The 144,179-nt window shown below is 46.2% G+C and overlaps 1 protein-coding gene across 4 annotated transcripts; it reads right to left on the bottom strand.

Annotated features, from left to right (window-relative positions):
* Positions 1-37,256: 37,256 nt before the first annotated feature.
* Positions 37,257-141,355, bottom strand: VOPP1 (VOPP1 WW domain binding protein). Of its 4 annotated transcripts, none has more exons than XM_045389161.3 (5): positions 140,852-141,355; positions 90,582-90,640; positions 62,189-62,266; positions 56,729-56,865; positions 37,257-39,705 (listed from the first exon to the last, which is right to left on the bottom strand). In XM_045389161.3, the coding sequence occupies exons 1-5, from the start codon at positions 141,050-141,052 to the stop codon at positions 39,515-39,517; spliced, it is 666 nt and encodes a 221-aa protein (XP_045245096.2). In that variant the 5' UTR covers positions 141,053-141,355; the 3' UTR covers positions 37,257-39,514. The 4 variants fall into 4 exon arrangements, with proteins under 4 accessions (XP_045245096.2, XP_073891056.1, XP_005549613.2 ...); XM_074034955.1 differs by having other exon boundaries at positions 56,628-56,865; positions 141,097-141,355; XM_005549556.5 differs by having other exon boundaries at positions 141,097-141,355.
* Positions 141,356-144,179: the final 2,824 nt, after the last annotated feature.

Here is a 144,179-nt window from a genome sequence, read left to right as displayed (position 1 = left end):
TTTTTTTGGAGATGGGCTTTCTACCTTGTTGCCCAGGCTGGAATGCTGTGGAATGGCATGATCTCAGCTCACTGTAGCCTCTGCCTCCCAGGTTCAAGTGATTCTTATGCCTCAGCCGCCCAAGTAGCTGGGATTACAGGTGCCCCCAACCTCACCCAGCTAATTTTTTGTATTTTTAGTAGAGACAGGGTTTCACCATGTTGGCCAGGCTGATCTTGAACTCAGGTGATCCGCCCACCTCGGCCTCCCAAAGTGCTGGGATTACAGGTGTGAACCACCGCACCTGGCCCTGATTTGTATTTCTTGGTTTTGGTGTCTTACCTCTCTGAGGATGTTAATGTATCCAACTAGTTAATGTATCCAACTGAGTAAGTGTTTACTCAGCACCAGACACTATGGGGGCACTTGGAATCCATCAGTGAAGAAAACAGGCGAAGGCCCTCACCTGAATGGGTCTGCAGTCTAGCAGTGGGAGACAGACAGTACACAGAAGTGTGCACATTTTCTTATATGTTATAAGGTAATAAACGATACGGAAGAAAGATAAAGTAAGCAGGATCAGAGAGACTGCTGGTGGGAGGTACACAGAAGGCTCTTTCAAACAGAACGGTAACTGTGACCCTGAAGTCAACTCTCAGAGAAAGTGAAGAGGCCGGCAGGTGAGTAAGTGTGGACAGGGAGCCTCACACAGAGCAGGCCAGGCAGAGGCCCCAGGGAAGTACTTCTCACTCGCCGCAGAATCGCAGGCCTTGGAGAAGGCACAGAGGCCTTGAAGGCCATTCTTAGGAGTTGGGCTCTGACCATGGGTGAAACAGAAAGCTCTGGAGGGCTGTGAGCAAAGGAAGGCATTATCTGGCCCATGCTGTAAAGGGATCACTGTAGGAACACGGGCAGGAGCAGGGACCCAGGCAGGGGGTCCAGGAGGGAAACGGCCGTGGCTCCGCAGGTGCGGGTGGTGAGTGGAGTCGGAATCTAGAAGGATCTTGAGCTGGAGCCAGCAGGACTTCCTGGCAGTCGGGGGCAGAGTAAGAGAGTTGTCAGCTGTGGCTTGGGCACAGTGGCCAGACATCTGGCAGGGCGCCAGAGGCTGAGGCGCTGGAGGCTGGGCTGGGAGGGACGGGCTGAGATGGAACCCGGCTGTAGGCACATTGAGTTGGAGGTGGTTTATTAGAGGCGGGCGAGTCTGGAGTTTGGAGGGAAGTCTTTGATGAAGGTGTCACTTTGGAGTTGTTTGCTTATCGATATTATTTAAAGGCAGGAGACCTGATGAGGTTACCAGGGAAGTGAGGGGGACGAGAGAGGGAAGGGAACCAGGATGCAGCCCTGGGCCACAGCTGCAGAGAAGAGGAGAAGGAGCAGTCACTGAGGTGGGGAGGCAGGAGTCTGTTTCCCTGGAAGCCGTGCGTAGGAGAAGGGAGGGGTCACCTGTGTCCGAGGCTTCTGATGCATGAGACGAAGGCCAAGCACTGGCCATCGGAGTCAGCGTGGAGGTCTGGTGAACTCCTCAGCAGCACAGGCAGCACTTGACAGGAGTTTCGTTGCAAAAGGTAGGACAAAGAGAGTCACAGCTGGTGAGTGAAATAGGGTCAAGAAAAACTTTAAGTTCAGAAAAATAACAGGATGTTCGTAATTTGATGGGAACGATATAATGGTCAGTTGGAAAGAAGAGGTGATGTAACACAGGACACAGTGGGAGTGCTGGAGTGACTCTCCAAGAAGGCAAGGGCCTGGCGGCCGGTGCCCCAGGACTAGGGATCCGACAGGAGCGCCCACACCACTGTGGGTGAACAGTCACCGGTGGGCGCAGGGGCGGGGTGGGAGCGGTGGGCGCTGCCTCCGAGCTTCAGTTCTCAGTGAAGTAGGCGCCAGTGCAGCGGCATCTGCTGCCTGAGGATGGAGGAGGCGGAGGTGCTGGTATTGAAGGCAGAAGAGAAAGTGTGAAAGCGCCCAGGAGGAGAATGAATGAGCTGTTCTCCAGCTGCAGCCTGCCAGAGAGCACCGAGTGGATCTGCCAAACACAGACTGCTGGGCAGGAATCTGATTCAGTAGGTCTGGGTGGGGCTCGAGAACGTGTATTTCTAACAAGTTCCAGGATGACACTAATGCCGCTGGCTGGGGACCCCACACTTTGAGATGACACTGGTCTGGAGGCGGGTTGCATGGTAGCCTCAGGGGCTCCTGTGGTCACCACTGGGGAGAGCGGGTGGCACGTTTGTGCTTTCCTTGCCAGGCATTCAGCTTGCCATTTAGTGTATCCCACCTGCTTTTTCCTGCATGGGGGCTCATCAGCTGTCCTCGAGCATACACATAGTGACATGCTGCAGAACAGTCGTGAGTGGGGACAAACGCTGAGTGGAAATGCTGGCCGGGGTGGCTCATGTCTGTGAGGCATGATCTGGCTGGACCTTTTAGAGGGGCGCTGGCATCAGTTTTTGGGGTTGGCAGCTCCTGCTGAGCAGGCTGCCAGCCACCTGCCCTTCACAGTGGCACTCTGACCTTTACTCTAGGCAAGAGACCGTCCATTTTACTTTTTCAAGCAAAGGGCATCTGGGGGCTGGCTGACGTCTAGCCTGCCTTTAAGCCAGCCTCCTCACTGCCAGCCAGAGGCCTGAGACCTGGGGCCACGTGTCCAGTGACTGATAGCGGCTGGGCTCAGGGCTCACCTGCTCCTCCGTCTTCCCACAACCTCTCTGCTCAGCTGTTGGTCACCACTTGCTTCCTCTGCTTTTCGGCTTCCCCAGTTGGGCGGGTGTCTCCTGCCCTCTCACCCTGAGCTGTCTGTGGGGTACGCCGGCAGGCCTGCCTGGTCTCATGGACCCTGGGAGGGAGCCCAAGCATGTGCCCAGCGCAGGCTGTCCCTGGGCCCACACACAGACCCGCTGCCCCCGAAGCCTGCTGGGTTTGGGGACCAGAGACAGGCCAGATGTATTTAAGCCCATGAGGGTTTGCATCTCAGTACTTTTCCTGGGACTCTTACTGGGCAGTACTGAGTACATGCCGCTAGCACAGTCATCACACGGATGTCCTGTGCCAAAACCATGTTCAGGGACCAGAGAGGGGCACGGAACACACCCAGATGACACTGCATTTCTGAAATTTTCTCACATGGAATTATTTTGCTAATAGCTTCATTTTGTGATTCTATCCTATATGGAAAGCCTACATTCAATCTTGTCAGATGGCAAAGTTCACAGACCATTTTCTGTTTCTAAGACCGCCGGCCTGTAGGCTGCTTGCCCGCTCTGCAGATGGCTGTGTCTCCGCAGCCCTCCCGGAAGAACAGCCCTCAAGGGCTGCCCGCATCAGAAGGAGGTGGCCGGGGAGGAGGGAAGGGGGAGGAAGTGGGAATTGCCATGGCCTGTGATACAACTACAAACCCAAAAAGCCTTGCCCCTCTCCCTGACTTACCTCCCCCAACTTGAAAAGTGTGAGGCCTCACAGACATCATCTGCTGATGCCTGAAACTCCTGTATTCCACATCCAGAGACAAGCGCACAGTTCAGGTGCCTGGGCAGGTGAGGGTGTGGTTCACTCGCAAGAGTGGTCTCTGGCGTTAGACTCTCTGTGTTCCAATCTGGGCTTTGCCACCTTCAATACTGCCTTACAGGGTTATTGGGAGGATTAAATAATTTGAGTAATGCACCTAGCACGGTAGAAATGTTCAATACCTGCCACTTTTAAATTAAGGATTAAGTAATGGACATCAGACAGTTTTCTAGGGAAAAAAAAGTTAATCATGGAACTAGTTGCTTCTGCAGCTGTGCCCCATCAGGGAGCAGTAACGCAGCCCCACCCTCACCCCCCAGGTCATTGTTTCTTTCTGCCAGACCTGCCCCACTTCCTTGGTTCTTCTGGGAATAGCAGCCCCTCCCTTCAGGAACTGCACTTCCCATTCAGATGAAGCAGCTTCAGCACACACACGCCTCACACATGGCTGGCTCTTCTGGGGAGATGTGGAACTTAATCTAAAATTACCACATTTTGAGTCATCAGTAATGTTCCCAGTGGCCTACTCAAGGGATATGGCAACAGGGATTCTTCATTCTCTTTATTCTAAGCTCTGATACATTTAATGGGTTTAATCGCTTGAGTGCATTTCATTTCTAATGTATAATAATAATATTGACCATTATTGAGCTGTGCAAAGCCCTTGATAAGCATCATTGCATTCAATTAGCCTGTTTGGCCCTGTTATAAGCCTGTACATAGGCTTCTCAGGCACAGTTTGTGACATGTGAGGCAGCTGAGGGTGGGTAGAATTGCCCAGGGTCACACAGCCAGTGAGTTGTGGGGCAGAGGTTCCATCAGACCTTAATTTATGAGAGTAGCATCCAGACCTTTCAAAGTCAAGCATAAAAACTGGAACTAATCTACATTCTCAGAAGGGTGGAGGAAGACGGGCTATGAGATTGGACTGGAGAGTGACATCACAGCATCGAGAGCTCCGTGGACAGAGACAGCAAAGTAATGCCAGAAGACATGCTGAAGTCAAAGCATTAAATTGTGTACACAAGCTATACATTCGTGTCTTACAGCCTGTTCAAACAAGCGGCTCGTCAGTGCCTCAACCTGACAAGGATCTGAAGGAATAAGAGAATGCAACTGGTACTGCTTTGTACCCAATCAGTTAATGAGTCTAGGCAGTGATCGTTGGTGGTGCTCTGGAGACAGGCAGACATGATTACCTTCTAATGGAAATACACACCACTTCTGAAGTAGACCTAAAAAATAAAACACCCCTAAATCTGATCAAGCTTCTCTATCTACCAATTTATAAGAAATACAGTGGCAGAAGGCAGAGGGCAGAGGAACTCACTGGAAAATACCATGAGGACGGATGTAAGAGGCTAGACCCAGACAGTGTGTGAAGCCGCAAGACAAACGACCTGGTTTCTTTAAAACATAAAAAGCAAATGGATGTAAAAAGGGACAAAGACAGAGAATTTAGGTTCAAAAAGATAGAAATTTCATGCTGTGAACCTTATTTAGATCAGATACAAGCAATTTTTTAAAAACATAAATGTAAATTCTGGTTGGATCTGTAAAGACATGAAGGAATTATTGTCACTTTTATTTTTTTTAGGTGGAGTTTTGCTCTTATCACCCAAGCTGGAGTGCAGTGACACAATCTTGGCTCACTGCAACCTCCGCCTCCCAGGTTCAAGTGATTCTCCTGCCTCAGCCCCCCGAGTAGCTGGGATTATAGGCGCACATCACCACACTCAGCTAAGTTTTGTATTTTTCACAGAGACAGGGTTTCACCATGTTGGCCAGGCTGGTCTCAAACTCCTGACCTCAGGTGATCGCCCACCTCGACCTCCCAAAGTGCTGGGATTACATGTGTGAGTCACTGTGCCTGGCCTATTGTCATTTTTAATTCAGATTGATATGTGCCTGCTGAAATATTTATAGATGAAATGTTCGGGATTTGCTTCAACATAATGCAGGGAAGGGCCAGAAGGAGTGTAGATCCACAAACAAGACTGGCCCTTTATCTATTGCTGTGTGATAAATTACCCCACAGCCGTAACTTCTTTATTTTATAATTTATCTACTGTAGTCTAGAGCTTTGATGATGGTTTGGAGGCTTGTCCCATGTCATCAGCTTAAGTTAGAGATCATCAGACAAGAGTCATGTTGGATTATGGGCCCACCTTATTCCAGTATGACCTCACCTTGACTAGTTACATCTGCAATGACCTATTTCCAAATAAGGTCACATTCTAAGAGTCCAGGAAGGACATGAATTTTGAGGAGACACTGCCCAACCCAGTACATTCTTCATGTGTGTCTGTTCACACGGCTGCTTGAGTCCCTGTGACATGGCAAGGATCCAAGAGAGTCCAAGGCAGAAATTGCAACTTGCTTTATCAGAAGTCACACACCATCACCTCCACTGCATTGTATTCCGTGTAGAATTGACTGCACAAGGGCACAAATATCAGGAGGCAGAGAGGATTGAGGGCCACTCTGGAAACTGGATACAGGACTCACATCCCTCCACCTGAAAAATACACTCTGCCCTCCCCAACCCCCATGTGTCCATCCCATTGTGGCGTCAGCTCTGCTCAGTTGCTGGGGCACAATGCCTGCCAGCTTTGTAGAAGCTCTTTTTTGTTAATCTAAACAGTTGTCTGAGGCATGATCCCAGAATTTTCTCTTAACAAAACTCTTAATGAGAGATTTTACAAGCTATACCCTTGATTTTCTCTTTATACCATATTTTTCTGACAGGACCCTGGGTTTTGGTTTTGCCTGGAAGCCATTTCTTAAATTTGGCATTATTTGCCATCTGGAAGGTCTGAGAATTTTGAAGCCAGCCTGACTCCTTTATGTTTAATCGCCCTGTCTTTGGCTTCTTTCTCTGACATTTCTCCTTTCTCTTTATATAAAAAGAGGAGGAGCCAGACAATATCTTTGACCTTCTGCCTGGAAATTTCCTGATAAGTCACTGGGTTTATTAGGTACATTTTCTATTTTCTCTCTTGGAAGATGTATCTTGCATAACAGAACAGAAGTGGGGGAAAACCATTTTGTCATATCTGCTTTAGCACATGTGCTCTTTCTTTTGCTCTCTTTCTCACTTTCTCTCTCTACACACACACACACACACACACACACCTGCTGCATCATTTGAAAATAAGCTGTAGACACTGGGACCCCTTACTCCTACACATTTCATATGCCTCTTCTCAAAATAATAACCTGCCACATAGTCATAATACCAGTATTGCACCTGAGAAAACTAACAATGATTTTGATAATATTATGTTGCATCCAAGCCATACTCAGTGTTCCCCCAATTGACTTTGAGGTCTGTATTGTTTTTCAATCAGGATCCAGTCTAAATACATATTTTATGTTTCTTCCATCTCTGTCAACCTAGGACAATCCCCTCAAGCTGTGTTTTTGTTTTGTTTCTAATGGTGCTTTCTTGGGACTCCAGGACTGTTGTATAGGGCTTCTCCCTTATGTCTGCTTCTTTCCCTCTGGTGTCATTTAACTTGTTCTGTGATCTCCTACTTCACATAAATGGGAAGTTAGGTTTACCCTTCAGAGCTGTACTGTCCAATATGGTAGCCACTAGCCACATATGGGTATTTATTAATGAATTTAATTTGATGAGGATTAACTTAAATTTAAAAATTAAGTTCATCAGTCTCACTAGCTTCATTTTGAGTGCCCAGTGTTCACATGTAGCTAGTGGCTATGTATTGGGCAGTGCCCTTGTAGAACATTTCCATCCTCATAGAAAGTTCTATTGGCTAACACTGCTGTGGAGGTATCCAGGTGAAACATTTTTGATACGAGTACTACTTCAGTGATATTGGCACTTCATATTACATCGCATGAGAAGTGCTGGCTGGGAAGTCCTGTGTGCCCTGAGGGACTACTGTAAACTGTGCGCATGTAACTTAGAGATACCACACTCTTCCCTGCTGTAGACATTCTTCTCTGGTCCTGTCAGCCTGGATGCTACATCCTGTGATGGAAAAAAATTTCTAGGGAAAATAAAAATAATTTTAGAACTGCAAGGGAACTTTGGTATTATTTTATAAACAGCAGAGGAAACCATGTCCATAGACGTTCAAGACTTGGCCAAGGTCACTGATAGCTAATTGGCAGCCAAGGATGATCTTCAACAAACACCTTCTTATCCCTGGTCAGACTCATACATCAGAGTTGAAGGAACTTGTGGCAACTGACATCAGTTGGTACTACTAACAATCATAAAATTATGAGTATTTAACAATGCCAGGCACTGTATCTAGCCATTACAAACATGACTTCACAAGATTCTCACAGCCATCTCATAAGGAGGTTAGTAACAGAACGTCTGATGAACAGGAATTTATTCTTTCAGATAATAAACCTAGAATTGGCTCACTGCTTCAGAAGTTCAACAACAAAAGCTGACGTCTCTGTGATTATGTTGGCCTTTCCCTCTTGGTCACAGGATAGTTAGTGCAGCTCCAGATATCACATCAGTGATCAAAGCAGGGTGAACAGGTTTGTGGCAATGCCAGCAACTCTAGTCCCATTTAGGAGAAAAGTGAAATCTTTCCCAGGGCCCCCAGTGTAGAGTTCTGTGTGCAATTCGTCAGCCAAAACTGTGTCACGTGATGCCCATGCTGCAAGGGAGACTGGACAAATGAAAATGATAGATGGCTTTTCCAGGTACTGTAGAAGAATCAGGCAAGGCATCAGATTAGGAACAGCAGTTAGGTAAACCAAGCAACAGTGGAATTGTTTTATCCTGATTTGGATTGGGGAACTGCTCAGTGTGGCAGAATACCTCCCTGTGTTTACCTAGCTAGTGAGGGGCACAGCTGGTTTGACTCCCAAGTTCATGGTAAGATTTGCTCACTGAAGAACTGTAAGGAGGACTCTGGTGTTGTTTGGGTTTGGGGCTGGTTCAAACACTTAAAGAATAGGTGAGGTCTGTATGTCCTCAAAGGACAGGGGAGAGACTGACCCCAGAGTGATGCTGCCACCTAAATAATGAACTGAAGGCAATTCAAGAGGAGGGCTGTCTGAATGGTGTGTTGGGAATGAATACCTAAGAGAACTACTATTTTCTCCATTCAATATATGTTTAATGCCATGTTTCTTATACATATGCATTTAATGCAGTATGTATGCTATAAATATATGTGTGCATATACATATGTATCTCTAGTGCAATATTTCATATAAATTTTGTAAATACAGATTTGATGCTGTGTTTCATATTTTCTCCCTAACCCTCTCTTCTCTGTGAGAGCTTAATCCCGCCAGCCCTGGTTTTGCCAACCATGGACCGTTTCAAGAAGGTGGTTCGTGTAAGTGGTGAAGAACTCATGTAGTAAAGAACAGAAAATGGGGCTGCTTTTTCTCCCTTCAAATTGGCAATTATATATGAACTAAATCATTATAATTACAACGCATGGTAATTACGGCAAATCATTGTCATTTATTCAAAAACCATTATTCATTATCATTTACTCAAAAGCATTATAATCATTATATATATACATATAATTCCCAATAACACACAGTGTTGGCAAAGGCTCCAGGATTCATAATAGTTCTTCTGGAGGTAATATGTGTCAAAAGCCCTAAAATATGTACATATACTTGGACCCAGCAACTTAAATCCAATATTTTATTCTGAGGAAATAAATGTAGATGCACATAAAACATAGTGACGAGTACGCTCAGCAAAGTATTATTTATAATAGAGAAAAATTAGCAACAAAGCAAGCAAGAAAACAAATTGGAGAATGTATCGATATCACAAAATTCAAAATGAAACAAAACGTGGTAAAATTATAAAAGCAAAGAAATTATAAACACAAAATGTGTTTTTGTGTTTTCTGCAATGAGATTCATAGGGACCTCATTTCTATTTCTGAAGTGGGATGGGCGTACAGTGTGTTCATGTTACTGTATTTGGTTTGCATCATTCACAATTATGCCAACAAACTGTGGGGCACCACAATAAAGGTTGATTTTTCGGTCGAGCCCCGGTCCTGGAAGTTGGCAGGAGATCTCAGCTCCACGCAGCCAGCCAGGGACCCACCCAGGCTCCGTCATCTTACATAGCCTAAAATCTAGAAAGGGAAGGGAGAGCCCTTGGGGCCTGGCAGCACCGCAGGGCCAGGCCTGGAAGGACTCAGGTCTCCCGCATCCTGTTCCAGTGCCCAGTGCGGCCCCAGCTCGCTGCCAGGGCGCTGGGAATGGTGGGCCCAGAGGAGGAGGCGGGTGAGCCCCTGGCGAGGAGCAGCATTGCCGCCGCAGTCACGCGCAGGACACCCCCATCCTTTTCAATGGTATATTTTATTTAAAAGTAAAAAACAAAATGGAAAGAGGGGGTTAAATAAACTGCAGCAGTTTAATCGGACTGGTATACAATGTAATCCTTAGCAGTGAAGAGGGGACCGTTGAAATACCATGTTGGAAAAAAACAGACTCCCGTGTGGGGTCCTGGGCTGTTCACCAGGGTGGCAGGCCGTGTGCATTTCCTCTTTCTGCACCTGTCTCTGCTATGAGCACGAATTATTTTCATAGTTAGATAAAAAATAAAGGCATGGGTTTTGGTATTGTGTCCGGAATTGATGGGTTCTTGGTCTCACTGACTTCAAGAATGAAGTCACGGACCCTCACAGTGAGTGTTACAGTTCTTAAAGATGGGGTGTCCACAGTTTGTTCCTTCAGATGTTCAGATGTGTCTGGAACTTCTTCCCTCTGGTGGGTTCGTGGTCTCACTGTCAGGAGTGAAGCTACAGACCTTCGTGGTCAGTGTTACAGCTCTTAAAGGCAGCGCCTCTGGAGTTGTTCCTTCTTCCCCGTGGTCTGGCGGGCTTCAGAAGTGAAACTGCAGACCTTACCAGAAGTGAGTGTTACAGCCCATAAAGGCAGCCTGAACCTCTAGAGTGAGCAGCAGCAACACTTACTGCAAAGAGTTAAAAAACAAAGCTTCCACGGTGCGGAAGGAGACCAGAGCCGATTGCCACTGTTGGTTCCAGTAGCCTGCTTTTATTCCCTTATCTGGCCCGACCCACATCCTGCTGATTGGTCCATTTTACAGAGTGCTGATTGGTCCATTTTACAGAGAGCTGATTGGTCCGATTTGACAGAGTGCTGATTGGTACGTTTACAATCCTTGAGCTAGACACAGAGTCACAGAGTGCTAGTCAGCTAGACAGAGAGTTAGCTAGATACAGAGTACCAGTTGGTGCGTTTACAAACCTTGAGCTAGACAGAGTACTGATTGGTGTATTTACAAACCTTGAGCTAGACACAAAGTGCTGACTGGTGCCTTTACAATCCTTGAGCTAGAAACAGAGTCACAGAGTGCTAGTCCTCCAAGTCTCCACTAGGTTAGCTAGATACAGAGTACCAATTGGTGTATTCACAAACCCTGAGCTAGACACAGAGTGCTGATTGGTGTATATAGGATCCTCCGGCTAGATATAAAAGTCCTCCAAGTCCCCATCCAGTTCAGGAGCCCAGCTGGTTTCACCCAGTGGATCCTGCACCAGGGCTGCAGGCCGAGCTGCCGGCCAGTCCCGAGCCTGTGCTCTTCAGCCCTTGGGCTGTCCATGGGACCGGGAGCCACGGAGCAGGGGGCGGCACCCGTCGGGGAGGCTCAGGCCTCGAGGGAGCCCACCGCAGGGGGAGGAGCTCAGACGCCGCGGGCTGCAGGTCCCGAGCCCTGCCCCACTGGAGGACCCAGCACAACTGCCGCAGCTGCTGGCCCGGGTGCTAAGCCCCTCACTGCCCTGGGCCGGCAGTGCCGGCCGGCCGCTCGGTGTGCCGGCCCGCCGATCTCGCGCCTACCGGAACTCACACTGGCCTGCGAGCGCAGCCCGCAGCCCCGATTCCCGCCGGCGCCTCTCCCTCCACACCTCTTGGCAAGCAGAGGGAGGGGGCCCCAGCCTCGGCCAGCCCAGAGAGGGGCTCCCACGGTGCCGGGGCAGGCTGAAGGGCCCCTCAAGCGCCGCCAGAGTGGATGCTGAGGCCGAGGAGGCGCCGAGAGTGAGGGCTGCTAGCACTTTGTCACCTATCGGTATTAAATAAAGACCTTGAAGTGCTTGGCAGATGTCCGCTCCCGGAGCCGCCTTGGGTCCCCTGCTGCTGTCGGTGCCCCTGCCTCAGGCAGTCCGGATCCCGAGGCACAAGGGACGGCTGGGGAGGGCCCGTGCTCCTCCCGGGTGAACGGAGACGCTGGCCTTCCCGGCCCGGGTCTCCCATCCCAGCCTCCCGCCACGCCACTGCGGCCCCGCCTCGTCTGAACCCCTCCTCCCTAGGGACGCGCAGGTCAGGGACACCCGTCCACTTGCGTCTGCCATCGCCTCGGGGCCTGCCGGTGCCCCATCCTCGCTCAGCTGCAGCACCCGGCCCAGGCCTGCACTACGCTGGCTGGGGGGCCGGTCTCGGAGGAGAGCGTGGCGAGCGGGCGCAGGACAGAGGAGGGGGAGACGACGCCCCAGGCCTTCCCTTCCCAGGCGCAGGGGCACCCTAAAGACAGCTGAAGATTGGATGAAAAGCCGCCCCTCCTGGTGACTGGCTGGGGTCACCTGAAAGGAGCCAGCTGAGCTCCCACCAGGTTCCTGCAGAGGGGTTCTGGCCACGGAACCTATCCCGGCAGAGGAGAGCAGCGAGCAGCCTGGCCTCCTGAGGAGACGGGGAGCCCTCTACGCCAACGGACTGTGCCCTCTATCGCCCCTGCCTCGGTAGGTTCTGCCACCCTCCTGCGGCCCCTGCAGCTCCTGCAGCCCCCTCAACACGCCTACTTCTGGGTATGAGGGATGTCAGGGGTGCCAGAGGTCCCAGAGACCTTTGAGTACAAACCTGCCATCCTTGAGGGGAGAAACTTGGCGTAACACCCCGGTGGTCAGCAGACTTTTGGAAATGCAGTTCGATGAGAAGCCAGGATTTCTGCCCTCTGTCCGCATCTTACATTTCTGTGCACCCACACTGACGAGAATGGTAATAAAGAAAAAGAGGAGGAAGGACTGCATTATCACCTACTTCCATTTGCTGAGAGCATCTCACTGCTTCCAGGGACCCCTGAGCTTCCCCTTGGAGAAGGTGGTGTGACAGACTTGTGGTTGGGGGCACATTTGGGGCCGGAGACCTCAGGCTGGTTCTAGTGTTATCTCCCCGACCTGGAGGTGCTCTTGAGGTCCCACCAGTCCTCCGCCTCTTCCCTTGGGTGTCCCCAGCAGCACCTGGATGCCATTTCAGGGAGGACCACCCAGCACTGGATATTGTTGTGTAACCACCCAGAACCCAGGAGCTGAGTATTTCCCTATGCACTCTGGTTCTGCACTGTCCAGTAAATCACTCACCAGTACTACCAGCTCTTTAGCCCTTGAAATGTGGCTGCTCCAAGTGGAAGTGGGCACTGAGTATGTGTTATACAAACTGGATTTTGAAGACAATATGGAGACAAAGTAACATTTCTCATTCATATATTTTTATATAATTACATGTTGAAATAATACTTTGATATATTAGACTGAATATCACTAAAATAAAAATTTTTTGATTTAGTAATGTTCGTAATGAAAATTAAAACAATGCACTGGTTCACATTATACCTCTAGTGGACAGCGCTGGTAAAGAATATACATCTAAAAGCTTTTCTCCATGTAACCTTTAAAGTAAGATGCAAAATTCTTTCTTCTACAAAAACATGAAAGATTGTCATAAGGGCTGCACCCAGGCAATTTTCACAGGTACACGCTTGTTATCAATCTTCTGTTCCATGTGCACTGAATTCTAGGTTTGTGGCAAATGATATCAGCACCATTTGTGATTTCTGGAGTCCAGGGAGAAAGAAAAAGCGCTCTCCAGCATTCCTGTCACTGTTGAAAACAGACCAAGTCACATTGCTCCTCCTTCATTATACTCTTAAGACCCTTACAAGAACATACGTCTTTTTTTTGTAAAAGTGAAGACCGGATCTTCAGGGCTGGCATCAGAGGGAGATCTCCTAGTGAGGAGATTCAACAGGACCCAAATTTAATTCCCTTCACCTTCTTCTTGGGGGTGGGAGGTGTCTTGATAATCATCCTTACACCCACCACACCATTTGCAGGAGGGCACTGGGCCCCTTCTACACAGGCACAGGAGTGGAATGGGATCCTTTCTGGACACTTCAGCACAGCCCATCTGAGACAGGAGCATTACAATACAAAAGTTACGGGGTGGGGGCAAAAGAAACGCCTGAAGTACAGGCATACCTGGGAAATGTTGCAGGTTCAGTTCCAAACCACCACAATTAAGTGAATATTGCAATAAAGTGAGTCATATAAATTTTTGGTCGCCCACTACATATAGAAGTTGTTTACATTATACTGTAGTCTATGAAGTGCACAACAGCATTATGTCTGAAAACCACAATGTACATAGCTTCATTAAAAAATGCTTTATTGTGGCTGGGCATGGTGGCTCACGACTGTAATCCCAGCACTTTGGGAGGCTGAGGCGGGCGGATCACAAGGTCAGGAGTTTGAGATCAGCTTGGCCAATATGGTGAAACTCCATCTCTACTAAAAATACAAAAATAGCAGAGCGTGGTGGCAGGCGCCTGTAGTCCCAGCTATTCAGGAGACTGAGGAGGGAGAATCGCTTGAACCCAGGAGGCAGAGGTTGCAGTGAGCCGAGATCGCGCCACTGCACTCCAGCCTGGGCGACAGATCGAGACTCCGTCTAAAAACAAACAAACAAACAAACAAAAAAACTTTATTGCTAAAAATGCTAATGGTTATCTGGGCTTTCAGTGGGTCATAATCTTTTTGCTGGTAGAGGGTGTTGTCCCAGTGTTGACTGCTGCTAACTGATCAGGGTGGTAGTTGCTAAAGGTTGGACTGGCTGTGGCAGTTTCTTAAAATAAGACAACAATGAAGTCTGCTGCATTGATTGACTTTCTTTCAGGAAAGATTTCTCTGTAGCATGTGATGCTGTTTGATAGAATTTTACCAATAGTAGGACTTCTTTCAAAATTGGAGTTAAACCTCTCAAACTCTGCCATTACTTTACCAACTAAGTTTATGATATATTCTAAATTCTGTGTTGTAATTTCAACAATATTCACAGCATCTTTAGTAGGAGTAGATTCCATCTCAAGAAACCGCTTTCTTCACTCATCCATAGGAAGCAATTCCTCATCCATTAAAGTTTTACCATGAGATTGTAGCAATTCAGTCACAACTTCAAGCTCCACTTCAAATTATATTTCTCTTGCTATTTCCACCACATCCACAGTTATTTCCTCCACTGATGTCTTGAACCCCTCCATGAAGGGGTTCAAGTCATCCATAAAGGTTGGAATCAACTTCTTCCAAGCTCCTGTTAATGTTGGTGTTTTGACTGCCTCCCATGAATCACAAATGTTCTTAATGGCATCTAGAATGGTAAATCCTTTCCAGAAGGTTTTTAATTTACTTTGCCCAGATCCATGAGAGGAATCACTATCTATGACAGCTATAGCCTTACAAAATATATGTCATAAACAATAAGACTTGAAAGTCAAAATGACTCCTTGATTCATGGGCTGCAGAATGAATGTGTGTTAGCAGGAATGAAAACAATAATCTTCTTCTATGTCTCCATCAGAGCTCTTGGGTGATTCAGTCTTTTGTCAATAAGCAATAATATTTTCAAAGGAATCTTTTTTGCTGAGAAGCAGTGTGCTTAAAATACTCAGTCAACCATGCTGTAAAAAGATGTGTTGTCATCCAAGCTTTGTTGTTCCATTTAAAGGACAAAGGCAGAGTAGATTTAGCATAATTCTGAAGGGCCCTAGGATTTTTAGAATGATAAATGAGCACTGGCTTCAACTTAGCTCACCAACTATATTAGCCCCTAACTAGAGGGTTAGTCTGTCCTTTGAAGCTTTAAAGCCAACCACTGACTTTTCCTCTCAAGCTATAAAGTCCTAGATAGCATCTTTTTCCAGTAGAAGGCTATTTTGTCTACATGCAAACTTTGTTGTCAAGTGTAGCCACCCTCCTCAGTGGTCTTAGCTAGATCTTCTGGATTACTTGCTGCAGTTTCTACATCAGCACTTTCTGCTGCACCCTGTGCTTCCAAGCTACGGAGATGACTTCTTTTCTTAAATCACATAAACCAACCTCTGCTAGCTTCAAACATTTTTTCTGCAGTTTCCTCACCTCTTTCAGCCTTCATAGAATTGAAGACTATATCAGCATTGTGTGTCCACTGGAATAGAACTTCTAATTTCCTTCAGGAACTTTTCCTTTGCATTCACAAGTTGGCTACCTGGTGCAAGAGGCCTAGCTTTCAGCCTGTTTCAGCTCTTGACATGCCTTCCTCACTAAACTTAGCTTTTGAGTTAAAATGAGTGATATATAACTCTTCCTTTAACTTGAACACTTATAGGCCATTGTAGGGTTACTAACTGGCCTAATTTCATTATTGTTTGTTGTGTGTCAGGGAATAGAGTGGGAAAGAGATGAGAGAATGGAGGGTAAGGCAGTCAGAATACACATTTATTGATTAAGTACACCATCTTATATAGGCATGGTTATTGGCACCCTATAGTACAACAGTAACATCAAAGATCACTGATCACAGATCACTGTAACAGTTTTTTATTTTATTTTATTTTATTTTATTTTATTTTATTTTATTTATTTTTGAGATGTAGTCTCGCTCTGTCGCCCAGGCTGGAGTGCAGTGGCGCCATCTCGGCTCACTACAAGCTCTGCCTCCTGGGTTCACGCCAGTCTGCCTCAGCCTCCCAAGTAGCTGGGACTACAGGCGCCCACCACCATGCCCAGCTAAGACTTTTTTTGTATTTTTAGTAGAGACGGGGTTTCACTATGTTAGCCAGGATGGTCTCGATCTCCTGACCTCGTGATCCACCTGCCTCGGCCTCCCAAAGTGCTGGAATTATAGGCGTGAGCCACCGTGCCTGGCCAACAATTATTTATTAATGAAAAAGTTTGAAATATTGTGTGAATTACCAAATGTGACATAGAGATAAAAAGTGAGCACATGCTGTTGGAAAAAAAAATGGCACTGATAGACTTCCTTGATACAGGGTTGTCACAAACCTTCAATCTGTAAAAAACTCAATACCGAAAAAGAGCAATAAAGTGAAGTACAAGAAAATAAAGTGTGCCTGTAATATGAATGTGCAAAATATAGTGGTTTTTGAGATCTTTTTTGGTTATTATTCATTTTAACTTTTTATTATAAAATATTTTGAACATAAAAAGTAGAGAAAATAGTATACCAAATCCTCATTTATTCATCACCCACAACCAGTCCTTACTTTTAAAATTTTGTTAATAGACACATAACAATTGTATGCATGTATGGGGCATATGTCATATTTTGAGACAAGCATGCAAGGTGTAATGATCAAACCAGGGTATTTAGGATATCTCTCACCTCAGTCATTTATCTTTCTCTTATGCTAGGAACATTTAAAATTTTCTCTTCTAAATGGATAAATTTCTGGACACATACACCCTCCCAAGACTAAACCAGAAAGAATAGACCTATACAAGACCAATCCCTGAATAGACCTATAACAAGTTCTAAAATTGAGGCAGCAATTAATAGCCCATCAACCAAAAAAAGTCCAGGACCAGACAGATTCACAGCCGAATTCTACCAGAGGTACAAAGAAGAGCTGGTAACATTCCTTCTGAAACTATTCCAATCAATAGAGAAAGAGGGAATCCTCCCTAACTCATTTTATGAAGCCAGCATTATCCTGATACCAAAGGCTGACAGAGACACAACAAAAAAAGAAAATTTCAGGCCAACATCCCTGATGAACATCAATGTGAAAATCCTCAATAAAATACTGGAAAACTGAATCCAGCAGCACATCAAAAAGCTTATCCACCATGATCAAGTCGGCTTCCTCCCTGGGATGCAAGGTTGGTTCAACATACACAAATCAATAAACGTAATCCATCACATAAAGAGAACCAATGACAAAAACCACATGATTATCTCAATAGATACAGAAAAGGTCTTTGACAAAATTCAATAGCTCTTCAGGCTAAAAACTCTCAATAAACTAGGTATTGATGGAACACATCTCAAAATGATAAGAGCTATTTATGACAAACCCACAGCCAATATCATACTGCATGGGCAAAAGCTGGAAGCATTCCCCTTGAAAACCGGCACAAGACAAGGATGCCCTCTCTCACCACTCCTATTCAACATAGTATTGGAAGTTCTGGCCAGGGCAATCAGACAAGAGAAACAAATAAAGGGTATTCAATTAGGAAAAGAGGAAGTCAAATTGTCTCTGTTTGCAGATGACATAACTGTATATTTAGAAAACCCCATTGTCTCAGCCCTAAATCTCCTTAAGCTGATAAGCAACTTCAGCAAAGTCTCAGGACACAAAATCGACATGCGAAAATTATAAGCATTTCTACACACCAATAACAGGCAAACAGAGAGCCATATCATGAGTGAACTCCCATTCACAATTGCTACAAAGAGAATAAAATACCTAGGAATACAACTTACAAGGGAAGTGAAGGACCTCTTCAAGGAGAACTACAAACCATCAATCGCTCAAGGAAATAAGAGAGGACACAAACAAATGGAAAAACATTCCACGCTCATGGATGGAAAGAATAAATATTGTGAAAAAGGCCATACTGCCCAAAGTAATTTATACCTTCAATGCAGAAAGCTGAAACTGGGTCCTTTCCTTACACCTTATACAAAAGTTAACTCAAGATGGATTAAAGACTTAAACGTAAGACCTAAAACCATAAAAACCCTAGAAGAAAGCCTAGGTAATACCATTCAGGACATACACATGGGCAAAGACTTCATGACTCAAATTCCAAAAGCAATGGCAACAAAACTCAAAATTGACAAATGGGATCTAATTAAACTAAAGAGCTTCTGCACAGCAAAAGAAACTATCAACAAAGTGAACAGGCAACCTACAGAATGGGAGAAAATTTTTACAATCTATCCATCTGACAAAGGGCTAATATCCAGAATCTACAAAGAACTTAAACAAGAAAAAAACAGCCCCATCGAAAAGTGGGCAAAGGATATGAACAGACACTTCTCAAAAGAAGACATTTATGCAGCCAACAAACATATGAAAAAAAGCTCATCATCACTGGTCATTAGAGAAATGCAAATCAAAACCACATTGAGAAACCATCTCATGCCAGTTAAAATGGTGATCATTAAAGTGTCAGGAAACAACAGATGCTGGAGAGGATGTGGAGAAACAGGAATGCTTTTACATTGTTGGTGGAAGTGTAAATTAGTTCAACCATTGTGGAAGACAGTGGTGATTCCTCAAGGATCTAGAAGTAGAAATACCATTTGACCCAGCAATCCCATTACTGGGTATATACCCAAAGGATTATAAATCATTCTACTGTAAAGACTCACGCACACCTATGTTTATTGCAGCACCGTTCACAATGGCAAAGTCTTGGAATCAACCCAAATGTCCATCAATGATAGACTGGATAAAGAAAAAGTGGCAAATATACACCATGGAATACTATGCAACCACAAAAAAGGATGACTTCATGTCCTTTGCAGGCACTTGGATGAAGCTGGAAACCATCATTCTCAGCAAACTAACACAAGAACAGAAAACCAAACACTGCATGTTCTCACTCCTAAGTGAGAGTTGAACAATGAGAACACATGGACACATGGAGGGGAACATCACACACTGGGGCCTGTTATGGGGTGGGGGGCTAGGGGAGGGATGGCATTAGGAGAAATACCTAATGTAGATGATGGGTTGATGGGTGCAGCAAACCACCATGGCACTTGTATACCTATGTAACAAACCTGCATGCTCTGCACATGTACCCCGAACTTAAAGTATAATAAAAAATAATAAATTTTCTCTTCTAGCTATTATAAAATATATTATTAACCTACTGTGCTGTTGAACAATATAAATTATTCCTTCTTTCGAGCTGTAACTTTGTACCCATTAACCAACCTCTCTTCATGACACCCTGTCTCCCCACCCCCTGCAACTTCCAGCCTCTGGTAGTTATCAATCTTCCTTCTACTTGCATGAGATCACCTTTTTTGGCTCCCATATATTGCTGAGAACATGTGATACTGGCTTTCCTGGCTTATTTCACTTAATATAATGACCTTGAGTTCCAATCCATGTTGCTGCAAATGACGGACCTTCATTTTTTTAACTGTTGCTGCAAATGATGGAATTTCATTTTTTTAAATGGTGAAACAGTATTCCATTGTATAAGTTATGTCTCATTTTCTTTTTTCATTCATTCATTGATAAACACTTAGGTGATTCCATATGCTGGCTATTGTGAATAGTGCTTCAGTAAACATGGAGGTCAAGTGTCCCTGTGATATACCAATTTCCTGTCTTTTGGGTAAATGCCCAGTAGTGGGGATGGCTGGATCATATGGTAGTTCTACTTTCAGTTTTTTGAGAAACCTCTATACTGTTTTTCATAATGACTGTAGTGATTTGTATACCCACCAACAGTGTGTAAGAGTTCTCTTTTCTCCATATTCTTGCCAGCATTTTTTTTTTCGGTCTCTAGTCATTCTAACTTCTAACTGGGGTCAGATGATATCTCATTGTGGTTTTGATTTGCATTTCCCTGATGGCTAGTGATGTTAAACATTTTTTCATATACTCGGCCATTTGTATGTCCTCTTTTGAGAAATGTCTCTTCATGTCTTTGCGTACTTTTTAAAAGGGATTTTTTTTTTGGTGTTGAGTTCCTTGTATATTCTGAATATTAGTCCCTGAATATTAGTCCCTTGATGGATGAATAGTTTGCACATATTTTCCTCCGCTCTACAGATTGTCTCTTCACTCTGTGGACTGTTTCTTTTGTTTTGCAGTACCTTTTTAGCTTAATATAGTCCCATTTGTCTACTTTTGTTTTTGAGATCTTAGCCACAAAATTTTTGCCTTGACCAATGTCCTGAAACATTTCCCCTGTGGTTTCTTCCAGTAGTTTCATAATTTCAGGTCTTATATTTATGTCTTTAATCATTTTAATTTTTGTATATGGTGAGACATTAGGGGTCTAGTTTCATTACTCTGCAGATGAATATTCAGTTTTCTCAGTACCATTTATTTAAGAGGGTATCCTTTCCCTGATGTATATTCTTGGCACCGTTGGTGAAAATCAGTTGGTGGTAAACATATGGATTTATTTCTGGGTTTTCTATTCTGTTCCATTGGTCTGTGTGTCTGTTTATACCAATTGGGTTACCATAGCCCTGTAATGTTTTGAAGTCAAGTAGTGTGATGCTTCCAGCTTTTTCTTTTTTGCTCAGGGTTGCTTTGGCTATTCTGATCCTTTTGTGATTTCATATGAACTTTGGTATTTTTTTTTTCAATTTTTGTGACAAATGACAATAGTATTTTGATAGACATTGCTTTGAATCAATAGTTTACTTTGGGTAGTATGGTCATTTTAATGATATTAATTCTTCTGATTCATGCACATGGAGTGTCTTTCCATTTGTTTATTTCTTTCATTAGTGTTTTATAGTTTCCCTTGTAGAGACCTTTCACCTTTTTGGTTAGATCCTAGGTGTTTTATCTTTTAATTATTGTAAATGGGATTGTCTTCTTGATTTATTTTTCAGCTTTTTCATCATTGGTGCATCAAAACACTACTAATATTATATTTTGAAAATTTGCTGAAGTTATCAGTTGTAAGGGTTTTCCTTGGTAGAGTCTTTAGGTTGTTCTATATATAAGATCATGCCATCTACAGAAAGCGACAAATTTAGTTGCCTTTTCCAATTTTCTTTTCCAATTTAGATGCCTTTTATTTATTTCTCTTGCCTGATTGCTCTGGCTAGAACTTCCAGTTCTATGTTCAATAAGAGTGGTGAAAGTGGGCATCCTGTTCTGGTTCCAGTTTTTAGAAGAAGGTCTTTCAGCTTTTCCCCATTTCGTATGATGTCAGCTGTGAATTTGTCACATATAGTCTTTATTATGTTGAGGTATGTTCCTTGTATGTCTAATTTGTTGAGTTTAACATGAAGGGATACTGAATTTATCAGACAATTTTCTGCATCTATTGAGATAATCACATAGTTTTTTCCTTCATTCTATTGATGTGATCTATCACATTTATTGATTTGCATGTGTTGAACCATCCTTGAATCTTTGGGTAAATCACACTTGATCATAGCATATTATCTTTTTGTTGTATTGTTGAATTCAGCTTGCTAGCATTTTGTTGATGATTTTTATGCCTGTGTTCATCAGGGATATTGGCCTGTAGCTTTCTTTTTTGTCGCATCCTTCTCTGGTTTTGGTGTCAGGGTTATACTGGCCTTGTAGAATGAGTGAGGCAAAATTCCCTCCTCTTCAATTGTTTTTGAAACAGTTTGTGAAGAATTGGTCTTCGTTTTTCTCTGTAAGTTTGGTAGGGTTCAGCAATAAAGTCATGCACTACTGGGCTTTTCTTTGTTGGGAGACTTATTACTGATTCACTCTCATTACCAGTTATTGGTCTCTTCAGGTTTTCTATTTCTTCCAGGTTCAATCTTGGAAGGTTGTATGTGTCCAGGAATTGAGCCATTTCCTCTAGGTTTTCCATTTTGTTGGCATATAGTTGTTCATAGTAATCTCTGATGATCCCTTGTGTTTCTGTGGTATTAGTTATAATGTTTTCTTTTTCATTTCTAATTTTATTTGAATCTTCTTCCTTTTTTCATGGTTAGTCTAGCTAGGAGGTTTATCAATTTTGTGTATCTTTTTTTAAAAAATGCACTTTTTGTCTCATTGATCCTTTGTATTGTTTTTTAGTCTCTATTTTGTTTTGTTCTGATATTTACTATACTTTTCCTTCTACTAATTTTGGGTTTGGTTTGTCATTGCTTTTCTAGTTCCTTGAGGTGTATCACTAGGCTGTTTATTTAAAATACTTCTGCTTTTGTGATGTAGGCATTTAGCGCTATAGACTTTCCTTTTAGGACTGCTTTTCTGTATCCCATAGGTTTGGGTATGTTGCATTCCCATTTTCATTTGCTTAAATATATTTTTAAAAATTTCCTCTCAATTTCTTCATCAACCCAGTGGTCATTCAGGAGCATACTGTTTAATTTCCATGTATTTGTACAGTTTCCAAAGCTCCTCTTGTTATTTATTTCTAGTTTTATTCCATTGTAGTTTAAAAAGATGCTTGATATGATCTTAATTTTAAAATGTGCTGAGATTTATTCTGTGGTCTAACATATGGCCTATCCTGGAGAATGTTCCATGTGCTGATGAGAAGAATGTGTATTCTGCAGCTTTTGGATAAAATAAAATGTTTTGTAAGTGTTAAGTCAAATTTGATCTGAAGTCCAGTTTATTTATTTTCTGTTCTTACTAAAATCCAGTAAAAATCCAATGTTTCTTCATTGATTCTTCTGTCTAGGTATCTGTTAAGTGCTGAGAGTAGACTGTTGAAGTCCCCAACTATTACTGTATTGGAGTCTATCTCTCCCTATAGATGTAATATTTACCTTATATATCTGGGTGCTTCAGTGTGGGGTACATGTATACTGAGCATTGTTATAGGTTGGTGTGAAAGTTATTGCAGTTCTTGCTTTTAATGTCAAAAACTACAATTACTTTGGCACCAATCTAATATATCCCCTTGCTGAATTGATCCATTTATCATGTATAATGACCTTTTTATCTTTTTATAGTTTTTGACTTAAAGTCTGTTTTATCAGGTATAACTGTAGCTATTCCGGATCACTTTTGTTTTCCATTTGTGTGGAATGTATGGAATATCTCTTTCCATCCTTCACTTTCGGTCTGTATGTGTCTTTACAAGTGAAGTGAGTTTCTTGTTGGCAGCATAGTTGGGTTATTTTTAAAAATGCATTCAGTGGCACCAACCCAATTCCCATCAATCAACGAGTGGATAAAGAAACTGTGTTCTCTCTCTCTCTATATATATATATATAATATATGTGTGTTTTATGATGGAATACTACTCAGCCATAAAAAGCCATGAATTAATGGCATTTGCAGTGACCTGGATGAGACTAGAGACTATTATTCTAAGTGAAGTAACTCAGGAATGGAAAACCAAACATCATATGTTCTCACTCATAAGTGGGAGCTAAGCTATGAGGATGCAAAGGCATAAGAATGACACAATGGACTTTGGGGACTTAGGGGGAAAGGGTGGGAAGTGGGTGAGGGATAAAAGACTACAAATAGGGTGCAGTGTATTCTGCTTGGGTTATGGGTGCATCAAAATCTCACAAATCACCAGTAAAGAACTTAGTAATGTAACCAAACATCATCTGTTCACCAATAACCTATGGAAATTTAAAAAAAAAAAAAAATGGATTCAGCTAGTCTATATCTTTTTTTTTTTTTTTTTTTTTTTTGAGACAGAGGGAGTCTCACTCCGTAGCCCAGGCTGGAGTGCAGTGGCATGATCTTGGCTCACTGCCACCTCCGCCTCCTGGGTCCTGGTTCAAGCAATTCTCCTGCCTTAGCCTCCCAAGTAGCTGGGATTACAGGCATGCGCCACCATGCCCAGCTAATTTTTGTATTTTTAGTAAAGGTTTCACCATGTTAGCCAGGCTGGTCTTGAACTCCTGACATTGTGATCCACCCACCTCAGCCTCTCAAAGTGCTGGGATTACACGTGAGCCACTGCCCCCGGCCCAGCTAGTCTATATCTTTTAAGTGGGAAATGTAATCAGTTCCCATTCAAGGTTATTACTGATAGGTGAGGACTTACTCTTGCCATTTTGTTAATTGTTTTCTAGTTGTTTTGTGCATCCTTTATTCATTTCTTCCTCTCTTACTGGTTTTCATTGTGCTTTGGTGGTTTTCTCTAGTGGTAACATTTGATTCCTTTCTTTTTCTCATTTGTATCTGCTCCACCAGTGAGTTTCATGTTTTCATGATGGAAGTATCATTCCTTTGCTTTCAGATGTAGAACATGTTAAGCATTTCTTGTAGGGTTGGTATAGTGGTGATGAATTCCCTCAGTTTTTGCTTGACTGGGAAAGACTTTATTACTCTTTCATTTTTGAAGGACAACTTTCCCAAGTATAGTGTTCTTGGGTGACACTTTTCTTTTTCCTTTAGCACTTTTTTTTTTTTTTTTTTTTTTTTTGGTTACAACTCTTACAATATTTTTATTGCAGTATATCAGAATACTGTAAAATATACAAATCTTGAAAGTACAGATCGATGAATGCTTACATATTTATATACTCATGCAAAAAATACCAGCTCACAGTATAGGACATTTCCAGTTCTTCGAAAGGCCCTCCCAAGTCTCCTTGTAGTTAATCTCCTCTGCCAAAGGCAACCACAATTCTGAGTTCTACCATTACAGATTAATATTGCCCTCTTTCAACTTCAGATGAATGGACTCACATAGTATGTACTCTTCTGTGTCTGGTTTCTTTTTATTATTATACTTTAAGTTCTAGGGTACATGTGCACAACGTGCATGTTTGTTACATATGTATACATGTGCCTTGTTGGTGTGCTGCACCCATTAACTCGTCATTTACATTAGGTATATCTCCTAATGCTATGCCTTTAGCACTTTTAATGTATTATCACATTCTCTCCTTGCCTGTAAGGTTTCTGCTGAGGAATCTATCACTCTGATGGGAGTTCCCTTACATGTGATTTGACTTTTCTCTTGCTGTTTTTAGAAGTTTTTTTGGTCTGGCTTTTGACAGTTATAAGCTGTAATGTTCATCAAGCGATAATATACCTTGGGGAAGACTTTTTCGGGTTCAATCTATTTGGTTATCTTTAAGTTTCCTGTATCTGGATGCTTAGATCTCTTCCAAGATGTAGGAAGTTTTCAGCTATTATTTCATTAAATAGGTTCTCTATGCCTTTGCCCATCTCTTTTTCTTCTGGAATACCCAATATTCAAATTTCATTTATGGTGTCTCATAGGTTCTCTTTCTCTTTTGTTCTTTGTTGTTCTTTTCTTCTTCATTTTTTGGGTTATTTCAAAAGACCTGTCTTCAAATTCAGAAATTCTTTCTTCTGCTTGGTCTAGTCTATTGTTGAAACTCTTGATTATATTTTTAACTTCATTCATTGAACCCTTCAGTCCCAGGATTTCTGTATGGTTCTTTTTTACGATATCTATCTCTGCTGAATTTCTTAATCAGATGATAAATTGTTTTTCTAATTTATCTGTATTATTTATTTCTAGTTTTATTCCACTGTAGTCTGAAAAGGTACTTGATATTATCTTAATTTTAAAATTTGTTAAGATTTATTTTGTGGCCAAACATATGGCCTATCCTAGAGAATTCCATGTGCTGATGAGAAGAACGTATTCTGCAGTTTTTGTTCTGTGTTCTCGTGTCTCACTGAACTTGTTTAATAATATTATTTAAAATTCTTTTTTGGGCATTTCATGTATTTCTTTTTCATTCAAACCTGTTCCTAGAGAATTACTGTGTTCCTACAGAGGCATTCTGTTTCCTTGCTTTTTCATGTTTCTTGTATCCTTACACTCATACTTGTGCGTCTGGTCTGTCTCTTCTTTCAATTTGATGGACTGGCTTTCATAGGAAAAGACTTTTCCTGATAGATGTATCTATAGTATTGGTTGGGTAGGATGCTTTGCCATTTTGGGTGGGTGCAGTAGTTTACTTTCCATATAATTTCTTCAGCTATAATCAGTGTCAGTGTTATCTGTGAGTTCCTCAGTGGACTGGGCTGTGGTTGTTTGTGGAGGCTGTGGCAAGTCTTTGCTGGGGACGGGGATGCCAGGTGGGGCAGTCTTTGGGCCCCAGTGGTGGCAGTTGTGGATCAAGCCTGCTGATCTTCCTCCCCTACTCCCGCCCCCCAGCAGTGTGCATGACCTGCTCAGTGGGTGGGGCAAATTGATCCCCAGGACCCTGGACATTGCATGTGGTCACTGATAGGGGCTGTGTCAGTCAGGGCAGACCTGCCCTTAGGCCCCACAATAGTGCACATAGATGCAGGCTCCAGCAGGCAGGGCTGGTCAATCCCCAGATGCCTGGACAACATGTGCAGACTCTGGCAGACTGGGCAGGTCTTTTCTCAGACCAGCAGAGGCATGTGCAGATGCTAATGGCAGCAGGTGGAGCGGATTGATCACCAGTCCCCAGACAATGTACATGGCAACTGGCAGGGATGACACTGGGCAGTATAGAGCTATCCTCAGCTCTCTCAAGGGTACACACAGGCACAGGCTCTGGTGGGTTGAACAGGTTGATCCCCAGGCCCTCGGATGGTATGTTTGGGTACCAGCAGTGGTGGCAGAGTAGGGGGCAGGCCTGTCATGAGAACCCACGATGGTGCATGCAGGCACTAGAAGTGGCAGGTGGGATGGGCTGATCCCACGGTCACCTTGACAACATGCATTAGTGTGGGCAGAGATGGTGGGCAGGTGGCCTACCTGATGGTGCATGCACTTGCCAACTGTGGTGGGCAGCGTGGGTTGATCCTCAGGTCCCCTTTATGGCATACTTCGGTGCCAGTGGTGGTGATAGGTGCAGCAGACCTGTTTTCAGTTTCCAGGATGGTGCCTGGCAAACCAGTCCCCAGGTCCCTTGAAGGTATAGTGCAGGTGCACAGTGGCTCTACTGCTGGAGGTTGGAGGATGGGGTTGCTGTCAATGGCAGTGGCCCAACCCAGGCAGCTCTCAGACTTTGGGGAGCATGAATTCCAGTTCCCTTTGTTCTGGTGACTGCCTTCCCACTGCACAGTATCACTGATTCCCTGCGGCATAGAATGCTGTATGAGTTAGAGTCCTGGGATCTGGCTATACTGCTGGGTCCAGCCAGTGTTGTGACGCTGCCTTCTGGATGGATGTCAGTCGGAGGGATGTCAGAGGGATGTGGAGATACAGGGGCTGTTGAGTCCCAGGGAAGTATGTAGTCTGGTGGAGGCTGGACTCTCAAAATAGTGCCATGCTGCAGCTGCCTTGGTCTAGGGGTGTGTGGGGGACCCAGAGTGAAGTTCTTCTCTGAACTAATGGCATTGGAGGACTTGAGGATGCTCCTTAGACTAGTCTCAGGGCCCACAAGGGCTGAGGGGCTCTCCTGTGGCTAGGATTGTAGGAGTCAGCAGTGGCAATCTACACTGCTGAAGATCTCTTGCTTTTCTTCTCTCCGCATTGGGGGGTTTCTCCTGGCTCAGAGCTGATCGCAGCTGGGCCAGCTGCTTTGCTTCCCTCTCCTTCCAAGCCTCAGATGTTCCCCATCACTTCTCTGGTGAATTCCATTGTTCTCTTAGAAGCTCCATTTGATATGTGATTGTTCAGTTTTGGTCCTTCTTTGTGCAGAAGTGCCAGGTGTCTCTAGTCAGCTATCTTGAAGCCCTTCTCTCTGGATGGACAAAATATTGTTTACACTTCGTGGCTTGTTCTGGGAGGCTCACAGATCTCATCCCATATAAGTAGTGAGGGGAAAAAAGAGGTGGCTGCCCAAGGTTTCTCCTTCTAGCTCTGATTGGCTCAACATCCACTGGGCAACACACATCAACCTTTCAAGACAAGGAGAATGGTAGGGGATGTATGAAGTGGTGATGGTGTATGTGAAAACCCTTGGCTTCCTTCACATGATCAGTCTGAAAGATAGAGACTACATGGAGAATGTCTCAAGAAAATCCCTCCTTTCACACTCCTCTGACTATACCACAGACCTAGACTCTTCACAGTTGAGCAAAAGCTTGGGTGGGAGCTCATTTCTTCTCCCACTGTGTTTCAACTTCTCAAGGAATTGTGGAATGAGAGAGAGCAGAGGATTTTTAATATTTGCTGATTATCCACTACGTGCAAGCTTGATATAAAAAATAGGTAGTATAATCTCCGTTTTAGAGTTGAGGAAACTGAGACTGGAGGTTAAATCACTTGCTGTAAGACACAAAGCCAGTAATTAGTAGACTCAGGACTCGAGCAAGACTGTCCATCTTCAGAGCCCATGGTCTTTCCATGACACCAGCAGTGGACACTTAGGTCCACAGGGACTCTCTCACATCTACCCTGTGCTCTCTTTCTTGGCATTCAAAGAATGTTAGGCACTGAGAACCGCTGTGGACTGAATGTCTGTGTCCCCCCAAATGTCATATGTTGAAACTGAATCCCCAATCCGATGGTGTTGAAGGTGGGCCCTTTCGGAAATGAAGTCATGAGGGGGAGGGAGCCCTCATGAATGGGATTAGTTGCCCCAGAGAGACTCCCTCACCCCTTCTGCCAAGTGACTGTGCAGCAAGAAGACAGTCATCTACGAACCACGAAGCCGACACTCACCAGACACCGCACCTACTGCCTTCCTGACCTTGGGCCTCCAGAACTCTAATAAATAAATTTCCTTTGTTTATAAACCACCCAGCCTATGGCATTTCGTTATAGCAGCCTGAACAGATTGCGACAAGAATTCAAACTACTAAGGATCACTTTAGCTGAGAAATGCTTGGGCGTAGATTGGGTAGAAAGGCTGGTGTAGTGCAAGTCAGAAGAAAACTTTGTTAAAATGGAGGCACTCCTCTCCCCTCCTACAGAGTGAACAGAAAGGAGAGTTCTGCTTTAGGACAAAGCATTTTAAACAGCACGCAGATCCTCTGGAAAAGGACACAGAGCCAAATGTGGGCAGAGGCTCGGGGACTGAGGGGGAAACCAGAAGCTGAGTTTCTTTCCTCTAGTGCCAGAGAAATTCTCCAAGGTGGGATTGGGATTGTGGTGAATGACCTTGGATCAAGATCCAGGGGCTGTGGGAAAGCCACAGAAACTCCAGACAATGAACATTTTATTTTTATTTATTTATTTTTTATTCTACTTTAAGTTCTAGGGTACATATGCACAACATGCAGGTTTGTTACGTATGTATACATGTGCCATGTTGGTGTGCTGCAGCCATTAACTCATCATTTACATTAGGTATATCTCCTAATGCTATCCCTCCTCCCCCTCCCAAAAATAGGACCCAGTGTGTGATGTTCCCCTCCCCGTGTCCAAGTGATCTCATTGTTCAATTCCCACCTATGAGTGAGAACAAGCAGTATTTGGTTTTCTGTTCTTGCGATAGTTTGCTGAGAATGATGGTTTCCAGCTGCATCCATGTCCCTGCAAAGGACACGAACTCATCCTTTTTTATGGCTGCATAGTATTCCATGTGCCACATTTTCTTAATCCAGTCTGTCACTGATGGACATCTGGGTTGATTCCAAGGCTTTGCTATTGTGAACAGTGCCACAATAAACCTATGTGTGCATGTGTCTTTATAGCAGCATGACTTACAATCCTTGGGTATATCCCCAGTAATGGGATGGCTGGGTCAAATAGTATTTCTAGTTCTAGATCCTTGAGGAATTGTCACACTGTTTTCCGCAATGGTTGAACTAGTTTACAGTGCCACCAACAGTGTAAAAGTGTTCCTATTTCTCCACATCCTCTCCAGCACCTGTTGTTTCCTGATTTTTTAATGATTGCCATTCTAACTGGTGTGAGATGGTATCTCATTGTGGTTTTGATTTGCATTTCTCTGATGGCGAGTGATGATGAGCATTTTTTCATGTGTCTGTTGGCTGTATGAATGTCTTCTTTTGAGAAGTGTCTGTTCATATCCTTTGCCCACTTTTTGATGGGGTTGTTTTTTTCTTCTAAATTTGATTGAGTTCTTTATAGGTTCTGGATATTAGCCCTTTGTCAGATAAGTAGATTGCAAAAATTTTCTCCCATTCTGTAGGTTGCCTGTTCACTCTGATGGTAGTTTCTTTTGCTGTGCAGAAGTTCTTTAATTAGATCCCATTTGTCAATTTTGGCTTTTGTTGCCATTGCTTGTGGTGTTTTAGACATGAAGTCCTTGCCCATGCCTATGTCCTGAATGGTATTACCTAGGTTTTCTTTTTAGGATTTTAATGGTTTTAGGTCTAAGATTTAAGTCTCTAATCCATCTTGAATTAATTTTCGTATAAGCAGTAAGGAAAGGATCCAGTTTCAGCTTTCTACTTATGGCTAGCCAATTTTCCCAGCACCATTTATTAAATAGGGAATCCTTCCCCCATTTCTTGTTTTTGTCAGGTTTGTCAAAGATCAGATGGCTGTAGATGTGTGGCATTATTTCTGAGGGCTCTGTTCTGTTCCATTGGTCCATATCTCTGTTTTGGTACCAGTACCATGCTGTTTTGGTTACTGTAGCCTTGTAGTATAGTTTGAAGTCAGGTAGCGTGATACCTCCAGCTTTGTCCTTTTGGCTTAGGATTGTCTTGGCAATGCGGGCTCTTTTTTGGTTCCATATGAACTTTAAGCAGTTTATTTCCAATTCTGTGAAGAAAGTCATTGGTAGCTTAATGGGGATGGCATTGAATCTATAAATTACCTTGGGCAGTATGGCCATTTTCACAATATTGATTCTTCCTATCCATGAGCATGGTATGTTCTTCCATTTGTTTCTGTCCTCTTTTATTTCACTGAGCAGTGGTTTGTAGTTCTCCTTGAAGAGGTCCTTTACATCCCTTGTAAGTTGGATTCCTAAGTATTTTATTCGTTTTGGATAAAAGCTATTGTGAATGGGAGTTCATTCATGATTTGGCTGTCTGTTACTGGTATATAAAAATGCTTGTGATTCTTGCACATTGATTTTGTATCCTGAGACTTTGCTGAAGTTTCTTATCAGCTTAAGGAAATTTTGGGCTGAGACAATGGGGTTTTCTAAATATACAATCATGTCATCTGCAAACAGGGACAATTTAACTTCTTCTTTTCCTAACTGAATACCCTTGATTTCTTTCTCTTGCCTGATTGCCCTAGCCAGAACTTCCAACACTATGTTGAATAGGAGTGGTGAGAGAGGGCATCCCTGTCTTGTGTCAGCTTTCAAAGGGAATGCTTCTAGTTTTTGCCCATTCAGTATGATATTGGCTGTGGGTGTGTCATAAATAGCTCTTATTATTTTGAGATACGTTCCATCAATACCGAATTTATTGAGAGTTTTTAGCAAGAAGGGCTGTTGAATTTTGTCAAAGGTCTTTTCTGCATCTATTGAGATAATCATGTGGTTTTTGTCTTTGGTTCTGTTTATATGCTGGATTACATTTACTGATTTGCGTATGTTGAACCAGCCTTGCATCCCAGGGATGAAGCCCACTTGATTATGGGTGGATAAGCTTTTTGATGTGCTACTGGATTCGGTTTGCCAGTATTTTATTGAGGATTTTTGCATCGATGTTCGTCAGGGATATTGGTCTAAAATTCTCTTTTTTTGTTGTGTACCTCTGTCAGGCTTTGGTATCAGGATGATGTTGGCCTCGTAAAATGAGTTAGGGAGGATTCCCTCTTTTTCTATTGATTGGAATAGTTTCAGAAGGAATGGTACCAGCTCCTCCTTGTACCTCTGGTAGACTTTGGCTGTGAATCTGTCTGGTCCTGGACTTTTTTTGGTTGGTAGGCTATTAATTATTGCCTCAATTTCAGAGCCTGCTATTGGTCTATTCAGGGATTCAACTTTCCCTCATTCAGTCTTGGGAGAGTGTATGTGTCCAGGAGTTTATCCATTTCTTCTAGGTTTTCTAGTTTATTTGCATAGAGGTGTTTATAGTATTCTCTGATGGTAGTTTGTATTTCTTTGGGGTCGGTGGTGATATCCCCTTTATCATTTTTTATTGCATCTATTTGATTCTTCTCTCTTTTCTTCTTAATTAGTGTTGCTAGCAGTCTATCAATTTTGTTGATTTTTTTTTTTTTTTTTTTTAAGATGAAGTCTTGCTCTGTTGCCCAGCCCTGAGTGCAGTGGCCAGATCTCAGCTCACTGCAAGCTCCGCCTCCCAGGTTTATGCCATTCTCCTGCCTCAACCTCCCAAGTAGCTGGGACTACAGGGGCCTGCCACCTCGCCTGGCTAGTTTTTTGTATTTTTTAGTAGAGACAGGGTTTCACCATGTTAGCCAGGATGGTCTCAATCTCCTGACCTCATGATCCGCCTGTCTCGGCCTCCCAAAGTGCTGGGCTTGAGCCACTGCGCCCAGCCGTTGATCTTTTCAAAACACCAGCTCCTGGATTCATTGATTTTTTGGAGGGTTTTCTGTGTGTCTATCTCCTTCAGTTCTGCTCTTAGTTATTTCTCGCCTTCTGCTAGCTCTTGAATGTGTTTGCTCTTGTTTCTCTAGTTCTTTTAATTGTGATGTTAGGATGTCAATTTTAGATCTTTCTTGCTTTTGCTTGTGGGCATTTAGTGCTATAAGTTTCCCACTACACACTGCTTTAAACGTGTCCCAGAGATTCTGGTATGTTGTATATTTGTTCTCATTGGTTTCAAAGAACATCTTTATTTCTGCCTTCATTTCATTATGTACCCATTAGTCATTCAGGAGCAGGTTGTTCAGTTTCCATGTAGTTGAGCGGTTTTGATTGAGTTTCTTAGTCCTGAGTTCTAGTTTAATTGCACTGTGGTCTCAGAGACGGTTCGTTATAATTTCTGTTCTTTTACATTTGCTGAAGAATGCTTTACTTCCAACTATGTGGTCAATTTTGGAATAAGTGTGATGTGGTGCTGAGAAGAACGTATATTCTGTTGATTTGGGGTGGAGAGTTCTGTAGATGTCTAATAGGTCCGCTTGTTGCAGAGTTGAGTTCAATTCCTGGATATCCTTATTAACTTTGTCTCGTTGATCTGTCTAATGTTGACAGTGGGGTGTTAAAGTATCCTATTATTATTGTATGGGAGTCTAAGTCTCTTTGTAAGTCTCTAAGGACTTGCTTTATGAATCTGGGTGCTACTGTATTGGGTGCATATATATTTAGGATAGTTAGCTCTTCCTGATGAATTGATCCCTTTACCATTATGTAATGACCTTGTCTCTTTTGATCTCTGATGGTTTAAAGTCTGTTTTATCAGAGACATTTTACTCTTTTATTTTTTAAAAAAGAGATGAGATGTCACTATGTTGCCCAGGCTGGTCTCAAACTCTTGGATTCAAGTTATCCTCTTGTCTTAGCCTCCCAAAGTGCTGGGATTACAAGTGTGAGCCACTGTGCCTGGCCCAACTATGAACATTTTAATTGATAAATTAGAAAATGTTCAAAACACTTAAAATTAGGTAGTGATGCCAACAGCCTGCCTCACCCATGCCAGGAGCCTTACCATGTAAAGCATGGTCCCAAGCTTTTTTGGCATCAGGGACTGGTTTTGTAGAAGGCTATTTTTCCATGGACCAGGGGGTGGTGGGGATGATTTCAGAATGAAACTTCCACCTCAGATCATCAGGCATTAGATTCCCATAAGGACCATGCAACCTAGACCTCTCTCCTGCACAGTTCACAACAGGGCTCACATTCCTATGGGAATCTAATACCACTGCTGATCAGACAGGAGGCAGAGCTCAGGTGGTAATGCTCGCTTGCCACTCACCTCCTGCTGTACGACCCAGTTCCTAACAGGCCACAGATCAGTACCAGTCTGCAGTCTGAGGGTTGGGAACCCCGGATGTAAGGCATCCCTTTGTGAGAAGACAAGCTCTGGGCCATTAATTCCTGCAGCCGGCTGCTCTGTGCACATGGGGTGAGGGGCAGGAGGGAGTCAGGAAGGAGACCTCTGGTCCCCGGTACAGCTATTCTCACAATGGCCACTGGTCGATCTCCCCGGTCCCTGCCACGGCCCCTCTGCTCTCTGCACCTGCTGGCCTCATTGTGGAGCCTCTCTGAGAAACAGCTCCTCCCTCCCCAGCCACCTTCTGTGTACAGTTCAACTTCTATCTCCTTAGATCTGTTTCCCCAACAGTCAAGCCACCTCTCCTATTTCAAAAATTATTCAACACTTTTTGTTTTTGGCCTGTTATAGATTTTTTGAAGTTCAGTGATATCTGGGAAGGACAGATAAAAGTGAGCATTCAGTTTGCATCTCAAGTCATGACATTTGCCTTGTAAACGACCTCTGCTTCCATTTCACTGGAGGAAGCTGGCCAGGTGGAGTCTTCTTCCCTATAGGTGGCTGTGACATCAGGTGAGCTGCTCAGTCTCTTCTGACTTAATTCCTGTCCACATGATGAGGTCCTGGATGAGATTAGTATCCATCAAACTTGTTCCTGTAATATACCCCTTCTATCAGGTAAAACTGACAGCAGGATTCCAGTATGTAAAACAAGCTAAACTGGTATTTTCTTTTTCAGAATACATACTTAAGTGCTGAAGAGTAACTAAAACATTTTTTAATCAGAGAAAAAGGCCCTGGCCAGGGGCAGTGGCTCACGCCTGTAATCCCAGCACTTTGGGAGGCCGAGATGGGCGGATCACGAGGTCAAGAGACCAAGACCATCCTGACCAACATGGTGAAACCCCATCTCTACTAAAAACACAAAAATTAGCTGAGTGTGGTGGCGTGTCCCTGCAGTCCCAACTATTCAGGAGGCTGAGGCAGGAGAATCCCTTGAACCCGGGAGGTGGAGGTTGCAGTGAGCCGAGATTGCATCACTGTACTCCAGCCTGGCAACAGCAAGACTCCGTCTCAAAAAAAAAAAAAAGGTGGTCCTGAGGAGAGGAGAGAATGTGATGGGGTCTTTGGAGCTCACAGCTCCCCTCTTCCCCTCTAAGTGGCCCATGGTGGCAGTGCTGGCTGCCCCAAGAGGAAGTGGGCAAATTGCAGAGGCACCAAGGAGCTTCCAAGGAAAGGCTGAGGCCTGGCCCTTTCCAGCGGAGGTGCAATGGTCTGGAAACTCATCAGATGGATCAACGGTCATGTTTCTGGTGGCAGACACAGCTCGGAGGGACGTGAAAGTGTTTGGATGAGCAACTGTATTGCAACTATGGGATGGGCTGGAGGATAGGCCCAGCAGGTGACCCAGGATGGAACCCCTCTGGAAGTGCCTGGGTGGGGCCGGGTCAGCTGCAGCTGCAGGTAAGCATGCAGGGGACCCCAGAGGAGTGGCTGTCAATGACATCAATGTGGAGACAGGTCTGTGGCCTAAGGGCGGAGTGAACCCCCAGGGTGTCATGGGACAGGAGGGAAGATAAGGTTTTCCTGCTAAGATGGGCGGGTCAGACCTCCGTGTCTGAAGGATTTGACTAGAATTGTGCTTAGGATCAACGAAAAGGGAGGGGAAGGTCACAGTATTTGAGGATAAACTAATTTTTACCTTCTTCTAGGATCAAAGTGACTATCAATGCTTTCAAATACAGTATATAAAGTGTTAGAAAAGGTACATTAGTTTTTTCTTTTAAAGTATACTAGTTTTTATAGTATATAAATAGTTGTGGAATCTAGGTAGTGGGTTTATGAGTGTTCACGGTAATTTTTTTCAGCTTTTTTGTATGCTTTAAATTTTTCAGGACAAAATACCTAGAAGTGGTCAAATAACATTTTATTTTGTAGTCGAGCATTTGAGGAACCCCTGGACGACTGTTGGGAAGCCTTCGGGTTAATGCAGCATGAAAACCACTGGGCCTCTTCTGAGCCCTCTGAGCTGGAAAATCTCTAACTTCCTAGGGGCTCCTCAGGCTCAGCCCAGGCCTGGAGATGATGTGTTTGAGAAGCTGGTGTTTTTAGATGACTGTCATCTAAAACCTCAAAGCCTCAAAAGCGGTTTCCATCAGTGGGGCTGCACCTGTACTCTGAGTTAGTTTTATCATAAAAATGGGTCATTTGCAGTTGCCTTTTAAAGGTGAAAACAGGTGCAAAATATATTCTTAAAAATATCAAACAGACTTTCAAAAACCACACACAGTGCCAAGTAGTCAGTGGATTTGTCGGCACCCTGCCTGAGAACAGCACTTTAATAAAGGCCCAGCTGCAAGGGTGCAGAATACCAGAGCTGGAAGCATTGCTGCCCTTTCTTTGTTCTGCCTTTCAGGGCAGCCGTCCTCAAATATGGGGTGGGCAGAAGTGGTGTGCTTACTGCCAGCACTGCCTGCTACAAGGAAAAGAACTGTATGGCCTACTAATGCGGGGGAGTGCTCGATTAAACAGCATGAAGATGCTTCTCAGACTGTTCAATACACTGGTGTGCACTGCCAGTCTCCCAGGGATGGACACAATTGTGGTCCCCAAAAGTTCTACAGAAGACTTTTAGGGGAGGGACCACACTCTAGGACTCATGCTTTAAGAAGGCAAAAGTCAACCAAGCACTGTGGCTCATGCCTGTAATCCCACAGCTTTGGGAAGAAGGAGGATTGCTTGAGCCTAGAGGTTTGAGGCTGCAGTGAGCTATGACTGAACCACTGCATGCCAGGCTGGGTGACAGAACAAGACCGTCTCTAAAAAAAAAAACAAAAAAAGGAAGCAAAATGGAAAATGCTTCTTTGCGAACATTATGTCAATTAGTGATATATCTAAAATACAGCTTGAGAGGCTGGGGTAGGAGAATCACTTGAGACCAGTAGTTTGAGGCCAGCCTGGGCAACATAGTGAGACCCCATCTCTAAAACAAAAAATAAAAAATAAATTATTAAAATGCAGTTTAACTGTAGCAGCTGCACCCTTCAGTAGCATCTGTGAGAGAAGTGTTATTTCTGTGTTTTAAACTGAAGGCTCCTCCAACCTGTGAAAAACAGTCCTAGCTCAAGGTTAACTAACAATATCAACAGAACATTACTTTAGCGATGCTTCTGTCTTCCTACCCACCGGGGACAACTGTCTCCATAGCTTGTATCTTACATTCTCAAATAACATCTAGTTTCTGGCTCCCCTGAGACCAGGTACATCCTCCACCCACCCCACCCCACCCCACCGAACCAAGGATCTGCTGTACACCCTTCCTCATTAGAAACTTCATCTCCACCTTCCTTTCACTCCCCTACAAAACAATCAAAGCACATGCCCAAATTTATTTTTATTTTGCACACATAGGAAACAGGATCCTATCAAAAGAGAACAAAAAAGAGAAATGAGCCAAATGTCGCAGAGAAAAAGCATGCACAGATCTGCTTCAAGTTTACTCTGAACCACGGACGCTCCAGGAATTCCACACACCAGGAGCTGTCTCACTCCAGGAGGTGGGCACAACCCACCATCTACACAATGGAAACAAGAATGGCCAGGAAATGTCACCGAAGTGGGACTTCCATATGCAGGATCGGTGTTCACAGTAGCACAATTCTAATCAAGTTCAAGGGAAAACAAAATCTGTCTCACACAAACATGGGAATACAAAATTGTTGAGCCCTAACCATCACTGTCTCTTAACATCATTTGCTATCAAAAAGATAAATGAAATTTAGTCACGGACCTTTGGGTGCCTATTCGGCTGTACCCAATTCCAGGGGCAGCTCTTAGTGTGCTTTTTCATTACAAAAAAAAAAGGGAGAAACCGACATTAAAAATGCAAAACAAATGACCTGGAGAAAGAAGAGTGTTTGGACCCACGTAGTTGTCTTGATTGTAAACAGTGAACATTGTGCTTTGTTGTCTCATTTAGATGCAGGCCTGCAGCATGGGAGGTACCACCCTGGCAGTCAGCAGTCACACCAGGGTGGTCAGAGACACTGGTGGCAGCATCTGTGCTTACAACTGCATTCCCAGGGTGTCTGTTTTGTTCCCAAGTGTTTCCCACAAAATTCCCCAGGAGGTTCTCCAATTCAATGTCCTCAGAGTGAAAAGCACGGACACCAAACCACTCCGTATCCACTTCCGTGAGATGTCTTGATGCTCCAGTTCAATGAGTAACAATTTCTCAAGAGGCTCTGATTAGTTCATTAAAAAATAAGCACCCCCACCTCATTCCCCGTGATACAGCACATCTAGTAATCTAGGCGCCTTGGCTAAGCTGCATAGCTCTTAGCACACAGGACAGGTCAGGGTTCACACATCAACACTATACGCGGCAGAACAGAGCTAGCTCCCTGCTAGCCATCAACTACTCAGGAGACTATCTGTGAGATCCTGGGGTGAGCTATGATTCCTATCCAGGAATGTGCATTTCCAACCACATCTTCTTCATTCTAATTGTAACAACATGGTCAGAGCAGTCATGTCTTTTCCCAGCAAGCTCCTCCTCCTTGGAGCCCAGCACATACCCGCTTAGACCCAATACAACCTCACAGAGAGACGCCTCAGCAGGTCTCTCTCCCTGGAAGGGTCCAAGTGACTTCCCAGCCAGATGTGCCCCCTGCTTTGAAAGCGCCCTTCAGAACCCACCACTGGAGCTGCCTGAGGGAAGGAGACTCCCGGGCCTGAGAATGCCCTGGAGAGGCGGTGATGTCCACTGGAATCAGATCAGACTGGAAAACACACACCCAGTCTGATCTCAAAGGGCAGGACGCTCTACATACACTTCCATAAACACACTGAAAGAAAGGGTAACAGTCCTTTCTTCAAATCAGACCAAGAGCTCACAAAATGCAATGTCTTCGTTTAGGGCAGGAAGTGATTTCCCATGAATTTAAATAACTTTGCTTAGTGGACGTCAGATCACTGTCAGGCCTCCAAGGCGAGCCTGATTCTAGGCCCCATCGTGCGGTGAGAGCCGCACGCGCTACCCTTCCCTGGCGGTGCAGGAGAAGTCTATCTTTAGGATATGAACAGAGACAGAAACATGACAAGGGGCTTGCTCTCTCCTGAATGTCTCTCCAACAGCTTCTGGAAGAGGAAGGCTGACGAGAGGACAGGCGGGAGCAGACGACCTGCTGGGTTCAGCTCAGCCGGCTGCTGCTTCGTTGGCTGAGCTGCCCGGCGTGGGGCTTCCTATTAATACCCGGCAGAAGGATGCTTGCCTGGGATGCTTGGTCTGGCCCCTCCACATGCCACCTGCACCTCCAGCACTGCCTTCTTCCTCTCAGTCTCTCTCCTGAAGATCTGGTCACGCCATCATAAGGACATCAGCCCTCAGGGACTATCACCACACTACCACCTGAGAGCACAGACTGCGTCAGAAACAGAAGCAACAGAGGAGACACGGTGTGAGTTCATATATTGTCCTCCATGGAAAACCTGAAAGAGAGCTGTGCTTGCCGTGAGGATATCAGAGGAACTGCCCTTAGCAGCCCATGAGACCATTCCTGGAAGTGAACATCGATGGGGACAGAAAGGCCAGGGAAAGGCCCTCTCCTGCCTCTCCTCTTGCACGTGGGTGCCCCGCTACTTGGCCTTCACTACCTGTTCGTACGGGGGCGGAGGCGTGTTGCAGTAGGCTGGAGGGGGTGGGCAGGCCACACTCCCCTGGGGTGAGTTGGGTGGGACCTGGAAAGCCATTGCCATGGAATTGCCGACAGGGTTCATCCCGGGTCCTCCTGGGTCAGTGTAATAGGGCGGCCCCGGCTGCTGGGCTCCTGAAAGACAGACGAACATAGATGAGCACAGAAGGGAAAGCCCCATCACACCCCGAATATGTGCAGGCTGCAGGGCCAGCAGACCACGCCCCGTCATTCACTCAGTGACAGTGTATGAAGGACCCAACATGCCTGGTAAGGGGGCACCTGAGGTGTGGTGATAAGCCCTCTCACGGCTTTGATTCTAGTGGACTACACTCCACGCTACCAGTTCACACATTAGGGTGGAGGGAACTGGGCCACAGTAAGGTAAGGCCCTCTGCGGTGAACTATGGGAAGAGCTGCAAAGACCACCGAGGCTTCGCAACTCAGCCTGGCATGATCACAGCAGCTCCACAATGCCTCTGGGCACGCCGTTGCCTGGTGACCATTTCTAAAGTAAGGTCTCCATTCTCCCCTGCTGGGCTAGTGTGTCCTCAGGGCGGGAGTTACTCATAGGCAGGGAGGCCGTGCACCTGGGCACACATAGCCGGGCTGCAGCTGATGGACGCTCCATGGGTCAGGAGTGGAGCCGCAGGCTGACTCCCTAGTGACAAGCTGAGGAGCAGGGCATGGGGGCACCATGGAAGGTGACAGGAGGGCACAGGCTGGACACCCGACCCCAAATCTAGCCCTCACTCTGAGGTGCTGTTTTCGGTCTAGTTACTGTGAGCATGCAGATTAACACTATAGAATTCTGCATACGTAAATAAAGTATCAGGAGAAACCGTGGAAGTGCTGGGTGTTCCCTGGGTAAAGCTGATTTTGTGACGGGACTCAGGTATATTTGAAGTGAGGCTTCATTTAGCTCAGGGAGACACTCAAGTGTCAAAGAAGCTGCCCCCGTGTGAATATTGTGTAGGGTTGTTTTTTTTTTTTTTTTTTTGCAGTTCTCCCCCTGACACAGTGTGATACAGTTCTGACTCTAGAAACATGCCCATCAAGGTACACAAGATGTCCCAAACCTCCAAAGCCCACATAAGTCAGACCATGGGAATCTGCGCATGTGCGGAAGGAGAGCATGTAGAACAGAAGCACAGGCCAGGCCTGCGCTGTCTCTCACTGAGCACTCTCTCCTGCCAGGAGGGCGCTCGGCACAGACACCACCTGTGTGAGCCGCCGCCTCGCCCTGCACCTGTGCCGTCCCACAGACACCACCTGAGTGAGATGCCGTGTGGTCCCACAGATGCCACCTGCGCTGCTCTGATGCATCTCGCCCACCGCCTTGGGTGGTTCTATTTACAAGTCGATCTACTGCCATTACCATGAGTTTCCCAAGGGCAGAGGTTATGTTTTATTTAGATTGGATCCTGCTATATGTTATACAATTAAAAAGCCGAGGATTTTTAAAAAGAGGGCATTGCAATAGTCTAGGCAAGATATGATGAAGGCTTCTGAATATGAGAGAAAAAATGGAGAGGAGAGAATGAGGCGCTGAGGCTGTCAGCAATGACTGGCCTGGGATTGACTCGATGGGGAGCACATGGGGAGGGAGACAAGGGCTGAGAACAAAAGGCCCTAGGTTCTGGTCTCAATAAAGGCCCCCAACAGGCAGGGCAATACCAGAGTACAGGGGCTCTGCAAGAGTGAGTGCCTTACCAAGGTCACACTACTGCTACAGCAGCACCAGGACAAGGGCGGGCAGATGAAAAAGTCCGTGCTGGGCTGGAGAGGGCAGAAGCAGCTCTGGAGCCTCCTGTGGGAAGGTGGTGATGGAAACGTGGGCGTGCCCAGGAGAAGGCTGCAGGAAGGAGCAGCACTGAGGCCAGGAGAGGAGCATGAAGCATCTAAGGCTGATGAGAAGGACACGTAGGCAATGGGAAGACGTGGCAGGAGGTGGCTCGCCAGGAGCCAGGGCAGCAAGGGGTGGGAGAATTTTCAGGAAAAAGTGATGTCCTCTCCCCAGCTGAAGAGAGATCAAAATAAGCATGGCACATTTCCAGTGGCTGTGGCCCTGGGGTTACCGTGCTCTTTCTCTGCAGTTTCACACCATGGTAGACACAGGTCCCTGCCGCAGTAGGGAGAAAACAGTCCAGGGTGGGGGTGAAGACTGTAGGAGGGGACAGGTAGCAGTTGGAAGTCACGCAGGGCAAGGGAAGGTGCCTTTGTAAGGATGGAAACGCTTGCATATATGGGCAGGGGTGGGGACAGACACACAGGACAGAGAGGACTTTTGGGGAGAACACAGCTCGGCGAGGGCAGGGGCCTCTGGTGAAGCACCTGGAGCCCACTAGCTGGGAGCTGGTACAAAGGAAGGCACCCGAGACAGTGGGCTGAGTGGACAGAGCCATGTGCGGTGCTACCCTGAAAAGCACAGCAAGGGACTTGGCCACCACGGGTTTGGCAGAGGGGTGGGTGAACATGGCCGGCAGCCTCTACTACCAGGGAAAGCAGGTCCAGGTGATTCATTTGCTGACAGGGATGTGGGAAAGGGCAACAGGAGAACTAACCAGGGAGATTCCAAAAGGCTCAAGGACAAAGGGAGCAATGTGTGATGGTCACAGATGGGAGCCAAAATAGTGACAAGGAGCGACAGGCCCACTGGTGCAGGATTTGATGTGGTGGGGACAATCTGCACAGAGGTGTCAGCCAGGAGCAAGGAGACTCCACCACACCTCCCTTCCCTACACGGGGTGTGCCCTGGGAGGAGCCCTTCAGTTCTGGTTTGTGGTTGATGGTTTGGTTAAAGAAAATACACAAAACATTCTAGGAAGAGGCTGGGGTTGCAGGAAGACTTTCTCCAGAAGATGGGGTAGAAAGGGTAAGAAGGGGTGAGTAAAACCATGGCTGCCCCTTATGTCGCTAGTGTCCATCAGGCCAGCCTGTGCCGTGTGCGCACGGTGGGGAATGGCACAGGATGGGGATTGGGTGGGAGAACAGAGGCTCCGCAAGAGTGAGTGCCTCACCAAGGCCACACTACTGCTACAGCAGCACCAGGACTTGAACCCAGTAGTGAGCTAGACAGTCAGACTCTTCCTACGATGACAGGCATCTCTCGAAACAGGATGGTGAAGTGGAGAAAGAAGTTCAGGCAAGGGTGGGATGGGAGAGCCACAGAAGACTGGGGGCATCACGGGCCCCTGTGTGGAGCACTGTCTAAGAATTAAGGGCCGCCACAGCCAGCCTCCCAGCCGGGCTGCACTAGTACCCTCAGCATGTCATCTGTCTCCAGACAATGCTGGAGTCGTTTTACTCTGAACGCCATCATCTCTTCCTCACTGGGAGTCTTGGCATGGTTTGAAAGGGAGCTCTAGGCTCAGCAAAGACTGGGAGGATATGCTGTGATGTTAACTGACAACCATCCCTTCTCAGTGAGCTGGCCCAGCCCCGCGGGTGCCAGGGGGCTGGCCAGGCAGCCTGTATTCTTAGCAGGACCTGCCACCTCTCCAGCCCAGCTGACGGGCCAGTAGCGTGTCAGGGGGGCTGGGCCAATCTTCCCTGCGGATGCAGGAAAGTCCAGCAGGCCGCAGAGGGAAGGGTAGAAACGTAGGGAGAGGGAGAGGCGGCTGACACAGCGTGTGGCCCAGGAGGGACAGAGGCCACGGGCCTAGGGGCCCAGGGGCCTGACTCCTGACAGCGCTCCAGTTCCGCCAGGACCCCCGCATCATTTTAGTCAGCCCCTCCCAACCCAGGGCACATGGGTCTCTCGTCTCACCTCTCCTCCTCTCCAGCCAAGCCCTGGCTTCCCTGCTCTGTCCCCTCTGGCCCAGCTGCCCCTCCAGCCATGGGCAGGGGCCTCAACACAGGGCAGCAGGGGCAGAGCTCGTTCCTGCCACCCAACCTGTGGCAGGCTTAGCCCTACACTCCTCGCCACCCATCACTCATGGGAGGGTGAGCTCTCCAGAGGGACAGGGCCTGCTATGAGGGGTTCCTGCCCTATTCTCCTTCTCCAGCAGTAATCACACCGCCTGGATCCAGTCTGCCCTCCCTGGGCCCTCACTAGATAACATATCCCGGGCTTTCACCACGCAGACCATGTCTCCTGGAATGCCTGTGACCACCTCATGCCAGGCTCCTCCCAGCCTCTGATCTGGCTAATTCCCATGTATCTGTTAGTCTCAGCTCAGAATCACCAGGCAGCCCCCTCTTGCTGCCTGTCACTGCCTTCCCAGCTGAGCAGGCACTCCTGTCCTCTGGCACCCAGAACAAGGCACGCCTGTGAGCATGAAGCAATTGCCCAGTATGGTATGATTTCCTGAGCCTTCTCAACACGAGGACAGAGCATCACTCATCCTGGTGCCCTGAGAGCCCAGAATGGCACCTTGCATGTGGCAGACATTCCATAAATACATGGGAGGAGTGACTGATGGGACGAGTGACGACTTGGATCTGGGTTTTGGCGCTGCCAGATTGTGCTGGGTGTGCATGGGTTTCCTGAGACACACCTGTTTCTGACATGACAGGAGTGACTGGCTGCCCCACTCAGCAAGCCTGTGCCAAGCCCATGGCTCCTGTTGAGGGGAGGAGCCCAACCCCCTGCTGCAGGTGAGGGAGGGGCGGGAGTGTGGTCTTTGTAGCAGAGAGGCGGCCAGGCTATGTTTGCAATGTGGCCACTTACGCTGCAGAACCAGAAACGCCAGCACCTGCATCCAATCCAGTGGGTATATTCATGTTCATAGCTGCAGTGATGGATCCTGCCAGCAATTGGTGGGATGGGATTGAAATATTTGAACATGGAGATGGAGAGGTATTTGGAATATAAAAGAGAATGGATAGGAGGTGAATAAACTGTGTACTTGTCAAGAACATGAACCCTCAGGTGAAAAAACTGGTGACCACACTGGAGAGGCTGCAGTTGAGGTTAAAGGGCAGCAGGGCCGGAGGCCGAAGCCTCATGTGAGCAGCTGAGGGACCCTGGCCAGGTGGAGGCCGCGCTGACCCAGACAGCTGCTCAGCTTCTGCTCATTTGGCATCATTTTAGTCAGCCCCTCCCAACCCAGGGCACATGGGGCACAGCGTCCTCGCAGGACGCTGGCCATGCTTACCATTCAGGCTCTCACAGAGAAAAGCAACCGAGAGAAGGTAGACCCAGTTCTCACAGAGGCAGAGACTTATTCAGGAAAGAGAAAGCAAGGACACTTCATTCCCTGCATGAAGCCCGCGGACAGAAGGCCAGCAGGGCCTGGAATGTGCCCACAGACTTCAGAGCGATCACGGCAAAGACGTTCCCACAAACGCACAGATGATTCTATGGCACATGGCTCTGGAATCGAAAGCACCTTAAAGTCAAAACCTCAACTCCACAATCACAAATAGGCATGGTGAGAACAAAAATGTGAGTGTTCCAAATGAAGCCCTGTGACTAACAAGCAAAATGACAAAATGAGGTTAATACCAGGAACAAATACAGAATGAAGTCAGGAAAACAAAGGCCAAGGGAGCTGCAGCTTGAAGCAATGACTCTAGCCAAAAAAAGGGGCTTTGCATGTGCACAGAGAATAAAGAAGATTAAGAAATAAAACAACTAGCAAAATAAACTACCTTAAATGGTATTCTCTCCCAAGGAGAATGGTTTGCAAACTGAAAGGGAAAGAAAAAAAAAATGGGTGAGGGAAAATGAAAGACCAAGATAAATGAGAACTGACTGGATGTTGGGGAGAGCATTCAGATTGCCTGCCTCTGACCAAGTACCTCTCAGTGCAGGAAGCATGGAAGAGAACTAGGACCTCAGGGTCCTGTGACATGCTAAGTGCATTTTCCCCACAGATCCAAGTATCTCACATACAGCCTGTCATTCTAGCCACAGAGGAATGCTATGAGATACACACAATTTCCATTTTATAGATTCAAAAGCAGAAACCCAAATAAATTATACAATGTGCCCAAGGGACTCTCCTTCCAGTGTTCACTGTTGCATCTGTGAGGACCCAGGCAGACCTCTCTGCCAGGAAGGAGAGCTGGAGGGGGAGGAGGTGGAGGGGGAGGAGGTGGAGGGGGAGGAGCTGGAGGGCGAGGAGCTGAGGGGCGCAGCAGGGGCCCATGGAAGGAGCCCGGGCCCCAGGATGTTGCTGAGCCATGCAGTTAAACCACGGCCCTTCCTCTATGTGACTTTCTATCCTAAGAGATAATTCTTTCTTATTTTTGAAGCTGGCTGAATTGGGGTATGTGGTTACTTGTAGCCAAAAGCCTTGAACTACCTCTTCCAGAGAACATTTTCACAAACAACAGACATGTTGCCAGCTCAGTACTGGCATTTCTGTGTCCTCTGAGCTTTCTAGTTTGGTTTGGTTTGAGGTTGTATCTGTTCATTTTGCTAAACTGTCTCAACCCTTAAAAATATTTCTGAGCTCATTCTCCAGGATTTTTAGGTAAGTACTGATAAACTGTTTACAAATAGTAATAGTTTTGCTTCTCCTTCCTGATGGTTGAATGGCTGTCTGGAGGGTCAAAGGACAAGCCACAGGCCAGTGAGTGGCAGGAGGGGAGTGAGCCAGGAGTGGCCGCAGAAGAGGTCAGAGCCCACTGGGCAGCCAGGAGGGGTGCTGAGAGAAGAGAGGGCCTCCTTGGCCTCTCAAAGTGCTTCTGTGGGCACAGTGGGTCCATGGGAGTGCTGGGAGCACAAGCCCTGGCTCCTGTTGTGACACTGGCTGCCTTGCTGGAAATAAGGGGCAGCAAGAGAACCAGCAGGGAGGCTCTCAACAAAGGGTGGTGGCAGCCAGGGTGGTGTCGAGAGAAAACGCCACCTGGCCCCAAGGCTCCTGGCCAGAGCCCTGGAAGAACAGAGGTGGAGCCTGGAAAGAGGGTGGAGGAAAGAATCAGCCCTGCAGGGTCCTCCACTCCCACTTTTTTGACTCAATACATAATTTATGGGAGTAGTCTCTCATTTCCAAGTGGGTGCAGAGCACGCATCTGTTCATTTACAGACATCTACAAACTTCAGGTATCCTACTGGGAGTGGTAACTGCTGCCCCTCACTGAGTGCTGACTCTCGGGCCTGTGCTCAGCAGGGGACATGAAGGAAGTACTCTTAGGGTCCCAGCTTCAGGGGCGTGAGGCTCAGAGAACTGAGCAACTTTCCCAAAATCGCCAGAGAGGCACGCAGTTTAAAACAAAGCCCCTAGTATCCGGAGGTATGCAGCTTCTACTTCTATAAACGTATTCAGACACCTTTGCAGTGCGAAATCTAAGAGCTTCTTTCAAATGTTCCATTTATTTTTATATTTTGATCACTTTAATAGCAATGCACTGACACTCCTACAGCTTCCATCACTGTGTCCTCTTATTTTTACATTTTTGTTTTATATACTTTGAAAATTAATTTAAGACATGACTATTAAATCTTCACCTTTTATAAAAGGTGATTTTTATCCATATTAAAAGGACTTCCTTTTCATATGCATATATTACTAAATCTATGGAGTATTTCTCAAATACACACAAAAAACTGGTAAGTGGGAAGAAGGGAACTGGACTGCAGACTGCATATTTCTTCTTCCACTGTATACACTGTACATTTCCTCTTGAGGTACATACATTATCCATTACAAAAAAGAACCTCCTGCTACTGCCTTCTGGGGAAGAGAGGAGGAAGGGAGTTAAAAGACGTGGGTATTAGGTACCCAGCCTTCAGGCCGACCTGTTAGGGTTTACAGAGACCACACACTTGAAACACAGCTGAGATGCATGTTAACATTGCTTTAGGGCATCGGGGCCCTGATGTCCCACAAGAAAAGGCACAAATTTGGTGAGCAAGATTAAGTAGAAAATGAAACCCCCACACTAAAAGTTTTCACTTTTTCTTTCCTAGCTGTATAAACCAGAAGTTGAGTGAAGACAATAGTTTTGCTTGCTGCTGCTTTTTTTTTAAACAAAAGCAAAAATAACTGTGTTAATAAAGAGAATTCCAGTGCATCCCACAGAGCAGATCCTCGAGCATCTGCCAAAAATTAGAGCAAAAGCAGTCATGTTATTCCAAGAGATGAACACTAACTTTCACTCCGGCCTTGCAGAGTTCACAGGTGCTCACACTATTCTTAATGCTGAACTTACAGGACTGTGGCCAGCACAGTCCATCCTTCAATGTTCGTGTCTTCATCAAACCTGTAGCACTTCTCAGTGCAGGGGGCATCCTGCATCACCTGGGGACTTTGCTGAAATACAGGCCTTGACTCAGTGGCTCTGAGTGGGGCTGGGGTGAGGGAGAGCCTGCATTTCTAACAGGCTCCAGGGAGCACGCATGTCTTCAGGCTGTAATTTGAGTAGCATGTGCGAGGCACTTGGTAAGTGTCTATGGATCCTCGTAACATGTTATGATTACCATCCTTCCTTACAGAGGGGGAATCTGAGTCATGAAGGATAGGTCCCTCCCTTCACTCAACCCTTCAGTAAGTTCCATGAGCTCTGGGCCCAGGAAGGACCCCATACGTGCTCTGTCCTCACCTCCCCAATGCCCCACCCTGGTCAAGTAGGACAGTGCCTCTTACAGCTCTCTCTCAGGTTCCTTTGCTTAGGTTTATGATTCTCTCCGAAAGTTCTCCTGTGTGGCTCTCAAGTCACCTTTGATCTCGCCCCTTCTTTGCTAATCCTTCCTGGTGAATTCCTGCTAGTTCCCCATGTCATGCATGCTCTTTAGCCTCTCTCGTTAAAGCAGAACATACTTGAATTTTGATTTTAACACAACATGTCCTTTTTTCTTTTCTTTTTTCTTTTTTTTGAGATGGAATTTCGCTCTTGTTGCCTAGGTTGGAGTGCAATGGCGCAATCAGATCATTGCAACCTCCGCCTCCTGGGTTCAAGCAATTCTCCTGTCTCAGCCTCCTGAGTAGCTGGGATTAGAGGTGCCTGCCACCATGCTCGGCTAATTTTTGTATTTTTAGTAGAGATGGGGTTTCATCATATTGGTCAGGCTGGTCTCAAACTCCTGACCTCAGGTGATTCCCCTGCCTCAGCCTCCCCAAAGTGCTGGGATTACAGGCGTGAGCCACCACGCCCGGCCGTCTTTTTCTTCTTACAGAGGAGCGTTAACACATTCCTCTTCACTGCCATAGACTGTGGATGATCTTCCTCTGTCACGTTTTTTGTTTCCTTGCTGTTTCTTATCTAGTCTGTTTCCCTGCCCTCTCCCCACTTTTTAACTTTCGTTACTATCTTTGACAGTGGTTTAGAATGTGGACACGTTGCTTTAGATTTCAAGAGGAGCTACTGTAGAGACATCCCAGGGGCTGTCAAACACATCAGACATGACTTTGTGGAGATTCAGCCTCGTGAGCCTCCTTCCAACCCCTCACCAGTCTTTCTTCACTGAACCTGGAGAAGCACAGGCGCTGGGGGTGGGTAGAAGTGCAGGCTAGAGCTGCTGAGGATAGCACCACGACCTCAGTGGGATGGTCTCTGTGCCGGCCAGCCGGGTGTGGAGTAAGGAGATTATTGGCATGGAGTGAGCTTAGGATGGGTGCCCTTGAAAATTCCATCCAGCCTTGAGATTCTTTTGACATTTTTTTCCTGAAATAATACAATGAACATGTAGCAAAACTAATTAAGAAAAAGGAGAAGAGGCACCCCAGAAACAGAATGAAGACAAGGAAATAACTACAAAGACAACGGTTACTGTAAAAGATGTTTAGAATACTGTAAACAAGTATGCGTTCATTCTCCCTCAGAGTCTCCGGAAGCAACCTACCCCCACTGACACGCCGACTTCTGGCCTCTAGAACTGGGGGAAGACACATTCCTGCTGCTTTAAGCCATCAGTCTGTGTAGCACTTTGTGAGGGCAGCCCCGGGACATGAATCCAGTATGCACCTTCTCCCGCTGTCAACAGCACAAGCCCACGTCAGCCCATAGCACGCGAGGCAGTCTCAGCACAAGAAAACCAGCACTGCTCCCAGAAGCATAATTAGTGGAAACATTTTAAAACTGTGCAGGGCTTATTTTTGTTTGTTTGTTTATGACTAGACCTGGGATTCTGTGACCCTATAATTTTGTTCTCCCTTTCGCCTAAGTTAGATCAAAGGTAATTAATAACAAATCCCCGTGGCCACATGCCCAGTTAAGCGCCGCGCTTTGTTTTCAGTAATCATCATCACGTGTGCAGGCCTCATCTAAGCAGCCAGCCCACCTCCCCACCCGCCAACTTCTCCTCCACAGGGAACCAAGGCTTAAAATACTGATACTCAACAAACAGCAGACAGAAAAACACCATTTCACATCCTTTAGAAGTATTTTCCCAAGTCATTAGAAGTCTTCAGAGAACTAAAAGTAGATTTAAGGTTGAGAGGGTAAAAGGCAGATAGAATGGAAATGCATGTCATATTTTTGCTGAATTTCCACAGGCAATTTGAACGTGTATGATAAAAGGGACTTCCAACTTTAGCCTTTCACTTTGGGTGGTGCGGCATCCACGTTTTTCTATGAGAGGAGGTCAGAAGTCACTGTCATCCTGTCCTCATCCCAGGGACAGCTGCCTCATCACCCCGGCTGTCCTGTGGCTGCACCGTGCCCCCACACAGGGCGCCCGCACACGGGACATGCACACAGTATGCTCACAGAGCACTTAGTGACAGACGGCAGGTTGGATGTGTAGGCACAGGGACTTCACGTGGGGCTGCAGGCCTCGTCGCAACAAGGAGCCTCTGGTCTTGTTTGGCCCACATTTTCCCTCATCTGCCCCTCGGAAGGGCCGGAAGCAGCCATTTCAAATATTAATACATTTAGGGAGAAAAGTGCAATGGTAGACTTGGGAGCTGAGGGATCTGAAGGAGGCTCTGAAGGAGGCTCTGCTTCCCAGAGGAACGAAGCCAGCAAGGCTGGGGGGGCCTGTCGGACGCAGAGGCCCATGTGAGCAAACATGAGGGAGACCCCTGGTGCGTGCAGCACGCCCCTCCAGATGCAGGCACCCATAAGTGGACGAGGATGGGCCAGGAGCTCGGGCTCCACCTCAGCCCCACCACTGGCGAAGCAGAGGACAGCAGGCAAGGGACTTAAATTTGCTCTAAGTTTCTGCTCCCACTGATCAAAGATCACAGATGTGCAAGCTTTGTTTTGAGTAATGTAACAACAGAAATTGCCTACCAACAGGGCAGGCTGTAAAAAATTCTTTTTGAAATACAGTCTGTGCAAAGTGCGTTATCTATCATTATTTATAGTGGCTAAGGACATTAAATGCTTTCACATGGAAAAAAAAAAACAGCTGCCACTTTTGTATGGCAGAACATTCTAGATGTATCCACTTTACACAAACTGGGCTGTGCAAACCGTAACAGCAAGGCAGAGGTCACAGGGAGGGGAGGGGCAGCACGGGGGCTGGAAAGAGAAGTGCTGAGTAAGAATAACGGAGACAGAGATGGAATGTCAGATGGACAGAGCTGGAGGACTTTGTGGAAACACATTCCCGCTGGTGAGGAGGCCCGCCATATTGGGAGGCCCTCACCAAGGAAGACAGTTCCCACACCCACACCCCCTCATCCTGACCCTGATCAGCCAGTTTCCTTCTGCGATCAGGGATGAACGGGTAAGGAATATTCTGGTAGCTATGAGAATGTATGAACAGACTGGCATTTGTGATTTGTAAACAGAAAAGTATTCCCAGTTATTTCTTTCAGCAAAACCATAAACTCAAAAATCTCTATCCTGAAGGCTGCTGCCCAGGGCAGCACAAGGCAGGCAATGAGTGTGAGACCCCACAACGCAACAGACCCTTAAAAAACCCCCACGGCCACACACCCTGGATCCCTCTCTCTGCCCTCCTGTTTCTTCAGGAAAAAACCCAGAACGAAAATGTCGGAGCCCCAGGGGCTGAAGAACAGGGAGCGGTGGCCTGCAGGGCTGTCCCATCATCATCCCCGCACCTCAGAAGCACCCTCAGAAGCACCGTCGCACTGGAAAAGAATGACACGCATTCCACTAGTTCTGAAGCCAGATGTCCTCACAACCGAAGCAGCCCTATTTGTGCTTGGGCTATGACTTGAGGGTAATTAAACTGTCAAAACACCCTCCCTACTATTTCCATTTTCTCTCAGTTGGTGTCATTTAGTCACTGCAGGCTGACAGACTTATTACAGGATTGAGACATGAAAACGAATAGTCAGAAACCCATAAATGAACTCACCACAAATGGCTGCTGGAAAGGAAGAAAACTATCTGTCGATGGGAAAACTGCATCTACTTCAGTCACATTAAGGAAATCATTTTAAAAGAAAACTTAAATCACATTAACACCACAGATTTCATTGTTGACTGTCCTCTGCAATCTCTATGCATCTGTGGGATTCTCTAGTGGAACTCAGGACCATTTTTTAGAGGCAGGGTCAAGCTATGTTGCCCAGGCTGGAGGACAGTGGCTACTCACAGGCATAATCACTACAGTCTTGAGCTCTTGGCCTCAGCCCATCCTCTCACCTCACCTGAGTGGCTGGGACTACAGGTGTTTGTCACTGGGCCTGGCTAGCCTCATGACTATTTCACAAAAAAACATTATCCAATGCTCTCTTCCCTAACTGCACCTTGATGGTCTTGCCGTACCAGCAAACTGTCATCTTGACTATGATCTTTAGTGGCCACATAATATTCCACAAAGAAGATGGACCATAATTCAATCATTGTTTCCTTTGGAGCTCCCTTAACTATCCACTTGCCACATTCAATCACAGGGGCACCACACTCAGCTGAGGCCACCTCCTGCCAGCCAGCCCGCCCCTCCTTCCCCCAGGCCTACAGTGCTGCCTCAGCCTAGGCTTTTCCATTTTCTCCACCCTACAGTTCCTAAAGAGCAGGGAGGATTCTCACCCACACCCTCCACCTGTGTGAACACAGTGGCTGGAGCTAATTAGCTCACGTTTTCAGAGTGAATGAACGAATGAAGTGAATAAACGAATGAAGACAATTTTTCCTCTCTACCTAGGAGAACATGTAGGTGGGACCCTGCCAGCATCCTGATGGGGAAGGGATTTGGGGTTGGGCATTTAAGGAGCTCTGACTTTCTGCTGCTGCTGCATCTTGGCTGATACTATATGCATAGATTACATAGAATGAGAAGTGCTTTTCTGCAATCCATTTCATTTTGGTTAAGGTGCTGAGGTTTAGAAGGGACCGTGGCCTACACTGGGTCTCACAGACCTCAGGCCTCTTTAACTCCCTGACCAGGGCCTCTTCCTCAAAACACAGCTACTCCACACTCCTCCCACTTATCAGCCTCTGCACAATCCGGCCAGGCCCTGAGCCCTGCGGCCAGCAGCTGCAGCCTTTGGGTCCTGGTTCCTGGGCTGGCCTTGGAGCCCCACCTCTGAACCTCAGCCTCATGCTGACTTTGCCAGCCCCTTTCCACCACGTTCAGAGTCCTGCCCCAACCCACACCAACCCCCAGGACCACGATGCTGCCAATTTCCTCCCCTCCCCGACCAGGAGCCTCTGCAATGCACAGATTCTCTGCTTTCCCATGCTCATCAGTGATGCTTGTCCCAGCAGGAGTGCCACGCGAGCCCCCCTGCACCCCAGAGTGTGAGCCACTGCCCTCCCCTAACACAGTGGATGAGTCTGGGTCCTCTAAATCCCTCTGCTTTTTCATCTTCGTTAACAGGCATCCCACGCCTAAACCCACTTCCCCTCTCAGACCAGCAGCGGAGAAATGAGGCTCTGCCGAAAATTCACTAACACCCACCCTGCTTTGTGCAGATGCCTGCACACCTTGGCACTGCCCGGGCAGCCTCGGGCATGACATTTACCCTGTGGACCACATGGGACATTGGGATCCCTTGGCTCCTCTCTCTCCCTGGACTGCCAACCTCTGTGTGGCCCTCCTCAGTCCCCACGCTCCCAGGGCCCACGCCACAGATAGTATGGGATCTGAGCAGACAGCTGCAGCAGGGTGAAGCCACCCTCAGGGGAGGTGGGTGTCCAGACCAACAGCAGGCAGGACCCTGCTGACCCCATTCTTGTGTTCACTATTACTCTGTCTAGGAAGCAGCTGAATTCTTCCCAAGCTCAGCACTGTTAACAAATGATCCGGCCCTGGACCTGGCAGGGAAATGATGGAAACTGTACACTCCCGGGAGCCCTGGGAGCCTACTTTCATATGACAGTCTAGATATCCTGGGATCAGCCACACCACTGCAGGCCTGCAAGAAGTATAAAATGAAAAAGCGATGGCAAACCAAGTCTACATTTTGGTCAGAGAAGATGCGCTGGGACCAGCAGCCGCTCACTCTAGGGAGCTGGGGGCTTAATTATTCTTAATCCAAATGGCTCTTCTGTGGGAAGCCTTCCTGGAGTTGTGCACCAGATGGAGTCTCCTACCTACACGGTTTCCTAGCATTCTCGACTTTCTCTCCCTTGCACTCATGATGGTCACTCACTATAGAGCTGTTTGTGCCAAAGCTCACACGGGTGCTGGAGCTATGCGTGCAGCGGTGACTGAGGGTGGGCGTCCAGGCTGTGCGGTGTTCTGAGCTCCTGCAGGCGCCTCAGCAGGTGTGCAGTAAATATGGACCAAGACAGCAATTCAGGCAGGTCTGTGCTCCAGGCTGTGACTGTGGTTGTGATGCATCGCGACCCTGGTTTACCAGGCTGCAAACCTGGGAGCTCCTGCAGTTCACCCGGCCTGAGGACGAGGGCCGGACAGGCATCTACTTGGTGCCTGAGACCATGAGTCCTGTACACAGCCCTGTGGGGAGCCCAGTGTAAACGTGGAGGATTAAAGCTGGTAAAGCCCCTGGCAGGGCACCCAGGGAGAAAGTGGAGGATGTGAAGCAGCCAGAGACAACTTCACTATGGGCGCAACACACAGCGGCACCTTGGAGGAAGGTGCACCTTGGAGGAAGGCATTTTCCAGGCAGATAGAGGGTGTGTGCAGGCCTCAGTGCGATGCAGGACTAGAGAGAGGAGGTCACTCAAACTGGACACAGAGTAGCGGGGATGGGTCTGAGGAAGCTGTGAACGCGTCCTCGGTCCTCAGCTAGGGACTCTGGACTTAACACTGTGAGCCAGGTGAGCTGGCAGAGACCCTGCCGCAGAAAAACAGCACGGCCGATGTGCTTCTGTTTTTTGTTTTTTAAGACCCTTCTGATAGCCAAGTGGAAGACAGAGGAGCTGGCGGAGACCAGTGGCCAGCAGGCACTGCACCAGGGTGAGATAAGGGATGTGGCAGATCTAATGGCCTGGTTGTTGGAGATTCTCCCAGACAGATGGGGTGGGGGTAGACGGGGTGCAGGGTTCTGCAGAACAGAGGGATGGGGCCAGAAAGGAGTGCACATAGGGATGCATTCTCCTCTCGAAACCCTGGCATGCCAGGGTTCAAAAGAATTATGCAGCTGCAGGCACAGTCTCAGCACCTCACCTACTCACAAGAGCCCCAGTTCACATGAGCGGTAGACTCTGAGGACCACAGACCAGGGACATGTAGCCTTCTGCACTGGGGGCTATGGGGCCTCCCATGCCAAGTGGGGCAGGGGCTGCTCCTCCCTGCACTAAAACCTCTCTGACTGATCCAGATGAGACCCAGTGAGTGACGGCTTACGTCTCTCATTTTAACAGAAATTTGCACTTTGCCCTCTGATACAGCACAAATCTGAAACGATTCAAATATTTCCAAATATCAAAGACTAAAATCCACTTATGGATTCAAAATGGTACGAACCTGGCTGAAAGTTTAAGGCACAGCTCCCAGTGAACTGCTGTGGAAAATACATTTTCTATTTTTCTGAGCAACATTTTTTAAAATAAAGAAAATTCTTTCTGAAAGGAAAACCCCGTGGAGTGTCTGGTGGAAGAAAGCTGTAAAAGAACAAACACGCAAATGACTTTGCATCTTGATAACAGCCTGTTCTCTCAGGAAAACAAGAGAGAAGATAATTTTCTCCTTTTATATTCAATCCCTCTACTTCTCTCCCATTTAAAAACCACTTTATTGATGTCTGATTGACAGACAAAAAGTTGTGCATGTTTAAGACTACAACCTGATGAGTTTAAAGACAGAGGCACATCCAGAAAACCATCGCCGCACTCTATTCCATAAACATCTCTATCACCTACAAAAGCTTTCTCTGCTCCTCTTCTTGTTATTTTTGTGTGATAAGAACATTTAGCATAAGACCTACCCTCTTAGCAAAATTTTAATTATACATTATAGTTGTATTAATTGTAGGTCCTACACTGTACAACAGATCTCTAGGACTTATTTTTCTTAATTGAAACTTTGTAAAAGCGAAGGCAACCACTGCTCCTAGAACTGACCACCTATCCACAGTGTGCAATCAATAGAGAGTCCCATCCCCAGGCTCCCAGGTGGAAACTGTGGCTGGGAGCAGGGTGGCACAGACACCAGCAACGCCCCTCTGCCCAGCCTCAATCTACACCTGGCCAGAAGACCAGTGCTCTGATGAGTGGAGCCAGCCCAGCCCTCCAGGACCTTTGGCTCCCCGCTGTCATCAGAGAGCTCCCTGGCCTGTGTCCTGAGGGAGTCCACACCACCCACCACAGTATGTAGGAGTTTTAGATGGCTAAGGCAATGTTTTACAAGAATTAAGAAACAGCTAATTCATTTTGACCCTGGGATGTCACTTTGGGTGATATGCACTAAACAGACTAAAATGTGACCTATACAAAAACATCTATTGCTACAGTCTTTGTAAGTATCTGGAATACTAGTAACCGCACAATGAATACTTGTTGAATGCATGAATAAAAGGCAAAACATGAGAAAACAAAACAAATTATCAGCAATAATAAAATAAGCAAATTACCGTTTATAACATAATGTCTAGTCCACAAGCATTAAGAATGGCAGGGGTATTACCGCTCCTACACAGAAATTTATATGTGAAATAATGTTTAAGGAAAAAGGCAGAGAGCAAATAATATGCTTATACAAACTGCATCATATCACGTGCATATGTGGCACACTGATAACTGTAAGAATATGAGGCGACGGGTGTGCGATATACCTTACGTTTGTTATCTGCACAAATGCACAATGGAGCTGGTCATCAGAACTAAAAAAATGAATAACACACCTGAGCTCTCTCTTCTGGCACATTCTGCAGCAGTACACTTTATAAATGTTGGCAGAGGACACACACTGCGGGGAGGAGAGACAAGGACAGGGCTGGCTGACCTGGGCCAAGATTTGGGGGCTGCCTGGTGTAGGACACATTGAAGGCTGGCTCCTCAATCAGCGGCGGGGGGTACATGCGCCTCCGGATGAAGAAGCCGGCTCCGCAGCAGAAGAGCACGCCCATCATCAGGAGGAACCTGAGGAGAGGACAGACGTGAGGGTGGTGCTGGCAGGTGGGGGCCCTGAGGACTCGGCCCTGCAGCTCAAAGGCCTCACGCACTTCTCGGGGGTCTAGGACCGATGACTCCCAAATGCACAGATCAGAGGGCAGAGGCATAGCCACAAGGCTGGCACCTCAGACTTGGTCCTCTTGGGCCCATTTTACCCAGGGACATTCCTCTAGTGGAAGGCACCAAGTAGACGCTTGACCTGCGGCCTCTGGGACAGCCCCCCGTGAGGCCACCCACACAGAAGCACCGTAAGTGAGCTCTGTCTCAGCTCAAATGGCCAGCCAGTTTCAAAAAGCTCATGCAGTCACTTTCCTGTCCACGGCTCTGACCTCAGCTCAACATTTTAGTTAGAACAGGAGATGCCATCTAAATCCTGTCTGAACGCCATGGCCGATCCAGCCGTGGCCTCGCTGTCTGTCTCCCTGTTTTCCATTCTTCACTGTCAAAACAGCAAGGCAGAGCACATTTACCCTTCCAAACCATGTCTCCATGATCACATGAACACCCACAAGGAAACAGAAGTACCCTTCCTGGAGCACACCTTAATTATAGAGAAACTATGGGAACAGAAATACAATCAATAAAAATAGAATCAAGAGAAATACAATCAATAGAAATAAAATACAATCAATAACAGAAGCAGAGCTGAGCGCTTTAAGGGTAGCACCTCTGTCCAACCCATCTGTGAATTCTCATCGACTATCACTTCATCAGCATTCAGTAAATGACGGCAGAATGAACCAATGAATGGCTTCCTTCCATTCCTCATTTGCACTATACTTTTTGTTTCTAGAAAAAGAGAAGAGTCACTTTGAGAAGAACTAGTAATAGACAAAACTGGCAAACTGGCAAACTCTTGCCAATCTCTGAACTGAAATTATGAGGGGACCCCTGGAACCATCCAGAAACCGTGCAGACACCCACACGATGAGGGCACCTGCTGCCCTGTGAGGATGGGCACGCAGCAGAGTGGGTCGCGGTCAGTGGCACCAGTCCACATATAAAAGAACCTTAAGAGTGTACAATAAAGCCTTTGAGAATATTAACATGATATTAAGTGGAAGGTCTTCAGCCAGTCCAAAAGTATTTACCGGATAACCTTGGAAGGCTGAGCAGGGAGAAACGCCAGAGGCACGAGACAGGAATGACTCAGGAAAGACTGAAACTGTGGCCTTGTCATCTGCTGTCTAATTCATTATTCATTCAGCAAGTCATCTTCAGATGCCTGCTATGCCCTATCACCACATTGATCATGGCAGAGAGTAGGCAGGTGAGGGCCCCCCACGCCCCCTGCCGACACTGAGCTTACAGAGGAAGGAGACAGATACCAACCTATACAATTATTTATCTATAACCTGGTAAGTGCTAAAAAGGAAAAACGAGAGATGCAAGAAGAATTTTGTGTGTGTATGGGTAAAATACACATAAATATAATTTACTGTTTTAATCATTTTTAAGTGTATAATTCAGTGCACTGAGAGGTTTGAACAAGGGTATCTGTGGTGGTGAGCAAGACTGGGAACACGCATTTCTTTTAGTGACAGCTGGGCTGGGCTCTGAAGAATGAGAAGAGATAAGCTGAAGGGGAGGAAGGGGCATTCTGGGTGGAAAGAACACAGTGCAGGTGCTGGGGCCGAAGAAGCCTGGAGCAGGAGGGCCTGGAGGCTCAATCCCCATCATGGGTGGAGAGAGCAGCCATGGGGAGCCAGGAGATCCAAACCATTCAGGAGTGTGGCAGCGTAAGGCTTAATGTGCTTGGCATCAAGAAAACTCACTAAGTTCCCAAAGGGAACCGCTTCCTCTCCTAAAACTGATTTCCCTCAGGTGGACTCAGTGACAATCTTACACTCAGCACTGAGTCCTGCTGTTAGTATCTGGGTAGAAATACACAAAGCACAGAGAGGCTGGATGTGTACAAGTTTACTTTCTCAGCGCCACTGGCCACTTCCAAGAGACCGGGCTCCCTGGATTGAAAAATGCAGAAGGCACCTGAGATCTTGGTCTTGTCTAAAAGATAAGCTAAAATGTCGGTTCCACTGCCAACAGTAGTAGGAACATTTTGTTTTTCTAGACAAAAGAAAATGACATTGCAGCTCCCACCTTAGACTGATGGAGAACAAGCACGAGGCGAGGCTGGAATGGAGTTACACGGGATCCACCTCACCCCTTACAGAAATCACAGTCTGCTGGAGAGCAGGCATAAGGCAAGGCCGGGACAGAGTCACACGGGATCCACCTCACCCCTTACTGAAATCATAGTCTGATAACTTTTTCTGTTCATTTATGTTTATGTTAAAAATTTATTTAAAATAATTTCTGGTAGAGATGAGGTCTCACTATGTTGCCCAGTGATCTCAAATTCCTGGCTTCAGTGATCCCCCCACCTTGGTCTCCCAAAGCGCTGGGGGTACACCCAAAGTGCACCATTGCACAAGGCCAAGAACTTATTTTAAAAGAGAGAAACTAACAAAGGGGCAGGAGAAAGTGTTTCTAAAAACAAGGAAAAAGACGCGGCAGGGTGTTGGCTGGGGGAGAGGAGCAGGAGTAAGAAAGGCAGTTCTTGCAGTGCTGGGGGTGCAGGCTGGCTGTTCCCTAGATGTCCTCTTTGGTTGCTCAACAGGTTTTGGAAGCTTTCAAAGGGATTAAGAGAGGAAGTTTGTGCCTTTTTTTTAAACATTAGAAGTTACCTGGTTACTTTAATTCAATTTGTTTTTTGATTCCTTCCCCCGACCCCCCACACCCAAGTGTAGCAGTTCTCAATTCTGCAGTCCCAAGGACTGGTGCAGCTACTGTGCAATTCCTGCCCAGACCCACTCAGGACTCCGCACAGGACCCTGCTGTGGACTCACCCACAGTGCCACCTAGGCCAGTTCTCACTCAGGTCCACTGTGCTTCCTGAGTCCACTCAACGGTGCCATCAGTCCACCTTCTCTATTCTTGATGATTCCATCCAGACCTCCTTGGTGAAAAGATCCTCAAGATCTCAGAGTTGGCAGGAACCCTGAAGGCATTCTCCTTCAAAACCTTTTTTTTATGGTCAGGAGACACCTTCAAATGTCGTGGGGCCCAGGCGGCAGAACAGCCCCTCCCTCCCATCCTGCCCCTTCCTCCTCTCCACCAAATGCCCATCCTCACCACAGAAGCTTCCCATCACCTTTCACACATTCACTCTCCTTACGCTCTGGCCCTGCAAGGTGCTGTCCCTCTGCCCCAAATGCCCTCTCCGAAGACCCAGTCAAAAGCTTTGTAGCTTTCTCCAACTTTTCTAGCTTCAGAAGTTCTGCGTTCTGGCTTTAAAGTATCCACACCTCATTATCTGCTTAGATATCATCTTCTTCAGGAGTCTGCCTGCCTAAGGCCCTCTCCATAAAACCCCAGCACAATGCCTGGGGCTTATCAGGCCCGACGTTAATTGAGACAGAAAATTCATGGGGTGGAACCCAGGTGCCCTTTGTATTTCGGGTGAGGCACTGCACGCTCACACCCCCAGGTGCTCCCTGGCTACATCGCCAGCTTGGAACCCTGTGTCAATCTCAACGTTAATGACTCAGCCCCATCTTCTGGCATCTGGCACTCAGACCTTGCAACAGCCTGACCATGTGCGATGCGACTTGTGGGAGTTTCTCCAAATGGGGCCCACTAAGTCGTCGTGTGCTGCCTCGCCAAGGTGCCCTGCCTCTGACAGGTGACCCTGGCCAGCAGCTAGGAAGCACCTGGCTGCCAGTGCAGGTACAGCTTCTAGGCAGCCCAACAGAAGCTGCCAGGCCCTAACAATTCAGCTGGACTTTCTCAAATTTCTCTTCTTTTTGATCATACAATGCCTGAACACTGACAAGCTTCACAAGCATTCTCATGCCCTCATCATCATGCATCTGGTGCTTTAGACCAAGCCAACATCCTCATAAGCCCGTTCACAGTTCAGGGTTTCACGCTCCAGACGGTTCGCTTTCTTCCACCCCAAGCTCCCGGGAGGAGGATCTGGAGGGAAGGCCTGCCCTGAAGCTGGGCCTTAGCCCCCGACACTGGGCCCTCCCCATCTCTGGTACCGGCCCCCTCCATCTGGAGATCCACACAGAGCCATCAACCTTTGGACAGTCTTAGGCTACAACAATTCTTCTTCTGTTACAGAGTTTTAGGTATTTGCACCTCTGCAGTGTGGGGACCTGATACCAGCTCCCTTGTTAGTGGGGGTACACCTAGGTGGGGCTTACCGGGCTGGTCCTAAGGGAGGCCTGGCCAGCGGCTGTAAGGTCAGGTGAGGCCAAGGAGGTGGTGAGGTGATCATGAAAGAAGGCATCACTATTAAAGAACATCCTGGTCACATAACAGGTGGAGTCCCCACTCCCTACAGGCTTCCCTAATCAAACCATGGGCACAGGTGTTAAGGGAGAAAGACAAAACCGCACAAAAATTCAGATGGCTGCTGTCACACGCTCAGTAAGGGTCTTAAAGCCTCAAAAGGTCAGTACAGTCAAAATCTTAACATCATAAAAAGGCTGGCGTCATGCAGCGAACAAACTCTAACCCCTTTCGAAGTTTACTGAAGGGCATCACCACTGCATGGGAGAAGAGGAGCAGGTGGGGGCAAGAAATGCTGCTTTGGTTAATAAATCCTTTCCCACATGTGCTCTGCCACCCTGGCATCTGAAGCAATACCTGTCATCTCGAGTCCAACAGATGCTTAGGGCACTCCAGCAGGCATCCCGCAGCTCCCGCCCACAGGAGGCTCCCCCGATGGAGTGCGTTCCCACCCTTCCAGGATGCTGCAGGCATCGCTTCAGTTCCTGCTGAAGGAGCAGACTTTGGACTGCTCCCTATGCGCCCCAGAGGAGCTGGAGGAGGCACACGGATGCACGCTGCCTATCTTGAAAGTGAAGAGTCAGCCAACACAAGATGGATGGGGAAGCGTCAGGGCAACGAAAACTTGATTGCCCGCCAGTCTCAGTTGGGCGATTCTCTGATCCTTCAAGACAACCAGCCTTGGCTCCATTTCAGAAACTGGCCAAGGAACTGCTGAAGGATGAGGCTGTTGTCCAGCCACCTTCCCAGGAGCAGAGCTCTTCTTCCCACCCCCAAATTCTTGGAAACGAAAACAGACTTCCCACAAACTCCGTGTGTGCAATTGCCGGTTATGAAGCCAACCCAAACATACCCATTTTCCTGACCAAGGCTGTCCTTGAGGCCACCACCCAAGTGAAGGTGTCGCACCCAAGGCTGTGACAATACTGACAGGCAGGCAGAGCCCTCGGGGTGGGGAGCAAAGAGGGAGCAAGGAGGAGTTGTGACCTACCAGAAGTACCATAGCCTCTGTATGGAGAGGGCCCGCACACAGCACCTGGAGCCACAGCAGTCCTCGTAGGAGCGGCATCTGTGGAGAGAGGCACAGGCTAGTCAGCACTGAGTTGGAAGCAGCCACCGGACCAGCCGTGTGGCCCAGGCTGGGCTTCAATGTAATCATTCTTGAAGGAACAAATCATTAAGAGCAAAAAGGACAGAACTGCCTCCACTGCATTTCACACAACCAGCAGAACAGACCGACATCAGCCCGTGGCCCAAAGCAAGGTGCTGAGGTGGGCACAGTCAGTGTGATGTAAAGCCCTGCATTTACCAAGCATCCTGTGTGCCAAATCCCAATGGATTCCTTCTGGGTGGTGGCACAACCAAAGACGGGCATTAAGCCTACCAGGAATGCTGCTGGGAGTGGAGGCTCCGCAGGAGCCCAGCACCCATGTGGTGCTCATCTCTGCTGTCTTCAGTCCCTGACTATGGGGAAAAGATGGAAATATCCCACCACACCCACTGAGGCTAAAAGCAGAGGTTGTGGAGTTAGATAAATTGCAGGTGTGGTCCTGGTCCTGCCACTTACTAGCTGTGGGACTTCTGGCGAGCCTCAGTTTCTCCATCAGCAAAGCAGATGGAACCGTAGGGGCCCTGCACAGCACTGATTTAAGTTTTAAGGCCTTTATCACCACATAAAGTGCTGATGGTTCTATTACTGCTCATGCTGCCTCCCTCCCCTCATCCCCCAATGTGTCTGAGGTTTCCGGGCCCCTGGCAGGGCATAGCTCTCGGGGCTGTTCTCAGAAGCTGTTCCCAGATTGCTGCCTGAGCATGGACCCTTGCGCAGGTCTTGGGTGAGGCACTCCGTGCCCTCGACTTCCCTGCCCTTCCCCAACCCCAAGTCCTCCTTGAAGAGAGAAGATGCCATGAAAGTGCAAACCCTTCCGTTTTACAGAGACGTTTTCACTGGAGCGTTTCGAGCCCAGCGGCAATGGATTGGCAGGGATGTGGTGAGGACCACTTCCCTATAATATTAAACCTTTACCTAATTGTGATCTAGGTTCCTGCCAGTTTTTTTTTCCTTTAAACAAAAAGTAGCTGGGAGAAATACACAATTCAGTCCAAGGTCTTGGGCACTGAATGTGTAGATTACTGCAGTACAAATAGGTTTGTTTTATGTGGAGAAGTATGTGTAGAAAACTAGTTAAGATGCGAAGTGAGATAACGACAGCCTGGAACTCAGCAGAACCAAGCTCCTAAGCTGCTCTTCCCTGGTTGTGCACGCAGTAGGCCCAAGGCTCCTGGATGTAGTGCTGCCTCTCTGTAAACACCCTGCACCCAACGGCGCTAAATCCTCTATCGTTTCAAGGACAAACTGGTCTGAGAGACACTCCCTCCCCACTCCACCCCCACGCCATTCCACAGACAATATGGCAGCATTCATGTCCAGTCTTCCCCTGGCCCATGAACGTGAATTCCTACCCGGTACCCAAAGTGTTGTGATTTCCACAAGATGCTCCCAGTGGCTCCCACTGAGAGTTACCTAAATGAGTGCTCAAGAATGCTGCTGGTCCTGGCCGGGTGCAGTGGCTCACACCTGTCATCTCAGCACTTTGGGAGGCCAAGGCGGGTGGATCACCTGAGGTCAGGAGTTTGAGACCAGCCTGGCCAACATGGTGAAACCCTGCCTCGACTAAAAATACAAAAATTAGCTGGACATAGTGTGTGCACCTGTAGTCCCAGCTGCTCGGGGAGCTGAGGCAGGAGAACTGCTTGAACCTGGGAGGCAGAGGTTGCAGTGAGCCAAGATCATGCCACTTGCACTCCTGACACTTCATGCATCCAACAAGCAGCCACCAAGGGCTACTAGGAGCCTGTTCTGTGCTTTCCTGAGGGTGGAGCAGAGAAAACCCAGAGGAAAATCCTTCTGGGGAGGAGCTTTCTCTCTAGAAGGGAGAGAAAATAGTAAACAAGAAAACATAAACTGTGTTAGATGGTAATAAGTTCTTCTGTGGTGAAAAATGGAGCCGGCACTGGCAGGTTGAGAGCACAAGGCAGCAGGATGCTCAGGGAGGACATGATGTCTGAACAGAGAGCACGCAGGAATCCAGTCTGCCAATGAAGGAAGCTGGCACAGGGTCTCAGCACTCGGGACGGGGGAATGCTGGCCACTCCATCCTAGTGCCCCTGGTCCACAGCTGCATGCTGGAGATGAGTATGGGAGCTCTGCAAGCCAGAGCCCTGCACAGACAGTACGTTCTGCAGTTCCCCCAGGCCTTCCCCTACAATCTCACTGGTCTCGGTTGATCAATGTGTGTGTGCCTATGTGTGTGGAAGAGAAGGGAGCAGTCGAGGGAGATGAAGGACTTCTTGCTTTTAGGGTGGATGGAGTTCAGACAATTAACAGTAAACTAGAAGAGGTGGGACTGTTTCCTCTCATGAGTGTGTAAAGACAGGCGTCCTCAGCACTCTGGTGAGGTTCGTGGTGAGTTTGGGAGTGTGGAAGGCAGAACGCAACCATGGCCCTGAGAATTGCACCCCTCAGAAAACACACCCTGCATAATCCCCTCCTCTCCAGTGGGCAGGACCCTGTGAATATCGGATGACCCCTCCCATGATCACAGAACATTCATCAAGATGGTGTGTTATCTAAGGCTCTGCCTTTGCAGACAGGAGATTCTCCTGCTGGCTTTGAAACAGTATTAATAGCAGCCACATGAGAGGACCATGTGACCAGCACTGAGCGTGGTCTGCAGGCACAAAAAGCAATCCCAGCAGGACCTCAGTCCTACAACCACAAGAAACCGAATTCTGCCAACAACCCAAATCAATTTGGAGGAGGACTCCAAGCTCCAGGTGAGAACGCAGTCCAGCCCACAGCTTAATCTCAGCCTCATGAAGTGACCCTGATCCCAGAACCCAAATGAGCTTTCCCAGACTTGAGATCTACAGAGCTGTGCAGTAATAAGGGTATACTGTTTCAGTCTGCTACGTTTATAGTGATTTACTACACAGCCACAGAGTCAAGGAGAACACAGCTTACAGGTTACAAGCACTTCTTACCTTACACCAGGTTAAGTGCTTCACAAACGTTTCGTTAATTTTCAAAACATCCACATACGAGGTAAAGTATTACTAGTGCCATGTTTGAAATTAGCTTAGAAGCAAGACATTAGGGATGTTGCACCTCCAGCCCAGGCCACTGTCTGCAGAAGCCAAGAGTGGACTTGGCTAGCACTTCAGGAAAGCATTTTGCACAGATGCTGCCTCTCTGGTAACATGGAGCCTTTCATGACCAAAGGGTCACCTTCTCTATCCCCACTTGATTTTCCTATTCTTCTTTGGCCCTGCCAAAGAAATTTCAAAGACCATGGTAACAGAGACAATGTGAAAAAAACAGACCCTTGGGCAAATGTCAGGAGGTCCCTGAGACAGGACCCAGAGACAGGAACTCAGCAACCACTCTTTAATAGTGCTTGCACAGGCAGAGCAAGATGGCCGAATAGGAACAGCTCCAGTCTCCAGCTCCCAGCGCGAGCGACACAGAAGACAGGTGATTTCTGCATTATCAACTGAGGTACTGGGTTCATCTCACTGGGGAGTGGCGGACAATCAGTGCTGGTCAGCTGTTGCAGCCCGACCAGCGAGAGCTGAAGCAGGGCGAGGCATCGCCTCACCTGGGAAGCGCAAGGGGGAAGGGAATCCCTTTTCCTAGCCAGGGGAACTGAGACACACAACACCTGAAAAATTGGGTAACTCCCACCCCAATACTGCGCTTTAAGCAAACGGGCACAGCAGGAGATTATATCCCACACCTGGCCGGGAGGGTCCCACGCCAGAGAAGGCCATAAACGAACGGACAGAGATGAAAACCATGACACGAGAAATACGTGACAAATGCACAAGCTTCAGTAACCGACTTGATCAACTGGAAGAAAGAGTATCAGCGATTGAGGATCAAATGAATGAAATGAAGGGAGAAGAGAAATCTAAAGAAAAAAGAAGAAAAAGAAATGAACAAAGCCTGCAAGAAGTATGGGATTATGTAAAAAGACCAAATCTACGTCTGACTGGGGTGCCTGAAAGTGAGGGGGAAAATGGAACCAAGTTGGAAAACACTCTTCAGGATATCATCCAGGAGAACTTCCCCAACCTAGTAGGGCAGGCCAACATTCAAATCCAGGAAATACAGAGAACGCCACAAAGATACTCCTCGAGAAGAGCAACTCCAAGACACATAATTGCCAGATTCACCAAAGCTGAAATGAAGGAAAAAATCTTAAGGGCAGCCAGAGAGAAAGGTCGGGTTACCCACAAAGGGAAGCCCAACAGACTAACAGCAGATCTCTCGGCAGAAACTCTCCAAGCCAGAAGAGAGTGGGGGCCAATATTCAACATTCTTAAAGAAAAGAATTTTAAACCCAGAATTTCATATCCAGCCAAACTAAGTTTCATAAGTGAAGGAGAAACAAAATCCTTTACAGATAAGCAAATGCTTAGAGATTCTGTCACCACCAGGCCTGCCTTACAAGAGACCCTGAAGGAAGCATTAAACATGGAAAGGAACAACCGGTACCAGCCATTGCAAAAACATGCCAAAATGTAAAGACCATCGAGGCTAGGAAGAAACTGCATCAACTAACGAGCAAAATAACCAGTTAATATCATAATAGCAGGATCAAGTTCACACATAACAATATTAACCTTAAATGTAAATGGACTAAATGCTCCCATTAAAAGACACAGACTGGCAAAATGGATAAAGAGTCAAGACCCATCAGTCTGCTGTATTCAGGAGACCCATCTCACATGCAGAGACATACATAGGCTCAAAATAAAGGGATGGAGGAAGATCTACCAAGCAAATGGAGAACAAAAAAAAGCAGGGGTTGCGACACTAGTCTCTGATAAAACAGACTTTAAACCAACAAAGATCAAAAGAGACAAAGAAGGCCATTACATAATGGTAAAGGGATCAATTCAACAGGAAGAGCTAACTATCCTAAATATATATGCACCCAATACAGGAGCACCAAGATTCATAAAGCAAGTCCTTAGAGACTTACAAAGAGACTTAGACTCCCATACAATAATAATGGGAGACTTCAACACTCCACTGTCAACATCAGACAGATCAACGAGACAGAAAGTTAACAAGGATATCCAGGAATTGAACTCATCTCTGCAGCAAGCAGACCTAATAGACATCTACAGAACTCTCCACCCCAAATCAACAGAATATACATTCTTCTCAGCACCACATCACACTTATTCCAAAATTGACCACATACTTGGAAGTAAAGCACTCCTCAGCAATCGTAAAAGAACAGAAATTATAACAAACTGTCTCTCAGACCACAGTGCATTCAAACTAGAACTCAGGACTAAGAAACTCAATCAAAACCGCTCAACTACATGGAAACTGAATAACCTGCTCCTGAATGACTACTGGGTACACAACGAAATGAAGGCAGAAATAAAGATGTTCTTTGAAACCAATGAGAACAAAGATACAACATACCAGAATCTCTAGGACACATTTAAAGCAGTGTGTAGAGGGAAATTTATAGCACTAAATGCCCACAAGAGAAAGCTGGAAAGATCTAATATTGACACTCTAACATCACAATTAAAAGAACTAGAGAAGCAAGAGCAAACACATTCAAAAGCTAGCAGAAGGCAAGAAATAACTAAGATCAGAGCAGAACTGAAGGAGCTAGAGACACAAAAAACCCTCCAAAAAATCAATGAATCCAGGAGTTGGTTTTTTGAAAAGATCAACAAAATTGATAGACCGCTAGCAAGACTAATAAAGAGGAAAAGAGAGAAGAATCAAATAGACACAATAAAAAATGACACAAGTGATATCACCACCGACCCCACAGAAATACAAACTACCATCAGAGAATACTATAAACACCTCTATGCAAATAAACTAGAAAATCTAGAAGAAATGGATAATTTCCTGGACACTTACACTCTCCCAAGACTGAACCAGGAAGAAGCTGAATCCCTGAATAGACCAATAGCAGGCTCTGAAATTGAGGCAATAATTAATAGCCTACCAACCAAAAAAAGTCCAGGACCAGATAGGATTCACAGCTGAATTCTACCAGAGGTACAAGGAGGAGCTGGTACCATTCCTTCTGAAACTATTTCAATCAATAGAAAAAGAGGGAATCCTCCCTAACTCATTTTATGTGGCCAACATCATCCTGATACCAAAGCCTGGCAGAGACACAACAAAAAAAGAGAATTTTAGACCAATATCCCTGATGAACATCAATGCAAAAATCCTCAATAAAATACTGGCAAACTGGATCCAGCAGCACATCAAAAAGCTTATCCACCATGATCAAGTTGGCTTCATCCCTGGGATGCAAGGCTGGTTCAACATATGCAAATCAATAAACATAATCCAGCCTATAAACAGAACCAAAGACAAGAACCACATGAGTATCTCAATAGATGCAGAAAAGGCCTTTGACAAAATTCAACAGCCCTTCATGCTAAAAAGTCTCAATAAATTCGGTATTGATGGAACGTATCTCAAAATATTAAGAGCTATTTATGACACACCCACAGCCAATATCATACTGAATGGGCAAAAACTGGAAAAATTCCCTTTGAAAACTGGCACAAGACAGGGATGCCCTCTCTCACCACTCCTATTCAACATAGTGTTGGAAGTTCTGGCTAGGGCAATCAGGCAAGAGAAAGAAATAAAGCATATTCAGTTAGGAAAAGAAGTCAAATTGTCCCTGTTTGCAGATGACATGACCATATATTTAGAAAACCCCATTGTCTCAGCCCAAAATCTCCTTAAGCTGATAAGCAACTTCAGCAAAGTCTCAGGATACAAAATTAATGTGCAAAAACCACAAGCATTCTTATACACCAGTAACAGACAAACAGAGAGCCAAATCATGAATGAACTTCCATTTACAATTGCTTCAAAGAGAATGAAATACCTAGGAATCCAACTTACAAGGGATGTAAAGGACCTCTTCAAGGAGAACTACAAACCACTGCTCAGTGAAATAAAAGAGGACATAAACAAATGGAAGAACACACCATGCTCATGGATAGGAAGAATCAATATGGTGAAAATGGCCATACTGTCCAAGGTAATTTATAGATTCAATGCCATCCCCATCAAGCTACCAATGAGTTTCTTCACTGAATTGGAAAAAACTGCTTAAAGTTCATATGGAACCAAAAAAGAGCCCGCATCTCCAAGACAATCCTAAGTCAAAAGAACAAAGCTGGAGGCATCACGCTACCTGACTTCAAACTATACTACAAGGCTACAGTAACCAAAACAGCATGGTACTGGTACCAAAACAGAGATATAGACCAATGGAATAGAACAGAGTCCTCCGAAATAATACCACACATCTACAGCCATCTGACCTTTGATAAACCTGAGAAACAAGAAATGGGGAAAGGATTCCCTATTTAATAAATGGTGCTGGGATAATTGGCTAGCCATAAGTAGAAAGCTGAAACTGGATCCTTTCCTTATTCCTTACACGAAAATTAATTCAAGATGGATTAGAGACTTAAATGTTAGACCTAATACCATAAAAACCCTAGAAGAAAACCTAGGTAATATCATTCAGGACATAGGCATGGGCAAGGACTTCATGTCTAAAACACCACAAGCAATGGCAACAAAAGCCAAAATAGACAAATGGGACCTAATTAAACTAAAGAGCTTCTGCACAGCAAAAGAAACTACCATCAGAGTGAACAGGCAACCTACAGAATGGGAGAAAATTTTTGCAATCTACTCATCTGACAAAGGGCTAATATCCAGAACCTACAAAGAACTCAAACAAATTTATAAGAAAAAACAAACAACCCCATCAAAAAGTGGGCAAAGGATATGAATGGACATTTCTCAAAAGAGGACATTCATACAGCCAACAGACACATGAAAAAATGCTCATCATCACTGGCCATCAGAGAAATGCAAATCAAAACCACAATGAGATACCATCTCACACCAGTTAGAATGGCAATCATTAAAAAGTCAGGAAACAACAGGTGCTGGAGAGGATGTGGAGAAATAAGAACACTTTTACACTGTTGGTGGGATTGTAAACTAGTTCAACCATTATGGAAAACAGTATGGCGATTCCTCAAGGATCTAGAACTAGAAGTACCATATGACCCATCCATCCCATTACTGGGTATATACCCAAAGGATTATAAATCGTGCTGCTATAAAGACACATGCACACGTATGTTTATTGTGGCACTATTCACAATAGCAAAGACTTGGAATCAACCCAAATGTCCATCAGTGACAGACTGGATTAAGAAAATGTGGCACATATACACCATGGAATACTATGCAGCCATAAAAAAGGATGAGTTTGTGTCCTTTGTAGGGACATGGATGCAGCTGGAAACCATCATTCTCAGCAAACTATCGCAAGAACAGAAAACCAAACACTGCATGTTCTCACTCATAGGTGGAAACTGAACAATGAGATCACTTGGACTCGGGAAGGGGAACATCACACACCGGGGCCTATCGTGGGGAGGGGGGAGGGGGGAGGGATGGCATTGGGAGTTATACCTGATGTAAATGACGAGTTGATGGGTGCTGACGAGTTGATGGGTGCAGCACAGCAACATGGCACAAGTATACATATGTAACAAACCTGCACATTATGCACATGTACCCTAGAACTTAAAGTATAATTAAAAAAAAAATAGTGCTTGCACGGTTCTTTGTTCAGTTTGGAACTGCATATTGACCAGAAAGATTCCCAGAAAAGCCTGTATCATTTGATGTCAGTAATGCTCTACAATTAGCATATACAATTAATCATAGAGACAAATAATAAAGTAAGATGCGATATTAGGTGAAAGGATAGTGTCGATTTGTAGTGAATGGTGGATGCTCCCGCAACATTAGCTGTTTTCAGCAGACATCCACACACATGCACAAAAATCTATGTGTGCCAGGCTGTGACATAAGGCACATCTCTTCACAGCTGCTGCCAGGGAAGCCCCAAGTTAAAAGTGGACAGGCTCAAGTTTCTGGTGTGTCCAGGACTGGCCCCATTCAACCTCTTGGGAGATTCTGGGTGGCCTTCAGGCTCAGGTCGCCCTGTGAGGTCACTTTCTGCCGTTAACAGTGCTGGGCTAAGGGTCTTTCGGTCCTTGTCTTCTGTCTAGGTGAAACCGGCTTTAGTCAAATGGCTATTGCCATTTTTACTCCTAATTCTACTATATTTTGTCCTCAAGTGATCAAATTCTAGGAGATACAACTCTCATGAAGACCCTCTCAAATCAGACACCCCAGCTCACTGCCTAGCCATGAACAGCATCCTCTGCAGGTGCTGACGGTGAGGGAGCGGGGAGAGGGAGATGCAGAACAGAGACGACAGACACCCGCAGCTTAGGGGGAACTGGCTGTGATCCTCTGAGCTCCTGCTAGTTGCCTCCCATAGATCCACCACCCTCTGCCACCATGATGCTCCTGTGTCTCTCCCTCTCAGGTTTTACCCCAACTATAACGGCAGCTGCTCCAGCTCCAAGCACAGCCAAAGCTTAAGAGGTATTAATACCTGGGTCCCTCCAATACTGACAGCCGTGCACTTGATATGAAAGAGGAAAACAGGTACATACTAATAAATTTAGTGACTGAATTGTTTTTCGTGAGCTAAATTTGCTAAAATGCTTCCCTTTCAGCTTTACACTTACAAGGAAGCATTTGCTGCCTGGAAACCTAAGCCCTATGGCATTCTATCTCCCATGCTGGAGAGAGCAGACTACCAGCTTTCAGACATATGTAGAGCCCTCGTCCAGAATTAACACACATACACCCCTCAGCCTGAGAACATATCCGTCCTAGAATATCTGGAGTATAACGGATTACAAGTTCCTCTTTGTTGGCAAGATACAACATCTATGTGCTCTAGCTCACTTTTCAGAATCCAAATTTGGAACACCAGCAGCAAATACACGCTGTCAACTGATTATCACTTTCTTCTCTCAAAACACAGGGATGCTTTATGCTCCTTCCATGAGCTGAAGACCCATTCACTCTCCACATTCTTGCGGCTCATCTGCGGCCCTGGCCCGGCTCCCAGTGTGGATGCTGGCAGGCCCCAGCTACTCAAAGGAGCACACAATTACCTAGGTGCTGACACTGTTACCCCTTTTCTCTCTGCTGCTTTCTTCCTTTTGAAGCTGCTGGTAAATTGGGGCCCTAAGCACACACACCTGCTGATGTTCCAAAAAGCTGCAATTACAAAGAGGTATTCACTGCAACACTGAGCTTAATTAAAGTAGTAAACATTACCAGGCAGTCGAGCACACTGCAGACACCCATCATGGATGCATCAAGTCAAATACTCCTAGTGCCCTCAGCCTCAGAATGGCAACGCTGCTCCCAAGGACGTCACAAGACTACACCTTTGCTGAACAGATCAGAATGGAGAAAATAGCAAGGGCTTTTTCATCTCATTCTTCTCTGTGTGCCAGATGTATAAATTCTCAGACTTGCCATGGAAAAGAAGAAACATTACTCTTAATTACATTCGCTCCACAGCATATCTAATTATAGTCCTGAGACTCTGAAATACACGATACTTCAAAAGAATGAAAAGATCACGTATAGCAGCAGACATGGGCCCCTGGACTTGACTTACTGCTGTTAGCCAAGTATTCCTTACTGTACCCCTGGATACAAAGGTAGATTTCTGCTGAGGTCAGAGAATGGGTAGTCCACTCTGAGCAGCTGCTGACAGGTAACTAGGTATATTATACAGATAAAATCAGGGTGTCTGGCTTTTCTCCCCTAGTCAATGATAGGACCTGCAGTCCCTGGGATTCCTCATGTAAAAGGAAATGTATGTCTGAGAGTCTATGGGCCACGACTGAGACATGTGTCAGAGCAACAAACAAATGCAAACAACAGGTGGCCACTGTGGGAGTTTTTGAAGCCTAAGACGGAAGCATGTGTTATGCTTAGTCCTGTACAGGAGGAAAGAGGGTATGGCCACTGGACACATTTAATTCTTAGCCTTTGGGTTACATAAATCTCAAAAGTAGGAAAGGGTAACATACTAGGTCAAGGAATGTTCAGTGTTAGTGAAGTCACAGAATCTTTCTACGTAAAAAAGAAAAAAGCCAAATGTCAGTTTGTAAACTTTTCCATGTGTTGTTGCTATGGATGGAAAGTGTCTCCCCCAGATGGTTGCTGAAAGGCTACCCTGCAATGGGATGGTGTTAAAAGGTGGGGCTTTTGGAAGGTGATCTGGTCACCAAGCTGAAGCCCTTGTGACAGGGTTGGGGTCTCTGTAAGAAGAGTCATGAAGAGAGCTTGCTGCTTGCTCCGCTCCTCACCATGTGAGGATAGAACAAGATGGCGCCTACGAACCACGGACAGAGCCTCATCAGACACCAGAGCTGACGGCACCTTGGTCTGGGACTTCCAGCCTCCAGCGCTGTGAGAAATAAACACACACTGTTTAAGCCCCACAGCCTCTGGTATTGCTGTTACGTCAGCCTGAACTTAAGCACCACTTTAGCGGTAATCACAGTTAAAAGGATTTACAGAAAATCGTCTCTGCATCTGGTGGAGCAGCTAAAGTCTGAGTAAAATATTCAGGGTGCTGGTCTGGAGACAGAGTTGGTGGGGACTGTAACTTTTTTGGGGGAGTTCGAGAATCCAATCCTTTCTCCTGCCTGCAGGATTAACCCTCAGCAAACATTTCTCTTCACTAAGCACTTGCTGGCACAACACCTCCTTTCTCCCATCCAGTCCCAGTCTCTCAGTTTGACAGCTGGTCTGTTCTCCTCAATCACACTGCCCCTAAAAGCTAACCCTGCTTTTCACACTACTCATTATCATCTGCATTCTCCACACAGCCGAGCCCGCAGCATATACTTGAAGGAGGCTTCCCGAGTTAGAAGCAGGAAGTACATCCAGGCTTATCAGTGGCCTTTGATTAGCTACCTATGAGAAACTGGGCTCTCCAGTAATCTAAACACAGAGGCCTATACAAGTTTCAGTAGAAAACTCCAAAGGACATGTGAGCCTCTAGGGGAGCAGAGGAGAGCTCTGTCCTTAGCCACCCAGTGCCCCGGCAAATCTCCTTGTAAGGACTGCAGAGCTCTGTGCCTCACCTGGATCAAGGAATCCACCTGACCGTTTAGTAACTGACCTTCCCCTCCAACCTGCCCAGGCAGAGGCTGCCACTCCCTGCAGCAAGGCCCCAGGGCACGTGCCTTCCATGACCATGGGCACTGTTCCTTGTGCAGAATCCAAGGCAGGCCCCGCTAGGTTGATTCATGATTCACACAGTCTTTCTTTCCAGTGTCCAAAGGGACTCACATATTCTCCCAAGCCTTGTCTTCTCCAGGAAACAGTATCTATCTTGGGCAAAACTATGGTTTCTCTTTATTGGGAAGAATCCCAGTTTACTCTCATTTCCACACTTACTGGAGCTTCAGGCAGGATTAACCTTTTTAACAACTGTGACACAGTCAAATCCTAATAAACCTTCCATCTAAACTTCCAAGTTCTTCTCAGTAGGTTCTGTCTTTCCATGCTGTACAGGTGCAGTACAGTCTGGGACCCAAATATAGGACTTCATGCTTATCCATAAAAAGGGTAAACTTATGCAATCTGGCCCTTTACTTTTATCCTGTCAAGAGCCTTTGGATCCTCATTCTGTCACCCAAGGCATTCACTATTTCTTCCAGTTTTCTGTCACTGACATGAAGGATATGAGTCAAGTTTTCCTGGGACCCAGGACTGCTGAATTTCAGGCCACCCGACCAACTCTGCTCCTCCTCTCTGCAATGATCACAAACATGACTTAGAATGCCCACATCCAAAAATCCACAGTTGGGTCAGGAAGAGATGAGACTGGGGCCTGAAAATGAAGAGGAATCTTTCCATGCCCTGAAACTGAAATTCAAAACCTGAGATCTTACCAAAGTCCAGCAGGCTGCCTGCAGAAAGAAAACCAAAGGGAGAGAAAGAAGGCTGTACCACGAAGTGAGTCCTGGCTTAGCTGCAAGGAGTCCAGGAGTGTGCAGAAAGGGAGGGTGAGGTGGGAATATGGAAAGGTGACAGCCCATGAGCTCAGCCCAACTCACAGCCAGATGCTCTCTACTCAGATGGAGATCAGTTTCAGCATCAGGATTAAAAAAATGGGCACGTGAATTTTATAGTATGTGAATTATACCTTAATTTAGAAAGAGAGAGGGGGGAGGAAGGAAGGAAGGAAGGAAGGAAGGAAGGAAGGAAGGAAGGAAGGAAGGCCTCCTCTACCTACAACTTGTACATATGATCAACATGGCATGCCTTCCCTATTTTCATTCAAGTCAATGCTAAAATATTGAAGTCAATGGTGAATTCCATTACAGACGTTCCTTCTCTGTTGAGATTTTACTAATCATAATTTTATAAATACAGCTATTATACCAGTTACAAATCCACCTAACTGGTCTATTTATTACTGATCTCCTCAGCAGTGTCAGATCACTGATGTCCTGGTCTCACGGTCCCATAAAAGACCAACCCAATATGACCTTACAGAGGCAAACCCAAATTAATTTTAATCGAGCACAAAACACCCTTTTAATAATTTCCTGACGCCTTCAAGAGGTCCCCACTGCTCTGGCGACTGCCCTGATGAGCCCACCTCCCATCTCTCGCCCATGTCCTTCTAAAATCTCAGCCTGGTGGGCTGTCTTTGGGCACACTGGTGCCCTGGGCATTCCTGCCTCTTCCCTCCTAGACAAGTCATCTGTGATCATCAGGACACTGTCCACTAACTCTTGCAAGCTCGCTTCCCTTTCAGATGACATCACTGCCTCACACTCATCTCTCCCAACTATAAGTCTATTACGAGAAAATGTATTACTCATCACCATTTTTTGAGACGGAGTTTTGCTCTTGTGGCCCAGACTGGAGTGCAGTGGCACGATCTCACCTCACTGCAACCTCCACCTCCTAGGTTCAAGTGATTCTCCTGCCTCAGCCTCCCGAGTAGCTGGGATTACAGGTGTGCATTCCCACGCCCGGCTAATTTTTTATATTTTTGGTAGAGATGGGGTTTCGCCATGTTGGCCAGGCTGGTCTCAAACTCCTGACCTCAGGTGATCTGCCTGTCTCAGCCTCCCAAAGTGCTGGGATTACAGGCATGAGCCACTGCACCCAGCCACAAGCTTTTTTTTTTTTTTTTTTTTTTTGAGATGGAGCTTCACTCTTGTTGCCCAGGCTGAAGTTCAATGGTGCGATCTCGGTTCACAGCAACCTCCCCCTCCCAGGTTCGAGCAATTCTCCTGCCTTGGCCTCCCAAGTAGCTGGGATTACAGGTATGCGCCACCATGCCTGGCTAATTTTTATATTTTCAGTAGAGACGGGGTTTTACCCATGTTGGTCAGGCTGGTCTCAAACTCCCAAACTCAGGTGATCCGCCCGCCTCAGCCTCTCAAAGTGCTGGGATTATGGGCACTTTGAGCCACTGTGCCCAGCCCCAATGTTCTTTATAAAGCTTCTTTATAACATTACTTAATACACTTGTGCATTTCCAGCCTTAATATGGCATAACCTTCTGGGTCATATCCTGGCTTTGCCTTTAGGAGTCCATCCTCCACCAGGAAAGCTCTCTCATTTGAATGAGGCAGCAGAAGTCCTGGCCCATACATGTGGACAAAACTCAAACCAGGAGGAGGTGGTTCAGGCAGAATTCCAGCAGCCTCAAGACACACCTGTGAGGAGTGCTGTGGAAAGCAATGGCTCTCAGCACCGGCTCACGTCAAAACTGTCCAGCAGCTTTAAAAACACCTGTGCCTGCTGGCTGGGATGCACTCCTCTGGAGATTTCCGTACACGGCAGGGCTGAGAACCAAGGACCTAAATCTGGAGCCCTCTTGCCTGTGACTCTTTTCTTAGCGCTGGGAAGGAGCACATGGTGGGTGAGCCGGGCAGGGGGCGGGGGGGGGGGCGGGGGGGGGGCGGGAGGGGTGTTGTTCTGGCTTTTCTGGGCAGGTGTTTTTTGTTTTAACAGCTTTCTTGATGTATCCTTGATATACAAAGAGCTGTGTACAATCTGATGAGTTTGGTCCTATGCAAACACCCAAGATATCACCACAACGAAAGTCTAGGCATAATCTGATTACTTGTAATATTGTACGTCTGTAAGAAACCAGCATTTTTAATAGAACTTTCACCTTTCCAAACACAAGATTTTAGACCACTTTATCTGTCTTGCTTTCAAGTCAAAAACTTCACAGACCTGACTATGAACTCATGGTTCTTTCTTTCCTGTCAACCTCAGTTGGTAATCCATGTGATGTCAGTATCGTCCTCCCGGCCTGACACGGTTTCCCTGACAGGCAGGGAGGTGGCTGTGTGTTGAGACATATGGTCCCATTTTGATGATGTTTCAACTTTGATTTGGCCAACACATCCCACGGCAAAGTCAAACATCTCTGGGTTGTAAGGAGGGGGCCATCGCTGCTTTGATGAGGCCTGAGCCCGAGACGTTGAGGGTGGGAAGACGGCTGCCCTGTCAATCATTCCTTCAGAGACAAGAGTTATCACCAGAAAACACCTTCTCTGACTTGTATAAACCCAAACTACTTGCATTCAGGATTTACCTAGGGCAATTTTACTTGTATTTCTACCACGGGAGAAAGCATTACAAATGCTTACCAAAATCACTAATATTAGCAGACAAAATGGGGCAGAGAGTACTCATTTCCTGGTCATTTTAACCCTTCAGTAGCTGCTGCCTTGGAGCCCAGATGCACCCAGAGTTAAAGTGAGGAGGTAAGATGGGCCAAGAAGCTCTTAAATTACTGCTGAACTTTGGTAACTATGGAGTTGTTTTGTTTGTTTGTTTTGACCCAAGGTCTCACTGTGTCACCCAGGCTGGAGTGCAGTGGTGCAATCATAGCTCACTGCAGCCTCAAATTCCTTGGCTTAAGTGATCCCTTCACACCAGCCTCCCAAGTAGCTAAAACTACAGGTGCACACCACCATGCCCAGCTAATTTAAAAAATCTTTTGTAGAGATGAGGTTTCACTATGTTGCCCAGGCTGGTCTCCAACTCCTGGCCACAGTGATCTACTTGCCTTGGCCCAAAAGTGTTGGGATTACAGATGTGAACCACTGCACCTGGCCCAGAGTTTTTGAAACTCCACCCTGTGTTTCTGCGGTAGAAGTTTTCCCTCTTTCTCCTTCCAGTAAACTGCTGATCATTTAAAATTAGTTCTATTCAATCCTATCCAGAAAAACAATCCTCCTAGTTTCCTGCTGACTAAATATAAGGTTAAAAAAATAAATCCTGGCCATATGTCTCTTTCAGAGACACAGTTATTACCAGAAACCACCTTCTCTGGAAGGTGTTTTTCATTTTCCATACAAAAGTGAAAAACAGAAGTCTGCCTAAGAGCTCACAGTGAGATCTTGTCGCTATAAAAAATCTTTAAAATTAGCCAGACGTAGTAGCACATACCTACAGTCCTAGTGACTCAGAGCCTGAGGTGAGAGGATCACTTGAGCCAAGGGGTTTGAGGCTGCAGTGAGCTAGTACTGCACCACTGTGTTCCAGCCTGGGTGACAGAGCAAGACCCTGCCCCAAATTTATTATCCATTTTAATTTCATAATAAATTTCCTATCATTGAAATCACACAGGCATGATAAATACTAACGGAATTAGCTGAGTTTGGCAATGAGATCAGGAAGGGAGATAGATTCTAGTACCTAAAAACTCTGGAAACTTACACTGAGGTTCACACCTGGCTTACTTTCTCAGCTCTATTTTTACTTGAGTTGGTCTTAGTCCATTCAGGCTGTTATAACAAAATACCAGAGCTTGGGTAATTTATAAACAACAGAAATTGATTGCTCATAGTTCTGGAGGCTGGGACGCCCAGGATCAAGGCCCAGCAGATTCGATATCCAGTCAGGGCTCCTTGCTTCATAAATGATGTCTTGCTGCTGTGTTCTCACAGGGCAAAAGAGAGCAGGGGAGCTCCCTGCAACCTCTGTTGTAATCCCATTCATGAGGACAGAGCCCTCATGACTTGGTCACTTCCCCCAAAGGCCCCACCTCTTACTACTCATACACTGGGTGTTAGGTTCCAACAGATGAATTTTGTAAGGACACACATATTCAGACTATACCAGCTGGTTAGCTGTTATATGCAAATGCTCAGAACTCTTAAGTCTGCATTCCAGCTCTGGACTACATCCTGCCCTCTTCCACCTCTGCTGCAAAAGTGAATTCCTCACTGGCTCAATTTCCTGGGTATTCTCCAAGAACTCCAAACTCCACATGTATACGTGACATTCTCTACTCAGTCTTCTACTGAATCTTTCCCGGAACCTATTCTTTCCATGGTCTCCCTCTCACTGTCTTCCCAACCAGAAACCTGTGATTTATTTGACTCCCTTTATTTACCTCTATATCGACTCTCCTGTGAGACGCTTTTCATGACCACCGCCTGTTCCTCAGCCCTGTTTCTACAGGAGTCAGACTGTCTTGCCTTTACTACAACCACAAGCTCCTCCCCTTTAGACCAGAGGACTGTGTCGTCATACTGTTCCTAGACCAAACTGAGGGTCAGGCTACTATTTCTTGTGGCCCAATAATGAGATGCAGATGAACTGGGGAGGAAGAGAATTTTTATTTCTGCAACCAATTACTGGTAGAAGGCCTGGAAATTATGGCCAGACCAACTCAAAATTACAAAGTTTTCCAGAGCTTACATACTTTCTAAGCTATATGTCTACCTGTAAGTGTGCATTCATCTAGAGACATAAGTGGTTAACTTCTTTTAAACTACAACTATAACTGGAGCCTCAGTAAATTCACATAATCTAAATGGGTCCAGGTGCTGGGGTGATTATCCTTATCTTGTCTCCTGCTAAATCACAGAGGTTTGGGGAGTTCCTTCAGACCCCCAAAAAACTTATTTGTGGAGGCCTGGAGACTTTCTTCAGACACCAAAAAAAAAAAATTATTTAATCCTAAATGGGTCATGTTAAGAATTCCTTCGTTATTTTGTCATGCTTTAAGGCCCAGGAAAGGCCTAGGCAAAACTCCCGGTGGGCTTTTGTTACATCCCAGCCTTTATATAAGGGCACTGGCTTTTTTTAGCTTTTAATATTTAACTTAACCACTCAGTCCGTACTGAAACACTTGTTATGGAGGCCTGCGTTGGTGAGACCTGGCCTGCCACAATGCTGCACGCAGGAGGGAGTCTCAGCCCCTCAGACGGCGTTTGAGACTCTTCTCGCTAGGCTTCTCCCTCCTTTTCCCATCTCATCTCCTGCCGTCTACCAGGCACCCTGGACTCCAGCCCCGTGGTCCCCACCGTACCCTGCACCTTCATGCTCCCATGCCTGCACTCTTCCCAAATTCTCTGACTGCTCCGTGCTGCTTCAAAGATCAGCCCTGTGAGGTCTCTCCCAACACCATCCCCTGCTCTCCCCGATCTGTCCTGCTCCTCCCTTGGCAGGACCCCCATTTCTACAGTTCTCACCATGTGCAATATTGTGGTTAACTGTTAGAGGCCTCTATCTTCTACACCAGACGCGAGCTTGAGAGCAACCCCATCTCATTCCTCTATGCAGAGCCCAGGTATCCACCTTGGTTTCGGAACCTTGTAAAGGTTTTGACTTAAACAGAAGAGATGTTGCAGCAGAAAGGCAACTCAGCAAAGCTGGGAACAATACATTAATTAGTAGGAACTCAAAGCATACAAAGGATACTGATTAAAATGTTAACATAGTGCTGGTGGGGACAGTTTGAAACAGGTGCTCCCAGGCAATGACAGCCTATTATCACGATGACCCTCAGGCAGAGCAGCTGGACAGTATTTAGTAGAATACAAAATAAGCATAAGCTTTGATTCAGCAATTCAATTTCTGCAAATTTACCCCATATAATATGGCCAGCATTAAAATATATGAAACATCGTACCAAATGGAATTTTTAAAGACTATAAATAGCCTGTCTGTTCAAATATGTTCTTGCTACCAAGTGAATTATTAAAAATTTGTTTATGAGCACAGCTTAAAATTTTAGAATGTGAAAGAAAAATATCTTTGTCCCTGCCTTTCTGGATAAACCAATGTACTTCTTACATATATTGATGATACTTCATGTCTCCCTAAAATATATAAAACCAGGCTGTGCCCTGACTGCCTTGGGCACGTGTTGTCAGGACTTCCTGGGGCTGTGACATGGGTGCACGTCTTCAACCTTAGTAAAATAAACTTTCTAAATTAACTGAGACCTGTCTCAGATTTTCTGGGTTTACAAGAATTACAGACAAGGAACTGAGAACCTTCAACAGTTAAACAAAACAAAAACTCCAAAATATAGGCACTACCTGTATAATTGAATGATGAGGCATCCCCAGGAAATATTCTGCTACTATCAAAAAGAATGAGGGGCTTTGTATACTTATTTAGAAGCATACTCACAATGTATAGTTAAAAGGAATCAAGTTCAGCTGGGCGCAGTGGCTCACACCTGTAATCGCAGCACTTTGGGAGGCCAAGGCAGGCGGATCACTTGAGGTCAGGAGTTCGAGACCAGCCTGGCCAACACGGTGAAGCCCTGTCTCTACTAAAAATACAAAAATTAGCCAGGCGTCGTGGCACGTGCCTGTAATCCCAGCTACCCAGGAGGCTGAGGCAGGAGAATCACTTGAACCTGGAAGGTGGAGGTTGCAGTGAGCCGAGATCGTGCCACTGTACTCCAGCCTGGGCAAGAGTGAGACTCCATTTCAAAAAAAAAAAAAAAAGAGAGAGAGAAATCAAGGTCACATTTTAGGGATCTAAAGCGCTTAAGCAGAAGATCATCAGTGAAAATTTCTCCCTGTTATAGAGAAGGTGTCTTCAACTTACACCAGGAATCTTCATTGATAAATCTAAGAACTGAGAGAAAAGAAATTCTGCTCTTGAATATCTGCCCCCTCCAGGTTGCAACCCGAAAACTGTGCTCCATCTCCTGATGGCAGAACAGTGAGGGTCTGCAGCAGGCATATGGAGCACTCAGCCAGGGAAGCGCCCCCACCCCCACTGCCGTCTTCCATGCATCCTGGAAGGCCCCAGTGCTGTGGGAGGAGAGCTCAGCAAAGGAGTCCAGCTGACTTCTGCACAGACGGATCTCCCCATCAGGCTCAGAGTCTGCTTGCAGAGCCATAAAGGGTGCCTGCTGGCCAGAGGTGACCCTGTGTCCAGGGAGCCTGGGACTGACTCTGGCACCTGCGCTCCTAGCAGGAAGGTAAAGCAGCCCAGCGGTGCTGGCTCTGCCAACCTTGTCTCTGGATCTCGATTTGACACCTGTGAACAGCACTTCATCCACTCACAGCATTAATTATTCACAGCAGAGAAATGAACCCAGAGGCAGCCAACAACACAGGGTAATGTAAGCACTTTAAAAGAAGCTTTACACTCCAATAGGAGACTTGGGAATAGGGCCTGAAAGCAGCCTGGTCAAAATCGATAGCGTTGGCAGGAATGGGCTCTGCCTCCTGCTGGACAAGCCCTGGACCCTGGGCTCCTCCAGCACAGGCCCTGCCTCCCTCATCCCTAACTTCCCATCATCCCGTACACACCAGCTCCCTCCCACTTTAGTAGCGCTCTGGAAATTACAGGTACTCAGTAAGGCATGACACTGACGATAATATTCCTTAATTCTGTTTCATGGATCCTATCTTCCCTTTATCCAGCGGTTTGACAACATGCAACCGTCCATTTTTTCCCTTCCATGCTCTCCTTTGAGCTTGGCGGTGTGTGAATTCCCTATCGTCTTAGTGGAGTTGACTTCTGAGAAGCTTCCCCACATTCTTTCCTTCAATAGTACTTAGATCTGAACGAAAAACTAAAATAAGTGAGCAGACAGAACACCCCGAACCCAAATACCCTGAAGCTCTGCCCCATCCATGTGGCAGCCAGAGATGTGACTCAGTCATGCAAAAGACCTCTAAAGATGCTGCAGGCCCAGGGAGACCGCATCTCCTGGTGTCAGCTGCCATGTCGGTAAAACTAGAAGAAGATGGTCTTAGGGTTTCCTGGTATTCTACAAGAACGGAGGTAAGTAAAGTAAAACTTCGGAGCCAAATCTTTTCCTCCTCCCAGCTCTTCAAAGGGCCACAGGGCTATTTTCACTTTTAAATCATTGGTGTCCAGTCAAGAATACTCAACCATTTCGAACCCATCCTCAATTTTCTGGGGGACAGAGATTCATTTCAATATACAGTAACAAGAAATTTGCACATCTAAATCGTCAGCTCTCTCTGGCTTATTAAAGTCACATGAAAAAGTCATCGTCTGAAGTCCGGGTAACTGTCAGAAAGCACCTGATATGTCTAAGGAGCCACGAGATCTGGTCCAGTGAGGCCAGGCTCCCAGATCCACCCCAGTGCCTGACTGGAAGCAGCGCCCTTTCTCACACCATCATGTCAGTACCAAGACCTGCAGGAGAAAGAAGACTCACTGGCTTGGAAGGAGACATGAGGTGGTCGCTTTGTACTTGGCAGGCAGGCTGGGCCCTTCATGAGCTAATATCCATCTCCCATTTGTCACTTGTCTCTGCTACAACACACATGCCTGCTCAGCCATTCATCTTTTATTCTCTAAGCTATAAATTATTCTGAGCAGCCAGCCAGAGTGCTGTGGAATAAGCAGGATGAGACCTTGAAGGTGATCTAGCACAGGAAACTGGGGCCCAGAGAGGTTGGACATTTGCCCAAGATCCCATAGCAACCTGATGGCACAGCTGGTCTACAGATGATCTCTTGAATTCCAGTCCCTTAAATATTTTCCATCCCCAAAGACAGCTTTCAGAATCACTCCTTCTGTCTCCAACCCTCCTTAGGCCACCATTTGTCTCTGTTACTAAAGGTATACTGAGGGCCTTCTATGGGCCAGGACCTGTGTTAGCACAGAAGGTATAAAAATCAGCAAGACAGGCTCCCAGTCTAGGGAGGAGACACACAGATGTTTTATTTCAGCAACAGCAGTGCCGTGAAGGAGCATGGTACCCATGCACCAAAGAGGGGTATGGGCTGCAGAGAGGGACCCTCATCCCCAGCTCTCTGGAGATGACACCGTAGCGTGCTTAGGCAAGCACTCCACAAATGTCAGCCATTGCATTCCCACGCTGTGTATCTGGCAGACTCTGTGTCTCAGCTAGTCTGGGACAACTCGGGGCCGTCCTCTGCTCTGTCCTGCTGCAAAGGCAGATGCAAAGAAGTGGGCAGGTCTCAGCTGTCCTTGTGGTGAGCTGCGGCTGTGCAGTGCTACTGGAATGGGCTCTGCCTCCTGTGGGATAAGCCCTGGACCCTGTGTGACATACTTGCACCTGTCAGCTGTGGAAGAGCCTCCCGAGGTCCCTGTCCATACCCTGGTATACAGGCACGCCCTGTCACCTCCAGCCTGCTGCTGCCTCCCAAGCCACCGCCCTCTCTCTGCTCTTCTGTGCACCAAGTCCTCTTAGGGGTGGCGGCTGTGAGCCAGGTGGCCTCTGGGGGGCTGAGGAGCACCTGGGCTGGAAATCTTAGTGGAGAGGGTGACGTTTCTTATAGTCACTGCTCCTGACCCAAGAGGCCTCCCACTACCCACAAAGGGGTGGTGGTGTCAACTCAGGCACCGAGGAAGGCCCAGGTAACCACTGGCAGATATCGAAGACGGGCTGGGACAGGCTGCCTCCCAGAGCGTCAGGAACAGCATGCCCGGCAACGAGGTGAGTTTGTGCCCTGGGGCAGAGGTCCCCAGGTAAAATCAGGGGACCCATCAGCCACCTCTGGACACAGAACTCCCAATTTTCTCCAAGCTCAGTGTTAAAATCTGCCAAACGAAACTGCAAATATCACAGAGAATACAGGCATCCCAAATAGTGACTGAGTCCTTACTCTGTATCTCACATGCACAGCAGTATTCATACTGCACAGCAACCCAGTGCAGCAGGCACCACAACCCCGCCTTTTTAAAGAGAACTGAAGCCATAGGCTGAATAGCACCTGGAGCTACCTCCTCCCAAACCACTCCACTTCCCCTCTGCGCCACAGAAGCAGCAGGCACAGACTCTGTGACAGGCAGGAGCTCCCTGTCACCTGATGAGGAGGATTCAGTGCTGCCCGCAGACACCTGGACATCAGACTGAGCTCCCGGACGTGGACTTGCGTCTAGGCTCTTCTCTGACAAATGCCACCTTAGTCGGCAGCACTTTTCTGGACTGAGAGGGAAGTGTGCTGTTTGCTGCTTTGGATCCTGCAGGACATGCTCCTCGGTCAGTTCCCACCTTTATCTTCTCATCTCTGGGCTCCAGGAAGCTCACACAGTGGCCCCTGTTTCAGGCCATGCTGGCAAAGGAGCTGAGGGAGCGAGGCCCGAGCAGAAGCTTGACTCGAGGATAGAATGCAAGCCAAGGGGTGGAAGCTGCTGAGGCCACACAGCCACTCGCTGTTTTTAAACCACGTTACTAAGAGGAGACACCTAGTAAGCCCTGAACCAAAGCACAGAAAGGCACATTTTAATTCAGAGCTCTTGGAAGGGCAGCTTGCAACAGGAAAGGCAGGTAGTGAAGGGAAGTAAAGGGGGAAACATTATTGGAGGGAACAGGAATGTGTTGCTTTTCTGTTCAGATCCCGAAGGGTCTTTTTCTTCAACAATAAGTATATCTTGTTTATACATGTAATACACAGTCTCCCAGACCAACAATGGAAAAATATCAAATTAAGGAAATGAAACAAACCTTGATGCAGGGATAGGGTAGAAAGAGAGAGATCATTTAGCACAAAGAAATCAGAACAGGTGAGAGTAATTTTTTATGTCTAGGTAGCTACAGTAGCAAACCTACATTTCATTAAAAGAGATCAGTCTTTGTTAGCTTACTAACTAGCACACTGGAATGAAATGCAGGGACAGGCAGAGTAGGGAGAAGGTGGCTGCCACCTGGCATTTCTGGTGAGACAAAATGAAATCAGATTATCAAATATAGGAATAAAATCCCTAAAACAAGTTTGCAACCTAGATGTTCCCTCCTCAATGCATTCTGCATGGTGAGTTACACTCACAAAACAGAGGTGTTGTTTGAAATATATATTTTCTGCAGGGGAAGGAAAAAAAACAACCTCTAACAAAACAGGATGTCACTTTGAGTAAACATATTTGTAAGGAATATCTATTTCGGAGAATCTTAGCACTTTACCCAGATGAAATGAAACATAGAATATACTGGAAATGTACTTTTTAGATGAGATCTGTTATAATTTAAGGTTTTGTTTGTTAGTTTGTTTCGTTTTGTTTTGAGATGGAGTCTCACTCTGTAGCCCAAGCTGGAGTACAGTGGTGTGGCTCACTGCAACCTCTGCCTCTGGGGCTCAAGCGATTCTCACGCCTCAGCCTCCCAAGTAGCTGGGACTACAGGCTTGTGCTACCATGCCCAGTTAATATTTTTTTGGGGGGGGATTTTAGTAGAGACAGGGTTTCACCATGTTGCCCAGGGTGGTCTTGAACTCCTGAGCTCAGGAGATCAGCCCCACTCGGCCTCCCAGAGTGCTGGGATTACAGGCATGAGACACCGTGCCTGGCCTAATTTAAGTTTTTTTTAATGTACTGTTGAAGATGCTTCAGAAATGACTAGTCACTCTCACGTGACTATACCACTGCTGCCTGAGGCACAGGTACCTTCCCTGTCCTGCACACCACAACGCAACACAACTGACACGTCGTGGGCCCTCCACAGACACCTGTGGATGAAAGGGAAGCCGTCACCATCCCCAGGACAGCACCCTGCACGCCGGCCATGTGTTCAGAGGCCAGGCTGGCAGCAGTGTGCAATGGCAGCCCGCCTCCCTCCCTGCATCCCCCTTGGCCGAGGCACCCGGCAGCAGGGCGAGCCTGGGCTAGATGTGAGTCTCCTGTACCTGTACTGCCTTCTGCACCAAGGCAGCAGAGACCACAGTGGGCTTCAGAGATCAACAATAACGTAGCCCTCAAGGTTAACTCTAGGGCAGCTGTGCCTCCTGCAGGTCAAGCACTTCCAGCGGGGGTGTAGCTACCGTCTCTTGCCTGTAGCAGATCTCTCCTTGAGCGAGACAAGCTTGGAATGAGTAGAATACAGCTAAGCAATTTCTATTCATTCCCCTTTAAGAAAAATGCTTCATGACCCCAACTTGATGGACAGCAGAGAAGACAGCTTTGGAGAAGACAGTTTTTGAGTATTAAATATCCGGACTGGTTAGGATATTGGACAAGCCACCCCATGTGTGCTGGCTGGCCCCAAAAAAACAACTTTCTCCTTGACACCACACTGGGTTCACCTCTGTGTCAAGACACTGTGGTCCCTCGCATGTGCAGAGAAATGGCACACTGAGTCTGTAGCATTCATCTCATGAGCATATGTAACACAGAGGTGAGCTGGCCTTGGGTAGGTTATGTTCTTATAGGACTTCTGCACTGGTCATGTGCAAGCCCTGTGCCTCAAACCTGGCAGGTCAGAATTTGCAGTCACATCTCATAGAGGAAGCAGCTGATAAGGTCACAGAGCTGGTAAACAACAGAGTGGCGGGATGGGAAGGCTGGTACTAGACAGAGGTGGGGACCGCATCACGTGGGGAAAGTGCTCCATGCTACTGCACGTGTCACCTTAAAATGGTTAATTCTGTTCTTTGAATTTCACCTCAATTAAATAAAAAAGTAACAGAGCAAATATGCACGAACATGATGACAAACATCAGGTGCCACGCACTGGGCCAGGCAGCAGGGTTACAGAATGCACAGGCCATGGCCCCATCCTGAAGCACTCGCCGCGTGGTGCAGTTTGCTGGTGTTATCAGCACTCTCTCACAGCCAAAACAGCAGGGGAGGAACAAACTCTTATGGGGACAGGGAACTGAGTCAGAAGAGGCTCAGAGAACTGGGGAATGATCAAAGGTCCCCTACGTGGGTCAGCGCTGCTGACTGCATGGTGGGAACTGCAAGGAAATGTATCCGCTCAACATCGAGGATGGCCGCTGTGTGCCGGGCACTATCCTACGCCTTGTTGGGAAGCCAAGTATTTATAACTTGTTGCCCTCATGAGACTCACAAGAAAGAAGGAAGATAAAGCCAGACACTCTCTTGAAAGTCTACTGTTAAAAGGACATTGTTCCTGATGGTTTAAGCAAAAAAGTGACATGGAAATTTAGAAACACGTGAGAACTGGATGGGAGAAGAGGTTGAAAGGAGACTAGTTAGAAAGTTTCAGCAATGGTTGAGGGACATTCGCAGATCTGGATTTGGGTGAGGACACTGGGAAGAGAGGGGAGAAACAGAAAGACTAGAGGCAGAACAGAGAAGACTAGTGGGTGGGGCTGGGGTTTCCTGGCATCATGAGATCAGAAGACCTTAATTCATGTACAGGGCACAGGACAATGCCGGGGCCTGGAGTAAGTACTTAATAACTGTTACCTGCTGTTATTCTCACACTGAGCTTCATGTTCTCATGGTGACTTCACTTTTCCATTTTTCTGGACAGTGCACCTAGGGAGCTCTGGATCCTTCTCCCCACCATTGGAAGAGAAAAGCACGAAAGGAAACTGGGCCACAGGCCTGAGTGACAAAAGCAGGGCTTGTCTTTGTATTCCTTGTCTCCAGTTCAATGCAATGCAAAACACTTTCAAAATATGCAGGGAACAAGTGAATGAATAAAGAACAAATGAACAAGTCAATACAAGAACAGCAATGACCTCTGATGCCCAAGCTCTGACAAAGCTGACCTATAAAACAATTGGAGAAACAGGTTTTTAAGGAAGAGCACACAGGAGGAGGCGAAAGGTCCACATTTGCGCAAGAAGCTGAACGAGGAAATAAACCATACTGATGAAAATTCATTATGCTGAGAAGAACCAAAATATTTTCTCTTCCTGTTATCCCACAACCACTTCTCTTCAACCTGACAACTCTGTAATTAGAGCCCAAGTCCTTACGCTGCTGCTTTATTTTCCAAGTGGGGTCTGTCTTTCTGCAGCTGCAGAGGCTTCCTTCCAGGGCCCCACACCATAGGGCACATTGACTCCTGCCTGTCAGTATGAAACCAAGATGAGGAACATGGCCAGCTTCCTTGTGCTTCACCCCCCACTCACAGATACACAGCCCTTCCGTCATACACTGGGCTCCTCAAGAATGACAGGTAAGAGCCTGAGCGAGGTGGCTCACGCCTCTAATCCCAGCACTTTGGGAGGCCAAGGCGTGCAGACTGCTTGAGGACAGGAGTTCGAGACCAGCCTGGCCAACAGGGTGAAACCCCGTCTCTACTAAAAAAAAGAAAAATTAGCTGGGCGTGATGGCACATGCCTGTAATCTAAGCTACTAGGGAGGTTGAGGCACGAGAATCGCTTGAACTCAAAGAGGCAGGGGCTGCAGTGAGCTGAGATTGTGCCACTGCACTCCAGCCTGGTGACAGAGTAGGACTCCAACTCAAATAATAATAATAATGATAGGTAAGAAAAATGTATGTTTTGGCAGATTAAAAAATAACCCTTTTTCCTATTATATATCTCCTATCCAATTACCCTATATGCTAGAATATATAGTACTTCTGCTAGACTACAATATATATGCCTGAAGAATCTCAGGTTTTACAAAATTCAATACTAAAAATAATAGAGCTTTTGGGAAATTTTGGTTAGGGCATTCCACTCAATACCTAAGGAACTTCAAAACAGAATCAAAAACAGTGACTGATAACCTGGAGAGTTAATATGGTCACCAAGGCAGGTGGCTCCACAGGGCTGGTGGTTACCACAGCAGATATTACAAACATACAAAAGCCGCACGAAGAAAATGCAGCAATGTCCTCATTACAGAAAGACTGGCAGACACCGAGGGGGCACCAGAAGGATTATAACCCCCTCTGAGCCAAGAGCCACAAGAGGCTGTGATGACAGCTCTCTGGGGAGGAGGCCTCAGAGACAGGCGATTATTGTGATTTCCTACACACATGCACAGACACACACACACTGTCACAGTGGCTCCGCTGAGGACTGTTTCCTGTCCTGCTCAAGGTCGTAAGTCTGCTCCTATGATTCTTGCTCTCTTTGCCTAAGAAAATGTGTACACACCAATATAATATTTGCCTTCCACAGACATCTCACCCCCTTTAAACACTCACAAGTGAGCTCACCTGCATCACAGAACAGGGCACAGGATTTCAGGCTGTCCTCAGTGCAACTGGTCTGAGTGGGCCGTACACCACGGTGAGGTCACCTGCTGATCCCCCAGCGAGGCAGGCCTGGCACCGCAGCAGAGGCTGGGCCACGTCAGGCTTTCCCCATCCCACACCCAGACCTTTAGCAAGACAATTCCCAGAGAAAGGTACGGCCATAGAATGAAACCACAGAAAGGTGCAAATACTTACATATAATAGGTTGGATAGAGTCCTTCAAAATACCAGCAATGCTTTTTGGCTTCCGTGCACTGCAAATAGAAGCAAGAAAAAGTTTATCAGCACTCAGGAATCTGCATGTTGCTGAGTAGTTCTCACAAAGGCAGCAAAGAAGGATGAGAGGATACAGCTTAACCCATGAAAAGCTGGGATATCGGGGCAGACAATGCATTACAGGGAGAGCCGCCCCCTTTCTCATGACTTTCTATTTCTTTAAAACATCTGTTTTTCTATTTTTTCGTAGGCTTTCATATCTCTATATACACTGAGTGTCAGCATTTTATTAAAAAGGTAAAGACAATCCACTGTTTAAAATGTACTTGGTATGATACTTCAGATTACACAAGAATGCTAGATATAAAGCAGTGCAAAGATTGCCACTGCCCCCCAATTTCTGTTTTAGAAAGACATCTCCAATAGATTTAGCATTTCCAGAGCTGTATATTTCAGAATATGCTAAAGCCGCACTCCGACCTATGTCTGCCAGATGCTATCAGTTACGGTTCACTCCTGGCCCTCTCACGAGAGTGCAGGAAGAGAAGGGAGGAACAAGGAAAGACAATGGGAGCCTCTCCTGGGCCTTCCAGGTTAAGTCCAGCTCCTAACATCCCAGAGGCAGGGCCCAGCCCCACAGGGCAGGGCAGGGCAGGTGAGTGTGCACAGGCATCGGAGCAGGGGCCAGATGCCACCTGGAGGCTCTCACAAACCTCCAGCAAGTGAGGCAGGCCAGCATCCCCACTGCTCAGGGAGCTCTCTATGCAGAGATGCTCTTCCTATCTGAACAAGGCTTTTCTAAAATTATTCCATTCGTGCTGTCATTTTTGTTTTAAATTCACAACTTCCTACCTCCATGATCTAGTTTATGGGCCCCCATGTGTAAATAAAACCTTCAAAACATTATGGTGCAAAGCTCCCAGCAGCAGGAACACTGGCAAAGGCACGGCAAACAAAGCTTTCTTTGGGCAAGGCTGGGCTGTCCTGCCCAAAGCCCCTCCTCCGATAGGAGGGTGGCTGGATCAGCTCCCTCTTAGCCCATCCGCAGCCCCAGCAGGTGGACAGCAATCTCCTCCTGCCACAATTGCCCTGCAGCTGGAATGGAGTTAGAGACAGGCCCCACACCTACAGTGGCATGCCATGGGAGAGGTGAGTGCCATTGTCACGCTGGCGACATTTGATGGGTTATGAAAATGACGTGAACCCCTGAATTTTGGAGTATGTGCTTTAAGACACTCAGAAGCATACTCTGGCAGCCTGGAGTGACCTAGTTTTATTAACGGAAAATGAGTTTTATTTAGACTAGGTTAGGTCCTGTCCAGTTTAAGAAATGAAGCTCAGACAGCTGACGAAATCAATTTATTTTGGCAAGGAAGAGCAATTTCAGGTCTCTGCCCCAAATTACAATTCATTTCACTAGAGTCTTCTGTGATAAACGGAGAAACCAGGCCTGCCTTCCATGTGTCACTTTAAACGGGTCTCCCTTATTCTCCATCACCGCCACCGACAGTCAAACATTTCTGGAACCTGACACTTAAGTTTCACACAACCAAGAAGTGAGGCCAGGGAACATCAGAACGCAAGCCTGAAGAGCCCTCCCTGCCTGGGGCCTGGCTGCTCCACGGCTTCTCCTCAGAGACAGGCCACAGCCACGCAGCGAGAGCCGGGCACACAGCTGGCACTGGAAACAAGGACAGGCTCTGGCCTCTGCAGTGGCCTTTTCTGCAATTCCTCTTGGTCTACAGCGTTTCCAGATCCGAAGCAGTCACCTGATACTCTGGCAGCACACCTCCATCACTAATGCATTGCATTTCAGAAAGGACTTTTTCTTCCAACCAGACAAAATAATGCCACACATCTGAATGCACACTGTCTCTGGGATACAGCAATATGAGGAATACCACTTTACAAATTAAGGCACCAGAGCCCTTGGTGGGTGTCTTCTTCTGGGTCACACAGCTTCTTTGTGGTAGCAAAATAGCCCCCAGCACAGTGTCTTCTGCACTCAAGAGAGCTCCCCTGAGGAACCCACTCTGCCCACCTCCAGCAAGAACAAAGGCCTCTGAGAACTGGTGTGAGATGATCCCCAAGATATGGTGTTAGTGAAAAATCATACGCAAAAACAAAAACATACGTCCAGTATGCCATCCTTGATGCAAAAGGAAACGTGTACATTTGGCCTGCTTTATACAAAAAGAATCATAGTTTGCACACATCAAAACATCACATGTATCCCATAAATATGTACAATTATTATATACCAATAAATTTTTTTTCAAAAAAATCACAGGAAGGATAGTGTCAAAATTGATCACAACAACTGGGTCATTCTTGTCATACCCAACTAACAGAGTCAAGGCCAGAGGGGCAAAGCACTCAGGGCACATAGCACTGCTCCAAAAAGTCATTCTCGGCAAGCTTGGCTGCTGAAACTGCCTGCCCTGACTCTCAGACTAGCTTACCCAGCCCCATCACACACCAGAGAGGGCTTGCCAGCTCCCCAAAACTTTACTTAGTGCCAATGAACAACTCTCTTTCAAAAAATCCCTTACATTTCTCCTTTTTATAAAACTTCTAAACTTCTCTTTGTTCTTCAGACATACTGAAGACCACGCAATATATGGCCCAGACTGCAATGCTCACTTCTTAAACAAAATGTTTTAAATTTAGAGATCTGTCTCTGTAAAAACTAATGAAAATGCTTACCTGTGGGGGGTGGGCGGAGTGGAGTGGAAAAGACAGGGACAAGAGCCAAATTCATCTGAGTATATCTTTTTACATAGTTTGACTTTTGAAATTGTTTCTTCATATTCACATAATAAAGTAGAAAGTATTTTTTAAAATCACTTCTCAGCTGAAAAGATTTATAAAAGACTATCGTGACATGATCACACATGTTCCCTTTAGGGCAGGGACAACAGGGACAACTAAGCAGGGTAGATGCCTGTGAGGTCAGTGTTCACAGGAGACTCGCACAGACACGCACTCTTCTGGGGGCCCTTCTGGGTGAAGGGCACCATTTCCATCCTACTCTTCTTCCCACGTTTTTCTGGGATATTCCCTAACTTCACAGCTGCCTACTTGTTGGTTACTCTTGCTCAGTTACTTGCTAATAACCTTTTATCGTCTCTCATTAAGCTACACAAAAAAAACATTTTGAAAAATTTAACCCCAGTTTGTTCCTTTACAAAAACTGTACTTAAGAAAATATTAAGGCTACAAATCTTGAAACATAAAGTACCTTTAAACAGAGTTACCTTGCATTAAGCTGTAGTTCCATTTTGTTGCTGTTGAAATTATTGTGTTTGAAATTTGCTAATATCCTGGAAACTGCTTCACTGTTTTTGGTAGCTGGACTTTTGTAGTAGCTTTCTCCTGAGGAATACCAACATTGTAAAAATACAGACATACACTATCTCACTACAGTTAATGCAGGGCATGATTCCATTTGATGGTCAGATAATATGAAGAACGCAAAGTCACTGGTCTCATTATTCAACTGAAAAATGCCAAAATGAGGACTCAGAAGTCCTGATAAGTTGTAGTTGAGCCTTTCCTTCAACAAATGCTTGCTAACTGAACACCAGGTGTCAGAGTCAGCCTGTCCAATCCAGGAGGACGCAGCCTTGTGATGGGAATGGAGACCAGGAGGTGGAGAGGCACACGCCTGCCCGAGAAGCCCACGGTTGAGACGGGTGCTGCCAAGTCGAAGTCTGATGAGAAAGGCAGTCTCCGCCTACCAAGTCCAAACTCCAAATCCAGCATCAGCACCAGGACTCAGGACAAAGCCAGACAGCTGGAACTGTGGTCAAAGGGGAGTTTGCCAGGGACAAGTAAGAGGTATCTTCAGAGTACTCCGAACCACCAGCAGGCACGCAGATGTGGCCTCACAAGCAAGTGGGAGGAGGCAGAAAGAAGGCCCCGTGTTGGGTCACACGGAAGCACCAGAGTCATCGGGCAAAGGGGAAGCCACAGGGAAAGGAGGAGCTAAAGAACCAGAGCTCTGGGTTCTGAACCTGACTGCAACCTGCCAGTCACGCCACCAGCCAGTCTGGGTCTCAGTCTCCTCATTTGTAAGAGTATGGACTCTCTTCTCTGCTTTTTGAAGAAACTGAGATTGAATGCATTGAAATGCCTGGCCAGACTAGGGCATCGTTTCCTCATCCCACACCAGCTAGCACCTCTGTCCCTAACTGTGTCTTCTCTGGAACAAACAACTTCCAAGGCTCATCTTACGTGGTCTTCTATCATCTAAGCAGAAGCAATGCTTCCAAACCTCTTGAGAACAAAGATTCTAAATATGTAATGCCTTACATGTGTACAGTATTTAGTTTTCCAAAATCTCCCTAAAAGGAACAAACCTCTCTAAAAAAAAAAAAAAAAACCTTAAAAATGTATGGAAACTAACGGGGGAAAAAGTGAATTTCCAGGTTTTATGCCCACTCTGGAAAAGTCAGTCTACCCATTTTGTGAAGATACTTCACCATGATTTCTTAAGGATCAACCATCTCTGGAAACAGAAATTGTGTGTGTGAGGAGAGGTCGACTGCTTTCTGTTACCTAGCAGGCATCCTCAGTGTTCAGGAAGCTGTCCTGGGCTCTGGGAAAACAGCAGCCCTGCCTGAGTGCCTGTGGGATACTCCCTCCATATGCACAGCAGAGACAATACATAGAGCCGCATGCTTCTTGAAGAGCTCATGAAAACAGTAACATACAACTTACAAACTATGAACACAGCAGAAGGTGTGGGCTCACAAGGAAACCTTCAGCAGCAACTCCCTTGACGGCATCTACGTTTCACACTGGAGAGGCCTAAAAGACGTCTCTGCTCAGGATGGACTCTGGACGCCTGTGGTTCAAGGACTAGGGTATCTATAGATGTAGTTCAGCCATCCCAAATATAGTTATCCCTATTTAGGCAGGATCTAAATAAGCCCCAGAGAATAAACCCTTGCTGATCTCCACTAGTAATCCTCATAGTAACATAAATTACTCCTCCCTGTGCACTGAGTGAGGAAGGACGCAGGACACCACTGATGATGAGTGCTTCTCCCTTTTCTATCCCAGGCTAAAACAGAGCCACACCGTAGGCAGGTACAGCTGACTTGGTAGGAACTGAAGCTTATGACTCTGGGACATGAGGGAGTGGAGAGCAGGGTCAAGGATCCAAAACAACATGGATTTTACCTAAATTCCACCTGTTCTGCTTTTGTTAAGTTCAGGGGATAAAGTGAGATCCTTAGATAAATAGCAGACAAACTTGCAAACCAGCAGCTCACTGACAGGACTCGTCTCACTGACCTCTGGAAAGTAAGGATCCTTACACGTTACTTATCGCGGCAACAGCTTTGGTCAACAGTCTGTCCCGGGCCAGAAGTCCAGGGTTTGCTTCAGGATGGTGGGATGGCCCCAAGGAAGATCAGCCCAAGGATTCCGTCTTTTTCAAAAGGGAGGGGCCCCCTGCTGTGCCTCGCACTGCTTTTGCATTCATCAAAAGCTGAACTTGACACACAGGCAATGAGATCCCAGCTGCTTTCAGCTCAAGCCCAATTAGAGCGGGCTCGTTACACTCCGCACAGGCTGAGAACAAAGGGAGCCTCGCGGGTGCTGGCAGGCTTGATGCTCAGGACCAGGGACAGAAGCAGAGGGCAGGGGGTAGCCTGCTCAATGCACAGAGAAAAATCTATGCAGGCAATGACAGGCAATTATCTCAAGGTCTCTGAATTTCAATTAATAAATAGGACCGACCATGCTTTAAATTCCTGTACTGGAATTTCAATCAGTTCCCTTAATGCTAATTACTTAATCCCCAGGTTTATGGACATTCTGTTTCTCAGGAATGTCTTATCTCCAAGAAAATTTGATTTTTTAGAGATGAGAGTATGAGGTTTCTCACAAGCACCATTTCTTAGAGGGAAGAAAGCAGATAAACTCTTAAGAAAATAACAGAAATAAAAGATCCCCTGTCCTATAGAAGAAACCACACCTGAAATTCATACACGGCCAGCAAATAACAATCAGAGATGAGGCATTATCGTGGAGATTCCGGGGATGCAGGCTGTAAACCTTAAATGAATCCCAACCACAGATCCCGGGGGAAATTCTGTCAACTATCCTAGACTCTGAACAGCTGGTCTGCTTTACCTGCTTTTGTGTTCAACAGAAGGACAGGGGAGGAGACCTCCTCACGGCCCCTCATTCCTGTAGGTAAAAAGCCTCATCCTCAGCAGGTGAAAATTAATCAGTAATCAAACTTAAAAGGTAGAGGCAAAGGAAACTATCTAAATATAATAGGGCTGATATCTTTAAACAATAAAGACTTCACATGATTCAATGAGAAAAAGAAAAATTCCAACAGGAAAAAAAATAAAAGTGATATGGGAATTTTTCAAAGAAACACAAAAGGCCAATAAACCTATTTTAACAGACAATATTCATTAATAACCAAATATAAATCACCATAGTATGGTTTTTAACCCATCAAATTGGTAATAAAAAAAATCCCATAGTACCCTTTGTAGACAAGGGCATGAGGGGGAAAAAAAAATCACATAATTCTGTTGGGAAAATAAAATGTCTCAAGAAAACAGTTTTTCAATATATATAAAAAATCTTTAAAATGTACATAATTTCAGCAAGTTTAAACAACTGAGAACAAATGTTATTTAAAAAACTAGAAATAACCAACATTTTCAAAATGGGTTTTCCTAACAAAATTATAAGACATCCAAAAGATGTATTTGTAGGTATTTACTATCAGAATGTAGACAAACATAATTAGGAATATTTTGCTAAGATAAAAAGATCAATAAAGTAGTACATCTAGAATTCTATTTTTTCTTATACATTATAGGAAACAGAAAATAATATGGAAAGCCATGTACCAAAATACTGACAACTAATTATGTTTTACTTGGTACTAGAGATGATTTTTTGGGAAACAGAAAATAATATGGAAAGCCATGTACCGAAATACTGACAACTAATTATGTTTTACTTGGTACTAGAGATGATTGTTTTCCACTATACATTCTGTTAGTCAGTCTCCAAGTTTTCTGTACAGAACTTGTACATTTTATTTTTAAATCTCTATTAAATTTTACTTTAAAATGCAGACTACTTAGTACCCAAAAAAGAAGTGAAAACTGGATATGAAAAGACATTTAAACCAGCCTGGCCAACATGGTAAAACCCCATCTGTACTAAAAATACAAAAATTAGCTGGGCATGGTGGCGCATGCCTGTAATCCCAGCTGCTCGGGAGGCTGAGGCAGGAAAAATCACTTGAACCCGGGAAGCGGAGGTTGCAGTGAGCTGAGATCGCACCACTGCACTCCGGCCCAGGCAACAGAGCAAGCTCTGTCTCAAAAAAAAAAAGAAAAGAAAAATATTTAAAATAAGAAAATATAACTGTTAACAAGAAAGAACATTCTCCAGCTAGGAATGAAATAAAAATTAACAGATAAAGTTTGTGAAATAATATACAAGGCTAGAAAGGGTGTACTCAAATACAGAGTCAGCAATTAAAGCTGTATTCATAGAAAGTTTATCATGGAAAATGTTCATTTCATATAGTTAATTTAAACACATTATATATATTTAATTTCAACAATGTAAAAATAAACATATTCATAGAAGAAAGAATGTAACAGCATAAGCCTAAATTCACAGTGTTATATTTGGATGGTGCGATTTCTTTTAAAGAAGCCTTCAATTCTGATGATAGAGGCTGTTGTGGCAAGAGACAAGGGACACATAAGAGTCCTCAATGGGCCGGACGCAGTGGCTTATGCCTATAATCCCAACACTTTGGGAGGCCAAGGCTGGCAGATCACAAGGTCAGGAGATCGAGACCATCTTGGCTAACACAGTGAAACCCCATTCTCTACTAGAAATACAAAAAATTAGCCGGGCGTGGTGTTGCTTGCCTGTAGTCTCAGCTACTTGGGAGGCTGAGGCAGGAGAATCGCTTGAACCTGGGAGGCAGAGGTTGCAGTGAGCTGAGATGGGGCCACTGTACTCTGGCCTGGGTGACAGAGAGACATTCCATCTCAAAAAAAAAAAAAAAAAAAAAAAAGTCCTCAATGAGTGCAAAGGACTGGATTCACTGCAAGACCCAACACACATGTGCACCCAGGAGCTCCCACTCATGTCCACTGAACACAAGCATTCTGAAAACTATGCTATCTTTTAAAACATAATTATCAATATAAATCACATTTTATGATGCTTGGATCAGGTGATCCAAGTTCTAGCTCAATTTACTTAGCTTTAGTTTATACACTATAAAATCACTCATTTTCAAGATACAGTTTGATGAGTTTTAGGAAAGGTATACAGCTGTGCCTCCACCACCCCAATCCAGCTTCAGAACCTTTCCTTCACTTCAGAGAGTTCCCTCATGTTGTTCTGTAGTCAATTCCAACTCCTACCCCAGCCCCCAGGCAATACTGATCTGCTTTCTATCTTTATCCATAGTCTTGCCTTTGCTATACGGTTCAATTAAAGAAAATCATACAACTTACAGTCTCTTATGTCTGGATTGCATGTTGCTGCATATACCAGCAATTCATTCCTTTCTAGTGTTGAACAATATTCCATTCTATGAAGGCACCACATTTTGTTTATCCATTCACCAGCTCATGGATATCTGGGTTGATACTGCATTTTGGCTGCTATCAATAATGCTGCTATATCCATTTGTATACAGGTCCTTGCATGGACAGATGTCTTAATTTCTTGGGTACACACCAAGAAAAGTGGAATGGGTACATACATTCCACTCCAAGACCTGGAGTGGAACTGTCAGGTCACACGGTAACTCCTTACATAACTTGTTGAGAGATCGTCAAACTATTTTGAAACCAGCTGCACTACTTTACATTCCCATCAACAATCTAAGAGGGCTCCAGTCTCTCCACATCGTCACTAACACTTATTATCTGTTTTTTGGTATTAGCCATCTGGTACTGTACTGGTATCTCATTGTGATTTTAATTGGTATTTCCCTAATGACCAATGATGTAGAGACTCTTTTTATTCCAGCTCAATGAGAAGGCAAAAACCAGTAGCTGCCATACATGGAATGCCTGTGATCCAACAGGTGTTTTTCATGTGAAATCTCACGTAACATCGTAACAACCCTGAGAATTAGGTGGTTTACAAATGAGGAAACTAAGGTCTCAGAGAGGTGAACTGACTTGCAAAGGTGACACAGGAGCAAGCTGAAAGTCGGTATTTGACTTCAGGTCTGTTGGTTTCCAAAGTCTGTGTGCTTTCTGTGGTAATGTCTAGAAGCTGCAGTTTTCTGTGTCATCATAATCCACGATCCACCCTTTGGAATGTCTGTCACATCATGCGCATGGAACTGGAATGAGATTTATTGTAGGCATTATTTTGCTGTATAGAAGAAAACTAAAATGACTGAATCCACATGAAAGACCCTATCTCCATGCCCCCAAAATAACCTTTTATGAGTTGTTAGGAATTCTACCTTTCAGCGTTCCTCAACTCTCAACACTGTCAATTACGACATCTCCAGGAGCAGAAATCAAACACAAGTGTGCCCAGCAGCTTTGCTAAGGAGACTGTCTCTGCAATCAGCATGGCCAGCCCACCACGAACAAACCACAAGAGAAAGGAAAGGAGCAAAATCAAGGAGCCCAAAGCCCACCAGGGTGCAAACCATGAAGCATCCTTTCACTCTCAGAAATGACTTTTTAGCTGCCAAAAATACTTACAGGTGCCATTTTAGGCACAGAACTATATAAAATGAATGTAAGGCCTGCAGCCAAAAGGGTTCACGTGACAAATTTTCCAAATGCCAAAAAACATCATTCATTCAAAAAACTGATGACTGGGAGACTTCATTAGAATGGCTTGAAAGCAGCGATAACAGATGGAAATATCAGTGCTACTGTTATCTGCTGGCAATAAATGAATATGATCATCCTTTGTTATGGGCTCAATTCCAACAAAATCTATGAACAGGACCAAACCTTTGAATGCTCTCCTTAAAGGCCTAATCCAGAAAGGTATTTTATTTATTTTATTTTATCTTATCTTGAGAGGGAGTCTCGCTCTGTCACCCACGCTAGAGGGCAGTGGTGCAATCTTGGCTCACAGCAACCTCTGCCTCCTGGGTTCAAGTGATTCTCTTGCCCCAGTCTCCTGAGTAGCTGGGATTACAGGCACGCGCCACCACACCTGACTAATTTTTTTGTATTTTTAGTAGAGACGGGGTTGTGCCCTGTTGGCCAGGCTGGTCTTGAACTCCTGACCTCAGGGGATCCGCCCGCCTCAGCTTCCCAAAGTGCTATGATTACAGGCATGAGTCACTGCACCCAGAAAAAGCTGTCTTTTTTTTGATGTAATTGCAGAGTGCAAGAATAACATTATGAAAAAAAAGTCAACAGATCAGCTCTGCTACCTCCTAATCTATGATTTGGGCACCCGGCTTTGACAATCTCATACATGACTGAGAAGAGTAACAGGCTTGTTGTTTCCAACTACTGTGCCCCCAAAATGAAATAACTGAGATAAGTACCAAAAGACTACTCTCCTCCAGTTGGGCCTAAATCTTGGCCAGCAGATCCAAAACTCAACCACCACACTTAAGAGAAAATATCAACTTCTTACCTTTTGCTGACAGAAATGCCCAGAAAGATTAATAAGTGGAGCAGCTTCAAAAGCAAAATGCCAAAAAATGCATAAGGATTTTCGCACTCAGGTTGTGTACTACCCTACCTATTTGACTTCTTTTTTAAAAAAAAAATGTGTTGGATTCTCTGATGACATATATTTCTGTAAGTCTAGATTCTAACTGTAAAGAGCACAAGAAATTGAAAAGCTGAGATGTGACTAAAATCTGACTAAAGGCTGAATAAATGATGGTATTACCCACATTTAAAGACAATGTGACTTACTAAAATAAACACACACAGCACCTGCTGCATGCCTGCTTCCGGGCCTGAACAGTGATCTAACCATGGTCAGGTCACCAAAGGTCTCTAAGCTTTGGTTCTTTGTCTACAGAATGCAGAGGGGTATTTCTGTCTTGCCTTGAGGTTTACATGAAACAGCACATGCGAACCACCTGGCACATGCCCACTATTCTAGGAGGCCCCTGCTAAGTCGTTACATTGTGTGCTGTGTGGGTTTATTCTTGAGAATCATGGTCAAGTAAAGCTCAACCTAAAGATGCAGTTAACATTCTCTACAACCCACTTTTATGTCTCTATGAAGAGTGAGAATATGGAACCTGTGATCCAAAATGAATCAGGAAAAAAAAAAATACCCCAGAAGTTTAGAAACTACACTAGTTACAACCACCAGCTTGGAAATGATACTCTGGTGTGGAAAAATACAGCTCAAAGCAATCTGAGGGAGCTTCCTCCCCTTTCCATGGAACTTTTCATGGCTTATGGCACACCCTGTAAGCATTCTCTTCCCAGGAAGGTACTAGGAAGCACTGCCACGTGTACTTCTGTCATTCCTTTTCACTACTACCAAATTTCACACCCCCTCAATTCTCGTAATGCGCATTTTCATTAAATCTGGTAATATCTAACCTGGAGTCAAAAAGCAATTTCTTGTGCTTAGAAGACTTTCTATTTCTTGTCATGAATTGATTTATTATAAATGTTAAGGAACTAAGCTGTTACAGCAAATTTAGGGAGAAAGAGAGTCAGTTCCACGTGATGCCCCACAGCAGCATCTGTGTATTAGAAAATCTTCAGGGAGTCTCTGGTGGTGTGGAGGCCTAAGCTAAAACCAGGAGGACTGAGAACATATGTGCCAGGAAGGTGATTTCGATGCCAGTTCTGCCTCTCTCCTGAACCCAATCAACTCAATCATTTCTGTTTAACACAAACTCACATGAGTGCCTCCTAAAAGCTGGTTCAGTCAGCTGCCTCCAGGTCAGACCAGTGAGGATGGAGGTCGGTCACTCAGTGTTGTCTGTGGGTGCATCCAAGGGGCAGTGTGGTGCTCTTGAAAGGCAGTGCCCAAGGACAGCAGCAGAGATGCCCCTGCCTTCCCCACTCAGGAAGGGCACCACTGTCCACCCACAAGCAGCTTCCAGAGCCATCACTCATAATGTATTTCTTCTCTCATTTAGATTTCCCGGTGCCAAGAAAACAAACAAACAAAAAAAAATCTGCTTGCTGTGAGTCAGCCTCAGAGATGACCGTGGTTGACTGTGCTGTCTGCCATCTGCTTTTAACCACGAAAGAGGAAGCAGCTATGCGGGATACCACATCAGGGTACCTTCCGGACCTAGGGTCTCACTGCCTGGAAACTCCCCTGAGTCTCAGTTTCTTCAGATGGGAGGGCCTCTGCTAACTCAAATAACCCCCCATGCTACCCACCAAAGGAAAGTCCCCATCAGGGAGACCAGCAAGGGGGGCTGACTTTCTATTTCTTGTCATGAACTGATTTATTATAAATGTTAAGGGACTAAGCTGTTACAGCAAATCTGAGGAGAAAGAGAGTCAGTTCCACGTGATGCCCCACAGCAGCAACTGTGTATTAGAAAATCTTCAGTCCTTTCATACCCTCTGATGCTCCCAGTCTTTTCTTCTTACCTTTTCTCATACCCAGGGTGTGGTGGGTGGTTAGGGAGGTAGATGAGTGAAAACACCCACAGGAAGGAGGATGACAAAACTCAGGTCCAAAAGTAACAACTCTGCCTCAGTGTTGTAAATAAGCAACAGTTTTTCCACCCAAAACAACTCAATTGTGCAAGGTTACCAGCAAACTGTATAGCTGTCTCCCAGCCCTGTCAGCTATAATTTCTAATAGCTGTCACTGTGTCCTGGCTTGTTAAAATCCATGAAAGAAATCATTTCATGTAGGTTTTTTTTTTTTTTAAGGAGATGGAGAGACAAAAGAATGTAGCAGAGTAAAACAGCAAGTGCAAGCAGATGACAGAAATTTCTACAAACACTTAATAGACAGACATTCCTTAGGCTTAGTTAAAATATCTAAATTTCATTGGGGGAACTGGCTGTCAAAAGATAATCCATCTCTTGCTTCAATTCTCGTATTTCCTAAACCCTGGGGTCTCTCAGCTAGTGCAAGGTCCTGTCATGGTCACCTGTGGCTCAGGCCAATTCTCACTTCCCCTGGAGGTCAGCTGAGTGGAGGGAGCGGGGCCGCCCAAAGTTTCACTCTGATTGGAGGTAAACTTAACATCATTTCTGCATTAGTCATTTAAAGCCCTGGGCTCAGTACTTTCCCCCAACTGGGTTTCTGCTTTTGAGCTCGCTCTGCAATTTGCCTAATTCTGACTCAATTCTGTCTGGGCCCAGGGAGCTGTCAACAGCCACTCTTCCTCACCCATTTCTCCAGCTGTAGCCCTCTTGCAGGTGTCCTGCCCACAAAAGACCACCAGCATACAACGCCATGCAGGGTCCACCCTGAGCTGGGGGCCCTCTGCCAGCTGCCACCTGGGATCTCTGCCAGATGCCCAGAAGAACCTCACACCAGACATCTCTAGAGCTGAGCGCTGCTCCCACCCAGTGCTCTGGACTTTGGGGAAAGTACCACCACCCATTAGCTCACCCCAGCCACATGCTGTCCCCAGTGCCTCCTGTCTTCCCACTCCCTCCACCTGGTCATCAAGCCTTGTCTCTCCCCAGGACATTCCTGCCACGCCATCAAGAAGGCCAGCTTTGCTGGCATCAAAAGCCAGGGGGTGAGCTTGCTGATGGGAGAAGAGGAGAACAGGAAGACACAGTTGAAGAGTGGTAGAGCCTGCAGCACCTGTCCCAAGACCACTGCCACATCCAAGCCTGGCCGCATGGCCTCTAGTGCCAGGGCCTGGCTGGGGGGCTCCTGACACTGTACCTGCCCCTAAACTTCTCAGCAGACCTGACAAAGCTCAGGGGGCTATGCAGTGCCCTGTCAAAGAGAATAGGAAAGGAGGGCACACAGCACACCAATTCCTGCTAGAAAATCTCCAGGGGCTCCCCATTCACTGTGGGTTTCTCTTTGCTTCCCCTTGACGTCACAAGTTCCTTTCTTCTGAATGCAATTTTATCTTCAGTGGGCTTCATTACACAAACAAGGAAAAGAGTGGGGCTGATTGAGCAGGGCAAAGCTCAGAGAGCTCGAGGGCACTGGGGCAGGCTCCCCCTGGAAACCCTGCCGCCTCACCGAGGGTGAAATACAGACCCCAGGGAGTGTCCTTCTGGCTTGGCCGCCCCCCATGCCATCAGCTCTTCCTGTCTCTGCTGCTCCTCCCAGTCCCTCACCCCACAGCCATTTCCATCCGTGCGCCTCCAGAAAAGCCTAGTCTATTCGCTTCCATCTGGAATACACTTCTTCACAGTTTCCACTAATGAAGCCTCAGCCTCAGTGTCCCTTGGATGAAAATTTTTGAGACTTCCAGAAGGTGAGTTGTTAGTTTTCCCCTTGGGGCTCTGATTAAATTTAACTCTCAGCACTTCAGCTTACAAGGAATCTTCCCTTCCATGAACTTATTTGGTTCTAATGAGACCATGGGAGGGAGCGGGCTGCCCTCAGCCAGCAGACATGCTTAGCCCTGTGTCTGCCATCCCAGCATGTGGTCAGGGGCACTGTCCCTCTGTGCAGAGAATGGGCAGGCAGACACCAACCCACGGCAGGTCTGAGGCTATTTCCAAAGGCCATGTTCTTTCCCTGATGACGACCGACTCTTTCCTACACCTGCCCCACACTCTGTGCCAAGCTAGGATCATGCACTCAGGGCCCTGCCTCCTCCTGCAGGGCTGGGTCTTCAGGAGCTCCTGAGGAGTAAGGGCCCTGCCTCGGCCACCCTGTTGGCCCCAGTGTCTAACCCAGGCCAAGTGTTCAGGAAACCTCTGGTGGAAATGCTCATATATCCATTTCCTCCTCTGCCTGTTCAAGAGTTGTACTTGAGGCTCAAGCCTGTAATCCCAGCACTTTGGGAGGCTGAGATGGGCGGATCACGAGGTCAGGAGATTGAGACCATTCTGGCTAACATGGTGAAACCTCGTCTCTACTAAAAAATACAAAAAACTAGCCGGGTGAGGTGGCGGGCACCTGTAGTCCCAGAGGCTCAGGAGGCTGAGGCAGGAGAATGGCGTAAACCTGGGAGGCGGAGTTTGCAGTGAGCTGAGATCCGGCCACTGCACTCCAGCCTGGGCGACAGAGCGAGACTCCGTCTCAAAAAAAAAAAAAAAAAAGAGTTGTACTTGAATTTGACTACACACCCTGAAGTGTGGAGACTGGCCCTGACTGCCTTACATAGGCTGATTAAAACTCAGGCAAGGCTGGGCGTGATGGCTCATGCCTGTAATCCCAGCACTTTGTGAGGCCGAGGCGGGCAGATCACCTGAGGTCAGGAGTTCCAGACCAACCTGGCCAACATCGTGAAACTCCGTCTCTACTAAAAATACAAAAAGGAGCCGGGCGTGGTGGCATGCACCCTGTAATCCCAGCTACGCAGGAGGCTGAGGCAGGGGAATTGCTTAAACCCTGGAGGCAGAGGTTGCAGTGAGCCAAGATTGCGCCACTGCACTGCAGCCTGGGTGAGAGTGAGACTCCATCTCAAAACAAAACAAAACAAAACAAAAAACCTCAGATTTACCACCTGGAGGATAGAGAACTTAGGAGCACAACATGCTGAGGGAGACAAAGAGAACTTCATTGTGTCTCTCAAAACATTTTCCCAGAGGAAGACGGGATAGAATGAGGGCAGAGCACATGGCACGTGGCGGGAATGAAAAATGACACTGATATAAAAACAACTCGTGTTCACACCAAGGAGCACGGCCCAGGCACGGAGTGTGACCACAGGGGCAGCATGCTGATATTGGCTCAGACAGCGCATCTGCCGCACGGAAGGGCGTACTGTACCCAGTCTGGTTGAGGCAGGCACCCAGCCTCACTCAGTAGGGCATTCAATGTAAGTGCCCAGGAATGCAAGAGACAGTGAACAGAACGGCAGCCAGACAGCATGAAATGCAGAGCTCTTGAGGCACCACCAGGGGAAGGTGGGGCCTGCCTCACCACAAAACCTGAGACTTCATGTCATGTCTGAGAGGTTGAGAGGATGAAGGAAGGGGCTTTGGGAAGGGGCCAGACATTTTCTGACGAGAAACACAATGCAGATGGCGACTCCAGGATCTCTCGACCTGACTCATCTAATTCCCTGACCCTGGGCTGTGCCTGAGTGGAAGGCTCTGCCCTTCGTCCCGCCAGCACTGACCCTGTCCTGTCCCAGCCAGGCCTGTGTCCACTTCCTTCAGCTGAACACACCTATTTTGTACCCCAAACACCCAGGGCGTGCAGCAACATCTGGGAAGCCAAGCAGGCATCTCACTGGCATCTCTCACACACCTCAGCTGGCACTCTGCCCCAACCTCTGGCTCTGGAGCAAGCAGAGGCCGACAAGTCAGACAACTAACTTTGTGCTCCAGCCTTCTGGAGGTAACACATGACTGCCCCCCATGCTCTTCTTTCCCAGAACTGAAGCCCAAACTCTGGGCCAGGCTTCACAGCAAACTGAACCACCAACCAAGCAAGCACCTGAGCGTGTGAGCCTGTCCTTCGTGCTCCGCTAGGCAGAAGGATGCAGGCAGCGCACCTCCTCTCCAGCCAGTAGCCCACAGTCCTGTCACTGCTGGGTCACACGCAGCCCTCCAATACGGAGCACACATAAATAAACTCTGGTGCCCGCAGAGCCCACAGTATCCTCCTCTGTTGAGTGGTGAGAACATCTACCATGGAGGACGCTACAAGGATTCAAGAAGCCAGCATTTGTGACAGTGTGAAAAGCGGGTCTGGCCTCCAGGCCCAGGCCACCAAGGAGCACGCACTTCCCACAGGCCCCACTTCCCCTCCAACTTCCACTACTCCAAACCCATGAAAGGGGGAACTGCCCACAGAAGTTCATTCTCCCCCAAACCACTTACTAAGTGCCAAGTGGCCCTGCCAGGCAGAGACAGAGGCCAGTGTGAATCTGGGCCTTTTCCTGCCCACCTGCCATTCCTCTCCACCAGCTGACGAGGAGGCCCCGGGAGCCCCCACTAGGCTCACAGGCCCAGACCCAAACACTGCCTGTCCAGCCTGGCCCGACCACACTAAGCTGCCCTCTGCCTCTCCCACCTTATGGCTTCAAGACACCTCTTTCACCAGCTGAAGTAGTGGAGAACTTCTCCTGCTGATCCCCTCTAGAGACTGCTCTCATTGCAGAAGTGTTTCTGGAATATGAAGTGTTGAAAGTCAGTCTATTTTGCTACAAACCACCCTGAGAAGCAATTTGCAAACGCTATCCCTGATCAGTCCGCACTTGGGAACTCTCTTCTGCAACTGAGCTACACTCTCTGGTCCTTCTCTAGGCCCAGGTGAAGATGCAGCCATAGTCCTTCCAGTATGCAAAGCATTATGAAGCTGCAAAGAATAAATCCAACATCTTACTCAGACTTATTCCTGAAATGAACAATGTTTACATTCTTTGCTAACTTGATGCTCAAATGTCCTCTCAAAATCTAAACACAAGCCCTTCCTGCCAGGCTACACAAACCACACAAAAGAACAACCCTATGGTCCGAAGACTGAGGATTCCACAGTCCAGCTGAGGATCACTGTAAACTGCTTTACATGGTTTAATGACAAACATAATAGTCCATCTATACAAACTCGCAAGAGCACAGAAGACAGACACCCAAGAGTTTTACCGAGCATTGTGTGTAACGGCAGAAACAGCTACAAACTACTTAGCTGTTCATCAAGAGAGGGTGGATTAAAATGAGTCATGGCCATTCCTATAAAGGAACACTTTGTAACTCCAAGGGGAATGCTGTGGGTTTGAGCTGCCGCTGAGGAAACATCTCCAAGCAACATTTCTTAAGAAAAAAGGAGAAACAAGATGCAGAACACTGTGTATAATATGATCCCATCTGTGTATTTTTAACCCACTATTTGGGTATACAAACAAAAAATAAAGTAAGAGTTACACAAGAAACTTATCAGAGAGGTAAGCCTCTTTCTCTGCTGAGGGTCTAGGGTTGAGAAGGTATTGCGGAGGGAAAGGTTTCATTCCTTTTTGTTTCATTCCTTTAAAAAGGGGGGAGGGGTGGGCACGGTGGCTCACACCTGTAATCCCAGCACGTTGTGAGGCCGAGGCAGGCGGATACCTGAGGTCAGGAGTTCAAGACCAGCCTGGCCAACATGGTGAAACCCCCGCCTCTACTAAAAATATAAAAATTAGCCGGGCATGGTGGCACACCCCTGTAATCCCAGCTACACAGGAGGCTGAGGCAGGAGAATTGCTTGAACCCGGGAGGCGGAGGTTGCAGTGAGCCAAGATCGCGCCACTGCACTCCAGCCTGGGCAACAAGAGCGAAACTCCATCCCCCTCCAAAAAAATGTACGTGCACTCATTGTATTTAAAAACTTAAAACCACCAAATCAATTATCTCTGAGAATCAGGAACAAGATCAACACATGAAATCCCCAGATGATTTAAGAATTCCATTCCAGTTGGTATTCACCCCTTTATCACAAAGATTCAACCAAACTGAATTCAGCTTCTCCCCATTCCTCTCTCCCTGCCTGTCCTTAAAACAAAACTAATGAGCTGTTAAAGGGACACATGTGAGACTGAAAGGGAAGCAAATAAATGATGTGAATAATTCACAACGGGATCATCAGCCCCGCTGTGAGCTCAACAGCCCCTGACACGATGGAGCTGAGTCCCTCTGGAGGTGGTGTGCTGAAGGGAGACTGCCTTCCTGTGTGGACCTGGGACAGAGGTGGCCACAGGCAGGCTCAGTAAGTGGTTGCTGAACCAACTATATGGACAGGAACCAGGGCTCAATGGATAAACATGTTATGTATACACATATACACGCATATTTGCACACAACATAAAAGTGCACACACACACACAGCCTCCCAAATAAGGAAACAGCAAGAAGAACACTCATGAATTAAGACAGACAATCCCCAACTTAGGGATGGTTTAAAATTTAGGGCTCATTTTCTCGCAGAAATGATGGTATAAATGTTGGCGAACTTTCCTGGCTAGCTAACTTATGTCTGTTTAGCTCATAAAATAAATGAACTCCCAGTCAAGCGCGGTGGCTCGTGCCTATAATCCCAGCACTTTGGGAGGCCGAGGAGGGCGGATCACGAGGTCAAGAGATCGAGACCATCCTGGCCAACATGGTGAAACCCCGACTCTACTAAAAATACAAAAATTAGCTGGGTGTGGCGGTGTGTGCCTGTAATCCCAGCTACTTGGGAGACTGAGGCAGAAGAATCACTTTAACCGTGGAGGCGGAGGTTGCAATGAGTCGAGATCTCGCCACTGCACTCTAGCCTGGCAACAGAGCAAGACTCCGTCTCAAAAATAAATAAATAAATAAAAATAAATGAACTCCCATTCCGTCCTTGTGTTTGATTGGCCCAGACTGTCTGCCGAGGAGACCCCGCGTGCCCTCAGGGAGGCCTCCTGGTTAGACCCCTGAACTTCACCAACACTGCTGTGCTTCTATGCTCAGCAGCTTCAAGGGATGACCTCCACCTGGTGCCCAGCCCAGTACACACAAGGAGCAGAAGTTCCATGTATATGAACTCAGGGCTTCTCCAGACACCACGGGCACTGCCCTCACAGAGCCATTCACCTGCAGGCTGCTTCTCCTAAGTGTCAGGTCTTCACCTCCACTGCGGCCTCAATTTAGGGAATTTACTACTGAATTCGCTGCCAAGACGACACTGAGACAGAGTCGATGCCACCATTTTACAGCATTGTTTATTTTTATGTTTGGCTTAGATCTCAAAAAGGGTCTGAGAAGGCTTACAGAAATAAATACCATTTTAAAATACAAGGAAAAAGGCAATACCAAAAGCAAAAGTAATGAGAAAAAAATACATAAAGTGGACTACAATGAAATTTAAAACTCTTGGGCTGCAAACAATACCATAAAGAAAGTAAAAAGACAACCCACAGAAATGGGGGAAAAAAAAAAAACTTGCCCATTATCTAGCTGATAAGGAATGTGTTTAAAGTCTTACCGCTCAATATAAAAAACAGAAGCCATTAAACATGGGCAAAGGAGTGACTGCTAGTGGGTACAGGGTTTCTTTGTTGGTGATGAAAATATTCTTGATTGTGGTAACACTTGCATAACTTTGTCAATATATGAAAAATCTCAGAATTGTACACTTAAAGTGGATAAATTATATGATATTTAAATTCTATCTTAATAAACATTTTTTAAAAGGGCAAAGGATTTGGACACACATTTCTCCAAGGAAGATAATGCAAATAGCCAATAAATAAATGAAAAGAAGCTCAATAACGTTAGTCATTAGGGAATTACAAGTAAAAAATCACTGTGAAATACCACTTCACACCCACTGGGGAACATCACACACCGGGGCCTATCATGGGGAAGGGGGAGCGGGGAGGGATGGCATTGGGAGTTATACCTGATGTAAATGACGAGTTGATGGGTGCTGATGAGTTGATGGGTGCAGCACACCAACATGGCACAAGTATACATATGTAACAAACCTGCATGTTATGCACATGTACCCTAGAACTTAAAGTATAATAATAATAAATAAAATAAAATAAAAGATAAAAAAAAGACAGACAATAACAAGTATTGGCGAAATGTGGAACAATTTGACCCCTCATACATTGCCGTTGGGAACAGAATGGTGTAGCAGCTTTGAAAATCAGTCTAGCAGTTCCTCAAAAGGCTAAACAGTCATCACATAACCTAGCAATTCCACTTGTAGATATTTATCCAAGAGAAATGAAAACATATGTCCACAAAGACCTCTACACAAATGTTCACAGCAGCATTATTCACAATAGCCAAAAAGTGGAGACAATCCAAATGTCCATCAACTGCTGAATGGATAAACAAATGTGGTGTATCTGGTTATTTAGCAATGAAAATGAAGTACTGATTCATGCTATAACACAAGAGAAGCCCATCCTAAGGGACCACATGTTATATGATTCCATTTATATGACATGCCCAGAAAGAGTAAATTTACAGAGACAGAGAGTAGATTAACGGTTCCTCAGGGCTGGGGTAGGGTGGGGCAGAATGAGGAGTGACTGCTAATGGTACAAGTTTTCTTCTAGGAGCAAAATATTCCAAAATTGGATTGTGATGATGGATGAAAAACCCTGCAACTGTATCAAAAACTGAATCATACAATGTAGATGGGTGAGACAATGGCATGGGAACGACATCTCAATAAAGCTGTTTAAAAAAATAAGAAAAATCCAGCATGTATTTTTTTAACAAATTTGCATGGATTCCTAATAGCGGTACATATTCATGGATTACACATGATATTTTGATCCAAGCATACAATGTGTAATGACCGAATCAGAGTAACAGAAATATCTACCACCTCAAATATTTATCACTTCCTGTGTTGGGAACATTCCAAATTTTCTCTTCCAGCTATTTTGAAATATATAATTTTTGTTAACTATAGTTGCTCTAGTGTGCTACCGAACACCACATCTTATTCCTTCTAACTGTATTTTCATGCCCATCAAGTAACCCCTCTCCATCCCCCTCTCCCCACTACCCTTCCCAGCCTCTGATAACCACTATTCTTTTCATTACCTTCATGAGATCTAATATTTTAGCTCCCACATATGATTAAGAACAGACAGGCTGGCATGGTGGCTCATGCCTGTGACCCCAGCACTTTGGGGGGCCGAGGCGGGCAGATTACTTGAGGTCAAGAGTCCACGACCAGCCTGGCCAACATGGTGAAAGCCCATCTCTACTAAAAATACAAAGTTAGCCAGTTGTGGTGGTGCATGCCTACAATCCCAGCTACTTGGGAAGCTGAGGCAGGAGAATCACTTGAACCCCAAAGGCAGAGGTTGCAGTGAGCTGAGATCATGCCATTGCACTCCAGCCTGGGAGACAGAGCAAGACTCCATCTCAAAAAAAAAAAAAAAAGGAACAGGCAATATTTGTTTTTCTGTGCCTGGCAAATCACTTAATGTTCTCCATGTTGATCCACATTACTGCAACTATCAGGATTTCATTCTTTATTATGGCTTTATAATATTTCATTGTGTATATAAAACCACGTTTTCCTTATCAATTCATCTATTGATGGCATTTAGGTGGATTCCTTTTCTTGGCTATTAACAGTGCTGTAACAAACATGGGAGTACAAATATCGCTTCAATATGCTCATGTCCTTCCTTGGACAAATGTGTGTCCAAATCCTTCGCCCATTTAAAATACCTGGCAATGGGATTGCTAGATCATAAGGTAGTTCCATATTCTTAGTTTTCTGAAGAGCCTCCATAGTACTAACTTACATTCCCACCACCAGTGTTCAAGAGGTCCCGTTTCTCCATATCCTCACCAACATTTATTTTCAGTCTTTTTGATAATCGCCATTTTAACTGAGATGAGGTGATACTGCACGGTTTTGACTTGCATTTCCCTAATGATTAGTAGTGTTGAGTATTTTTTCATATACCTGTTGGCCATTTGTAAGGTTTTTTTTTTTTTTTTGGAGAAATGTCTATTCAAATAATTTGTCCATTTTTAAATCAGATTATTTGGTTTTTTGCTATTGAGTTGTTTGAGCTCTTTATATATTCTGGTTATTAATCCCATGTCAGATGAATAGCCTACAAATATTTTCTCTCATTCTGTGAGTTGTCTTTTCACTGCTGATTGTTTTCGTTGCTGTGCAGAAACTTTTCAGCTTGATGTAATCGTATTTGTCAATTTTTGTTTTGGTTGCCTGTGCTTTTGAGGCCTTAACCAAGAAATCTTTGCCCAAAACAATGTCCTGAAGCATCTCCCCAAAGTTTTATTTTAGTATACTACTTTCATAGCTGCAGGTCTTACATTTAAGTCTTTGTTTGATTTTCAGTTGATTTTTGTATATGGCGAGAAATAGAAGTCTATTTTCATTCTTCTGCATATGGATATACAGTTTCCCCAGCACCATTTATTGAAGAGACAATGTCCTTTCCCTAGTGGATGTTCTCAGCCCCTTTGTCAAAAATCAACTGGCTGTAAATGTGTGGCCCAGCATTCTTCTGTGTTAATTTGTAAAACATATTCTTTCAAAGATTTTAGCTGACCAAAAGCGACACAAGAAGAAGAAAATATGATGAAATTGGAACAAAATAAATGCACACAATGGCATGGTTTTCATGGTTTGGGGCAGTAGGGCTGGTGGGGGAAGGAGATGGCCCCACACTAAGCTCTAGGCTCTGGGCCAAGGCAGAATGGGGAACGCTGTTAGTCACAACATCACAGTGTGCACCAGATGAAAAAACTTGTGAGAAGAGATAGTCTTTCTTAAGAAGAAAACAGTCTTTCTGATACTGGAATGTGCTGAAAACTTCTTTCTGGGTCTTCCCAAAAAGAACGCAGCTCCAACTGGCGTGGAAGAGTGGGGGTTTCAGGGAAGACCTCACCAGAGGGGAAACTGAAACTGACGAATGTAATCTGACATTTAACTCTGGAAAGCGTTGTGGAAGGCTTCCGCAGAGTTGGTGGAGACCACAGAACTCAAGCGAACATTTGAAATAAACTAAGCTAATGAAACCATGAGGCCATTTTGAACTCAAGGAAAATAAAAAAGTTGTCCAATAAAAGCGCAATTTTAGTGTTCTACACAGCTCAACAGTCAGCAAAACGGAGTCACAATAATGACAATACTAAATGTGAATTTAACCAGATATTTTATATACATTTTTCTGGTACTGATATTAACAGATATACTGAGACGATAGAGGAAGAGAGATTAAATAATGTCTAGCACTGTTAAATCAAGAGCTAGAAGGTATGCGTATTATTTTAAAATTCGGAGGCAAATAGTAAAAGAACCAGCTAAGTAAGAGTTGAAAGTAGTTCTTCTGAGAAGCAGACCACAACGGTGGGGCATGGGGAAGACTGTGTTAAGCTCTGACATTATTAAACTTTCCATTTATATGCATATATTAGTTTATTTAAAAATGAAATAAACTTTTTGAATACAGGAAAAGTCACTTACGGTCAATGTTGCCTGTGATCACTATTTCTTCAAAGGGGCACAGGTAAGACCACACTAGGAGAAGAAAACTCTTTCAACAGGAGGGGCATCCCACTGGGTCACTGAAGCCCCCAGTTCTGTGAGGTCCAAGAACGTGGTGCTCTCCCCTCGGAGGCCTGTCTTGATGTCAGGATCCCACCAACCCCAGACAAAGCAGCACACACCTGACCCGTGGCAGGAGGCAGGCACTCAGAGGCAGAGTCAGGAGGGAAGAAGCTTGCTCTCCCCCTCCCTCTTTCTGGCCCAGTATGTATGGCTGAATTTACCTTAGGATAAAAACAGGTATGACTACACTCCAGTGTGACTAGAAAAATAACACAGGCGTGACTGCAGTTGGAATCACAGCTTGTGGGCCACACTGGTTACACATCCACCGGGACTCAAGAGGGATCCACTGAGCTGAACACCACCTGCTCGTGCTCTGTGCCTAAGGCTCCCTGTCTGGCAAGCCCCATGGAAGCTCACAGATCTATCATTTGTGGAGAGTTGCAGCTCTTGTGTTTAAAAACGAATGATTTGGCTGGGTGCAGTGGCTCACACCAGCACTTTGGGAGGCTGAGGTGGGCGGATCCCTTGAGCCCAGGAGTTTGAGACCAGCCTGGGCAACACAGCAAACCCCAACTCTACAAAAAAAATAAATAAATAAAACACAAAAATGAGCCAGGCGTGGTGGCACATGCCTGTAATACCAGCTATTCAGGAGGCTGAGGTAGGAGGATCACCTGAGCCTGAGAGGTTAAGGCTGCAGTGAGCTGTGATTGCACCACTGCCCTCCAGTCTAGGTGACAGAATGAGACCCTGTCTCAATTAAAAATAATAATAATAAAGAAAAGAAAAAGTGAAAAAAAGGAAGGATTTATTGAGCCCAGCTGTTCAATCAGCTCACAGATACTCACTCAGACTCCACAGCTCTGGCCTGTGCTAGAAGCCAAGGACTCAGTCATGAGCAGGGCAGAGGTGATGCCATCTCCTGAGTTACAAGACAGTCAAGGGAGATGTAGACAGGATCTGGCCCATGAATGAAGGTATAATTCCCAGGTAGTTCACTAAGTTGAGAAGAGTTGTAAAAAGAGAACACTTAACACTTAAGGGAAAGGCAGAATTATATGCTCTATGGACCATGAGGTGGTAGGATGCAAGAAGTTTTGGCAAAACCGAAAAAAGCCTAAATCAATATGCCATGCTGGACTGAATCCTGCAACAGAAAAAGGGACATTAATGGAAAAATTGGAGAGATCCAAATAAAGCAATTTTAATTAATAGCAATATACCAATGTTGGTTTCCTTTTTAGGCAAATGCAGCACGGCAATGTAAGTTGTTAAATTAGTGGAAACTGAGTTATACAGCAACTCTGTATTTGCTTTGCAAATGTCCTTTGCAAATTTTCTGTAAATCTAAAATTATTCCAAAATTAAAAGTTGATTTTAAAAATATACAAATATATTGTGCTCCCCTGCTAAGAAATAAGTGATACCAGCACCACCACCACCACCCCTGAAATAAGGCCCCAGTTTTGAAGCACAGAGCCCAAAGGGAGGGGTGATGGAGCGGAGGCCAGCAGGCTGAGAACTCAGGCCACGCAGACCCTGGGAGGCTAAGCCATGGGATCAGGCCTGCATCCTAAAACCAACGGGAAGCACCTCCACAAATGGGAGCTGCAGGCCTTGTCCCCAGTGCCCCTGAACATGGAGAAGGACAGCCTTCATTTCACTCATGAGCAAGCTAGAGCAGAGATGACTCAGCAACGCAGCTCTCTCGACCCACATTCTGCCAACCGCCCAGACTGGCAGAAGGCCATGCAAATTGTAATCCCTCTGACCTGGATTTTAGCAGCCCCAAGTCAGCTGTTAACACTTGGGAGAAGCCGACAGAGCTGTAGGAGGGAGTGGTGGGTTGGGTATTGATTCCACAGTTCTCACCTAATGTCAGCTAACACCCAGATCCAACCCTGTCCTCCCTCTAAGGCTGGGGATGGGGGACAAAGAGGCTCCAGGGGTTCCACAGATAACAGGACCCCAACAGGACTGAGGCTACCTTCCCCCTGGGGCAAAATGAATAGAAGCAGTGGCAGGCAAGGTGAACTCCAAGGCTTTCTAAGCTTGATGCCACACACACACCGAGGCTGGGAGTGAAATCTGGGCTAATGTACAGTGAAACCCTAGTCTTCTCTGACATGTAAGTACAGGAATCTTTAAACATAAGCCTCTGCGTACCAATAAACCTTGCCAACTTTTTGAGAGTTACAGAATCTCATGTAAACTTAACAACAGGAATACACATTTACAGAGAGCTCTGGAGCACAGAACTAAGCATGCTCATCATGCAACCCTTTACTTGACTGACAAATCAGTCGAGTTGGGAATGATCGTCTCCTACTAGCTACCAATAGACGTGTTTTGCTTGGCCCATGATAGCTTTAAGATAAAGAAACTTTACACAAAATCTAGATATTCAATTTTTCCTGAAAAATCCAAACACTCATTAACAATCAGCTAGACCTGAGTGGTGCCTGGTTCCTTCTTCCCCATCATACCTTTCACATGGCAAGATCTTTTCCATCTTACCACACTTCCCATCACTCCCTACTAGATGTGGCTGGGTAGGCTGTGCCCTAAGCCTGCAGGCATATGCATTTACCACCCTCTGCACAAACGATGTCTCTTCTTCCAACTTCTCTTAAAAGCACACCAGCAGTCTCAGTTACCTGTCTGATTCCCCTCCAACGGCTTTCTAAAAATGTCCTCCAAAATACCCGACAGTCACCTAAGAGCGTGACTGCAGATTCTGGGAATGCGAGCCAGGTCAACGGAGATGTGGTCTTAAATGACATTCAGTGGGATGAAAAATTTCTTTGGCACCCAAAGCTTTACCTTAGAAGTTCACGTCCTTGCATTCTATTTCATTTACACATGTTGTATTCTACACCATTATATATTTGCATTAAATTTCATACATAATGTTTTCAATTATTGATCAATCAAAAGGTTGCCTTTAACCCCCCACCCCAAAACATTTCAAGTAAAATGGAGGCTCCAGGAAGATCTGCCAGGTTTATGCTGCCTGTGTCTTCCCCTCCTCCCAGCACACTGCAATGACTAATTTGAGAAGAGCAGCGGCCGACTGCCTGGTCCTCAGAGGCTCCGCCCTCTGCCCTTCAGGACTTGGGGACACCTTGGGGGATCCTTGGCTTGCCTCCCTGTTTATCTTCTCACATTACAGCTGGGACGTGTATCTGTCCTCACTTACAGGGACCTGCATTCGTTCCAAACCTACTACTTACTTAGCATTCAGATGAGTCCCACACTCCCAAACATGCTGTCTGCTCTGTGCAGGCCATCCCCAGCAAGATGCATGGGTGTGGGTGAACAGGTCTGCTACTGGGGAGTACAAAGCTCTCTTTCATGCACACTTTCTAACGGACTCTAACCATCTTTACTTTTATTAGCCTTGTGCTTGGGTTTACCACATTCCTTTTGGCCTAAGACTACATTCAGAAATCTGGCAAATATAGTCCATAATCACCAGCATTCTTGCTCTGTAGATTATAAGTAGATGAAAGATGAAAGAAAACTGGCAAGCAACTGGGTTCTATAATAGGCACTGCAGGATCGTGAGATCCCAGCATTTCCCAAACCCAACAAAATCCACAACCCTGGGGAGATGTTGTTTTATCATCATTTGTATCTAGGAAGAGCCCAGGGTGACCACAGTGAGACTGGTCATCTGGAGACATGGGGCCTGAGGGCAGACCTACCTATGAGGCATGGAAGTTGGGAGATTTAAACACAGGGGTAGGAGCGTGCCTAGAAGTGAAAACACCACTTCCAAGAGGTTTGCCAACAGACAATGGGCAGTCCAGGCAGCTAGAGACCAGGTACTCCAAATGCACCCTAAATTATCTAAAGGTTTGACAGGGGAGATAGGACCAGTTTATCACAAACCACTTCAAAACACTGAAAGCATCGAAGCTCCCAAATCCAAGGGCCATTTACATAGACAGTCATGGGCAAAAAGATGAACAAGGGGTCTAAGCCTCCCAATAATCTGCCCTTCACTCAGGGCAAGTGGCCCTCACAATCAGGCATACAGACTCCCTTGGACCAGGCAGACTGATGGCACATGCACAGGCCCACGGCTTAATTTCTCTTAAGATCCCCAAATCCGTAGCCAGTCTGGAGTCTGGACAAAAGCTGAAGAACCAAGTGACCCTAAAACATTGCTTCTGCAAATGGGACTAAACCAGACCTCAGTCTTCTACAGAGACCTTTTCCCTTTCTCCACTCTCAAAAAAAGGCTCTGCTCCACATCCAGCCGTCTGCTGCAGGTGGTCGGCAGGGGCGGGACACACTGGCAGACACTCTGCAGTGCGACCAGTCGTGTACCTTGGGACCTGGGCAGTTACCCTGGGAATAGAAACAAGCGGAAGAAGCACCTGCAATGAGCAGAAGCTCATCTACTTCCTTTCCCCAAACAGTACACTCCAGGCACACATCCACTTACACAAAGAACACCTCCTTCTTTCCAGACAAGAAAGTATGCACACATTCTGCAAGATATCCCCCTTCACAAAAATCCCACATATTAAAATGCCATTGCTCCCCTCCTCCATGAGCGGTGCTCTCAGATCTTGCTTGGAAAAAGACTTTTTCCCACCCCCACCCCCATCATGGTCACTGCAGAGACTGCCTACAGTGACCAGGAAAACCAACAGTCCCTGGTCATCCACATCATGAGCCAGGCCTCTCCTCAGCATGATAGCCTGAGTGCCACCACGGGCCAGGCCAAGGGAACTGCAGAGCTGTGCACAGGTGCTACTCCCCAGAACAAGAGAGGGCCCTGGCAATGCCAGCGCCTGGGAGAGGGAACAGCATTTTCTTCACTGCATCAGTCCAAGGACTCCTGGCAGAATCCACTTCCTGGCATAGCAATAAGGCTGCCGTAAAAGCCAAGGGTGCGACACCAGCCCAACAGCAGCCACTAGATGCTGCAGTCTGGCAGGTGCCACCCTCTGGAGAGAAAATCTGCCAACACAGATTGTAAACAAATGTACCTAAGTGCACATAAATAAGGGCGAAGATCCAAACCTGGTAACACAGGGAACACTTATTTTTGCCCTAAGAAGCAATGATAGAATGTTTAACCCCATGGTCTCGTACACTACTGGAGGGAATATAAATTTGGTTTGAAAAAAAGCTTTCTGAAAGTTTACTGTCTGGAAAGATATATCAGGTGTCTTTAAATCTGTCAGTAAGCTCTGGTCTAGTCATTCCATTTCTAGAAATCCATCCTTTAAAAAAGTCCAAAATGTACAAAGATGTTCATTTCAGCATTCTTACAACATACAAAAATGGGAACAAGTTAAATATTCAATGTCAGGAGCACTCGCGAGTCCATCATTAGCCCTATCGTGAAGTTTCAGCCGCTAACGGGCTGATGCGTAATTTTTAATGGAATGGAAGTGCTCATGACAGCAGGATGCATGATTGGGTATATGTTAACAACCAGTGTATGAAAACTGCACAGAAAATGGCTGGAAGGAAAGAAAACATGATCTGTTTTCGTGTCTATATATTTTTCTACTTTTCAATTATTCCACAATTAGAATGCATTCGGCTTATTTTCATAATAAAATAATGAAATTTTAGAGTCAGAGACTACATTGGCTTGAATGAATCAGGGCAGGCTTCCTGGAGAAGGCTGTATCTAAAATGAGAACTGAGAGACAGGCAGTGAGGACAGCCCTAGAAGACGGAAGGGCATGGTGACAGGCAAAGGGACACATGACAGCATGAAGATGCTGAGTACTCCAGTTGGGTTGGCAAATTATCTTCCTGTTATGCAGAGAAAACAATGAACCATGAGCCCTACCATCCACCCAGACATAACTTCCCTCATCAGCCACTGCATTTTTCCAGACTTCTCTACAGCAAGGCACTCCGGGCTGTCGCTACCAATAAGACGAGCAAGGCTTCACGTGAAATAAACCTATTTGCCATGCTTGCTGCTGTTTCATCGCTCCTAGAGTCAATGGAAGTTTTCACTGACATCAAAGTAATGTCCTGGAATGTTAGAACATGGAGCACCAGAACTCCATGTGCACACCACACACCTGTGCTGGCAAATACGTCCCACGGGGCTGAAACAGCACAAAATGCTTTCCCTTCAAAATCGGGTTCTGAGAGCTCCCCAAAGCATGCCTTGAAAGTCAATTCTCCCATCAGATGCAAAGGAGTAAATGCACAAACACTTGGTGTTTCTTTCCCTCAGGAACTCTGTCAATAAGCTCTGATCTAGTTATTCCATTTCTAGAAATGGAATAGGTCACCTTGTTTTTCCCCCTTTCCTTAGGAAAAAGGAAAAGAAACTCCAAGTGGGGAAGGGTTCAACACGGTGACCCGTCAGGGCTGAGGTGGAGGAAGAGGGCCTCTCTTTCATCTCACATGCCATGGGAGGAAAAGCAGAAAAACTCTGAAGGAGGAAATTATCAAATACAAAATACATGCTGAAGGCTGGGTGGGGTGGCTCACGCCTGTAATCCCAGCACTTTGGGAGGCCCAGGCGGACCAATCACTTGAGGTCAGGAGTTCGAGACCAGCCTGGCCAACACGGTGAATCCCCGTCTCTACTAAAAATACAAAAATTATCCAGGAATTAGCCAGGCATGGTGGCGCACGCCTACAGTCACAGCTACCTGGGGTGCTGAGGCATGAGAATCGCTTGAACTCGGGAGGCATAGGTTGCAGTGAGCCTCCAGTCTGGGCAACAAGAGTGAGACTGTGTCAAAAAAAAAAAAAAAAAGGTGTTGACAAGGTGTAGAGGTGCAGGGAAAGCCCTCGGAGACAGGTTAGCCAGGTCAGGGACCAGTGACCCCGTGGAAAAGGAAGCGGTGGACCTACAAGGGTCGAGGTCTGTGCCTCTGCTAGTTATTAACATGCACTGCAGGGCAAGACAGTCCACTGAGGGACTGGGTAAGACGGACAAATATAAGCACCTTTTGGATTCAGAAACAGCAATGACAAAAAGAAGGTAATTTAGCTGATTTTAAAACCTCTGTATAAAATGCCTCATCTCTCAAGAAGCTCAGACTATCATAAAATGCGGTTCTCTTCATAGGAATGGGGTGGGAAATAGTTTCCCATTTTTGTCTTAAATCAAATGGCTGCCTCTATCAGAAAGCAGATGACACATACTAAGGATGCCAGCTACCCCTTATTAGACACTCATTATTTTTCAGACCTATATACACTCACACAGGATCTCCATGCTTACACATGCCCAGCAACACAAGCATGATTTTCCCAGGATGACAAATGAAGTCTAGGAAAATGCCAAGTGACTGATGCCTCAAAAGAAAGTGCTGGAACCAGGTCTGTGTGGCTCCAAAGTTGCCCTTTTCCTACCACATGACACCGCCTTCCAACAATGGGGGGCACTCAGGTCCTGAAGCCCCAGCCCCTCCAAGGCAGGAGTCTCTTCGCCAGGTTGCCGGCACAGAGTTCACGCAGAAGCTAGTGAGGAAGCAGCAAGTGGAGCCTGTTCTCCTAGGAGACCTCCCAGGGGCTGAGTCACTCAGCTGTGCTCAACCCAGAAAGGTGACGAAGCACTATGGCAACATGACAGGATTTCCTCCTAGACTAAACTCTTGAACCCAAAGAAAAAATTATACACGCTGCTAGCTGCAAATTGCTGACAAATGCTAAGGCACTTTAGGAAAAGACATGCAACTGAAATCTGTCTGCTGCACCATTCCAATCAAAGTCAGGTGGGAGCTTTTTGTCTGGGTTTCAGTGTTGTTGCTACAGCAAAAATGACAAATGCTTGACAATATAATTATGACTGTCAATCTTCCTAAAATAAACTTGGAAACATTCAAAGAGCAACAGCATAGGCAGATGAGTTAATTATATCTCATAATCTCATTTCTAATATATATGTTGCCCTAGCAGGAGGCATTGTTGGAAAGGAGCTGCAGTTCATCTGTTATACAGGCTATTTTTATATTTAGATTCATGAATTTGGTTTTTCAAAAAGGGAATTTGTGGGAGACAGTTTTTAATGTAGCTCCTAACAGTTTCAACACCTAACAGGATTTTATTGGGGATACAGTTTCATTTCCACTTTTGCAGCACTTGGGAGGAGTCACCAGTAAAAACCTCTTTAAGGGGCCTGCTTCCCACAGTGAGGAAAATAAAAAGACTAGTCTGGGGAGCAACGGGCTGTTTTCCTATAAGACCCAAAGGTCACTAGGCTTGACTGTAAACTCCAACCCATTTACCATAAAATAAATAGTATTTAGATTATAGATCTAGGCCTAACAGTTCTGGTTTTGGTTTAACTATATCCCTTAACGAAACCAATGATACAAATTGGGGGTCAAAAGTAAATACTTTTCTCAACCCTTCCAGAAGCCGCCACTCCCTGGCCTCAATCCCTGCAACCCCACCCCACCCCCACCACACACACACCACGACTGCTTCCTTCCATCACATCTCAGAAAAAGAGCTCCATCTTCAAGCCCTAGTTCCCCTGATCTCTCTGTGCTCCCTTCCCCTCCACTCTATACACACACACACACACACACACACACACACACACACACACAGACACTCACCCTCTTCCTAGGCTTAGCAACCAGGCATCATTTCCTTTCAGACTGCAGCCGCACAGCAGGGCTGCTCCCAAGTATCTCCTGCTCAGCCGCACAGGCTTGCACTGCACAACTCAGGGGACACATTGACAAAGACCACGCTGAGGAAGGCACGTCCTGGAGGGATCCATCTTGGCAACTGCAGCTGTTACCTGCCCTGCTCAAGACTCACCATATTAGACCTCTTTCCTTACCATCCTTCATGGTTGCAAAAATGCAAAAGCTTATCCAAAATTGTGATTACTGGTAAAGAAGAGAGACAGAGAGGTATGCCAATAAGAGTTTTATCTCTTGTTGAGAGATAGGCTCTAAAACTTTTCAAGTGGCTGGTCAATCCTAAAATGAAACAAGGTTACACATGTGTGATGCCTGCTGCCTCCTTTTCTAATATAGCACCTGGTTCAGGGCAAGGGCTGTGGAGTTGCCAAGGTCGGGAGAGGGCAGCTCTATCTCGTTCCCTTCAGGATCTCACAAGGCACTAAAGAGCACTGGGAACTAACTTGACGGTGACTATAATTTTTCCCATAGGCCAATAGGGCACCATTAGTGGATTTCAAGAAGAAAAGTAACAGATCAGACAAAGGTTTCGAAAGCTCACATGGGCAGAATGGAGGAGAAACATCTCAAGGACTATCCATGAGGAAAATGGCCTGAACTGAGTCAGGAATACAGAAAACGGGGCCTGGGAGAGGCACATTCTAGAAACTTTAAGGAGTAAAATAAAATCACAGAACTTGAGTTGCAGAGGATGCAGGCATGGTGGGGTTTCTGGAGCACTGTCCTGGATGGGTGGTGGTGCCACAGACTGACATAGAACCAACGGGCAGAGCTTTGGGGAAAAGGTGAGCTCTGCTTCAGTGTCTGAGGCCTCCAGGCCACCCTGGAGGAGGTCTCTGTTAGACAACTGGGTCGATAGGGGCTGGAGCTCAGCAGGGAATTCTTGGGCCAGAAACATAGATTTTGGAGATATTCATATAAACAACTGTCACTGAAGATCTAGATGTAGATGAGATTCCCCAGGATTTTTCACAGAATAAGGAGAGAAGGAAGACCTCACCCAAGCCCAGGAGACATCAGCATCTGAGGCTGAGATGAGGGTCTGGGAACAGAGAAGGAAAGCTACCGAGGTGGCTGCTTTTTGCTGCATCTCAAGAAGGAGAAAATCAGGTGAAAGATGCTGTTTACAAATTAAACCACTACACTGAATCATGCCTCTAGGCCAAAAGAAAAATCCATCAGAAACTTAAGTTACATACAGAAATATACTTTTAAAAAGGAACCAGTCTTAAAATAAATTTCCAATCCGCCTGTAGAACTTGGAGAAGTAGTGGAGGGAAAAGGAGAGACGGAAGCAAAGCACAGGACCGGGACCCAAGCGTGAAGGGGGAAGGGACAGGGGAGGGAGGGTGCTCTGCATGGACAGCTTGCCCTCCTGTGCCTCCCGACCACCCCCAGCTCAATCGTTGGCCCCAGGGAAGCAGACTGCATGACAAATGCTCACTTTTAGCACTACTGTTTCCTCACATGTGAAAGCTGGAAAGAACAACTACTGCCTGTTTTCACTGCACAGATGACCTTTGCTAAATCCCTTAACTTCTCAACCTCACTTTGTGCATCTGTAAAATGAGCAGCAACACGTAGCTTCCAGGGCTACCGTGAGGGACACAGTGGGGGTAACCCCTAGGACACTGCACGGCACATTTTAGGTGCCAGGTAAGATCCAGCTCTTAGTAGTCGTGCCATTTGGGTCCACGGTATTGTTCTAAGCAGCTCTTCTCCTTTTCCTAAGTATCAGAGTTCCTCAGGCATAGGCTTCTCTTCATTTCACTAGTGTACACCTCATTATTATTAAATATGGTAGTAGTCATCAATTACCACACAGCAGGAGGCTCTGCTGGGAACATAACTCTTTACGAGAATTTTGAAACAATAAACTAAATTTTGCTTACATAGTTCCTGCTTACAAAAGCCTTTCGGGGACTGCAGTATCACAGAGACTGCTTATGCTGGACTCCCTTCAGTGAGCTCTGCTGAACGCAGCACAGAGCAAATAAATATAAACTAATGAATAACCCCAACAGCCATCAGCAAAACTCACTTGTTTTCTTTTCCATGTGTTGTTTCCCCGTAGATTTCCCCTCTCTAATAACCTGTATATGATAATAAGAACATGGGTGTGTGCTGGAAGCCCCTCTGCTGCTTACCTATGTGGGGCCCCAAGCACTCAGTGTATGAAGCAGAAAGCTGCTGCACTCACCTACTGCCCCTAATGGCAGCCTCTGCTCTCTCCCAGCCACCTGCTGAGCTTCCTCTGAGACCTCCTGAGTCCAGCCTGCCACAAAGGGCTGGGCAAGTGCAGGCTACCTAGCAAGGGAGGAGGAGGTGGGAGAGGCAGGAGCTCAGCCCAGCAGGACAATGACCCTGACTCACTCCACCAGGTCTCAAGGCCACAAAGTGAGCCTTGCCAGTTCCTTCCTAAGCCACCCTCCAGTTCATAGACCTGTTCATCCGCTTCTGGATTCCATGAGCCAAAATTCTCATCTTCCAAATTTCCACATCCTATTTGTAATAAAAACACATTACTTAGGATAACATGATTGAGTTTCTCAGTCTCTTAATAACCAAAATGCATAACGTGAACAGCAACAGGAACTCCCTCCGGCACAGGCCATGATGCAACCTCAAAGAGGAAAATGCTATGATTATATAAACTTTACACATTGGGGCCCTTAAGAACACACTCTGAAGTCTGTGAAAACAAACAAACCTAAAAGCTGTTGGAACCCCCCCAAAACACTTCAAGCTTTGAGAGAAATGCGACTGTGATCTGAGTCCCATACGGTTACAATTTATGTTTCTCAGATTATAGATTAACTCATTTTCTTCTTTTTCTTGTTCTGTACATTGGCTAAAGAGAATTAAACCATGTCAGGGTCAAAAGCCTCCTGCCCTCTGAATTAATGACCCCTGCTATAGATTAACTCCCCCTCCATTGCCCTGCTTCGCTTAGACCAGATGAAAAAAAACCCAGGACTATTACACCTTCTGTTAAGAAAATGTTAAACATCCCCTCCCCAAAAAGAAACACCACCTATAGTCAATTAAATTGCTATAACCTACATACCAACCTTGTATGAATAATGTAATCCTGCTAAAAACTCCCGTCTCCGCCCACATAAATGAAGCCTTCACTTCCTACTTCAGAAAACTGACTCCATTTCTTTGGAGTTGGTGTTTCTGAGTGGCCTACCTCACACTTTGCACTTATTTAAATGCTCTTCAAATCAGATTCTGACCCCTTTCATTATTGTAGGTTGGCAAGTCAATCTGCTGAGGTTTGAATGCTAGGTCCCACTACAGAAAATCTTGAGAAAGCCCCAGTCTCCTGAGCCGTAGTCTACTCATCTGCAAAATGGACAGGAGGGCAGCACGGAGCCTGGGGCAGGGGTGGGACGGCTTCACAGATTAAACGCCATGTGCTTAAAACAATGCTGTCATACAGCAAGCACCTGCTAAGTGCTGCTTATCACACTGCCACCATCATCTAGAGAAATAAAATAAGGTTGGAAAGTTTAAAAAAATAGTCAAACATAAGATGTTTTAAAAAAAAAAAAAGGACTTAAAAAAACCCATATGCTAGCAAGAAGGCTCCTATGTCTGTTCATATTTCAATCACTGGCTTCATAACCTGAAAATACCGATTCTTCAGGACCCATCTAACACCAACCCCACCCAAAATGAGTGCCCCATTAGAAAATATTGGAATATTGTGGGGATGGGAAAAGGAAGGGGCCAAGTAGCACTGACCAGCCACGAGAGAACAAAACACATACATAAGAAAGACATGCTGAATGCTGACTGATTTGCATTTTATGAGGAGCTGCTGCAACCCACATGTGACCACAAGGGCAGGACCAACCCCAGAGAATGGCAGAATGGAAGGTGCAAATGCGAGGGTGTGCAGAGCCTCTGAACAACCCAGGTCCGGGGACTCCAACAGGAGGACTCCTAACCATGCCAAATAATAAACTTCCTCCAAGTGTGCACTATTTGAATCAGGTTTCCTATCACTGAGGGTCAAAGACGTTCTAATCAATATGCAGTTTAATAAGTACTCTGTGGGGCGCTGTAAGTAGAGACAGACAAGAAAATCCTTCAATAGAGAGTGGAATGGTGTTGCGTGGGGTTGCGAGGAGGGGAAATGAGGTGTTTGTCAAAAAGTACAAAGTTTCAGTTATGCAAATCAGTGAGTCCTAGAGGGCTGCTGTGCCACGAAGGTCCTGCAGTTAACACTACTCTACTGTGTACTTAGAAATCTGCTAAGGGGTAGACCTTATCACACACAATAATAATAATAATAATAACCAGAGGGCAGGCAGAAACTTTTAGAGGCTTATGCATAACTTGTGGAGGTGGTTTCATGGGTACATACTTATCTCCAAACTCATCAAGTTGTATACATTAATTATGTGCAGCTTGTTGTATGTCAAAAAAATTAAATACAAAAGAATGCTGAATTTTAAGAAAAAGAATATCCTTCATATTTTTAATATGTTCTTTAAACTTCCCTCAGACAACTAAATGAAAACTCATACAAATAATGTGTTTCTCACCTGCTTACTTGTTCGGGTGTGCACACCTGCAAGGGTGACAGATGATGATTTAATCAGGGAGAGGACCTGCCACCCCAGAAACACCCTGCTAATGCATTCCAACCATCTCTGCTCAGCCTCCAGAGAGCCCAGGCATCCCTGTCCAGAGGCTACCGTGCTGTGTCAGGTACTGTGAAGTCTCTTCACCTCCCAGATCCACCCACCCATCCATCCATGTCCCACCCCAGGCTCCTTGCAGACAAAGACCCTAAAGACATAGTAAAAACTTCAGACCACATACAGCCTCAAACACAGCATGGCTACAGAGTGAACACCAAACCCTGGCATCATTAGTAAAGCTGACTGACAAAGAGCTCGTTTAGTGTTCTGAGACCTTTTCAGCAATAATAATGCATAGTTGCTAAAAACCAAAGAAGAAAGCAAAGGAAAGGTCAGTGTTCAAGGTTAGTGACAAGATAGCCTCACTGAGAAGTTTAATACCATCCTGCATTTCCTTCTGAAGACATAATTGTACTAATTTTATTTGTGCCCAAAGCTTTGCAAAGAACTTAGCTATATGTAAGTCACTAAGTGTCCAGGGCGTTTTAGTCTGGTCCCTCATCCTCTGGACTGATGGCTTCAATGGGATCCTGAGCCATCCATCAAAAGAACAACCATACACACAACTAAATTCTGATAAACAGGGTGGGAGTTAAAAACGGTACTGATTCTAGTGGTGACAATCATCACTAAATAAATCTACTTCCACTCTTGGCAGCTTCTCTGAATACATCACTCGGTCATGCTGACACTCAGAAAGGGACCAGAGACTCCTAATTAGGATGCCTACCCTTCCCATCTTATGGAGGAACGTGAGCACTGCCCATTAGCAAGCCCCTGAGAGCAGCCGCTGCCCCAGAGCTGACCGTTTGCCATTGGGCCGACCAACAGGCCACCACCACTGACCGTCTAATGCCTAGCTCAGCTCACCAGGGCCCAGATGTCGTGATTTTGAAGTCCTGCTCCTTTTCTGCCAGGAAGTGATAAAAGCATCAATTGTATCAAGTAACCTGTGATCTCAATCTGTCCAAGGCTCTCATTATGAGAGAAAGCCTTCTCCCTATCTGCAATTTATCTTCTCGTGCAATTCAGAAAGTCAGAGGTGAATCTCAGCTTCCACTGGGGTGCCCAGCTATTAATAAAACCAACACATATTTTTCCTGTGTCATTCTATCAAGAACTCAAAGCATAAAACAGACCTGCAACCTATGTTAATGACTCCATCCCAACCCAGGGCACATGCAGTGGAACCGGCAAGTTCTCACTCATTCCAACACCCATATCAGCCCCACAGAAGAACCTCAGAATGTGGCAATGGAGTATAAAAACCTTTACTGGCCAGGCACAGTGGTTTACGCCTGTAATCCCAACATTGCACGAGGCCACAGCGGGCGGATCACCTGAGGTCAGGAGTTCCAGACCAGCCTGACCAACATGGTGAAACCCTGTCTCCACTAAAAATACAAAAATCAGTTGGGGATAATGGCACATGCCTGTAGTCCCCGCTACTTGGGAGGCTGAGGTGGGAGAATCGCTTGAACCTGGGAGGCAGAGGTTGTAGTGAGCCGAGATCATGCCACTGCACTCCGGCCTGGGCAAAAGAGTGAGACTCTGTCTCAAACGAAAACAAAAAAACCTTTACAAGTGATTTCACTATAATATCCATTTTAAGTAATATTTTTTCCAACCTCGTGGCAAGCAAACTAATGCCCCCTCCTGCCCACAAAGATGTCATCATCCTAATCCACCAAACCTGGGAACGTCACCTTAGGTGGCAAAAGGGGCTTTGCAGACGTGATTAAGCTAAGGATCTTACAATGAGGAGATTATGCTGGGTAATTCAGGTGGGCCCAATGTAATCTCAAGAGTCTTTACAGTGACAGAGAGAGACAGAAGCATGAGAGAAATTAGAAGATGCAGAATCGCTGCTTCCCAGGGCCCTCACCACAATCGCTGTGCGACCTTCACTATGACCTGGAGGCCCAGGTCCTTCCCAGCTTACCTCTGTGGCTTACTTCAATGCAAAGTTCCTGACATCGCACCTGGGTCACCAACCTTTCCCCACTGAACTTCAAGTCTATATGCACCTTCCCTCTTGATGACCTCCTTACCTCCTTCCTCACACCCCCACTCCCCTTCCTAAGGCTAACCTCTACACCCAAGCTCCCAATCCCATCCCCCTCACTGTGTCAAACCCTTCTGGAACAGACAGGTCCTCTAGGAGCTTAAGGTCTAAAGAATTCACAGACCAGGACGGGCATGGTGGCTCACGTCTGTAATCCCAGCACTTTGGGAGGCCGAGGCAAGCGGATCACAAGGTCAGGAGTTCAAGACCTGTCTGGCCAATATAGTGAAACCCCGTCTCTACTAAAAATACAAAAATTAACCGGGTGTGGTGGTGGGCACCTGTAGTTCCAGCTACTCGGGAGGCTGAGGCAGGAGAATCACTTGAACCCGGGAGGCGGAGGTTGCAGTGAGCCAAGATCGCGCCACTGCACTCCAGCCTGGGTGACAGAGCAAAACTCTGTCTCAAAAAAAAAAAAAAAAAGAATTCACAGACCGGCCCCCACCCCACCGCCCAAAAAAAAAAAAAAAGACAGGCAATTACAGTATCTGAGCTCAGAGCACGTGGGAGTGCTTGCCCAGGGAACAGCTTGCCCAAGTCAGGCACTTAACTCATACCTGAGTGCACAATCAGAATAGCCTTCCATGATACCACCTGAGGGTCTTCAATTATGGTGGGGGTTGAAACGGCAAGGCCAAAGGGATGGGAAAACAGGAAGTGAAAGTATGGTGCCTTCAGGACCCACAGCCGTCAGTTCAGTCTGCTGGGCTGGATGAAGATTTCTGATCCTCATCTATGCATCAGAAGCAATGTTCATCTGTTAAAAAATAAAGATGCCTAGGCTCCAGGTGCAGGTAATTGTTCAAAACTCCCTACCTCATTCTAATGTACAGCCAAAGCTGGGAATGGCAAGGAAGTCTCTGTAGACACTGAAAGCTTTCCAAGGGCACTCCTCCATACTGCTAAAGGATTCGAATTCCAAACCTTCAACCTCCACGGGTCTGCTTTCCTAAAGCTGACTGCCTGAGACACAGGCCCTGGTCCAGATGCTGGTCAAGTGACAGCGCTAATTCCCCATTTACAGTCACCCTTCTCCCCTTTTACAAAGAAAGGCACACCTCCCTCCCATTTCTCGTCTTACTGGGATGTGCTGGTCCAGAACTAAAAACTCTCTAAGGTACCAATCTAAGGCCACTGAAAATACCGGCAGTGACATTATTAAAGAGAAATTGTTCTGACACTTATCAAAATGGTAAGGCTTTATTCAAGACTATTGCAATAGGGGTTAACCTATCACAACACAGAAGCGAAACTGAGCTCAACTCCAAATACAACCAAAATGAGTGTGAATTCACAGCCAAGGAGCAGAGTGAGGGGTCAATGGATACAAAATTGCCGAGAGGAGAGGCATGATGGGTAGAAGTAAGGAGGAATTCTTGCTGAAGACAGCTTAAGGTGATGACATATTAAGGGTGACAGGATGACTTGGCAGGACTCTTGCTGAAACTGAGCTCCACTGAGGACAGACACAGAGGGCAAGGTGGAGACCTAGTGAGAAGAGGGCTCAGAGGATCCTAACCAAAGCCTGGTCAAGGGGAGAATTTTTGTCAACGCATGCCTTGCATCTCAACTGGTTTCAAATTCTTTGCTTTCAATTAAATTGAAAGATGACCTAATTGTAGATTACTATGCGCTTTGGGCACATCACTCGGAAGTTCAACATGAAACTTTTTCCATTTCCATCAGTTATACATGCCCTAACTTGAAATATCCTCATCCATCTCACTCGGAAATTTATTTCCAGTAAATTTTACTGTTTATGTTTAATAATATTCAATTGGTAATACATGAACAGTGTCAATCAAATGTGCAATAAAAATGATAAATCAATTAGTCATTTTTAAATTTTTTGGAGGTATATCTGAGGAAATATTTTGAAAATTAATTTGGATACACATTTTGTTACAAAAATAGACTTTCAAGCATAAATATATTTCATTAGAAGAAAATTCTATAGGGAAAATAGAAAATCAAAAAAGGAATGCTATATTTGCAACCATTAGAGAAGATTATTTGCATATTTTTAAAAGAATGATAATCAGCATCAAATTGCTAATGGTATTTAGATTCCACTGAACACATTAAAAAAGTGATGTTATAGTTTAATTTTTAACAATGTTTACAATACATGAGAAATCAAATCTATTGTAACCATTTAAAATCTACAATAAACAAGATCACACAGGTTGAGTATCCCTTACCTGAGATGTCTGGGACCAGAAGTGTTTTGGATTTTACATTTCTTTGGATTTTGGAACATTTGCAAATACACAGAGAAATATCTTGGGGACGGGACCCAAGTCTAAAGATGAAATTCATTTATGTTCATATATACCTTACACATATAGCCTGAAGATAATTCTATACAATATTTTTAATAACTGTGTGCATGAAACAATGTTTTGGGTGTGATCTGTCACATAAGGTCAGGTGTGAAATTTCCCACCTGTAGCGTCACACTGGCGCTCAAAAAGTTTCAGATTTTGCAACACTTAGGATTTTGGAACTTCAGATTAGGGTTGCTTAACCTGTATGTTCCACTTAAAATTATATGAGAAGGTATATAGTTTTTGAAAATTGCATAAGAGAGTATAAGAGCCAAAATTTTGACAACTTTTGAGCTAGAGAAAGCTGCTCAATTTGAGAGGAAAGAAAGGAGAATTCCTGAAGAAATTCTAAGGTGGAAAAACAGTGTTTGGAAGTTATTCTGAGAGCAGCAGAGAACAGAGATTGCAGAGATTTAATCTAAGGGAACCCAATGTTGTTTTACACAGCTGCCCTTAGGCCATAGGGACCTGGCTTCACAGCTTCCGCAGGCCTGGCTTCTTTTCTCTCCAACTAAAGGGAAGCAGGAGGAACTAGGAACTAGTACATTCTTCAATAATAATCTCATCAACTCTCTCTCTCTCTCTCTTCCTCTCTCTCTCTCTCTCTCTCACTCTCGCTCTCCTCTTCTCCCTGCTCCCCATAAGGGTTTAGGATCTGTCCCCACCGCTCCAGAATACCACGTTTTGGCCCTTGATGACATTCAGCTCACAAAACAAGAGAATGAGGCCAACTAAAGAGCTAAAGAGTTTCACTCATCTTTCCTCCCAGTATTAAAAGTCAAGCTAGCGAGACTCCGTCCCAAAAAAAAAAAAAAAAAAAGTCAAGCTGTCACCTGAGTAGCTGCTTAACCATCCTAGGAGAAGAGATGGTTATGGACCCCCCTTTTTTTTTTTTAATCTTACTTAGGGCAGAAATTAAGAGCCAACTATGATCATAATCACAATCTCGCTTTCCCTTGTTGTAGACACTTATGACAAAGTTTCTTCTTAATCTAGTCACAGATACTAACAAGCAAACACACTTTTTAATCGACAGGATAAGGAAACCCTCCCTCCTGTCCGCAGGTGTGCAGCCACCTGGGCACAGGAAACTTGCGTGGGAATGACTGACAACCTAAGTATTCTGTTAATCCACTCTGGGCCATGAGTTCCAGACCAAGTAGGGAATCGTCCAAAAGGCCTCCAGCAACACTGAGGGATTTCTCTTTACAGGTGAACATCAGTGGGAGGTTAGTTTTTCAAAGACTCCCAGGCAACTCAGAAGGAGTTGAGATTCTGTAATACACAGTCATGGCACTATCCAACCGTGACTCCTAATAACCACCAGATATGCCCTATACTTGAGGCAAGCAACTGATCGATTTCAAACCTGATTTACAGGATAATATCTCTTTGTTCTGGTCTGAGGACATGGTTCTCTTGTTGACAGTTTTGAAGGATATGGCTACACTTCCTGAAATTGTATATATATATGTATTAGTCACTGCCTCCCTGTCTTCACTGACCATTTGATTCTTGAACCCTGACAAGGGAAAGTCACTGTTTGCCAATTATCGACTCTGATGGCCTTCTGCAAGGTCTCTTCTCTACTGCTCCACAGTATCTGAGTGCAGATCACCTTTGCATTTAGACACCCTGCTCCCACATTCTAGACTCTCATTTGTTGGATCTCTTTTCACCAAGGACAGATCATCAAGCACTTCAAAATCAGCATTTAAAATTAAACTCTGACTTTTTAAAAGTAAGGATATCATTCCTCTCCAAGTCAAAATCTCAGTCATCCTTCTCCACTCAGAAAATATTTCTGTACTTGACTCTGCTTTGTTCAACATGTTTGTATCAGCTGGATAAAACCAACAGGAGTACAATAATCAAATCAGTCCATGGCACAAAACAATACAGAACACTGGATTTTAAAAAATAGTGTTCAGACAGATGTTGACAAACTTAAGTAGATGAGATGAATGAAGTAATGTGAAATTGGAACCAACGTAAAGTCCTCAATTTAGGTTTTAAAAAAATAATAAACAGCTCTACAACCATTATGAGATGTGGTGGGTTAGCAAGCAGCACATGTTAAAAAGATTTTGGTCTCACTGCAAACTCAGGGTGAATCTCTTGGCTGCAGGGGTGGAGGTGGGAGGACGCACTAGTATCATTTTATCTGCTTAATGTCAAGGGCCAAAGGTTCTGATGCTGCCAGTCAGACCACACCCACAGAACAGAACTTCCTATTGTTCAAGTAAGTGCCAACAGGGAGGAACTGGAGGGAAACCAAAGGTTTCAGGACAAACCACAAGCAACACTGGATTCACCCCAGCCCACTTAACAGTGGCAGCATAACCAATCTCTGATCCCAAGATCACAGGAGAGTGCAACCCAAATAGCAGACACAGACAGCAAACAGGCCCTGTAGACCTCACAAAGGTGCAGCAGCTCATGAAGCCAGTGAAAGTGACAAAAGATCTGGCAGTCAAGCCATTTAATATGAACCAAAAGGTGCCCAAAGGAGAATGATATGAATAAAAAGGACAAAGAGAAGCTGGAGATGGGGGTGGTGGGAGTTTCCAGACTAGCGCAACTAATTCTGGGGAAAAAATTTTTCGCTATGATTATGCCACTGAAGTCCAACATCAAGTGAAGACTGTCCTACGTGCATCAAAGAATTTTGTCAGGAAAATTACACCATCCCCCCAAAATGGACTCATCATTCTAAAATGAGTACTCAGCACCTGACCAATACAGTGAAACCCCATCTCTACCAAAGAGAAAAAAAAATACAAAAATTAGCTGGGCTGTGGTACTGTGCACCTGTAATTCCAGCTACTCAGGAGGTTGAGGCAGGAGAATCGCTTGAACCCAGAAGGCAGAGGTTGCAGTGAGCCGAGATTGCGCCACTGCACGCCAGCCTGGGCGACAGAGGGAGACCATGTCTCTAAATAAATAAATAGATTTGAAATAAAATAAAATAAAGACTCAGGATGAAATTAACTTTTATGTTTATAATTTGATCTTTTTTTTTTTCAAAATAAAATCCCAACCAAACTTTTTTTCCACTTTGACTAGGAAATGTTGATCCCTGATTCACATGGATTAATGGCTAAGTGGCCTTTTTCTAGGACCAATCATTTTCAGATATTGAGGACATCCTCATAACCATCTAGTCCAAAATTTTCAAACTGCAGCTATGAGGATGATGAGATTATTCAAAAACACGTTTTGAAACAACAGAAGGTGAGGCCTGGAGAAGAACACACACACAAAAGGGGACCACACAGCTATGTTAGAAGACTAAGGGCCTGTCATTGTGATATTTCTGAAAAGCCCATGAGTGCAGACCTAGGACCAGGCTGAAAATACTGTCATTTCCCCTCAATATTACAGAAAACTTGAACAACTTAAGTTGCCCCCAAAAGTTGATACTTTGTCTTAAGACACAGTGAGTTTCCATCACTAGAGGTGCTCTGCTGCCCTCCAGCCCCTAATCAACTGCCTCCTCTTTTCCCACTGCCCATCTACTCCGCTCCTGCCCACAGCGCCCTGACCACTGACCGCTTTACTCATTCAAGTCTCCATTGAGTCCCTGCTCTGTGCCAGGAATGGTTCCAGGAGCTAAGGATATATCGTCAAACAATAATTCAGAGCAAAACCTTTGCCCCTAAGTTGCTTACATGGTAGAAAGTAAATTCTGTCATATTTTAAAGATAGTTGTGGGAAAAGGAGGATACTGGTCCGAGTAAGGTAGACTAGGAAGAGAACTGAGAAGAAATATTCAATAGGGTGGTCAAGACAGACCTCACTGAGAAGCTGACATCTGAGAAGCTTCATCAAGAGGACATGATAGAGTGAGTTCTAGGAAATGTCCTTGCCCTGCGGAGCTAATCAAGTGAGCACTAGCCTAATCCTATCCTTGCCATATATTTCTAAGTCATTTACCCCCCAGTTAGCCTTTATAGCTGTGCCCAAAGTAAAAGAAAGCAAAGACCAAGGAAAGCCCAGGTCTGGGCCCCATGCCCACAGCCCTCCTCAGACACCTGGACCCAGGCTTTCCCCACTTCCGAGCAGAGCTCTTGCCAGCCAGTTCATTTATTGCTGCCACTTCTCACCCATGACCACCTGGCCTCCAGTGGAGCTTCCAGAGACAGTAAACTCCCTGCAGGATTCTTTTTCATTCAAATTGCATGTTGCTCGGTTTCTAAAAACTCTAAGAGTGGGTGGGCTGAAAGGTTTATTTCAGGAAATTGGCAGCCAGGGACTGCCACATTTGTTGGAATTCCAGGGCACAAAAGACATTTGGCAAGAGACAAAAAATACTCTTAAACATAACTCGGTTCTAATTTCCAGACTCCCAGGCATCAAAATACACAGAACTTCAGAAAAATACTCAGTAATCTTATTATTTTTCCCTAGTTCAAAGATAATGTCCACTTTGCAACCCTTTCTAAGAAACAAATGTTCCTTTTTTTTTTTTTGAGACAGAGTCTCGCTCTGTCACTCAGGCTGGAGTGCAGTGGCGCCATCTCAGCTCACTGCAAGCTCCGCCTCCCAGGTTCTCGCCATTCTCCTGCCTCAGCCTCCTGAGCAGCTGGGACTACTGGTGCCCACCACCATGCCTGGCTAATTTTTTGTATTTTTAGTAGAGACGGGGTTCCACCATGTTAGCCAGGATGGTCTCGATCTCCTGACCTCATGATCTGCCCACCTCAGCCTCCCAAAGTGCTGGGATTACAGGCCTGAGCCACCGTGCCCGGCCTGACAACTGTTCCTTTTTCTAGTCCAAGAACTATTCTTTTGCCTAACAGTATTGAAGCACAAGGCAACCTGGCTTAAGCGTTTCCAGTTCTTGGTTCCCGGGAAAGATCAGAAAGATAATGAGATCAGTCCCTTCACTAAAATGAGTCTATCTCCTTGGAAGCAGAGGCAGTGGGGCACTGGTATTGGTGAATTTTACACTAAGTAGTATACTACACACTTCTGGGCTTACTTCAGTAAGAACAGAGCCCTTCAAACAAATACTAAGTAGATTTCAAAAGTGTCAACAACCAAACCTCTAGAAAGAGAATGCAGTGACAATATCTAGAAAACAAAGCACATAACAAAAAGCCCTGGGGAGGTGCACATGCTCAGGGCCTCATTACTCCCAGGATTCAACTGAAGTGTAGTCAGTTTTAAAACCTTTTTTTTTCCTTTTAGTTTCTAAGGAGTTACTGCCTGAAGGCCACTAGGAATTACTTCAGCAGGGCTACTAGGAGACAGCTTAGTACTTTCACTCTTCTTATAAGGACTATTTGCAGGACCTCACTTCAGCCAGCTGGCAGAACAGAAGCATAGAACCTTAGCATTTTATGAACCAAAAAGGCCTCTGAGGTTCCCTAATCTTAGTCACCCTTGACAATCTGCCACATTCGTGGCCTGGGTCCCTGGATTATAACCAGCTGGCACAGAGCAACAGGGGAGAAGGGAGATAAAATCAGGGCCCTTACTGGCTGTACATATAATTCATAGGCAACTCTGAGTTAATAGAAAAGAAAGGTCAGTCCAGTAATGAGCTTCCAAGAAGCCTCCCTAGGGGAGGAATGGTGCTGTCAGCTGCTGCCGGTTCCTCCCTGAAGCCCTGCCTGGGCTTCAGGAGGGGAACACAACCAGAGTTTCTCAGGAGAGTCCTGGTGATGGCCACTGTCCAGGCACAGTTCTTAACAACATCCGATTTCACTCTTCAAAGTGTCACCGTTTGTAGGCTGAATCACATTGTCTTTCTAAGGAAGGGTGACTGAGTTTCTAAGGGGAATACACTTTCCAGGGCCACCACTGCCCTCGGGATGTAGAGCATGCAAATTCCTAACATGTTCCTGTATGCGCAGATGGCAGAGGAAGCAGAGCATCGCAGCAGGGTACACACTGGAACCACACTGCCCGGGTTAGCATCTTAAGCTCTCACACTTAACAGCAGTGTTAAGTGTTCACTTCCCATTTGAAACAAAAATGAAGATAAAAGTAATTGCTAGGAGAATTAATGAGATAACATGTGTAACATTTATAGAACAGTGCCTGGCAGTTACCCTGGAGCACTCTATGAATGTTTGCTAAGCAAAAATAAATATGCAGTTCTATGCCTAACAGGTAAGTAAATTTCTATAAACGGATGGTGAGGCAGGCAAGGAAAGCCCTTCTCAAAACAGTCTTTGGATTGCCCTTCCTACTCAAGCACCCCTCACTAACACAAACCCCGGTGCATGTGAGATTCTGGATGGTGCTAGCTAGGGACAGGGTGCTGGGGGTGGGAACAGAGTCACCACTGCCACAAGTCCACCCCTTAATTTCAAGTAGTTTATGATCAACCACATGGCAAATTTATACACTGAAACCAGCTCAGGCAGAACAAAGAAACAAAGACAAATATCCCAGGTTGCAGCCAGCAGTCAGAAGCCAGAAGCCACCAAAGAGCTCCCTGGGTTGCTTTTATGCACTCAACCTGAAGACAGCCATTTGCCATGGCACATGCTCCACACCTGCGACTGCACATCCACGTATGTGATTCAGAACTTCAGAAGCATCACAGGTACTCATCAGAGCACCCCGCCGGAGATGAAAAAATCTCAAATATAAATCTCATACATGAAACTTCATGTGATGAATGATGAAGAAATCTCCTTAACTCCTCAGAGAGACGCCTCTCCAGCACAAAGTGGTGGTACTTAGGATAATCATGTCAAAGTGGGTGACATCACACTGTCCCCTCTGAAACAAAACTGGCCAATCAAATAATATTTGACTGTGAAAGTATCATCTTAAGCATTTAGGTTTCAGTTTTACATTACACTTCTGCCTTTAAGGTCGTTTCAACTTTGCAGACATGATCTGAACTCCTATTAAGATGATACATTCCTATGCAACGAAACAGCTATTTTAGAAAGAATGGAGTCACTGAGGCAGTCTAGGCTACACATAGGGCACAGAACCACTGAGACAGAAGGTTTGGGAGACATGGGTGGCACAAACTAGAATGAAAGAAATGCTAAATAATTTAATCAAGTGCTGATTAAAAAAGATTGCAGGGCCGGGCGCAGTGGCTCACCCTGTAATCCCAGCACTTTGGGAGGCCGAGGCGGGTGGATCACCTGAGGTCAGGAGTTTGAGACCAGCCTGACCAACATGACGAAATCCCATCTCTACTAAAAATACAAAAATTAGCCCGGCATGGTGGTGGGCGCCTGTAGTCCCCGCGACCGGGGACGCTGAAGCAGGAGAATAGCTTGAACCCAGGAGGCGGAGGCTGCAGTGAGCCAAGATCACGCAATAGCACGCCAGCCTGGGCCACAGGAGGAGACTCCGTCCCAAAAATAAATATTTAAATAAATAAATAAATAAAAATAAAATAAAAAATAAATATTGCAAGTGTAGGTACACACATTAAGGTACATACACATCTGCTGTCATGTGATTAGTGGTCTCTGATGCACTTCTTTGTTCTCTATGGTGAGTCACTCAGAGAATGTGATTCCTAAGGTTGTAAAATTCTGAACAAATGGAAAGAATGCAAGCAGAGCACTCCGCGAAAACATTAAATACCAAGCTAGGGAAATATTTCCGAACAGAAACAGGAAGTCTCGGCTATGGCGGAGCCTGGAGCAAGGAGAAATTTGTCCACCAGCCTTCCTTTCAGGAAAACACTTTTCCTCCAACATTTTGTAATAATTACTTTTAAATAAAGGGCGAAGACAAACTAGCAATTTCCAGCACCAATCTCCAACGATTAAGGAAGACAGCTTCACAACTTCCGAAAACAGAGGCATGGGACTCGGACTCATTACCTATTTACTTTGACTTCATTAATTTAATGCAAATTTCCTTCAGAATAGCAAAGCTGAGGTGAAAGTTGAACACCCCAGTCTGGGGTGTCAGACTGGACACCCCAGAATTCCTCTAGTTCGCATTTTAAGGAACCTGCTTTAGTGACAAGTGGGTGGCCCCATCCGAGAATGCAATTTCACAGCCAGGAGCAGCCGCAGTCCCAGCCAAGGCTGCGGTCACGGACGCTCGCAACCGGGAGCCGCTCAACAAGTTCCCCGCCGGCTTCGGCTCCGCACCCCCACCCAGCCAGTCTCTCCGCGGAATTTCCTCCCCGCACCTGAAGGCTGCGCTTCCTTTTCACACGCGGGAACGCCTCCTCCCGCTGCTCACCTCCACAGCTCCAGCGACACTTCCCCACAGTCCCCTCCGCCCGCTCCCCTTACCCCGGCTCGGCACCCATCCTTTCCTAACCCCGAACTGCCCGGGCCCCAGACTCTCGGCGCCTGCGCCGCGCCCGAGGACCACCCCCACCCCGCTACCCGGGGTCCATCCGACCCTCGGCCCTTCGAGGCTGGGAAAGGGGGCGGACGGTGCACAAAGGTCACCCCGAGCTAACGGATACCGCCGGCGCGGGAAACGCGCTCACCCGCAGGGTGGGGGCGGGGTGCGAAAACCTTAGGAACGACGAAGGCGCGGACCGGAGCCGGGAGCCTCCCTGCCACCAGGGTCCCGCACCTCCCAGCTCGGGAGGCGCGCAGGGCTGCGGCTCCCCGTGGCTCCACCGTCTGCGCTCTCCGGCAAGGTCCTCCCGGGCGCCTCGGAACTGCGCGCCCCCAGCCGCCAGCATGGTGGGAGCCGCGCCTCCGGCAGCGCCCGGTCCCCAGCCCCTACCTCCAAGAGCAGCCCGAGCAGCAGCGCCGCCACCTTCGCAGGCTGGCGCCTCATGGCTCCTCGCGTCCTCTCCGGCGCGCCTGGACGCCGGGTCGCAGGCGCGGTTCGCGACTTGGCCCCCGCGCGGGGCGCGCGGGCGGGCGGACTCGAGCCGGGAGCCGGCGAGCGCTGGGGGGCCCGGCGGGGAGCAGGCGGGAGCCGGGGAACGCCGCGCAGCCCTCGCCGCGCTCCGCCCCCGGCCGCCGCGCGCTCCCGACACGCCCGATCGGGCGCGCGCCCGCGGGCTCCCGGAACCCGAGGCCGGGCCTGGGGCGCGGCTGCGGGGCGCGAGGCCCGCGACGCTGAAGTGCGCGCGCCCGGGGAGGGAGGAGGCGCTGCACCGCCCGGCGAATGGGAGGGGGACTGCCAGGCTCTCCCTCCTCGAGGGAGGTCGTCCTGTCGCCCTTGACTACACCCAGGAAGGCTTTTAAAAGAAGCAGAGTCTCCGCGAGTGGAAGCTTGTTCCCTGAAAGGTGGCCGCAGACGAACCCACTGCTCAGTCTGGCATCCCGAAGCCGCTGCGCTCCTGGCTCTCCCGCTGTTCCTGCGCGCCGCGGGGGCAGTGCCCCCACACCCACGCGTGATGGGAAGGCCGGCCTGGGGGTGGGAAGGCCCACCTAAATAGATGGTCCCCACACCTCACTGCTCCCTTGGATGTGGCTATTTTTTATGCCAGTGTCCTGTGCTGACCCTACATGAACTTGACCGCAACCGGCCCCGCCTTGCAGGCCACCCTCCCGCAGCAGAGAACTGTGCCGAGCTCGCGCTGTCCTCGCCTCTGCTGACCCCACCTCCATGTCCTCGCAGACACTATTTTCACAACACAGCTCAGATCCCACCTCATTCATGAGGTTATTCAAGGAACACTATTGAACTTGTGAGATGTACCAGATCCTGAGCTGCAGTTTGACAGGAGAACAAGAAAACTGCTCCCGTAGCTTAGAGGGAGGGAGAGTCGCTTAAACCACCTGATGCAGAATGCTGAGTGCGGAGACCAGGAGGTGGGTGCATCACAGAGGGGCATAAAGGATATGAACTGCGCAGCACAGGAGGTGGAAGGAGGGGGTCACACAAACAGATGTCACCCGAGGCAAGTCCCCAACTCTTTCCCAGCTTTCAAAGCCTCATTTGATTAATATAGAGCATGCACCACCTGACTATACCTGTCAGAGCCAGAAACGATGCCTATGATGGCCTTCAGTCATGCTAAGGCACCTGTCTGACAAGCCTGCCAAAGGCCATTGAACTCTAGTAGTTTTGATTTACTGTTTACAATGAGAACATTTTACAACTCTTTTTAATGGAAAAGTTAACTTGTAGAAAACTAAGCTGAAAGCTTGTGTGTTAGCAAGACAAATGTTTTTCCAGTGGCTATAGAAGTGATTTTGTCCTGTAAAAATGCAAATGGACCGGGCAGAGTAGCTCTTGCCTATCATCCCAGCAGTCTGGGAAGCTGAGGTGTGAGAATTGCTCGGGAGTCCGCCAACACCAGCCTGGGCAACACAGCAAGACCCTATCTCCATTAAAATGCGTGTGGTGTGTGTGTGTGTGTAAGGCAAATCACCCCGGCTTGGGGTAAGAATCATAACCAGCTTCCTATCTGATTTAGCCACTTCATTCCCAGCGTTTCCTTTCTCTTTTCTCCCCGCTTTTGACTGCGTGTGTAGGTCAGTTGCCTGCATTCTCCTTTGAAGCACCTTTGTCATCCCACTGTTTTCCCTCATTAATGGGTTAAAATGGAACTTTGACATGTGTCCACGATGTATTCGTGTGAAAATTGTGGTTCTGTTGCATTGTGAGCAACCTACTAGTGTCTGACATAACCTCCCTCCTGCATCTCTATCTCTGCCTAGAAGATTGTTTTGCTGAGCTCGACTTCCTGTAATTTGTGCAAATTTTTTTCCAAGTATAAAATTAGAACTGTGACTCTGCTTTCCCCTCAGTCTGATACCTCTCCTGTGTGCTCTCTGGTCCTGAATGATGTGGTGGTTGCTTGGCGTGGTTGGAGGATGGGGCGTAGGCTAACCAGCCAGGCTGTTTCCTTAAGCACAAATTATAAGGGCATCAGGGCCGGGCGCGGTGGCTCAAGCCTGTAATCCCAGCACTTTGGGAGGCCGAGACGGGCGGATCACGAAGTCAGGAGATCGAGACCATCCTGGCTAACACGGTGAAACCCCATCTCTACTAAAAAATACAAAAAACTAGCCGGGTGAGCTGGCGGACGCCTGTAGTCCCAGCTACTTGGGAGGCTGAGGCAGGAGAATGGCGAAAACCCGGGAGGCGGAGCTTGCAGTGAGCTGAGATCCGGCCACTGCACTCCAGCCTGGGGGACAGAGCCAGACTCTGTCTCAAAAAAAAAAAGGGCATCAGATATCACTGAAAAAGTTACAAGATAAAGCTACATTCACTAGAACAACTGTTAGAGTGTGACTTAGGGTTAGAAGAAGGTTCTTGATGAGTTGTTTGGGGCAGGACTGGACATGTCCTGGTCTGCTCAGCTGCCCCTGAGGAGTAAGGACCCAGAGCCTGGGGCATGTGTGTTGCCAAATGAAACAAATAAGAGAGAGACTGGGCTTGGCCCATCTCTACTTTAAATATATATATATATATGTATGTATTTTTCTGAAACAGAGTTTCACTCAGTCACCCAGGCTAGAGTGCAGCAGCACAATTTCTGCTCACTGTAACCTCTGCCTCTTGGGTTCAAGCAATTCTCCTGCCTCAGCCTCCTGAGTAGCTGGGATTACAGGTGCCCACCGCCACGCCCGGCTAATTTTTTTGTATTTTTACTAGAGATGGGTTTCACCATGATGGCCAGGCTGGTGTCAAACTCTTGACCTGGGGCAATCCGCCTGCCTCAGCCTCCCAAACTGCTGGGATTAAAGGCGTGAGCCACAGTGCCTGGCCTAAAAAAAATTGTTTAATAAGTAATGCCTGTCTGGACAGGATTTGTGAGGATCATCTGAAATAACATTTTTAAAGTGTGTGTGTGTGTATGTTTGTGTGTGTGTATGGAGGCTGGGGCAGCAGGATGGGGCAGTGGA

This window comes from Macaca fascicularis, chromosome 3, assembly GCF_037993035.2.
Source record: "Macaca fascicularis isolate 582-1 chromosome 3, T2T-MFA8v1.1".
NCBI classification, from domain to species: Eukaryota; Metazoa; Chordata; class Mammalia; order Primates; family Cercopithecidae; genus Macaca; species Macaca fascicularis.
The sequence above is the reverse complement of the archived record's forward strand: the minus strand, read 5'-3'. Positions and strand labels throughout refer to the sequence as shown.

Coding starts and splice junctions, on each gene's coding strand:
- VOPP1 (XM_045389161.3), bottom strand. CDS start 141,052: ATGCTGGCGGCTGGGGGCGCGCAGTTCCGAGGCGCCCGGGAGGACCTT. Junction 62,267..90,581: donor CTCTATCCAACCTATTATAT/GTAAGTATTTGC, acceptor CTCTCTCCACAG/ATGCCGCTCCTACGAGGACT. Junction 39,706..56,728: donor GCCCCCAAATCTTGGCCCAG/GTCAGCCAGCCC, acceptor TCTGTCTTTCAG/GAGCCCAGCAGCCGGGGCCG.